Raw genomic sequence first — 144,179 nt, 5'->3', positions numbered from 1 at the left:
CCATATTTAAAGGAAGAGTTCAACATAATCTTCACTGTCTTGCCAATAGTGACTCCACAGAAAACAAAAAATAGTTTTAGTTAGTGTACTGATTAAACAAACAAGGTACAACTCCTTAATTAGGGACAAATAGGCACTAATCAGCTTATGTTTTAACTTTGGTGACAGCTTGGCCAGCTGTTTGCTTCCTGATCTGGTACTAAATTAAGTTAATCACCTCCTCTGTCTTTAGCGTCATCACACAAGTGGTAGCAATCTTCACATTTAACTGTCAGTTAGAAAGCAATAAGCATATTTTACAAAGTCAATTTATTTCTGTAAGAGGGCAAACCAGATTATCAGGGGTGTTGACTTATTCTTTTAGAAGTGTATTGTTGTGCTGCCAGGCTGTCACACCCTAGCAGTGGCGGTTGTCACTTGCTTGTGCAGCTTCTCATGAATCAAAATTTAGACTTTGTAACTGACAACATGGTGGTAAGTGCTAAACTCAACCCCAGGCTTCAACACATCTTTTCAGAAACCTAACAGGAGCAGTGTCCATGTTTGTCCACAGTAACCTGATATTCATCATTCATTCTGAATTTGGCTTCCACTGTATATTGATTGTGCAAACTGTATGTGGATTATTCCAAATTAAAGCCTATAATCAAGCCTGTGTATTGATAAACAAGCTTACAAATACCGGTTTACCTTCCAGTTCTTTGCAGCTCTGGCCCATGGTGCTCAGCATGCAGCTCTTCCTCCACCTGGCAGGCTGTGCCATTAGGGACTCCAGGCATCTTCCTCTTCTCCTACAGTAACCCAGTGACAGTCCAGGAACAGCCAAAATCAATTACAGCTATATACAGTACAGTCAGACAGTCACTCTTATTTTCTTTTACACCAAATCAAAGTTGTAACAGACCTGAAAAACAAAGGCTGATCAAGGCTGTGTACCTGAGAGGGGACATTCTTAGGAGGCTCGATGCGTATGGAGGGGTCCCATTCCCCTGGTGGCAGGACAGTCACCTGGTCCAGGAACTCATCTATCCCAGCCAGCAGGTCACCTCTGTCTTTTGCCTTGTACGCTACATCATGGAATATCTGGTACAGAGAGAGGTGAAGGACAGAAGAAACTTAACATGGTAAGACAGTTGTTCTGTGAAGGTTTCTGAAGCGGCATTTTAATTGAGCTTTTACCTCATCAGTCATGATGGTTGCCATGGAGCGTCCAATTTCATGGTATTGCTGAGCCTTTCCATCTGGGCCCAGGAGGATGAAGAGGAACCTGATAATTGTCAGCCAATGGTTAAGAGTAGGTATTATTATTTTTATTTTATAACCAAAGCATTGTTGGTGTATCTACAGAAATCTGTGTACCGGGTAGGGATGGGGACTTCAGTGAGTCCAGTGAGCAGCACAGCAGGAGAAAGGCGGACAAAAGCCACGATGGGCCTCTCCAGGAAGTCCAGCTCTCCCACCAGCACATTGGAGGCCTCTGCACCCTCTGGGATCTTCTTCATGAAGTGCATGTCCACCTGGTGAGAGAGGCAGAGTTAGCATCAATTACTAGTACAAAAAATTACTCAGTATCTACAGTTGACAGGTACAGCCTAATACTAGATGTCTTAGCTATCCTTTATATGGAGATGACATCAAGTTCGAAAAATAATATTTAATCCAAATTCTGTCGTGATGAGTGATAAGTTAATGACTAAATGGAAGCTTTTAACCATTTCCTATGAGGCCAGGCATTACAGTCTTGAACAGCTGCTGCTGTGGGATGCACTTTGTAATATGCTTCTTCTGTTAGTTTATTTGATTATTATGTTGACAGCATACTAATCATGATTACTGATTGCAGAACTCATACAGCCATAGGCTTGTACAACCAAACAGATCTTAAATTGCTGATGTGCCACCTTGATAGATAAATTGTTAATGTTTAATGTTTATCATGAAATACTTTCCCACTTATATTCTTTTACGTATATACTATTCTACCGCATCCATCCTAAAGCATAAACAGTGGGTACAGGAGGACGGCACACTATTTATGAGGAAAAACCTCATACCTTGCTGAGATCCACTTGGGTGCTGTCTTGTCCGTTCTTGGCTGGTTCTAGCACTGGAGGAGGCTGGGGCAATGTGGCTGACCCTGCCGGACAAAACAAGTGAGGGTGTATGTGTACAAGATCAAGAAAAAGACAGAAAATGAGAATCAGTCAGTACATTCTGTATTTTAGTACACTGCCAAGTCTATGAAGGCATTAATGTTTAGCTGCCAACAGACTGCCCATTTGCTTATGAATAATCAAATAGATTAGGGCAAAGCATTTAGTGTCACTGTTTAAAGATGACACTTTTCTCTATGCCTATCTCTTACATAGTCTGGTTACTTTTGGTTTCTTGCTTTCCTTTTTTATTCCTTTTATTTATTTTTGATTTTTTTAAAATGTATATTTATTGGCAAGACCAACATATCTACAAAGTAAAAAACATACTTTCTACAGCAAAAGAAATAGTTGTTCCTCCATTAATTATTTTGATAGTTCAACAGACTTAGTCGAGCACAGGAGGAAGAGGAGTTGACACATGAAGTAGCCCTCTCCCACCAGTCCCCATCAAACTCCATACCTAACTCTTTCTCCCAAGCGCATTTAATATTGTTAAGAGTGTGGTCTTTAAAAGATAGAATTTGATTATATAAACATGAGATAAGTCCTTTAAGCCTAGGAGGAGTCTTGAGAAGAGTATCCATAACTGATTTGGGTGGTAACAGTGGAAATTGTGGAATTTGGGTTTTTTGAAATTTGCGTATTTTTTGAAAATATCAAGGTTTGAGCTAGGCAGGCCAAATTTAGCCGATAGAGTCTCAAAGCTAGCAAAGGTGCCATCGTTATAAAAATCACTAAAATATTTTAATCCCCCTCTATCCCACTGCCCAAAGGTAGCATCTAACTTAGCTGGCAAAAATAAATGATTATTACAAATAGAACCCAACAGAGAGAGGTCTCTGAATATAAAATGTCGCCGGAACTGCGTCCAGATTTTAAGTGTAGAAGCAAAAATGAGAGTGGTGAAAAAAAGTATGATGGGAAGGAGGTGTCGGTAGAGGAGCACAGGCAAGAGCCCGAAGAGAAAATGAACAAGAATCGGCCTCCATCTGACACCAGTTTATGTGTGGGTGATGTAGCCAGGAGATGATCTTTTGGATGTTTGCCACCCAGTAATAAAACAAAGTTTGGAAGCGCCTTTTGGCCTACTTCTTTGAAGAAAGGATTTGTTTATATGTGGGATGCGGCCTCTCCATATAAAGGATGAAATCAAGCTATCAATTGTGCGAAAAAAAGATTTAGGAAGAAAAAGAGGCAAACATATAAAAAGATAAAGGGGCACAACATTCATTTTTACACATTGGACTCTGCCGGCTAAAGATAAAGGAATGACCCTCCATCTTTGGAGGTCTGATCTCACTTTTTCTACCAGAGTAGTAACATGTTCTTTATATAATGCTTTAAGAGAGTGATTGATTCTTATACCCAAGTAGTTAAAGCAAGTTTTAGAGAAATGAAAAGGAAGTTTTCCTTGGATGATCATTGACGCCGAACTGTTAAGAGGAAAGCAGTATATCTTATATTTCTGGTACACAGGAAATCAGTGACATATACTATTAGGTCGTCTGCATATAAGGATACACGATGTTCAACCCCCCAACGACGAATACCCCTAATCAATGGTTTCAATGGCTATTGCAAATAACAGGGACGACAGGGGACAGCCCTGACGGGTTCCTCATGAAAGGGGGAAATATGAAGAACGCAAATTATTAGTACAAATACAAGCCTGTGGGGAGGAATAGAGAAGGTGGACCATTGAAATGAATTTTCCCCCAAAACCAAATTGTTTCAAAACAGCAAATAAATATCCCCATTCCACCCGGTCGAATGCTTTTTCCACTTTTATTCCTTTTATTAAGGATTATACTACTGTAGCCAAGGTTTCTTCTGCTTGATCCTATCAGCAAATGTACAACAATGTTATCCCAAGAAATCATTTGAAATAAGTGTTTTGATGGCATTGACAAAATCTGATCTGATGATTTGAATCTATTGTGCAACATGGTACACAGTACTGTATGAAACCCACCTGTCAGATGGGTCTCTGACTGCTTTCGGGTTACCTCTGCGATGGACCGTACGATGGGCATCAGGTTCTTCTTCTTCTCATTCTGATGGTGGTGTCTCTTCAGCAGAGCCTCACGTACCTTCACCCTCGCATTGTCGTTCAGCTCATGGGATGCCTCCTGGTGGTCTAGCACCATGTCTGCAACACATGGACGAAAAGTAAAGTACACTCGCAATCAGTTCTAATTGGACAGTATGCATGACCAGAATTTCAATCCATTTAAAATCAATAAGCTCAGTGAACAAGAAACCAATGCCCCAACAGAAGTGTCTTTTCCTGAAATTGCTGTAATTAAAATGTAATCTCCTCATACATCTTTCAATATTTAAAGGAACAGAGTTAGAAGGGTTACAGCAGGTCAATATATGTCCAACACTTCTGGTCATGTGAGACTGCAGCAAATGATCAGCATCTCTCCATCTTTAACTCTCTCCTCCCTCTTCTGGTCCTTAGGTTTTCCACAGTGACTTGCTGAGTCAGCACTGGATCTTTCCCTCCTTCTTTCCCTTCATCCTCCACAGTCTAACAGCCTGTCTGACACACACACACACACACACACACACACACACACACACACACACACACACACACACACACACACACACACACACACACACACACACACTGCAGTGCCTATATTCATTCTGAGCACACTTCAAGGCCAGTAGTAATGTGTTGAGCTCAGCACCAGTATAATTAGCCATGTTAATAAGGGCAGTGACAAGAGAATCACACAAAAAGCCCTGAAATTAGATCAAAACTCACATTTGACTTTAACATCCAATGTAGCCTCCGCTCACACTTCATGTATCAAGTTCCTTCTAATTTGAGATTGCAGCAACAGCTCTGCCTCCTCCAGTGTCTCATCTGTCAGTCAGCGCTCAGAAACTCATACCACCATGAGATACATTCAGTTATATCAGTCATGTTGAAAGAACTAGTTTAATCATTAAAAATTAGATATCTAATTTTTAAAACCCTAAGGATGCTGACTTCCAAACATCCGAAAGTTATTTACTGAAATATTTGGTCATCATGGTGGTGAGTTGAGTAGGGAGAACAGCCGTCAACCAGTTAGCCTGTGTTAACAATGAATCTATTTTTCATGCACTTATTCCTACTACATTCACATTTTCTGGCAAAATCTTGTTGTTGGACTAATTTTCAGTTAGACTCAATCCTATGACTCATTGGGGCTGCAGAGGCTTATTTCTTTTGTTTTTTTGTATTTGTTTGTGTAGTTTTAAAGAATGTGTATTTTACTGATGTAACTTTATGTTATTGCTGTCAGGAAATTGACTGTGAAGCATTTTCTGTTACATTCTCTTGCATGAAAGTCACTGCAGAAATACATTTTATGTTGTTTTTCCTGACTTAATAATTAGCTTTTAACCATTTTAGTAAATAAAGTTAATAAATGTATCTTTTTATTTTGTTTCTATCTCTTCTGCCATCTTGACTGCTGTTTGGAGTCCAGGTGCTGCTGGCAGGAGTCAAACGGAGAAGAGGGGGAAGTGACAAGAGGAGTGGAGAGCTGGAGAAGAGGAAAGATTGCAGGCAACAAGGCTGTTCAGGCTGTAAAGCTGTCACACTCTGACCATTAGGAAGGCAGTGTGATGGAGAGGCTAGTAACACATAGTTATTTGTATGCATGTGTGTGTGTGAGAGAGATGGGTGGAGCGGGATGAAATAAATTAAAATAACTGCACATACTTGCATCTGCATAAAGATTAAAGTGCAGAAGATATAGATGTATATGACAAAATATGGTGATGTGAGTGAGAACAGGGCCTTCCTGAAAAAAAAACAGTTCTCTCTGTGAAGCAATAAGAGATTAAAAAATACTCCTATTAATGGGTATACATGAAGCTGTCCAGTCGTTTGTTAATTGTATACTTGCATGCAAATGAGTTTGGACTGTGGTAGCAGCTTTGTCTAATTGCAGATTTTATGCAAATCCAGTTCAACAGAAGTTCAGTAGGGATATTCCAGTAAAACACAATGACAGCATGAGTTATGGAAACACAACTGTAACGTTTGTTCAGCTTAATGGCACAAACTAAGCCTTTGTGCTTGTTCATGACATCATAGGAAAGTCATTTTGTGTCAATTTAGATTTTTCTGTGATTGACAAGTTGAGTCTCTATGTGTATCTGTTTGTGTGCACTGTGCACAATATTGATACTCCCCCCAGGCCTGAGCTATATATGTGTGTTTCCTCTCTCCGGAGGATAAAACGCTTTATATTACACATCTAGCAGGCAGCTCAGCTGAGCTATAAAGCCCATTTTATATTAATGATTGTGATATTTACTCAAGGAAAGGGAGCTATAAGACTAAAAGAGAAGAGCAAGATGGGAAAATAAAATGTAGAACAATCTTCATTTGAAAAAGTGATACCGGTCACTCCCTTTATACAAATGATCAACAGATTTCTTGCACAGTCTTTATAAAATATAGCACCGACATGATTTTGTGACTATTTCCACTTCATTCTCCAGGAGACAGAACAATTGATGGATTTTGTGGTAATTTAAAATGCAGCCAAAATTGTGGACAGTCATTTTTCTAGAATAGCACTCTGCTGCTGAGATGCTTTGGATGTCAGCTGGATATACACTCACCTGCAATCTCTTCAATGCAGTCAGCATGCATGTCAAGCAGGACGCTGCCATTGATGATGCAACTGCGCAGCTCAAACAGACTGTGGAGAGAGAGAGTAGCAACATAGGGCTTACTCCATCTTTCTCCACCATCCTCCACATCTTCCTCAAACTTCAGCCACCTGCGAAGTAAAGAAAGGCAAGAGATCAGCAATCAGCTCAGTTTATGCATTTAAAAAACTTAACATCTTTCTCATTGTGGTTTTAATCACTTCCTCCCAGGAAAGTTTTTGACATGTTAACATGAATGAGCTCACAGCACTGGAGCATTTCCCCTTGAGTAAACTGACCAAAAATGATCTTGTAAGCTTTAAATGTAACTAACACTCAAACATTTCTCCCTGTTACTGCACAGCTGTAGAGCTGCTGGGCTGTCAGAGGCTTTACTGCCAAGCTTTGTTGCCAATAGCTCCCAGAGGAGATCCTGACCTGGCTGTTTCTTTCCACTCAGCATCCTTGCCATCCTTCACACAGATCTCATCCAGCTCAGTGAACAGCTCGTGGGACACATGTTCAGCATCCTCCTCTGTTCCCAGAATGAACTGGACCCGCTGGGACGGCGTATCTGATGAAGTGAGACGGTGTGAGTGAGGACTGAGAGGTGAGCCGTGGTTCTTTCATGAACAGACACAACACCACATTCTTTGTCAAGACATGCCTTTTAAATTAATACTCAGTCCAGACTCAAAAAGACAAAACCAGAGCCATAACTACCTAAACACATGTACACACACATGCAACTTGCTGAGTACTTCCTGCTCTTTGTTAGCTAATTAGTGGGTTTGTCAATTTTAGCCCAGAGGGGTGTGTGTCTGTGTCTTTGTGTGCGTGTGTGAAGTGCTTACAGTATTGATAGTTTTTGTTTAACGATTACCACTTCCTCTCTATGTTTGACACTAAGCTATGACCAAATACAAGAAATACTTTGCCTCTATCTCTTTGAAACTGAAACTAAAAGACACTGTCAGCAAGTAGAAGCCTATGAAGAGGTTTGTGTGTGTATTTGTATGCGTGGTACCATGAGAGGATGTGGTCGTCTCAGTTGCCTCGCTTTGTTGTGCTGCGATGCTTCCTGCCCTTCTGTCTTTCTTGCGGTGCCGAGAGCCGTGGGCCTTGTGGTGACGATGGCTCTGCCTGGGCATCCGTACACCCACAAACAAAGTCCTGTGACCTGAAGAAGAAAGACAAGAGAAGTGATTTTACTTACTTTGTGACAGGCAAACATTTAAAACTATTTTGCTATATCATCACTAATCTCTAATTGTTCACTAAAAATTCGATTTTAATATCAGTGTTTTAGTTGCAACCAGATTTTATTTGCTGAAACACATTTCGACAGAGCATTGGAAAAAATATAAAACATCATCATATTAATGCCAGTAGAGGTTCTTGGGAATTTGATAACTGCTCATTAGAGGGATACAATGGAGGACAAAATGCTACTGAACTAAATATGAATACTAAGGAGGACAAAATGCTACTGAACTAAATATGAATACTAATATAATAAAGACAAAGTCTGCCTGATGCCTTAAACAAGCTTTAGGCATTCTTGAAAAACGTCAAAGAAGGTGCGAGCAGACTGGTAAGAGATAAACCAGGAGTGTGTTTATTCTATGGTCATTTGTAAGAAGTCTTTTGTGTTTAGGCAGGTAATCTGAGGAAGGTCACGTCAAAGGTCAAGGCTGTCTACAAAAAAAAAACATTAATTGGACAGGAGTATACTGTTTTTCTCTGCAGTCTGTCCCACCTTACTTTAAATGTTTGCCTGATCATCACACTTCTGTTAAAGGTGACATACTAATAGTACGTATTAGCCTCTATCATTGAGGTGTTTGGGTATTCTGTAACTACATACACAAGTACATTTTGGTTTGGCCAGACAGACAACAGAAAGAGAAAAATAAATAAAACAGAATTGAGCAGCAGAGTTTACTGCTAATGGGCAAAGCTTAGGGTGTATAGCATACTGTCTCTCAGCTCAGAAGGCTAAAAGTGAAAGCTATTAAACTGAGGGTTAGATGTTGGCCTGAAGCTCCATGGGTAGAATCAACACTCTTCCTGTCCCACATTAGTTTCAACCACTGCCAACGTTAATTATCATTAGTGCTTTCAGTGTTGAATGCAACATGCTGTGATAACAAGAGACTGAAGGCACATGACACTGACAATGATAGAGTTTAATTTGAATATCAGAGCAGAGACTACTAAAATGAAATGTTGTATATTGTAACGTTCTGAGAAGAGTCTGAGTCAGTTTGATATGTGTGTGTCTGTGTGTGTATGTGTGCATAACAAATATATTTTGGGCTGCAATGAGAATACAGTTACTGAGCTACAGCTGAGAGGTCTATCTCTGGACATATTATTATGGCTTCCCAAGCCTACTAAGGATATGGAGGTTTCATTATTAATGTTCAGCCTTATTCATCCACAACAATACAACACAACAACTTAACACACATGCACACACGCACAAACACATGCACGCACAATATGAGTATGAAAAAAACTAATTAATCATACAGAAAACTATGCTCCACCACACTGTAGAGTCTCATAAAATATTTACAACATAAGTGATCTCAGGAGCTGAGTGAGGTCAGATCACCTGTAGTGTTAGGTAATTACTTTAGGTAATTATTAAGTATGCAGTACCACTGCTACCTCTTGTATTTCCATTGTTCTAGATATTACTTTGTTAAATGCTCCACCGCATTTCAGAGGGAAAATAAAAAGCTTTTTACTTAACTTCCTCTAGGCTAACACACCAGTGTTTTTCATGCAAAATATCTGTTAAGCTAATAAAATATGATTCATGATTAGAGTTTGAATAAGCCAGCAGTATGAATGTGGAGGATACAATTTTCTTCTGATGAGATGCAAACTGTGAGGGTTGTTAGTAACACATACTGCTTAGTGGGTGCAAGGAGCACTACTTACCACCACACTTAACAAGTTGTTACTAAACCACTGTTAGCATAACAAAATAAAAATATGGACAATGTTGTTGAAAACGAACAAAGAGTGGAGCTCTGCTATTGAGATGCAGAGATAAAGACAGCTCTGTTTGCTGGTAATTGACAAAATTATCAGTGATATAGCAGCAGAACTTTTCAATCAGCTGTTAATGGTAAACACCTGCTGCGACATCAGTGATTGGAGTGCACTCAACTGTGCAGCATGGTGGAATGTTTAAGACCTTGGAAAGCAGTACAAAGAGCAGATTACACCTTTAAAGTTGACAATAATGACCAGGAAAATAAATGTGTCCCTCCAGTTTAAATCTCATTGTTTTCTCTGTGTGACATTGACATACTCTGCAATTAACAATAACATTTTCACCACAAAATACAGCAAAAATGTAAGGTGAATGGCTTAGGGGATCATGAGCAAAGAACAAAAAAGAAAAAAATTTACCAGAAGTATTATCAAAAGTACTAATAATACAACAATAATATGATGATGTAGCAAAAATGACACATTCTTCACCAATGAAAATGTAAGTCTATAGAAATGTTTTGATACAATATATTTATAGTCATACAAAAATGTATGCCATCAGAATCATTTGAAATAATCACAATAATGCTCTACATGTAGGGTTTGACTATTCAACCTATGCAGGTGACTCACCTTCAAGTTCCTCCTTCTCATAGTGGATGTTTAGCACTGAGCTGGTCCCTCCCTGGTCCACTACCACCTCCTCATCAGGCCTCTGATGGAAACACAGACACATAAAACATATGTGTGAGTATAATGTTACTGTTCCTATAAGTGAAATTCAGTGCAGATAATGTGTAATATATGTAGATAATACGTCTGTTTCCAGTAGCCATATTGTGCTCATGGAAAAGTACAACTTTGTAAAACAAGGTCAGTCTCTGAAAGTAATCCTAAAAGGTCATCATGTCCAGAAGTGTCCTGTTAAAGACAGGCAAGTGACATTGTAATAGAGCCACTAATTGGCAAAACTGGCAAGAGCTTTTCAAAGATGAGCATAAAATTCCAGACAGTCTATTCTCAGACTGTCTGGCAGAGACACACAGGGACGGACAGGCACGCATGCATACACACATCCATATAAGCACACGCACAAACACATGCCAGAGGTACACAGTATGAGAATGAGTCATTTGGAGAATGTGCTAGGCTCTACTATCCAGGGGAAATCAAATCAAATCAAATTAGCAGAGTGGCACATCCATCAGTGCGCTGCTGGTAGCCGACTGCCGCAGGACGCTGTGTTGTTGCTGTATTTTACTATCCCAGTAACAAGGTATTCTCATAAAATGTTGCTTTCTCACATGTAATGGTGTCCCTGTATCTTGTCTATGATAATTATACCACTGCAGAGTAGTACTCTAGTTTGGCTCTAGAGTTACTGTGCTGCTGCAGTGTCTCTATGTACAGCAAATGTCTTAATTCCTCTGCTACCAGTACATCTTTAATTTCTAATCTGTAGTAACCTCCCACATGGTGTTTAAGACTGTTTAAGAGTATGTGAGTGTGTACCACTGCACCAAAGTATAAATCAGTTCTGGCATACATGGAAATTTTGATTAAGCTGGATAATAGACACACTCCTGAATGTAAATGCATCTGAATGCTTCCTTTCTATGTGTGAATATACTGTATGTAAGAATTTCCAATGCTGGCTATAACTACTGCTAATAAAATCAATAGTAACAATCTATAAATAAATACAGATGGTTCATGGGTCCCACATGACTGCCAACAGCAATATACAGATGTATTTGATTAACTGTGCACACACACACACACACACACACACACACACACACACACACACACACACACACACACACACACAATGGTGTATAAATGCAGCACTCTACATAAGTTTCTGCCCACTCTAAAGACATACATGATCTGTATCTACTGGATGTACTTGTGGAAGAGTGGTTGATGCCGAATTGGCTGGAACTGATAATTGAACATAAGATCAAAATGTTTGGCAAAACTGACACCCAGTCTTTAAATGTAATAAATGACTCACAGTATTAACCTTAGCAAAATAAATAAATGTGAAAATATTTATGAATAAATAAATAGAAACAAAGTGTCATACAACTGAGAAATAATACAGTTAATGAGTATATTAGTGGAGTAGTTATTGTTCAACAATAAAAGTCAAATAGTTAACTCATGTTATTGTCAACAGTGTGAAAATTTGGCTGACCTCTGAACACAGAAGACCTAGAATAGATGACACATAATTTCAAAGAATAAGTTTAACATGTAGAGAGGCAACAGCTGTACCGTTTATTTGTGTAAATAATGATGCATCCTGATGCATCATTATGCCTACACATAATGTGGGCCCACACATAATTTTGGTAGTTTCCACATTACTTGACCGTTTTATAATATTGTAATATTATTTCCATGATTAACAGAGGAAACAAGAAAATGATACCAAAGAATATAATGAACACTGATTATTTGAATTAAGCATAAATGTTAATCTCCAAAATATACTTCACAAACAAACATACAATTCACTGACTGAAACCCATTTTATTTTCATTTAGTTAGTTTATGATGCCGCAAATAAGCATAAGCACTACACTTGTGCATGCAACGTATACAGTATGTGTGTGCTTGCGTGGGTGCTCTTCTACAAGGTTGTGTAGGAAAGAAAATATGTCTCCCATTCAGAGTAACAATAAAGTGGCCCTGGCAGTAAATATGAAGAAAACTAATGTCATAATATTTTCAAAAACACCTCAGATGGAGGAGAACAAATACCAGTTTACCACAAATGATCATATGATTAAACATAGAATGAGTTATACCCACCTTGGTATAATCATAACAGATAGTTCCAATATGGCAGAATGCACTAAAAGAAAAAAGAGCCAAAGTAAAACAGCTCAAAATTGAATTAAAAGAACATTTTATTATTTCCAATTTCCAATTAAAATCTGGCTTAAACTATTTGATAGTGGAGCGCCCTGGTGGTCAATTGAATTAAAAGAACATTTTATTATTTCCAATTTCCAATTAAAATCTGGCTTAAACTATTTGATAGTGGAGCGCCCTGGTGGTCAAGTGGTTAGAGCTCATGCCACATAATCACAGCGACCCTGGTTCGAATTTGGCCACGGACCTATGCTGCAGGTCATTCCCCTCTCTCTCTCCCTATTTCCTATAGCCTCTCTGCCAGTTACTTACTAAAAATAAAGCATGAAAAGCCCAAAAATAAGTCTTAAAAAATGTTTTTTGATAGTATCATCCTGTCCATTGTGCTGTATGGTGGTGAAGTCTGACATCCAACAGAATCTTTTTATGCAGAATTAGAGAGGCAAGAAGAGAGCACTCAAATTTTCCAGCTCTAGACACTCTCCACCCTCAAGAGCTGAGCCCAGAAAAGAGTCCCCTATGTCAGTTAATGCTGAGACTAATTGCCCCCTCTCAGAAACACTCTGGCCAGTCTCACAAAACACTGCTTTTTAAAAACCAATCAGAGTAAACCAGATTAAAAATACAATGGAAAGAAACCTATCTGGAACATTGGAAAGAAGAGACTAAAAGCAAAAGTAGATTAATGTTATCTGGTCGTAAAGTCAGAGATATAAAAACAGAGACAGACCCTAACCAAGTACAGGCTCAGTGACCACAAACTAGGATAGTGCAAAAAATGGTATAGAAAAGAAAACAGAATATGTGGTCACTGTTTGACAGATGAGGCTGAGACAGAGGTGCACTTCCTCCTACAGTGTAAAATATTCAATAAAATAAGAAACATTTACTTTAACAAGTTCAACTCTTAACCTCAGGTTTTAAAACGCTTAATGATCTCTCAAATTAAAAATAGGAGACAGGGTATATCTTACTTCCCAATGTGTACAATCTGATATATATTGTTTTGTACTGTATCTAATAGTTTTTGATGCTGTGGTAACACTGTTCTCAAAACGTTCATGCCAGTAAAGCCCATTAAATTGAATTGAACTGAACTGAACTGGGAAACCGTGAAGATTTACAGTCTCTGTCATGCAGTGGTTCACTGTTATTGGTCAGTCTAATTTGCAACGCTTTGCGAATGCAAAACGCATTGCTTCACAGACTCCTAAATGATGGCCACAGAGGCAAAAATAATTGCAATTTGTCTTCCTAAAGTGTAACTAGAAAGAAGAGAAGAGAAAGAAGAGTGTTTGTATTGGATGACTGGAAATGAGAATGTCTTAGTCTGTGAGAGCAGCAGGTAAGAGCAGGATCCTCATTTATTCTGGAGGAAAACTCTCTCCTATGAGAAATATAAAACGACATGTCCTGTTAATGAAAGTGATTGGTCCCCTCATTAAAAACTAAATTCGCTTTAAGGCACCCTGTATGTGTTTAGGATTGTGTGTATTGGGATTGTGTGTATGGAGCAAGAGCAAGCAGTGATTTATCTTAATTCTCCTGGGGTTTGACTGATAAAACACCACGCACAGTATATTGACTAAAAAATCCCTTTTTTGAATCATCTTGGTTTCCGCCTGCAGTTATGACATGAGATAAATGGGTAGTTGGTGCTGTGTGTGTGTGCCTCTCTCTTTTGGGGACTGTATTTACATGCACACTAAAGTCATCAGCTGTTTTTTATATCTTCTGTCATACTGCATTAGCCGCTCGATGATTCTAAAAACGAAATGATATTAACACAAGCCTGAAAAGAAAAAACAAATTAACATGTGGTACAGACGGATACATTTCTTACCTGATCAAAAGAAAGAATTTAAATCCAACTCAAAAAGTTTTCTGTTTTGTTTTTATTCCAGCCACTTTGATATCAACTCAGATAGCCATTTATAATTCACATAATTGTTGAAAACAGCCTTGGGATCCAAAGACATCCATTGAATTCACAGGTGCGGGTGGCTTGGCGCTGGCTTTCTGCCTCTTTCTACAGCCACTAGTCTCCATTATATCAGTGCTAAGGGATTTCTTTCTCTTTCCATGACTGAACATTTATTTGTCCCAAGACAATTCTGTCCTTTTGCAGAATAAGGCCTCTTAATTAGAAGGTCATGCTGGGACCAACCACTGAATGTGACTCAGGCTTTTATAATTATGTTTATACAGGGCGTGCAAGTGTTGTGACAGAAAAGAGGCTATGAAATGGGCTTGTGAATACTGTCCAAGTGCTTTTAAGCAAATCATTGAACCAGCACTTGGTCTAGTAGAGGTGCTCATTGGTTAACAGTCGGTACAATGGTAAAGTGATGTGAAGATATAAATGATGCTGTGTAGTATAAACTTTAATCTTTGTAAATATCCATCCATCCATCCATCTTCTTGCCATTTACATGGGGTCGGGTCACGGGGGCAGCAGCCTAAGCAGGGAAGCCCAGACTTCCCTCTGCCCAGCCACTTCGTCCAGCTCTTCCTGGGGGATCCCGAGGTGTTCCCAGGCCAGCCGAGAGACATCGTCTCTCCAGCGTGTCCTGGGTCTTCCCCGTGGTCTCCTACCGGTGGGACGTGCCCTGAACACCTCACCAGGGACCCCTGCCTGCCTCCAGGAGGCATCCTGACTAGATGCCCGAGCCATCCCATCTGGCTCCTCTCGCGGAGGAGCAGCGGGTCTACTCCGAGCTCGCTCCGGATAACTGAGCTTCTCACCCTATCTCTAAGGGAGAGCCCAGCCACCCTACGGAGGAAGCTCATTTCGGCCGCTTGTACACGCGATCTCGTTCTTTCGGTCACTACCCAAAGCTCATGACCATAGGTGAGGGTAGGAACGAAGATCGACTGGTAAATCGAGAGCTTTGCCTTTCGGTTCAGATCCCTCTTCACCATGACGGATTTGTGCAGAGTCCGCATTACTGCAGACGCCGCACCGATCCGCCTGTTGATCTCCCGCTCCATCCTTACCTCACTCATGAACAAGACCCCGAGGTACTTGAACTTCTCCACTTGGGGCAGGAGCTCATCCCCAACCCAAAGAGTACACAAGGAGTCCAGAAAGGGTGGATACTCCTGCTGTTTGGACCATAGGCACAAACAACAGTCAGGATCCGTCCCTCCACCTGAAGGCGGAGGGAGAGTACCCTTTCATCCACTGGGGTAAACTCCAACATACCGGCACCAAGCCGAGGGGCCATAAGTATTGCCACCCCTGCCCGGCGCCTCTCACCAGCGGTAACTCCAGAGTGGATGAGAGTCCAACCCCTCTCGAGGAGACTGGTTCCAGAGACCTTGCTATGCGTCGAGGTGAGGCCGACTATATCTAGGAACGTCTCAACCTCGCGCACCATCTCAGGCTTCCACCTCCCTAGAGCTAGCTTCTGCAGCCGAGGGTCGGACCGCCAAGGTCCCCGCCTTCAGCCGCTGCCCAGCTCAAACTGCACCCAACCCCTTTGGGTCCTCCCATGAGTGGTGGGTCCATTGGAAGGGGTTCCCATGTTCCCTCTGAAGGTGAAGGCCCGGCCACCGGGCCCTGGTGACCCACGTCCGGGCAAGGGAACCAGAGGACCATATATCGTGTTCATCATAAGGTTCTTGTGAGCTACGTTTTGTCTGGTCCCTCCCCCCGGACCTGTTTGCCATGGGTGACCCTACCAGGGGCATAAAGCCCCCGACAACTGAGCTCCTGGGGTCATTGGGACACGCAAACCCCTCCACCACGATAAGGTAGTAGCTCAGGGAGGGGTCTTTGTAAATAATAAAATAATTTATATTAAACATACCCAGTTAAAATACCTAGTTTCTCCTTTTTTTATATTTTTATAATAATAGTTTAAATAGTTTAAATACAATGACTATAACAATGACTCTTGGAATTTCCCATGGACTCTTTCATTTCTGACAGGGTTTTTTAGGCCTGAAACCTTAACGTTTCACAATTAAAAGAAGTACAAAATTGTCCTTGACTCAGGAGTCTAAAGATGTATATATATAAACAGATGTATAAGATTTTAGAAATGTGCAATGAGAACAATATATCCTTAATTGTTGATGTTCAGAGGAATCATAACTTAAAATACATATAGTTGACAAATATACTATAGATTTTTAAATAATTGTAGGAAAGCAGATGAGAATATCCATGACAAACTGTACAGACCAAAATTGAGCACCCAGGTCATTTCTGCAGACTTGACCACAACCATTTATATTCACTGAGTAAACTGTTACTCTTAAAAACATTCAAGACTAAGAAAACAATGTTATGTATACACACATTTGTTTACCTCTCCTTTCATTCACACATGATCTTATTTCCAGTAGACAATTTGTTCCTTCTTAACAGAAGGGTGGCCAAATGGGATGATTTAGTTTAGGACTGCAGAAGCTTCATAGTTTTGATAGTATAAACTTGACCCCAAACTATGTAATTGGTGCATCTGAGCATTGTGCAGTGAATGCAGGTTAATTTCCTCATGTTACCTGTTCACTCCCAGATACTAAAAACTACATCTAGTCATGTCTCACCTAAAATATTTAGTAACAGAAGTGGCTAGGTCTCAAGGTGTATTTTCAACAGCACAGATGCTACTTAATGATCATAGAAATACCATAGGAACATATAGTAATACTACAGGCAGCGGTATGTCTCTATGATGTTTCGCTCTTCCACAATAATACATTGCTATTTGATCATAAGGGTGACGCTACTTTATATAGGCCACAATATAGTACAATATGAATATTAATATTATATAGTTTAGATAATATTATAGTTCAAAGACAAAATTGACAGAAGGGCGGGACTGAGAGAAAAGGGCGCCATTGCAAATCTGTCTGCCACTTCAGCACCACGGACAGCGCCATTGTTTTATCAATACATAGCACAGTTAGGTTACTGATATTACAGAGCTATGGTGGGAGCCATAGATTATAACTTGCACAAACCTTTCTCTCTCCTTCTTCATCTCTCTCTCTCTTTCTCTCTCTCTCTCTCTCTCTCTCTCTCTCTCTCTCTCTCTCTCTCTCTCTCTCTCTCTCTCTCTCACACACACATACAGTGTTATCAGTCAGAGCAGCTGTGGATGGTGAATTAGTGCTTCTGTGCGGTGTGTGGGTTTGGGCTCAGCCTTGAGGCAGTCAGCTCCATTAGTACTGGAGCTTTACCAAACATACATATACATATAGACGCCACAATGAGAGCATGGTGGAGAGAGAGAGGGGATGGGGGGGTGTCACTATAACAGCTCCGTGTCCTCCAAAGAATGGTAGACCATTAAGTCATCAATTAGTTTGGATCCATTTGGTGCACACACACACACACACACACACACACACACACACACACACACACATGAACAACAAAGGGGGAAAATCATTCTCCTGGGGCTCATTCGATAACTACAGAGTGGATGAAATTGTGTTTCAGAGAGCAGGGTACATGACATGAAACAAAAACATTTCTTCTTTTAGATCGTCTTTTGCGGTAACATTTCTGGAAATCATGAGCATGATGTTCCTTCTCCTGCATGAGTCCAATCAAGATATAAAATAGTCTTGTTTTCATCCCCATCGCAGTTCACTGGTGCTCTTAAGGAGCACCTTCCTAATGGCAAATGCATGCAGCTATGTGTTTTTTCAACAGGTTAATGGTTTCTTGTCATTCACAACTCACCTCCCTTGTGTCACATTAGGTGCTACAGCTAATTAAAAGCTTACATGGCACTTCAAGTTTTTCTTGCTTTCTGTGTGGGAGAGGGCGAGCACATCTGCGACCCTCTGAGCATGCACATGTGCATTATTTTCGACTGACAGGGCAGATAATTTGTGTTTCACTGCCTGCTTCTATCTCCTGGCAACCGCCCCTTTTCTTTACTCTTGTCCTCTAGCTTGGTATCAGTCACAGTGCTGGGGAGGATTTATGACTCAAAAAATAATTTTTCACACAGATTACTGCCTCCCCAACATAGAAGCTGTCCACAGCTAGCAACAAAATGGCTGTCTGTCCTTGAGTTTATGTCCTTTACAAGCATATCAATGGAGCTATCTTGTGGCTAGATATAAAAAGAGAGGCACATGATAGTCCAAAGTCAAAATGCCTAAGGATACTGTCATGTGAATATGCAAACGCAAAAAACAAACATCACATCACAGAGTATTGTATTCTTATAAACACACAGCTCTTTGATACTTTGCTGTAGTTAAGATTTGCTTACGTGGGACGTGACAAGTATTTGCAGCCCAAAAGATTCAGTCTGGCCCTCTACAATGTTCCAACATGATTATTATTATCAAAACATTCTCACTTTGTGTAGTAAAAATAAGCGCCTTAATGAATCCTTCAATGTGATGCATTCGTGGCCCTCTTACAAATTCAGAAGACTTTAGGCCCCCTTATATAGTTTCTCAGCATGTAAAAGCCAAAAATAGAGAGATGCTATCACTCGCCTACGTCTGATACCTAAGCAAATACGAGATGTTTTTTCTGGCAGGGCAGATTGTCCCCAGAAAGATGTTAGATTCCCAGAGCAGAATAGAACAGTGCAGTCGTGCAGAGTGTCCTACTTATGATGCTGATAAACCTCCCTTTGATGCTGACAGTCATTGTAGACACACACACACGTTCATGCATTAGATCTAATTTGTTAACTGCAACCAAAGTATTACTGACCAATCATATGTTACACGCTTATGCTATTGCTTTATGATGTTGCTTTGTATTTTCCCTTTTTTTCTGCAGTAAACCTTCATTTGGGTCACTTGAGCGAACGACTCTACTGCCCAGGAAACCCATCAAAGATGTGTTTTTAGTGTGTGGCGTAGTTTGTCATTCTAAGGATTCTTGGCAGCAACTTTAAACAATATCAAAAAGTATTATCAAAGTGCATCAAAGTGAAACATATTGAACTGGTTGTCATTCTGAATAAATAGAGCAGCAATGATTTGTTTCCCAGTCTCCTGACTGAGTGGGACAATCAATGTGCTGCCAAAATGCCCTTACTCTCCATCAGGACTGTGAGGGTGCAGTGGCCAGAGTTAAAGTCAGAGGGATGAGGTCTGCTGGCTACTATGAAGAGGCTTGAGACCTAGGGGGGGGATAACTGACAAGACATATCAGAGACACTGAGCAAGGCAGGCTCATTCTTCCAACAGCAACGGCTTGGCAAGTTGCACATATTGCCACTGTTGTTGGAGCACATTTTCATTCTGTACGAACAAGACATAACTATATAAAGAGTGTAGAGAACAGCCCCGCAAGACAATGAATTCTAGATTCATAAAAATGCATCCATAATTCCGCAGCACAGTGTAGGCTTCTTCTCAACTGAGTCTTTAGGGATGTCTGTCACTACTGACTCAACTTGCAGTTACTGTACAATGACATCTTTCCTGAAAACGAAACACTTGAGTATTTCTATTGAGAGAACTTAATCCTCTTCATTGTGTTTCTCTGACGTCTTCTATTTTTATGTACCCACCTCCAACACCATCCCCCCTTCCTGTTTCTAAACTGACTGCTCTCTCCCTCCCCTCTCAGAAGCACCCTTAACTGACAGCAGGGACACAGATCCTGACTCGGACAACTGGGCCTGTCACTTCCATACTGGGCTTTGTGTCTGAGAGGCAGGGTTGACACTGGGGTGCCTCAGCCGCAGGCTACAACTGCCCCTTCGTAGCATTGCACCACCACTACAATCTGCTACAAAGACACATAGACACACTTCACTCAGAGGTAAGGTAAACATGAATGGATGAAATGATGTACTGTAACAATGAAAAAGTGAGACAGGAAAGGCGAGAGCTGTAGGAGAAAGGATGAGAGGGGCGGCTGTTTTGACTGCCTCAGCCCACAAGTCACATGAGTCATACACACCTTGTTCAATGCCACATACACAATTCTGCCTCTCCACAGCCTTTGCTCTGTAATTGGTTTTTCTAGAAAGATTAAAGCAGCTTTGGCTGGTTTTATAGGTGAAATATGCAGTATAATAAAAACCGCAGAACCCCAAGGCTTTGCAAAACATTTATCAATATGAAACAATAAGAAGTTAAAAATATAATAACATAGACTCATGAGACAAATTGGTGGTGTTTGATGATTTTCAGTCATCAGGTCATATGATATCTCAAAGTAATGAATGAGTCCTTGCACTGAACTCGTGAGATTCCTGCTCCACATCACTGCTCCACATCACTGCTTTCACCCCTTCACCACCACCAGTTTCAAGACCCCACTGGGAGTAAAGTTCATTGCACAACTACCTCTTTAAAATTATGATTTGACAATGGCGACTAATGGCCAAAGACTCCTCAGATATTTCTTCTACAGTGCACACTGTCAAATAAATCATATTTGGGCTTCTCTTTCAATTGAATCTTTCCTGATTGAAATGTGAACTTTAGCTGGATCTGCTATCAGCTCTACTGACTTGTGGGCAAGGAATTTAAACCTCTTTTTCACTGTAGTGTGTGTGTGTGTGTGTGTGTGTGTGTGTGTGTGTGTGTGTGTGTGTGTGTGTGTGTGTGTGTGTGTGTGTGTTTAGACTAAATGATCCCCATTAAACTCAGGCGTTGGGCATGCCACACAAATAGTTGCCAACCATGATGAATTATTTTGAATAGTATAAAGCACTGAATTAAGAATTTTGAGACAGACAGAGAACTCATTATTAATAAATCTGATGGACTTTTCCTTTGGAGATGTGAACAAAACAGTGTTTCTCTTTAAAATGCATTATTCATCGTCATTTAAAATACTTCTGGCAGACTGTAGATATGTCTTACTAAATGCATTCTGTGCTGCAAAAGTGATCATAATGAAAGCTTTTTAGGAGGAATGCCAAGTAGGAAAGGAAGTGGAAAAGGGAGCTGCAACAAACTAGTGTTCGACAACCTGAGACATATTTATGATGTGGAGTGCCCCATATAACAAAACTAAGAGTTACAATCTTTCATGCTCAGGCATACTGACGTTAAAAGTTGTATTATTTATATGTTATCTCTTAGATATACAACAAAATCATCAGTCATCGTCATACAGTATGCTTCTTTTATTTTGCTTTACTTTGGTGTCTTTATTTCCAATCATCTCTGTGTATGGTCATAAATATGAGGACAATCAGCAGTGCACATGAAACTGGAGAAATATGTGTTTTTACTAATACAGAGCTTCTCTGTGCTGCAGGTAAAGACTACACATCAGTGCCACAGAACAGTACTCAATATCCAATGAATAAAGATTTTGTTAATACAATGTTTGATTATGATATTGTGAGATATTTTCTTATATCACTGGTTACACAGTATAGGAACAATCAGTAAACAAAATAGTGACATCCAAAGCATAATACTGGCATCTTGTAAAAATCAAAATATGTAAATGTTAAACGATTAAAATAATGAAAATATTTAATGTGTTTCTAACAACGTAGTTTAGTAGGAGAGGGCAATTATAGTGTATTTATAATATTAATAGTTTGGGTTCTTTTAACAAATGATCAAGTCACTATGACTTTATGTGATTAATTTAAACTTGATGGACTGTACATCAATGAATGTTAAATCACAGTTATTTCATGCATTCATTTTTAGACATATACTTCCTGTGGTGTAATTCTTCAAACTGATCATGTTGGATATATCTGTCTAGTGTTGCTACCTTGTAACCATTAAGAGTATTGGGTCATGCAGCAACATGTAGGCTAGGTGTTTGCATCTGTTTTCCAGTTTGATCAAAGAAAAAGCAGCTTCATAGTACTTCATTCAGTTTATTTGGTAGCATATCAATCAATGTATGAATTAGCATTAATTAATTGAGTTTCTATCAAGTACTAATAGTGACTTGATCATTTTTAGTGGTGATCAACAGGAACTCATGATACATCATGTGTTAAATCGTATTAAATCATTGTGACACATACATTAGTTAATTAATTAGTTAAATGATAATTTTTTTAGTGCTTACCACTGAGCAGCTTGGCTTTTTTACTGAAGTACAAGTGAAGTGACAGAAGTGAAACCTGCAGTATTAACTCCATGTATCTTTGGTGCAATTTTTGAATAGAAGAATTAGTAGAATTTGTCTTTTTTGTATAGTTGTATAACTTTACTTTACACATACATTTTAAAGGAAATATTGTAACAATACGATACAACAATTACTCAATTAACCACTTGGCTGCAAAAATGCCAAAACATTGTTTTCCTGTTACTCGGGACACCTCAACAGCCCTGTGGCAAACATTACAATGGGTTTCAGTTGGGGAGAAGAATGGCAAAGATATCCAACCATTTCTGTCCAGACCAACATGTTGGAGAAATTAACTAACAGGTGGTCTGTAGTGACAGTCAGCTGGAATAAACCTAATGTTTGAGGAGAGAGTCTCACAGGAAGTGTCCCCTCCCTGTCTGAAAGCTGTCTAATCATATCAGAGACTTCCCAAGTCACCTCTGGTCTTTCTCCATCCGCCTCCTGCCCTCAGACAGGATGTTATTATAGATCATCAAGATGGCCTGACTCTGTTGCGGCAGCTTACATGAAGTCCTCTATACCAGGATACTTCATGACATAGTTACAGGTTACACAGCATGAACATCCCACAGCGCTGGTGTGCTCAATGGCCCATTCCTCCTTTTGGTTTCCCTTTTACCCCTGATCATCAGCTGACTTAGGATGTGGTAATGGATCACACATCAACGCACGCAGTTTTCCTCTTAAAACCCCACTTCACCACAAGCTGTCCTCCCCCTGCTGTTGGATTGGCTGATAATGAACATGTATGGATGTAGACACTCAGTAGCTACTGTATGGTGCACGGCGTAAGGATGGCGTCAAGGTCATTTCAGGGTAACTGAGAAAATAACACGCCGTCTTGAAGAGAGACATTTAATCAAATATTTACCAAACTGCCTCATTTCTTTTACTGTTTCCATACATGCAACTTCGGGGCGAGCAGTTCACATTTTAAATGAGCGCGGTGTGTATAAAATATATCAGCATTAAATCAATAATCCGCTGCATTCTCACATGTTTTTCTGGCCACCACTTTTCCATTTAAGAGGACACTCAATAACAAAGACATGTTAGGTGCTGTGTGATGTGAAACGCTCTCCCGAATTACTGCACGTGTTAGCGCCTCAGAATAACAACAACAGCCTCCGCATACAGCTCCATCCTGCAGGGTAAGAAACCCAACACAACTCAGCCACATGTGGTAACATCAGATTACATCAGATATTAAAAAAAAAAATAGCAAGCTGGGTAAGGAAATCGCGACAGTCAAAATGGTAATGACACAAAACGAAATAGTTCCCTAAAATTGACACAGTCCATCTTTCCAGTAGCCAATTGTGAGTTTCTGTTGGAGCATAAAATGTTAAACTGAGTGCTACAGTTGTTGGAGCTTGTGCACAGCTGTGCAACCGCTTCTAGTGTCAAAGCAACGTACCATGCATTAGACATTTAAAGGGCACTTTACCTGATAGCTCAGTATGCTCTCAGGGTCGTTGACGGGCATGCTCCTGGTCTTTGAATTAACCTGCTCAGTGTTCTCGGAGTGAAAAGGTGAGACTTTCACAGGGGCTAATCAGCCTCCCAGCGCTGACTGAGGACGTTTTGAGGAGGCGGTCACGAGTTGGTAACAGCAGCTACTTCTGTTTCTGCAGACATGTTGAGTGCAAACATTTCTTCCAGATGAGGAAAACGGTGGAAAGGATGTTTTTTCACCGTGTTATTATGATGATTTCCCGGCCGCGCTTCAGCTCCCCTCCCTCCGGTCCTGGCTGTGGGAGCAGGATGCAGAGAGCATCACTCCAGTCTCAGCCAATCAGAGCGCAGAGGCGCACTACGAGTTGCGACGCACTGCTGCTACCCAACACAATAATGCCAAGACTATCATAAGCTTACAGAGAGCTGTTTCACTCAGCAAAATGTCCAGTTTTGCAGCTTTTCGTGTTCATGATGTGCTGGACTGGGAACAATATGAACAGAAAATCATTCAGCTCCTTCGTCAACATTTCCTGGTATTATAAACCCTGCATCATGAAGCAACATCAGCCAGCTCTTATAATTATTAAGACGACACAATTCAGACAAAACTTTGTTTACTTATGTTTACTTTATTTTATTTAAAAAGTCCAGTGATGGAGAAAGTACGTCGATCATTTACACGAGTAAAAGTAGCAATGCAAAATTGTACTTGAGTAGAATGTACTTAGAGGACAGAAGAATTATCAGCAAAATGTCGCCTACTAAAAATGGAAAAAAGTAACTACTCATGATGCAGAGTCTTCAGTTTCTGGGGTTTATATTAGACCTATTGGATTATTATTACTTATACATTAACATGTACGTAGTATTTTATGTTGATGTTGGGTCATGTTTAAACTACTTTATACATTGTTTGGCATTTTCATATTACAACAATGCACCATATTTTATGAGATGATAAGATGTATTTTGTATGAAAAAGCAAAGGAATTAGAAATACCAGCTGTGAAATATATATTTGAAACAGAGTAAAACGTATTTCCATCGTAAATGTATGGAGTAGACAAAGTATGGGACAATAGGATAACATGGAAATACAAAAGTAAAGTACAGTAGCTACCTCAAAATTGAACTCAAATGCAGTTGAGAATGTACATAGTTTCTTTCGACCATTGAAGTTGCATGTTTAATAGAATGGTTGATACAACGTATGGGCCATTGACCATAATAATGATCAAACATGACATGAAATGGCGACTGTCTTCAGCACTGAAACACGAGTGCAGAAATGAGCAGTGAGCACATTCAGATGAACAAGAGAACATGGAGTGATAATTGTGAACTTGAGTGATCATGTGACGCACTAGAAAGCATTGGCTGCCATCTTGTGGGAAGGTAAGGCATTGCACAAAGGAGATAAATATGGCACTGCATATAGCTCATGCGCACATGCCTAAATGGTGACGATGAATGCAGGGTTGTTATTTTAAGACGCAAGATATCAAGGCTGTCGGCTTTGTTTTCTTTTCTGTAAATAATAAGGGATATGGAAGCTATGTTGAGCAGAATCACTAATGTTTCACCAGCACTGACCTCAGCACGAACTCCTTTAATCAAAACAGACATGAGACTGTCCATCTGCCTGTCCCATCGTCAAACACCTGATTGGATTTATAGCTCAGCTGTAGGTTAGCTTACTGAGCACTGAGTTCAGATTGCAAGATAGTCTGTCTACACACATAGTGTGCCGCTGCTGGTTTAATTGTTCTTGTGCATGTCTCGTAGACATGTAAACTACACTGCAACTGATAGTGCCAGATAATTGATGCACTTAATTCAACGCATGGCTAAAGGTGGTAGATTTTTCAGCAACCTTCACGGCGTCCCATTTCTCCTGGGTACGGTTGTTATGGCAACTATAAACATTCTGTGGGAGCATGCACTGTTGTCATGGGAACAGTCTGCTGGAGCATGAAGGAAGCAGGACTGAGCGAGTCTGTGGACTGAGTGGTCGGGTCACTGGGGCAGTGGCAGCATTAGGTTTGTACATTTATATTAAATATAAAATCTGACCTGTTTCTCTTGGAGATGCATTTGAGTTTTGGCTTTAATGCTTGCCTAATCGTTGTCATAGATGACATACATCATGTTGCATATGAACTAGATGTGTCTGTCTGTCTTTTTGCGCATGGGTATGTCAGTGAGAAGCTATGACAGCCTCAGTCAGTTCTGTCCAGATTTAGATGCCTACGTGACCCGATTTACATCCTTCTGCAGCAGCTACACAGATTTTTCCTTTCTCTGTTTGTTCCTTAACTGCAGAAGAGACATTTTCGACATGTTGGTGGTTGATTGACTGAACAGGAAAATGGGAAAAATAAAAATGTTGATCATAAGCTTTTATTCTCCAGTTAAAACAATAAAATTAAAATCTGTGTAGTATGTGTGCATATCCATTTATCTAATCACCTGTTAATCACTATTATTTAATAGGCCTATTTCTCATCCTAATATTGTCTGTCTGATTCATATAATTTTTAAATATAGTATGACGATTTAAACAATATATTGATATTATATTTCTACATCCAGAGAACAGAATACATCACCCTAACCAGCTAAAGAAAGAACTACTGTGTAAAAAGTAATGCAACAAATGCCAGGTAAGAGTGTATGGACATCCATATATACATTCATGCAATGAAATGTTCACACAGATGTATAGGCTACCAAAGAAATTTGTCTCACTCTGCAGTGGCACAGGTGGAGGGGAGGTTACGTCGCAGTGTTCCCAGCCTTCCAGCAATCAAGCTTGACAGGCTGAAAACAGCTAAAGCACTGGTGGAGAAAGCAGTCAAGGTGATTATACATACAAACAAAACCAGACTTCACTGTATCACTTCTGTATATCCTTCCAGGAGAAAATCTCATACATCCACTCTTCCCTTTCTTTAAGTTGCGGAAGGTGTTTTCAGTGCAGGGACCCTATCCTGTGATCCGTGCTGCCTTATGGGCTAGAGGGTGGGTGGAACGCCATTTGCCCCATCCTGCCCAGAGAGCACCTCATTACCATGGGGAAGAGGAGGAGGATGGTGATGATGGTGATATCAGCGCTGTTGTTACCGGTGAGAGAAGTGGTCACAAAGCTAAATCAGACATTGACTTTGTGAAAACAAGATCCATTGTTCATGTCGTCAACACAAATGTACAGCTTCTGATTTTAAGGACTGGAGATATAATTGATACATTTTCCAACTAAAGACTTGTTTCCCCAATCATACATAGATTGTTTGTTAGTCCATCCATTGATGTAAATTTTGTCTCTCGCCCTCTCTCTTTCTCTCTCTCTCTCAGGTGCACACACACTCACCTCTTTACTTATCTCTTTTCAGAGGGAGTGGATGAAGGCGAGAAAGAGGAGAACCTTGATGACATGTATGACCTCATGGTGAGATTATGTTCGAGTGAACCAACCAGTTTGCTTCTATTGTTCTCATGTAACATTACTTCTGTGAGTGTTTTTGTCATGATGGTGTGTATTCAGTCGGGTCTCTAATTTAGCTTAATTTATTCTAGTCCCGCATGGTTCGAAATGAAACAACATATTTCTACTGGACAACACGTCGGGATTACATAGACTGTCACTCTTTACGGAATGACCAGATGACCAATCACTATGCAAATGCTGCAGCGTTTACCACCAAGGTAATCATTTACTAGCAACAACAGCAGTCGTTCAACTTTGGCTGTAGGTCATCTTATACTCATTATCTCTCTTTACATATATATTTCTGCTTGTTTCAGGTGGGGCTTTGTGTGAACTTGCGTAACCTTCATTGGTTTGATACAGCAGATCCTGACACCTTCTTCCCAAGATGTTACAGGCTTGGTGCAGAGGATGAGAAGCGTGCATTCATAGGTCTGCTTTCTAGTTCAATCAACAGTCAGATCTGTTCTATCAAAGTGCAAGGTGCAAACAGAATATGAAAAAAGTATAAATGGTGGTGCATATTTACCAAACCTACATTGATTTTCTGTCTCTTGCATTTTTGTCCTCTCACTTTGGTCTTTGTATTAAAAAAAGAGGACTTCAGGAGGACAGCATGCTCCAGCCTGTTGCAGCATGTGGTTGAGACAAGTATAAGGAGGAGAGAGGAAGAAGAGTTTGAGAAACAAAAAGCCCAGAACAGCCCCTGTGAAGGTGAAATACACTGATGACTGATCAGGGTGATGGAAATATAAAAAGAAATGTCCTACTATACAAATCGTGTTTCTCTCTACAGAGATAGAAAATGTGGAGCAGCTATCTGTTGGTCCAGGGGTGATCGACACAGCTTTACAAGTGTGTCAAGAGTTTCTCAGTGTTTTAGAGCACAGTGACATTGATGTGAATGAGGAAACACTGCCCTCAATGAAGGAACATCAGTGGGCAGAGTTTCTGCTAGACTACTACATGGTGGTGCAGTGAGTATGTTTTCTGAGAACTTCATTAGTTTGCTTGAGTCTTCTTATGTCACACTAAATGCATCTTGCACAGGACCAACTATAGTCCAACTTTATCAAATGAAGATTAGCCATCAAAAGTCAATGAAAACCACCAGAAATCATATTCAGTGAGCAAGAGCTTCACATATTAAAACAAACAGGATAAATATATCTCTCCTGGGTAATTTTTTCTCTTTTTTCCAACTTTGAATAGTTCTTCCATTTAAGTTGTCCATTAACATCACAGTCAGATATTAGATGGTTATAATATGCATGCTGGTATTCCTAACTGAACAGATTTTGGCATGAATATATGCGTAGTTACATAATTAGTAACAATAAACACTTGTGTGTAGTGACAGTGCATTGATCAGGGGCAGCAGTGCATTTGTGGAGCGCTGCCAGTCTACGTTGGCCAGATTGCAGGAGGTTTGTCCTCAGCTGGAAACAGATGGAATAAATAACATTTGGATCATCAAGCCGGGCGCTAAGTCAAGAGGAAGAGGTAAGGATTTCTTCTTTAACATAATAACAGGGAAATTATGGAATATGTTAATCTTTTACTTCTCTGGCCTTATCTATTGAGGCGCAAAAATACTGACAGAAATACTGGGTTTGAGCATTGGGGGAAAACAAATTGAATTGTTTTTTTAGTATTGTGGTTGCATTATAAATTGTGTCTTGCAGGTGCTGACACTGCTTCTGTTTTCTATGTTTGATTTGAACAAAATGAAATTATATTGCTACTGAAGAAAGAAATGTCTCCTGAGCTTCATCCTGCTTGTTGTGCTGCTACTGTGCACAAAATCACAAAGGCCCTCTAAAAAAACCAAGAAACGTTGTGTGCTGTTACTTCTATCTACTGAAATTGTTACAGCCAGTAATGCAGCTTTAATGTGTTTCAGTGGATTTCTTTTGATTTCTTTTACATGTTGCATCGACTGTCACCATCCAGGTATAATGTGCATGGATCGCCTGGATGAGATTTTAGCGTTGGTGGACACTGACAGAGCCTTGGCTAAGGAGAGTAAGTGGGTGGTTCAGAAATATCTGGAACATCCTCTGTTGATCCATAACACCAAGTTTGATGTTCGTCAGTGGTTCCTTGTCACCGACTGGAACCCTCTGACTGTCTGGTTCTACAGAGAGTGCTATCTACGGTTTTCCACTCAGCCCTATTCAACAAAAATCCTGGACAGGTCAGGCAGAGGGTCAGACAAAAGATAGAAACAGATTACTAATGTACCCATTTGATTTAAAGCATATTTCACGCTTACTTTGCTTTATTTTCCTCAGCTCAGTCCACCTGTGCAACAACTCCATCCAGAAGCACTTCCAGCCCTCCTGTGATCGCCATCCAGGAGTGCCTGAGGACAATATGTGGTCATGCTCTCAGTTTAGGGCTTTCCTGCAGCAGCAAGGCCATGGGGTTGAGTGGGAGTCAGCGGTGGTCCCAGGCATGCAGCAAGCTGTAGTGCGTGCCCTGCAGACAGCCCAGGACCTGGTAGAGCCCCACAAGGCAAGTTTTGAGCTCTACGGAGCTGATTTTATGTTTGGCAGAGATCTGAGGCCTTGGCTCCTGGAGATCAATGCCAGTCCAACTATGGCGTGTTCCACCACTGTGACTGCTCGCCTCTGTCCTGCTGTGCAGCTGGACACACTGAGGGTTGTGCTGGACCGACGCACCGATCCCAGTGCTTACACAGGAGGATTCCAGCTAATCTACAAACAGGTTGGAATGTTTTTATGTGTCATGCTAAGAGGCAACAGATGTGATGTGATTTCAAGGAAGATTCTGCAGAAAAAGAGATGATACATACATACCATTTATGTTTCACCTTATCATCTTTTCAGGCTGCAGTTGAAGTTCCACAGTATGTGGGAGTGAACCTGTTGGTGGAAGGAGCTCCTATAAAGCGATCCAGACCACTACTACATAGACGAACAGTTATTTCTAATGCAACTCTTACTATCCAGTTCCCATCAGAACACTTGTCTTCAGAGGAGGTTAAAATCAAACATAAACCATCAGGTAAGAAGTCCTGTGCAGTCTCCACTTTTTGCCGTGCAGACAAGGAGAATCAACCTGTTGGAGAGAAAAAGAGGCAGCTGACATCAGTTTCTCCAAAGAGGGAATGTGAGGGGAGAACAGAGGTTCAGAATTACTGTGTTCGCAGGTCCTGTCGCAATCTAGTGTCTGAACAGCTTTTGGTGATACGCAATGAACCTCAGAGCAAAGCACGACGTTTGGGTCTGAGTCTCAGTGGCAATGAGGCAACTCTTGTCCCAAGCAGCCTTTCTTTTTCCCTCAGCCCCCCTCACAGCTTTTCAGATTGTAAAACCCAAAACAAATCAGGCCATGGATCACACACCTTTAGATCCTTCCCCCCCCTGGCAGCTTCCCAGCCTCAGCACAGGACTTCTACCCGGGTCTTTCCTTCCCTCCATGGTCCGCTCCCTACCCTGGAGGTCTTTAGCTTGCGACCAAAAATTGTTGTGGGAACCATTGCCTGCCGTAATCCAACCCTTTCCTCTCATTCTAGCTTCCATAGGCATCAGTTATTCCTCCGCTCTTGTAGGCAGACTGTGGCCAAATGTAAAGGGGACTGCACAGGAACAGGACACAAATACTAGTGTTTTGAGCATGTTAACAAGTGAACAGAGTTTAGGAGGTTTTGTCAGCAATCATATTATTAACTTATATTTTAGTGGGCTGGAAGCCTAACATATAAGATCTTTCTGAATATGTGTCGGTATGTTTTATGATCATGTTATAAATATAACTACAGTCAATGTTGTATTTGAGTTCATTTGTATGAAAACAAACAAGCAAAAACAGTTCATACAAACATGTTGCTAATATGGTAAGATTGCAGAAAATAATGTAACTCATTCCATCTTTTGGAGAAACCCAGCAACAGGATGGAGGTATTTTAGCTCACCAGCAGGTGGCAACAAAAGTCCAATAATTAAACACAGTGTTTATGCCAAAGCCTTGCTCGAGGAATTGGCAGTCCTGGTTAATATTGAGAAACGTGGTTCGTAGGTTTTTCAGCATGACAATTGCCACTTATTTCACCATATAAATTAATGCATAATTTTGGGGGTATTTTTGCCTTTATTAGATAGATTCATAGAAATAGAAACAGACAGGAAACACTGGGAGAGGAAAAGACGTGTATGGCATGCAACAAAGCTCAAACAGGAGATATTATAGTTATATTGCATGCATCTTGATCACTATGTCCCCAGATATAAATATCAAAAGTATTATGTAACTATTGCACAATATCAAATTCTAAAATATTCTCTAACATAACAGGTAAGCTGCACCTCCAAAATCAGCTAGCAAATGATGTCTCATGAGAGCAATAAAACATACATCTTCCTCAAATACATTAAACTGAACTTCCAGAAAGTCAGAGGGAAGTTATGATGTAATTAATGACGTTGAGGTCATGGCCTTGCACTTTCTTACAGTTCAAAAATGATAGTGGATACAATAAGTGGTATCTGAAGTTGAACGTAGACGCTGACTGGGCTTGTGTAGACAGGTGAACATGTTGATATCTGGGGCATGAGATATGTAATGTGACTTTGCTCTCACACAGCTGAAAAATGCTCACACGGAATGCAGTAAATAGTTGTTGTGACTCATGCTTCTACATGTTTTAATGGACTTGTCCAGTATGTGCAATGGGATGTGACACTGGCATTTCATATTGCATCACACAGCCAATAAGACATGACGAGATGCTTCCCTGTCAGGCTGTTGACATGATGCAGATGGATCCTGATTATTGCCTCAGGAGATTAACTGAAACAGTTTACAATCATGTGTGTTTACTTGTTGTTGTATTAGCGGGCACAGACGGTTAACCAGCAGGAGAGCTGGGCTACAGATCTGCCATTACATAAGTGTTCCCTGTCGTATGAATGTTGTGGTGCCGTAAAAAAAAAAGAGAACAGATTGTATTTCATTACTAGATGTGTTCACACGCTCCTTCTTTCTCACACAAATACAGTCAAAGTGATTTTCCACGGGAAAAAATACTTTATTAATACACTTATATAATGTATATCAACATTTATAGACAAAATATGTACATCAAACATCTTTCATGTAGGTCCCAAAATATAAAATCTCAAGTACCTCTTTCTATAGAAAACTAGTCTTCTGGTAAAACGTTTACATTCACTTCTCTTCTCCTCACTCCTTTGAATCCAGTATTCATATGTAGTACAGAGAATAAACATCTGAGATTTATTAGCTTTTCACAAGTAAAAGGCAACAGCAAGAACAAACACCAGGTTTGACTTGAGCAGAAACAGATGTTGAGTATGCAGACCAGGTCCAGCACAGTGCTACAGTATGTACACAGTTTCTGAGTACACAAACGTACAATTGTCCACACTCTGTCCTCCTTCTATCTCTCCAGACAGAGTGCAAGAACAGGTATCAAAAATAGAAATGTACAAGAAGTCTATGAACAATAATTACAGAAAATCCATCTCAACTGTCTGCGTTGAATAACAAGACTTCTCATTCAGCGTGGTCATGTGGTGGGCCATTCCTTCATCCACCCATGGGTGTACCCATACTCTTGTCTCTACACACTTGTGGAAACCCTTGTATTTTATGGTGCCAGACATCATAGTGATCTGGTTCAAAGGGCATTTTCAGTGACGATAATGGTGACCTCTAGGACACAAGCGACAAACTTTGGGTGTAATATTACTGTTCACATCTGGTGCAATGATTTTCTAAAGTACAAAGATGGTACAAAGAAGGTGTGTCATTAGCGCAACAGCTACAAGTGAGATGCATCAGTGTCATCGGCGTATATACTTTAACAGCAGCATCTGAAACATTTCTTTCTTTACATTCATCCAAGTGTATGTGTGTGTGTGTACGCAGGGCAGGTTTAGTTTATATGATATTTTTGTATTACCACTGAGCATTAAAACATTCAACCAAGGCTTTGCTTTTCTCTGAGTGTGGATGGATACTGCCCTCCCTCTCATCCCCCCAGTCATTTCTACAAGTCCTCTCGTTTGCTGTTTGACCTCTGGGCTGAGGAACAGAGGATAAAAATGAGGATGGATTATGGAACGACCCAGTCATGTTTTCCCTCCTAATATGGTCTTTGCTGCTGGACCATCTTGTCAACCCTGTTTTCTTATCTCTCAGTCTTTGGTTTCCAGGTTGAGGGGTGGTACCTGTTTTAGTGCCTGAAGGAGGGCAGGGGAGTCCATGGGGGTTTGCGATATGGCTGGGGCTGGAGAGCCTCCCCTTGGAGACATCACGAGCTGAGGTGGTGGCGGTCTTTCACTGGACATGGCAGGTGCTGTGCTTCCCATGCCGGGGTACAGCATAGGCACGGCTCCTGGGTACCAGCATTTCTCCAGCATTGGCAGGTAGGCGGCAGCAGAGGGTGGAATGAGGTAGAAAGGCATGCAGAGGGGATGTGGAGGAGGTGGATGGTTGGGGGATACACTCATGTAACTACCATAACCACTTGAGGATGGTGAAGTGGATGACTCTCCACCCGAGAGCACCTCATCCTCAGATGACTCCACCCGGGGTCGTTTGTGGCGTGGCTCATCGTCCTCCTGCTTGATGCTGGAGCCCTGCCTCTCACTGAGTGCTCGCTTCAGCTGGCTCTCCTGACTGTAGTAATCTGGTCGTCCCTGCGACACCCCTGACTCATTCTTCTCCAACTCTCCCCCATAGCCGCTGTCTGTATCCGTATCACTGCCACTCTGCTCGCCACTCTGTGGAGCATACGCTCGCTGAATGACAGGCACACAGTTCCTACCATAGCCCTCACTGGGTTTAGGGGGTAAGCTGGTGGGCATTTCCTTGTGAGGTTGGTGCTGGTGGTAGGCAGGAATTTCCTCAGGTGGAGGACTGAGAGGAGTGCGGGGTCTGACCGGACTTTGCAGCACCTCTGCAGCTAACTTGTGAAGGTGATTGATCACGTGGGATGGTGTGAAGTCTCCTTCAGTCTCATGACTGGTTAGATATTGAAGGATCTCCTTGGCACACATGTGGAAGCCAGAGCGGAACATCTCCTCTGACTTCTCTTGACTGACAGGAGGCTGTTCTGTAAACGCAGGAAGAAACCACACTGTCAAACAACCTACAACTTTACTTAAATGTGAGATTTTGCTGATTTTTAGTTCCTTTTTCAATAGCTATAGCTATATTTCTAGTCTCGTATTTGGCTAGAGTTAGTCATTGTAATTTGCATTCTGTCAAACCAAATCATTGTGATTTACATGAACAGCTGTGTGCTGTGTGCTTGAGGACAGGGGAGATATGTCAAAAATCTTTTTATCACATTTTTTTAACAGCAAAAATTGTTTGGCCAACCATCAGATTCTGGCTGAGATTGAGAATTGAACTACTGATTGCAAGGCCCTGATATACTGATATTCGTCTGTGGATGCAGACATTAAAACATTGCTCACTGAATGAGCAAGCAGCAGTTCATTAAATTGAATGCAATGGGAATGAAATACAGCAAATGGAATTCAATTTGAAGAATTTTTCCTGGGGGAGGACCCCCAGAATTCCTGTTTTATTGTGTCCTTGCCACTTCTCAAACCAAAGTTATGCCCTTGTCTGTGTGTGTATACAGTCAGTGATTTGCAGCTCACCAATTTGCATGCCGTTCTGCAGAGCGAGGATCTTCTGCTGCTGTTGCTCCAGAAGAGAGGAGAGGGCTTTCACATGCTTGAGCGTAAGCTCTAAAACCACAGCCTTCTCCAGATGGCCAAGAGTCTGTAGGAGACACATACTGTCAGCACATCCTCACCTCTTACATAACACACTGAAACTCAGCTTTGCTAACCCTGTACACATCTAGGCTGTCACACATTGTCATCATCAGCAATGCAACAGTTGCAATGGGCAATAAAAATGTTATCAAGAAATGTTTGATATTATATGGAAAGGTATGAATTTAAACATTGACACACGACACAAGACATATCCTCTTTAGTCAACTCTGAGCTGTCACTCACTGACTGCTGACGCACTAAGCACAAAGGATGCATTGCCACTGGGCAGCCACTTGGTGGTGCAGGCCACTAAATACAGTGAATCACATTCTCCCTCCCAGCTACAGCATGAACTTACCGTGAGTTTCAGGTGCTCTGGCAGTAAATCTTTCAGCTGGGCGATGCACTCGTTTATCCGGTCACGCCTTTTCTTTTCAATCAGTCTGTGAGGCAGTTTGTAGGTTTCCTGCATAAACACCATTGTTAGGGTTAATTCAACTGTTCTGACAGCACATAGCTAGCTGTTTATGATCCTCAGAGGCAGTAATGCTGAGGGAGGACTCCAGGAGTTATGTCATAACAGAAATTAGGTCAACCATTTATGGGACTACTGCCCGCTTAATTCCAACCTTGTAGTTCACACGCTTTAATAAAAATATATCTGGCTGTAAGTATAACAAGTTGGCAATAAACAATAATAACAAACCTTGCTCTCTTCTCCTCTCTTCATTCCTCGCCTGGGTTTATAAACATACATCGGGAAATCCATCCTACAGAAACATACAGAGAACACAGCAATCGGTCATGAGGCAATGGTTTGGTGAAGTCTGAGATAAGCTACTGAATAAATAATACAGACAAGTCTAAGACAAGACAAAGGCAAGTAAAGAGTAAGTGTAACTTACCCCTGCACGTCTGATAGATCAGCCTGGTGTTTGGACAGAGGAGGTGGCTGCGCGCTTGGGATTCGCTCCATTCTCTCTACTCCAATAAAGTCTTTTCCAAAGCGTGATTAAAAAAGTTGGAAAGCAGCAGCAGTTTGCGAAATGCACAAAAAAATGCTTCAAAAAAAATATGAAAATGTTAATTAATCTGTCATTCTTTACCACTCGTCTTAATAAAGTAGAGGTTATTTTATATGCGATAATGGTTTTCGAGTTAGTCCCTAGGATTTCCAAGCCGTGGTCCCGCCGCAGAAAGAAGGCAACCCTCTTAATGGCGCGTTGGGAAGGTGGGGGAGGACAGAACGACGAGTTAAATAAACTGACTCTCCGCTCAGCCTGACCTACCTCTATCACATGAGGCTCACGTGTTAAACAGCGCTGTATCCTCGGCGGAGGGACTGCCCACTTGCCTCAGATAAGGAGCCTCAGTGGGCGGACGGTCGCGGACGTCAGAGCGGAGGGCGGCGCGAGTTGGATCCCGTGTACCACCATGCTGAAGTGTATGGAAACAAGGCTGCGCGAGCCACGGCGTGGGGAACGTGCTGGCAGTCAACCAGTGCAGGAGTTCTACGGGCACAAGGCACGAGCAGCTTGTGGGCATGGTGGTACCCACTGCCAATAAAAATGTACAAAGACACAATATCCTGTAGGAATATCACGAGGTTAAAAATCAGACCAAATTCCCATCTAAAGGAGGGCAGAGTGTTTTTTTATGGTGCCTTTCAATAACACTGAGCTCAGCGCGCAACACACACTGTCTGTGAACTGTTCATATACTCGAGTCTTTAATAATACAGGAACAAATGGCAGCTTTAGCCTCATTATTTTAGTCTGATTTCAAATCACTTCAATTCAGACTTCAGTAAGGACAGAATAAACATAATTAAAAAAAACAATTATAGAAAAGTATAGAACATCAACAATAATGATAATAATAATAATAATGATGTATTATTATAAGCTTTTTATTATAAACATTCAGTAGTCTGGTTGATCCACAGCTTTGCAGGTGGGCTTCAGTATACAAACAGTGGGGTCACGGCAGAAGCACGTGCACCTGTGTATGGACCAGTGTGTGAAGTCCGTGTTTGTTGTCGTGAGGCGGTGCTGACTGTCACGTTGATCTGCTCATGGCCCCGGGATCCTGCTGAGTAGGGCACATCCAGCACAGGGCAGCTGCACCTGTCTGCTGCAGGCTAGAGGAACACATCACAACAATCCTTCTCTTATGCGGATTTCTGTCAAATAAAAAAGGTATAGGCTATAGAGATATATTTGTTGGAATCATCACGTTCCTTTAAATATAGTAAAGTAGCATAAATAGTTTTTAAAGCCACTGTTATCACAACACCACAAGCTCACTGTTTATCTCCACATCAGGGTATGGTAATATAAAAACACAACAAGGTTTGGAGAAATTCAATACACAACGACATTAGCAGACTCCATAAGACTATTAAAGCTACCTAATCGCCCATCATTATGGATGATGCAGGATAATTGCCCTAATGCACAGAACAGTCTTTTGGTGTCACATGTAAACAGGGTCTGTGGTTTCATTGCTGGGTCACGACCATCAGTGCGCAAGACACTGAGATCTTTCATCAGTCTAATTTAAATCTGTAAATTGTTCCTCTGCTTTTTAAGTCAGTGTGTTTTAACAGCCTTCTTATGGATAAAGATGTTTTTTGAAGTTGTAAGCAAAGTTGGAATTATAATGTGATTTGAGCAAAGCTGCAACATTTCATCTACCCCCCCCCCCCCCCCCCAAGCCTTTTTTCCCCCTTCATCTGACCACATGTTTCTCAGGACTTTGCCTGGGAATTACACTCAGCAAAATCCCTACAGTGGCTGAATCATATGGACTCATGCCGAAGGTCTTTTTGGGGGGAAATTATTGATTTCAAAGACTTCTTTTCAAGATAAAAAAACACAACGTATTCTCACAAGCCAGATAAGACTCACGTGGCTACACAATGTCTGCAGTGAAGGAGCAACATCCCTCATACACAAGTAGAGCTTGACAGTGACCTGACAACGCATTTCTAATCAAATGTACATAATATTGTTTTTATGTATATTTAAAGAACCTGAACAGTTTACTGTCAGTTCACTTTAGATAAATGATTATGTGAGGTCATTCATTTTAAATATTAATCTATCTTATAAAAATAAGTAAAAAGCAGCTGTTGCCATCATAAAAATGTCTCTTCCATGAAACAAAGTGTGAGATCATCCTGATTAAATGGATGTTGGAGTTGTTGAAAGCTTCAAAAGGCTCACATCCTCACAACAGTTACTTCTACTAAATGCCTCTTAGAAAATACCTAGAATGTATTGAATAGAAATGGGATTCGGCAATTAGAGAATGAGTAGAACACAAATTACAGCGATTCAGCTATAATCAAATAACTACAACGATGGAAAGCCCCCTCGAACACAATCGAGGTAATTGTGACACAATTAGATTGAGATTAGATTGAAATGAATTGGATTTTTGAAAAGTATATCCTGATATGATTACTTTATTTCAATTCAGTTGTAACATTCTTGGAGAATATTGGGGGAAAATACCTCTTGGCCTTTTATTGTTGTTAGTATAAAGCCAAAAAAGTGTTTATTCTATGAGAAAAAATAGTTTTGTGTCATGTTTGAATAATAAAATTATAATGTTTTATAATTAAAGACATACTTTAAAATAATGTTACTTATGTGACAGATAAGCCCCATAACAAAAGACAATAGGTTTAAATAGTAATGTCAAAAGTGTTACAATTAATTATTTCAAAACATTTTCTATGAATATTTGTATGGACTACATATATAATGTCAGAATATCAAAATAAATGGCATTTTTACAAATTTAAAATACCATAAATGGTCCTGTACTTTGCTAAATCCACAAAAGGTCAATTTAAAAATTAAACTGTGCAACTCTTCTATGTACTCAACACCCTAACATGTTTCCTCATGTGACATGGTCAAATGATAAGAACACTTCCTCATTTTGTAGAGGATTACAAATAAGATTTCACAGTTAATCTGACAGTTTTTTTTATTAGGAGCCTCTTTACTCATCTGTCTGCAGCACTTTAGAGGAATGGTAGTCTCAAGTTGTCAATAAATAAGTCACACAGATCATGTGCTAATATATTGAAACAGCATGGAAATAACATATTTGTCACCTTTGTGCTCACACTGTTTCTGCTTCTTGACTTGTTTTTCGTGATACAAACAATGTTAAACACTCAGCAGCTTATTTTACACGCTTGTTTATTTAAATAGACTCCAAGAATGGAATGTACAATTCAGACACAAACCATCTATTATTATAAAAGGTCAGTTCGGTCAAGCAGCACTCCAAATGACATCTATTAGTTCTTTTTTTTCACATACACTCAAACAGTCATTCTCTTGTGGATCTTTTACAAAGTGACCAAACAAAATGCAACAATCATTTGTGTGCTACAGAAAATATCAGTGCTTAAAGACTAAATGAATGAAAGGAAGATTAAATAATTCAGTGCAGACATTTCAAAGAAGAGTAATAAATCAAATTAACATTGCTTCAAAAATTCATTAGGTTTTGGTTCTTCAATGTGACTCAAAATCACTCCTACTATTAGGCACAACATGGGACTCGCTTCAGGGTAAAGTAATCACATGATGTGCTCCCCAGTAGTTTTCATTATTCAATGTAGTGGTTGTAAAAGGTCCATGGAGTTTTTCCTGACAGCACGCTTTCTTTACTTATTTCTGTACCCTCAAAAAGTTAATTTGAGTGTCCTGGGACGAGAAAAGTCTCATTTAAGATTAGAAAGACATATGAAAGTGATAACAAATGTTTGCCCACAAGATAAAAATCAACACTGTGTAGGTTTTATAACAGCATTTAGAAACCTTGCCAAAGTATAGTGATATCTCTTCAGGCATGTTTACAAGAATTGTCTCCTTATTTTAAATATATGATAGTATAATTTCAAATATAAAAGCAAATACCAGTTCCCAAAAATAGTTCATTTATATTATTTAGACATTGCATATCTGTAGTATTCCTATTGCTATCAGACAAAAGCAAAATATTAAATAATTTGTTGTAACATTTAAACAAACCTTCAAATCCACATGTGACCTGAGTTTGCTGGTGCAACACTGAGGATTAAAACCTCAATACAAGGCCACATGAGAGGAATACTCCCTCAGAAACAATGGCTGAACTTTGGCATGCTACCAAAGTGGTACAATGCAGAAGGCATTAAGGGTAGTAAAGCTGAAGTCAGTGTTTTCATCTCCTAAACCCACGGGACTGGCTTCAACGTCCCGAGGCACTTGGTGCACACTCCACCCACACAGACACATCCACACTACAGACCATGAGTAACATACTCAGATAACTTTCCCTTCACACAGGCACTCAGTAGCACACATGTTGTAGAAACACTTATTGTAGGAGTGTCTGGTAAAGTATACAGTCATTCATCAACCTAAATACATACTGGAGACGGACACGCTTTGGCATTCTCCTCTTTAACACGTGGTACACTTTCAGAGGTTTTCAGGCACTAGTGAAATTTGCCCCAAGAGCCCTCAGGCAGGCTGCTGGGGATTGATGTTCATGTGAGGTGGATGACCAAGAAGACCAATTCGTTGCTTTTGTTTCCTCTGTTCCGTCATCTGCATGGGAAACAGAAACAACAGTTTAATGATGACATTCAAACACATTCAAATCACCTCTGTCTTCTGATGTTTATTCCTAAGACCCAACTGTAGCTTAAAGTTTCCCTGGGGAGTTTTTGGCCACAAGTCTATGCAGCACATTTGTACTAGTATTGTATGTGCATGTGCACAAGGACATACATGTATGCTTCAGAACATGTGGCTAACATGATTACTGCTGCTGCTTTCATGCTAAGTCACTGTAGTAACATAAAAAGGTGCCAACAAATGTAATGAAGAATATATAAGCGATCGGATTGGATGTAAACAAGCAGCACATGAAGTATAAAAACTCCATGCTATGGTTTTACATGGTGATTATATGATGGATTACTTCTTGACTCCAGAAAGTTACTGTGCAAGATATAGTCTGGCCACAACTTGACAACTTGTCTTTTTAACACTTTGGTCTTTGTACAGATTACAGTAAACAAGCAAGATATAACACATTATGTAGTGAGTTAGTGGTAAGTTAATTATGTTAGTGTTGGACAGCACCAGGCTAGTAGGTTTCCAGTCTTGCTGCTACACAAAGAGAAGTTAAATGATGTTAAGATAATATAAAATGAGCTTATTAGTAGCTAATTGGTAGATTCATATTGAGTACAGACATGATACTGGTATCAATATTTTCATCTAACAAGAAAGGAAATAAATGTATTTCTCAACTCTAACACAGTACTGTGTCCCTTACACAACCCCTACACACATGACACAACCACAAGATATAAATCACACTGAATAATAATGAATGTCTAGTATGGTTCTAGTATGGTAAATTATTTAATAAAAATACTTACTTATTACATCTATTCTCTCATTAAAAATTCTGAATCCACAAATATGTAAATATGTTTTATTCAAAAGTTTAACTGCTGGACACAAGATGTCCAATTTCCTATTTCACTGAAAAGTCCATTCTCAGCGGTTGTGCTCTGGAGGCTCCAAGTTTCCACATCACACTTGTGTAAGTTCAATACTGGACCAGGATGGCCTCCAAATTACATGTGATGTCACAAATTATGCTTTTAGTGTCAAACTCTGCACAGTGAGGCTCAAACAGAAGTGAAGCACATTTTTGAGTGGAGAGGGACTTTAATCTTTTCAAATGACAACAAACGGAAAATGAAAATACCCTAATTTAGGGGGCAAAAATGGACATTAGGTTATGTCATCAGAGTCAGTTTCATCATGAGGACATGACAACTATTAGCAACCAGGGCCCCAAAAAATGGTCCTGTGTTCATTAAAATGTGATGGTCCAAAGTAATCACTGCTGTGCAGGTTGTCAGTAACTTCCCATAGGTTGAAGATAGAAGAAACAATCTTGGAAAAGTTTTATTTGTTAAAATGGAGGCAAAATAAAATAAAAGGCTAATGTAGTAGAACCGCATAGTGAGTGCGTGATTTAATGTAACATGACTTACCTGCTCCTTGAGCTCAGTCAGCTGTCCAGACAAGTTGGCCACCAGCCTCATGGTGGACTCCAGCTTCTCCTGCAGGTTCCTGATTTCGTTCTGCTCACCCTCTGCATCGCTGCTCACCAGTGACATGGCACGCATCCGTGGAAACCAGTCCAGATTATGCTCCTGTGGCCAACCAAGGTTTTTTTTATTAGATGCCATGTCAAAATGTAATGGTCATTTTAACAGGAAGGTGCTTCTTCTTGTTAATCAAGTGTTTAAATTATCTTTACTTACTATGACCTAAGCTGGTCACTTAAAGCCTTCTTAATATATTTTAGTTTAGCGACCTCCATGCCCATATGGGCCTTACCTAAGTTTTAATTATTGGTGGTTTTAATGTTAATGATGCCATCTCTAAGGTTGCATCTGAATTTCTTCATATTACTAAGTTTTTTAACTTGGTATGTTACTGGCCCACACATAGCTATAGTGGGGCATACTCTGCACTTTATTCACACAGCCTACTGAAAATGTTTGCTTGGAAGATTTCCTTATCAGCAATCAAGTGTGTATTTTTGACATGAACAAAAATGAAACCTCCTTAAACCCACAGCAAAACCGAACTTGACTGCGCTTTTCAAGCTGTTACAACCAAGTTAATGAAACTTTCTCCCCTTATTGCTGCAATCTCTTGTGACACTTTATGAATACAATACTTTTATGAAGCAGCTGAAAACGATTTTATTCAAACAGCCTGCCTGAATAGTGGCTCCACTTTATTTGTTGTCTTTTCTTTTTTGCTTATGTCCTTTTCTGTGTTTTGGAATTTTTATACTTGTTTATGTGTTTCTGTCCTCATTTATTGTTGTTGCTGTGATATTCATTTGTCAGGCCTGTGCTGTTTGTGTGGTTGATATTTTTAATATTGCCTTTAATAATGTATTTTTCATTAAGTAGAGCACTTTGTGATGTGGTATGAGTGAAAGGTGCTATAAAACTGATTAAATAATTAACTTAAATGTGAACTCCAAATGACGCTGATCTACATCTATGTTTTGTAGACACTGGCTTACATGATATAGCTGCTTCAGGAGTAACAATGGAGAGTGGATGACCTCAGACTGTGCACACACACACTGTACGGTAATTGAAATCCTAGTGACCAACATTTCCTTATCATACTTTGATCAGTTTTAGGGTCGGGTCACGCTCATGTAAGGTCTTGTTTCACTGACTTCCTGTTTGTCTGGCCCAGGCTGTTTGTGTCATTAAATGTGCATGACTGGCATGTCTGTCAGTTGAGATTAGAAAAAGAGGAACAGATTATTGTACTAAGGTGGTGTGTGTGTGTGTGTGTGTGTGTGTGTGTGTGTGTGTGTGTGTGTGTGAGACAGGCCAGCACATGTTCACACATCTGACTCAGTAGCATAACCTGATGAACTCTGCTTGATCATAGTTACTGTATCAAAAAACGTGACACAAAGGGATCTTCCTGTTCTTTCATTCAGGATTGTTAGACCAAAACATAATTTAAAGGAGCAGTCAAGGCACACTAATTAAACACAATGGCTTTGAAATAATCAAAATACAAGGATCAAATATGTACTATAAAGTCATTGAGCAGTGAGGGAACTCAGTGGAGCAGAAATACTAGTCTCTTCCCTTATATGTTCTCTGCATGCAGCATTAGATCACCACAACCTCCAAGACAGCATGGCCTGATTTACATTTATGATACCTACATGAAACAAAAGGTAGTCCTGTGCTACTGTACTATCATCTGCATCTGAGAAAGTTGGATTTGTTTTAAGGGTGTATCTGTTTTGCTGTTTACCTTGATCATTTCAGCCACGTAGCTCTCAGGGCCTGTGTACTCAGTGGAGTCTTTCACTTTTACAAGGACAATAAAGAACAGGTAATGCCACATGTTGTGCTCCTCTTTGATGTGCTCCTCAAAAGTCACCGTCTTGTTGTCGAACTTGTCCCGCTCCAGGCCTTTAGAAGGGAAATGAACAAATATGGTATTTATGATAGCAAGTTGCAGTATGTTTAACAAAATTTTCTTTTACCACTTTTACAATGAGGTTTTTTTTTTAAAAAGGTCAAACATGATACTGTGTGAATGAAAGGAAAAAAGTGAACATGACTGTGAAGAGAAAACAGTTAGTCAACCTTTACGTATTCAGGAAGTTTCATTGAGGTAAACATCTCTTTTGCAAGACAAAAAACAAAGAGGGCTGAATGTCTGTAACTTCAGTTTGTTTTGCAGTGTATTTCAACAAGGTGCGTAGTAGCTGGAGCCAGCCTTCCTCATTTCAGAGCTGGTATGGGGAAGTTTTAAAACTGACCTATCCTGTGATCTGAATAGTAAAGCAAAACTCACTTAAATGTGGATAAATATACATATGAAAAATATTATGCAAGTCATATTCAATAATAATGAAATTAAATGGTTCCTTAAGGACAACAATGTACATATGACAAAGTTGGAGTAAAAAGTAAATAAACAGATAACACACACAGGTGACACATAGAAGAATACAGACATTTCAGTACTAGCATAAAGCAAGGTTAATATAAAACAAGTACATCTGCATGACAGGTTGTCATATGAATAAAGCTAGTGTTGTGTCCTTGAAAAAGATGAAACAGCAGATTGTTTTAGTTGCTTTGCAGTGCATGACAAAAAGACACCAGAGATGTATTTGCTTTGGGGATTTTTTAGGGTTAATTTGACAGGAAAACATATCAACATAATCTACTTCACACCTGATAAGTAACCAAATAGGCAGTTACATAGAAAACTTCAAAGCTTTTTTAAATCGAATGTCTTTTATCAAAATATATGTGTTGGTGTGTGTTTCTGCACACACTTTTTAATGGCCCAGCAAGGGATGAATAAAGCTCTTGGAATTTAATGGAATTGAGGAATAATGCAGTATTATTAATTCAAGATTATTTTCTAAGGAAGCTGTTGCTTCTCAACCTCAACCACTCCTGTAAAACAGACTTCACTCAATTTAATTCACATACTCTCTTGGTATTCTGTTGTCCTGTAAATTGGATCAATTGAATCCTACAGCCTGACATTACAATTTTTAATCTTGGTTCTAAAACTAAGAAACAGAATGAACATTTTATTTTACACTTAATCTAAATATACTGAAAACATTCAAGCAGACAGGGTACCTTTAAACTGAATCCTCTAGCTATTTAGTACATAGTGCAATAATGTTACTGACGTAAATGGAGAAAAGGGCAGTGCTAGGAATAGAACATGGGTGGGTGGGTGGGTGGGTGGGGGGGGTGGTAGATTTAAACAAGCATGGGTTAACACAACATTCAAACTATTGCTAACTATACACCAACAGTATGAAAATGACACAACATAGCAATTTTCAGCTTTAATATGGGATGAGGTGGGATATCCAGTCATCCATAAAGTGTACACTGTAATGAAAACAACAACCTAACAGTATGCTTGGGAGAAAATCAACAATGTTCAGTTAGCTGTGAACAAGTTCCTCTTTTACTTTTTCTATGGAAGACATAGAAACTGCCCCTGAGCCTGATCACTTGAACAAAATGAGCATAATTACAGCTACAGGTAAACAATCATGACATAAATCGATCACTAGCTACAGAAACAAAGATCTAAAAACCAATACGAGATTGAGAGACAGATCAATGCTTATAAAAACTGAGCTAGAGCCACTTAAGCCCATGGAGATCGGCTCCTAATCTCTGCATCTCCTGTTCCCTTGTGGTCCTTCTGGAAACCATAGAGACGGCAGCTCCCCCTGTGGCCTGGCCTTATTTAACATGAGTGAGTCAGAGCTGATCGCTGACTTGGTGACATAATACTGTTCTCGTTCCATATGTTCACCTGTCCTGACTGCCTGAACGAACATACGTAAACACATGCTCACATACAGCATGTACTGCTGGACTCACACGCATAAAGATGTGGATCCACACACACATAATGTACAGTCACACACACACACAGTCAACAGCACATACATATTTAAGCACATATATTGGACATATAAGGCAATGGGCAATGGATGGGTCATCAGTGAAGTTGCAAAAAACATATGGTATGAAAATCAAGCTGCGTGTGTGTGTGTGTGCGTGTGTGTGTGTCTAAGGGAGTGGGAGAAAATGTCTCTGCGTGTGAGACAGACATGAATTATGGAGGCGAGCGGAGCGGTGGCAGGAAGCCCTCATGACTCAGCCTTCTTTGGAACAACAGTGGAGTGAAAAAGGGGGAGGAAGAGAGGATGGGGATAGCAACAAGCTACACCTTAAAAGACGTACTTACCAGAAACCAAAAAAACATGAAGCAACCAAATATTCTGAGAGGGGAATTTGGGAATTTACCAAGTGAGATGGATTGTGGAAGAGTACTGATAACGTAAAGTCAGAGACACAGCGCAGCACAGAAGTAATCCAGCCACTAGAAAGTTAGAGGTTTGATTCTCACAACAATATCCTTGAAACAATATTCCAGCACAAGCCACTAAATTGCTGAATAGTCTCACCGCAGATGAAGCAGGTGGTCTTCAAGACTTCTTCTTTCTTCTGTTTTTCACTCCTTAGATCAGCAAATGTGTCAATGATCACTCCAAAGATGAGGTTGAGGACAATGATAATGACCATGAAGAAGAACAGCAGGTCGTATATCACTCTGGCCGCAAACAGTGGCTCCTGTGAAAGGAACATGCAAACAGATTTAGAGGCAGTGACTAGACAATTAACAGACCACAGTAATAATTCACTTTAATGTGAGGATAGAGTGTTTGTGTCAAGGTAGACTGATGAGAAAGATTGTCCCATTTAAATGTTTGACCCAAAGGACAGGCCTTTACATAAACATATGTTGGGGATGATGTTATGAGTTTAAAATGAGGTTAACCTTGGTCATCCATGGATGTTAATGGAAACACTAGACCAAAGGTGTAACCTGCCAGATGCTACAGTAAAAGAGACGGGAGAAAGCCGGTCAACCTGATGCAGCCTCTCTCTCTCTTTAACATGGTTAAAAAAGATCCTACAGGCGTGAAATTTAGGAAATGGATGTGAGAGGCTGATATATTGTTTAGTTTCATTCGCTCATTTTCCAGTTTAGTTAATTCTCTTGAAAATAATGAGCTTCATGGAGTCACACACTTGAACATATTTAATACAAGCTTGTTTAAAACAGACTGAACTACTGTGTAAGCCATGTGCGTATATGGTAGAGTGTTACTTTACTTTACCCTAGTAATAAGTAAGACTTTGTGGCCCTACTTGCACTGTGTTGCGCATGCTTGAAGCGCATATTCACATCCTCTTTTGACATCATTAGTGGTTGAGTCTGAATTCAATGGAAATCTATTTTGAGGTTTAATTCTCACACAAGGCGGAGGCAGTACAGCTGTAAGGAAACATTGTGAAACACCATGCTTTTGAAATAAAAAAACAAGTTGATGGGCTCATAGCCAGCTCACATGACCCATGCTGCAGCTGCGTATGCTACACCCTCTCAGCCCTCTCAGCCCAGACACGCACACACACACACCCACCCACGGGCCTAATCAGAGTTTACCGTACCTCTTTGGAAGGTCTACGGAGCACATCCCCAACACCACCTCCACTCCTCAAGCCGTGACTCAGTACAGTGACTATGCACATCAGTAGAGAGTCGCACGTCCTCTCCTTGTCGCTGTCCTCCTCACTATCACCCCCCAAACCTGAGGAAGCAGAAAGGAGAATATTCATATACTATATATGATTTATTTGGCATGTAAAGGCTAAGAAGTTGTTAAAAGTACAGTTTATTTTTCAGTAGTAGGTACATTTTTGATAACAGAAAATATACTAACTACATCAACGTATATTTAAATCAGGAGGATTAACTGACTGCAGGAGATTAACTGACAATCTGCTTGTAAATTTACAATAAACTGTAAAAATCTTGACTTGAGTAATAATAATAATTCTGTGAAATAACTTATTTTATGAACTGATTAAGTTTTAAAAGCTACCTTTTCTCTCTGGCTGTATTACACTGAGAAAAATATTCCCTGAAATGACACAGAATATATGTATTTAGCAGTAATGTGGCAGCACTTTAAACACCACTTTACTCCTGAGGTAGTGAAGTAGTCATTATTGTCCAAACAATTGCTACTGCCATCACGGAGGTCCATTTTATGTTCCATTAAACCTACATGAGCTGTATTTTAAAACACATTTAAGATGATTTATAATATGCTTATAATGTTCATACTCAATTCACTTGAATTATGATTATAAAAAACAGGAGGAAGATTTTATTGTTTTTAAATATTTACTTTGATTTTAAATTAGCATTTGATAACCTTGAAGAGTATAAACATAAGGTATTGTGTGCTGTTTGGTCATTAATGTTCTTGGCTTATCAGCAGAACTGGATATCTATTTAAACCTTGTTGACATATTATGGGTCACAGTGTGAAAACAGTTAGTCAAAACAAAAGTGTTTGTGTTTAGATGGAATGTGAACTTACTCTGAGCCAAAAGTGATTAACATTTCTGTATGGCTTATGAAATTTGATAAAGTTTTTAGGTCATTGTGGAGTAGTTGAAAAGATGACACATTGAATGTAATAATCTCTCACAGAGTCACATGATGGACACTGACAGGATGGAATATATCATTATCCACTGGTTGATGTTGTTTATTATTGGCAAAATCATTTTATATGTCTGCTTAACTACAGCAGTTATATGTCATACCTGTGGGATATTTACCAGTCATATCATTGACAATGTATCTTTACCCTCTTTGTGGCTCATTGCTGATATAACAGCAACCTGCATGACTTTGGTATCTCCATTAATATACTGTAGCACAGAGTTAAAGTTAACCTTATTTGCAATTTCAGTCTAGTAGACACCACACATCCTGACTGACAGGAACTTTGAAGGCATTTAAACTTTTTTGGTATGTTCATTGGTTAATGTCACATGAGGGTCAGTGAGGTTATGTGTAAGCCTTTCACTTGAATTAAAGAGTGAATTAGTATGAAACTACACATCATGAGGAAACAGAGTGCTATCTAGTCAAAAACAACCCACATAATTATTTTTCTTGGTCTGATATGCACTCCAGCTGGGCTGTCATCTGTATTTGCTCCCAGCTCCCAAACATTGCAGCTGGTCTAGACACACAAATGTCTCCTAAACTATCCACCCAAATCAGTTAATGTATTAATAATCATTCCCTCCAGCAATTTACAGTCTTGCAGTTACAAGAAATAATACAACCAAACAAATGCTACATTAGTGAAAGCTTTTGACTTTTCTGAAATGCTCATAATACATATAATACATATTCACATTTTTATTTTACCAGTTACTGGCATTTTTTGCATCAAATGACTTACAACCACTGTCAGGAACCCAGGAATGTGAAATTAAACTTGAAGGACATCATATATTGAGCTTGTTAAGAATATTTGGTTTAATTCTGCACATTAAACATTGAACATTTGAATAATAATCAAGGTATAACTGTTATTAATGACTAAACATATTTAGTTGAACATACATTTCTTAAGCCAAACATGGATGAAGCCACAGGTTGCAATATACATTACCTTCCTGTGGAATCTCTGTAGTGCAGTTCTCATCAATCCCTGCACGACACATTCCTGTAGACAAAAACTCATTGGTCAGACTGGCTCCACCCTCTGTAAAATAAGAAGGGACAGATAGAAAGTTATCCAGGCTTTCCAAAATAAAGAATCTCCACAGTGTAATCTTTATAAAGTATCTATAAAAATGTATGAAGTTTGTCCTCACTCAGGGTTGTGTTGGGGATACGATCCACCTCCAGGATGAAGTCATCTTTGAAGAAAATGTAGCCGACAATGGAGAATAAGTAGACCAAGATGAGAGCCAGTACAGCGGTCAGTACAATGGAGCGTCCATTACGTGTCACACTCTTGATTACATTCAGCAAAGTCTCTTCTCTGTACACCAGGTCAAATAGCTACAAAGGGGAAACATGACAAAAAGTCTTAAATGGCAAAATCTGAAATTGTCTACCTGTAGTATATTAATTAAAGTGTGTTGCTCATTATTACTTCTGCTGCGTGGGTTTCATTGTGCAGAATAATGTTTGTGCAGATTTTGATACTAGAAGACTATTATTACATTCATCTGCTGAAAATGGAAAGTTCATAGATGCTCACTGAAATCAGATCTCAGGGGCAGGCCTACGAGCATGATTTGCGACATCACAACTAATTTAGAGCCACCTGTGGTCCAGTGGTCCAACTAACTCAAGTGTAATGTGGAAAACTGAAACCTCCAGTGCACATACAGTAATGTACAGTGAGAGTGGACCTTTCAGTGGAGTCGCAAATCATAATACACACATTTTATTATTACTAGCATTTTATATATGTTACAACATATCTGGAAGGGATCTTTAAGGTTACATACTGCCATCTTCTACATAGAGTGTGACCAGTAAGTGTTGTGTGCAGGGTAAATGTGGATTTACACAAGAATGCACATCTGGCAAAATAAAAAACAAAGATGTGTTGGGTTAGATTTCCCTGGCTGATGTGGCTTTTATACGTTTTCTTCTTGTGCTGAATCCTCAATGCTCTGACATAAATTTTCAGCATATTGTTATTCAACCGGAGAAAACCCTCCAGATCTCCACATTCTGGCATATTCAGACACATTATAAAGCAGACCTGAGGCACTTATCACCACCACAACAACAACAACAACAGCAGCAACACTACTACACCACCAAATAAGGAGAAGTCTGGTTTGCTAGTAGGATATGTCCTTGAATGCACCAAGATGGAACGCAAGGGTTGTATTCAGAAAGGGGAAACAGCATTTTACATGTGGTTTTGCTAAAAAAAACACTTGCAAAGATGCTGTCTTCATATTTCTGAATGGTTTCACCTGCCTGTTTTCACCCCTTCATAAGAGGTGCCTAAATGTTAAAGAAGGGATTCATAGTATGTGTGTATTCACAGGGTATGTGTGTTTCTCTCACCAACAGGCTGTAGAAAAAGACATGGACAAACACCCCCATACAGCAGATGATGAGGTAGATGAGGTGGTAGAGGAATTCAAAGTCCATCACCATGGCTTTGTAACCGCGCGTGAAGGTTCCTCGGTTCCCCACAAAACTTATCAGGAAGATGATTTTATTACACACCTGGAAGAAAAAGTAAAGGTTTCATTTATAATTAGAATTCATGGTCAATCATTGATCATCATTGATCATTGATTTAATATTGAAGATTTAACTGTAGCTGTCAGAAATAACCAACGATGGCCTTTGCTGAGAGCACTGGGGGAGAAACTGAAAGTGTTGACAACAACATGGTTGGTTTTAAAGTTAAACAAGGACACATTCATCATGTAAAATAACCTGCTTATTGTCGTCTGTCTGCAGTAACTTGATTTCTTAAAGGTCATGTAGGTCATGTCTGGTTTCCTTAATTAGGGTAAGGGATAAAACTGAACGCGGTTAATACAGTTAATACTAAATCTGACTTCCTGATCATGTTTACACTTAACCAAATTTGTAATGGGGCTTTTGCAATGAAAGTAACACAGACAGAAGAAGTGCAGGGGGTGGGGGGCAGTGCATTCCTGTCTGACTAAAAGTTAAACTGACACTCAAATGAAACAGTGAAAAATAAGTCAGTTCACATGAGAAAAAAAACACCCAAAACAGTACCAGCATTGCTTTAAAAATGTAAGAAAGATAGAGGAGGAGAAATCTAACTCCTGAACAGCTGCATGTAAATGCAGGTTTTAGAGTAACCAGGTTACTGCAGTGCATGGTAACGTGTTCTCTGATTTCCTGTCTTAACCTGGTTTCTCTCAATAATCCAGTTTCTTGTGTGCACATAAACATAGTGACTGAGAGGTGAGATGACGGAGGTGTGTTCAAGTCTTTATTTTGTATGTTTATGTGTTCTTAAGCACATCTAGAAAATCTCTGGCGGGTGAGTGGTGGTGTCACTCTCTCCAGGGACCAGTGACGCACTTCACACCCCATAACGTGGTCAGGCGCCAGCGAGAACTGTAGGGGCCGAGGTGTCACCACAGGCAGACAGGGCACCGGCCTGCCAAGTGGGCATGAGTGTGAGTGAGAAAAGAGAACTGGAACTAACGCGGTGGAGGTTTTCTCAGTACGTGAAAGTGCATGGTGCATGTGAATGTTGAAATAGAAGTGGTGTGTTTTTAGCATTTCTCTAGGGAAAATTACAAACACTCACTCTCACACACATACTTGAAACTGTCAGAAAGTTTGAGATGGAATTTTTAAAATACAATTTTAAGCACTTTAAGCAAAAAAATGTATTCACCTCAACTGTATTTGAGTAGAGGCAGAAATTTCAATCATCTCAAAACTTGGACAGATAAAACCAAAACTCTCTGCATTGTCATACATCACTACAGGACGGAGAGAGAAAAAACGGTAAATTGGGTGAGAGGAGTTAAGGCAGACAGAAAACTCACATTGAAGGCGCCCAGAAGGAAGAGAGTGGGCTCCAAGCCAACAGAGAAGATGAGACGGAGGATAGTGACAATGACAAGGGCACGGATGCCCAACGGTTGGGGCATGATGATAACAATGACCAGTGTTGCCAAGACTCCCATCCACAGCAGAGCAGACAGGTGGGGATCCAGCATACCTGCAGAGGATAAATGCACACACACAAGGCAACCATCTGTATTAATGCACAGGAAAGCTATGAAGTACACCTGCTAAAAATCTGCTAGAGTTGTTATATAATACATTTGCAATATGTAGAAAATGTGTGACAGCATCATGTTGAGAGGATGACAGTGCAGTTTGCAGCTTAAATCAGTTCTTGTCCAGTTCAATGTAAGTTTAACTGGCTTCTGCTAAGTTCTGCCTCTCAGGCAAGTCTGGGCCCTTCATTACTGAGACTTTGAACTCAAAGAGAGAAAGTTACATAACACCCAAAAGTATATGACATACTTTTTTTTTTGAGTACGTGCGCGCATGCGTGTGTGTGTGCTTTACAGTAGTGTCAGCCTACCAGATGCTTCCCTTGATCCTGGGGTAAATCCAGGATTAGTGTCCTAGTCAGGGGTTTCATGTGGCAAAGTGTCACTCAGGTTAAAACCCTCGACCAGGTTTGACCAGCCAAAAAACAAAACCACACCCAACCTGCTGCCTCTGTAACCAATCCTGCTTTCTTAAAAACACAGGACTAATGTGTTCTTGTGTGTGTACTCTTTGAACTCTGGAAAAATTGCAACCATAGAGAACTTGTAAAAGGAGTAAAGAAAATTCAGGATTGTGTTGATGTTAGAAAGGTGAAGAAAATATGAATGGAAAACAAGAGATGAAAGAGAAAGAGAAACAAAGTAAAATGGGGCAGAACTGCATGGATAAAAAAAAGAGGTGCAGTGAATGTGAAAGCAGAAGGGGTGGGGGTAGTACTGCAGGCAAGGGAGACCTCCTTTCCTCCCACCTTGCCTCCCTCCCTCTCCTTCTCTTCTTCCCTTCCTCTAGTTTTCTCTCCCTCCCAATCCCTGTGGAGATCACATGACAGGTGCCACTTACATAACAGCCCTCTCTAAAAATACCTCAGCTGAAAGATTCATGAGGAATGAACAGGGAGCAACACACAACTCCAGTGATGTGGCAGGCTCAAAGAGGGGCGCTTACGTGCACTCACAAACTCGGTGCCTCCCTTACACTTTCATTTAGTAGCGAGTGGAGGATTGTGTGCAAATCTACTGTAAGAGCCATCTATAAAATCAGAGGTGGAGACGGCTGCTAACATTGAGTGTCTACGTGTGAGCATGAGTGTGTGGTGCTAAACAAAGCTATTCATCAAAAGGCAGTCAGTCATGCATGCAGGCAGAACACACTGACCTAGATCTGCTGCTCTTGTAACCCTCATTCTAAAGCCCCAAGCATAGGAGGGAGGAGAGCATAGGGAGCAGAGGGAGCACAGTCTGCGTGAGTAAGACAGAGAAGGCAGGAGCCCCAAGCCATAAAAGTGCCTGTTTAAGCAGGCCAAAGGTATGTTGGAGTCTCACGTGATGCTGTCGTGCACACAGACCAGAGTTTCAGTGTGGAGGAGGAAGTACAGTCAGACCTTACTCAGGTTGGGTGATCCTTTTGTGCAATGATCAACAACAGAATGCCATAGTAGCTTTGTCAGAAGTGAACACTCCTTTCTACACTATAACCCAGAATAATTCCCTATTCCAGACTGTAAAGATTATAGTAATACAATCTCAGAAATGTTGCCACTGAGTTGATTTTGATATTTGAAAGTTTTTTTGAAGATGTAAAAGAACTATTATAGATGTGTAATTGCTAAGATTTGTTGGCTGTAATGGATGTTTTTGAAATGTCCTAACTTTGTCAAGTTCTTCACGTGAGTCAAAGCAGCATGGAAGAGATTCAGGTGAAACTGAGCCCACTCAGTGGTAACACAACAGAGCCAAGTAAATTCGGTTACTGAATATATTAGGCCTTATTTGAGGTGTAAACATGATTTGTGACTTTTTTATTTTTGGATCAGCTGATGTGTTGTGTATAACTTGTCCAACCTTAGACAATGTAAGCTTTTTTTTATGGAACAGTAAATTGCACAGAGCACTCCAGTGTTTACTGTGGTTTCCATAGTGCTGAAAGTCAAATATGAGCTCAAGCTTTAGGACTATGTGTTTAGGTTAGTCTGTGTATGTGTGGGTGTGTCTTAAACAAAGATAGAGGGCTTCTCAGGTCCTGCTCCTAAGCCTCGTCAGATGATTGAAGTCAGCAGATTAGAACATTACAAGAAAAAGGAGATCAGTAGGTCAAATGCCCGGTAAAGGGATAGAGACGGCTTTTCAAAATCTGTCTCTGTGGGTGGCTACACCATGTGATATTTTAGACCATAACAGGTAGTTTTCGTATTTCACAGACACAAGTTGATGGAAAAGAAAACTACCAGGTACAACATAAAATGGGTGACATAATACTGCACAGAGTTGTTTTTTTGCTTCCCTGTAATCTTTTGGGTTTTATATGTACTGGGGCTTTATTGCTGGCTGTGAAAAAATGGTGCTATAACTTAAATATCATTGTAGGAGTTCCCCACGCATCTATTTAATTCATCAACACAAGTCATATCAGTACAGATTGCAAGATGTAAGTTATGCAGTTTATAGCAGAAGAAATATGACAGCAAGCCCCCATCCTTCCTGTTTGCATCATTTAGTGCATAACCCTTGTTTGACCCTGAATTATGAAAAAGTGCAAAATAGTGCAGCACAGACAAATATGCCTCCGTTATGGTGCATCAATACGAGATCACGCAAGAAAGGAACTCACTATAGAAACAGTAAATGATTAATATACCAGAAAGAGCTTCGTCAGAAATAGGCTATCATCAACTTCATTGCAAAAATGTGTAAAATAATTCAGAATTTAAAATCATTGAAATCACTGGAAATGCAAAGTGAGATTTTATAGAAAGATTAGTAACAGTATGCGGTGGATGGAGTTGAATCAGGGGGTTGTTCACACACTAAGGTGTCTATGTGACTGACCTCCATGTACCCCCTCCAAGGGGTAGAAGAAGCAGACCAGCAGGTTCATGAGTACAGCCAGGTTGAAGGAAACATTACTCCACACCGATATGTTTCTGGAGCACCAGTACAACACTGGCTGGGCTGGAGGTTATAGAGGGGAGAGACAGTGAGACATCACATACTTTCCAAATATGATCACATACACTTTGGTAGATTTTGTCTATAAAATGTTAGAAAGAACTAAAAAATACCAGTCACAAATTCAAGATTTCAATGTGACATTCTTCTGTCATGTCCTTGTTTCTTTCCTTATTACTGATTTCTTGTTTTTGTCTTACAGACCAACAAACCAAAACTCAAATATATTCAAATCAAAATGGTATAACACAGAGAAGAAGCAACCAATCGTTAGTTTTGAAAAGCTAAATAATTACTTAAGCTGTAAATTGATTATCGAATGTTTCAGTAAATTTTAGTATTAATAAGATCATCACATATACTACATATGAAGAAGTTAGGGTTAATGTGGGACGTCCACTTATCGGAAGGTTGGTGCTTGAGCCTGCGAGATACTGAACCCTAATTTGCTCATAATGCCTATGCCATCAGTGTGCAGTGAGTGAGCATTAGAAGCATCACTCCTCAAGAGCAGGTTGGCACCTTGCCTGGCAGCCTTTGCCATCAGTATATGAATGTTTGTGTAAATGGGTGAATGTTGGCATGTGTTGTAAAATGGATCAACTTTTCCACAGTTTCTTTACATTAGGAAATGGGGACTAGGGCAGTTTGAAAAAGAAATGACAGAAAACTACAGAAAGTACCTAAAACAGAATAGATTTTTAATAATGTCTGTTAAAATTTTGATACTGAAGTTTAAAAAAGTCAAGATTAAGATCATGTGCTAAATTGAGCTTTTCTTCAGACACATACCCTGACTTATAAAAGACAACTTTTTGATGGTCTATCCTTTGCTGTTAGTGATAAAGGACAAACAGACGCAGGGACTTTTCTCTGTCCGTAATCTGTTTTGGGTGAGAGACAAAATATGGCTTTGTGTGGGTATGTAAGTCTTTAACGTGGATCAGTGTGACTGAGTGTGGGTGCGCTTCTGTGCGTGCATGTGTGTGTACGTGAGCAAGCTCTCAGTTGTGATTCATAAGGTTACTGTACAAATGTTTCACGGCTGAGAGAATGTGGAAAGCCCCTGTCTGCTTTTAGACAGTGGAAACATGCACACACAAATAACACAAGCACACACAGGATGACAATGTTAACCCTGCTGTCAAGTTGGGGATATGCATCCTTCCATCCATTTTCCATACCCACTATATCCTGTTCAGGCTTGCAGAGATTGAAGTCTATCCCAGCATATATTGGGTAAGAAGGGGGTACACCTAGACAGGCTGGCAGTCTGTCTCAGAGCTGACACACACAGACAGAAAACCACATTCAAACTTACATTATGGGAGTTTCTAATTCATCAAACCTGAATGTCATGGACGGTGGGAGGAAACTACTGTAGAGCACACATACTATATGATGAAAAAGTGCAAACTCCACATAGAAAGGCCCCAGGCAGCCAAGTAAGGTTTGAACCCAGGTCAGTGAGGTGACAGTGAGCTAATCATTGAACCAATATGCTACATTGGCTGAAGATATTCATCACATTAAATGATAAGTTCACAATTCTTCAAGTCTGTCTTAAAACAATATTCAGAGGCCCAAATCAACACTGAAACAGGGTATTCTTGGTGTAACCATTCTTCCTACTGTATTTATACTGACTGACTAAGAGATCCCTTCATAATGAGCTTTCAAAGTAAGTAGCAAAATCCACAGTCATCTTCCTTGTGAACCTATCATTTGATAAAGCATCAGGCATTTCAGGAAAAAGGCACTGAAGCAGTGCAAAACATCACCTGATTGGCATCAGCTGACTCCACTACTTATAGTGAGTCATTGTACATTAACAGGGTCAGTAACTCATAATATTGTGGTTCTACTTGTTACATGATGCTGTACTGGCTGTATGGATAGATTTCTTCCATTACCCCATCACCTCCTACTCAAGTACTTGATGAACCCATTAGCCGATCAAAAGAATATGTTCAAATGTAAGGTTTTGCTGGATTTCACTGTTTTATATAATTTTATAGATTTTTATATTGATTCCATTATTGAAAATCTATTTTTTGCTAATTAATGATAAAAGAAATTTCATTATATCTCATTTCAATGATACATATTGATATGGTTCTGTTCTGTACAGCAGTGGGGAGCATTGGGGGTTACTGCACCCCTCGTGAATCCCGTCCTCCTGCTGGGATTAACTGTGGGGGGGCTTCAAAAGAAGAGTTTCAGTCCAATTAGTAACATGTATTTGACCAGTATGTGCAACACGCACGCACGCACGCACGCACGCACGCACGCACGCACGCACGCACGCGCGCGCACACACACACACACACACACACACACACACACACACACACACACACACACACACACACACACACACACACACACACACACACACACACACACACGCTACCTCTTACCTCTGAGTTTCTTCTGCCAGTTCATCTCATTGAAGAGGTCCTCTGCTCGCAGGAAGAAGTCATTGATCTTGCTGCCCTGTTCATCCCTCTCTGTGGTGTAGTAGACTCGCAGCTTTGACTCTGAGGTCAAGAACTCACAGATGTTGGGCACAGGGAACACTATCTCCTCCATGGTGCGGTCCTGACGGACAATCTATACAAAGAGACACATGGTCATCTCCAAGGAAAAAATACCGGATGCATGACAATTTCTTTGCAAATATACAATAAACACATGGTGCTCTAGATCATTCAGTTTGTTGTTTGTGAAAATATACAACAGAAGGATTCAACTGGTTAATATTTTGTGACAAGGGTTGTGTTTATGACCTCTATCTGAGCGGTGTGTTTGGCATAAAACTCCAAGGCCTCATCTCCCTCTCCACTGGTCCCTCCCGGTCTTAACATCATGGACAGCTCCTTATTATGACGTGCCAACTGTATGAAGAACACACAGGCAAGAACTGAGCTTGTCAAAAAAAACAACAACACACCGTCTACATGTGTTTCGTCACACTCCACTGCATGACGTACTGTGCAGTTGGGCAACCAATGTGAGTTAATTCAAAAGCTGTTGCAAAGATGAATACTGGACCTGGTGAGCTAAAATGTAGATGTTGTGTCCAACGTTTCTGGGGGAAGCGGCATCGTGTTCCTCCTCTTCCCCGTTATCCTCCTCTTCTTTTGTGTCCTCAAACTCCACCTCTCCCTGCAGATAGGCCTTTTTTATCACCTCCACCTGGAGAGACATACACACCCACACAACTTTCACTATTGATGGAGGCAGTTGGGATAATATACCATATTAATGCTCAGTGATACTGAACAGCCAAGGGTATAGACCAGTAGCTGCTGCATTTAAGATGTAAAAAGGAGCTGAGGAGGGTAATATAAGTTCCTCACCAGCTCTTTAGGCCTCATGTTGTACAGGATCCTCTCTGCATTCTCACTGTCATGACGGCTCTCCATAATGGCGAGCAGCAGCTTGGATGCATTGTTCTATGAACGAGAAAGAGAGAAAGCAGGCAAGGGATGTATACAAAGAGATCTCTTAGATAAGAACTTAAGCACTGTCAGTTTCTTCATCCAATGAAAACAGATTGGACCCCTTTTCCTCTGGGAAAATGGAGTCTGCAGCTATTTGTCTTGGCAGATATGCACTAAGGCTAGCTGGAATGAATGTCCAGTTCTTATACTTGTAGCCTGCTGGTGACATTCCATTCAGCTGTGAAAGGAAACTTCTTCTCATGTTTGTCCTGACAGCTAAACCAAAAGACCCAGTTTCAAAAAAGGGGTAGATTCTTCCTCCAGTCCTGCCAACTCACCTTCAGCTCTAACACCAAGTCCATCCGCTTTTTCCCAAGTGGGTTGATGTCGTTAAGGATCAGAGCGATGATGATATCAATACCATTGGACTCGTGAGTGGCAATGCAATTCTAGAGGAAATAGGAGAATAGAAATGTGTAAGAAGGAATAATAGTGTCTTACTAGAGTCCCAGACTTTACATCTGTCTCTTATGTACCTGGTTTTCATGGCAGGGGCCTTGACAGTACTCAGTGAGACTCTCTAGAGTTTGGTTGATGAGGGCCACATTCTTCTCGTTGATGTACAGTCCAAGTAGACCGAGACCTCCTGTGGTGCTGCCACAGATACAGTCTAAGAACTGCAAAGTCTCACACACAAGGTTGTAGTTGTTTTTTTTGTTTTGATAGCGAAGGAAGTTCTGAAAAGATTTTTTAAGAAATTGGTTAGACTTGGTAGGTAAAATGAACAGCATGAGTGTGACAGGTCTGTATCAACTGAACATTATATACACAGTAAGAATAAACCAATCAAAATCAAATACACAGTGAATACACAGCATTAAAGGAATAATAGTTCAGCTAAAACTGAAAAGTATCAATTGCCTGGCACTCACAACTCATAGAAGTTTTTAAAAATAACAAAGACAGTATTATTTAGTCCTTCTTAACTGTTGACTTGAAATTACAATTACTTTAATTATCAAGTAAAACATCTACAGGTTTCACTCTTAAGTTTGTATTATCCATCTTGTGTCTGGAGCTAATCCTTAGACTACAGAGGCAGAACCCCCCCCTCAAAAAAAGGCTCAGTTAGCACAAGTTGCAATGCATAACATAGGAAGTTCACTTTTCATTGCCCTATAAATAAAGATCTGCCAGAGAAATCATCTCCATATTCAAAAGATGTCAGACCTGACCTCTCACAAATGACACTGATAATTTGATTTGATGAAGGTATTAGTATTCAAACCATTATACTGTGTCGGGACTGTGTCTAAAAGCCAGCAGAGAAGAAGCAAATATGTGCACGGTAAGATGTTGCAACCATTTATCTACAGGAAGAAGGCGCTAAGGCCAAGTGTGATGCACTTTTGGTTTTCTGTGAAATAAATAGTGTCTGATACTCAGTCTGACCCACCTGTAGGTCACGATTGTGATTCTCACAAAGTAGCTGGAGGAACCGAAGGATGGGCTGCATGATAATGATTACAAAACTCATCTCTCCCTCATCCTGATTCTTGTCCCCTGTACTCGGCTGGCCGTCTGCTGAGGTGAAGTGGTCCTCCGGGTCAGCTTCACGCCGGTAAGAGTTAAAAGCTTTCTTGGTGGCAGACGAGGCCTCCAGTAGTTGCTCTCTCACATCCTCTGTCATGACCACTGCCGAATCTCTCGCTAAACACAGGCACAAAACAGGGACTTAGAAACAGTCAAATCACAGCATAAATTCTCTTTCTACTCTAGATTGGTGAATAAATTGCAATTTATACAAATTATAATTTCATGTATTAAATCACAAAAGGTGATCGCTGACCTTTCTTGCGGACAGGGATGTCTTTGTCCTGGCTCTCATCATCTCTCTTCCTGTTTCCCAGGTCACTGGTATTTACTGTTACCGTGGCTTTGATCTCCAGCTGGGCCACCTTCATGCGGTCGTAGAAGACCCGGAAGAACTTTTCAGATTTTTTGTCGTCTGTCAGGCGGCAAAAGAACGAACGCTGGACACACAGAAAGCACAAGAAGAGCACTATTGATTTTCTTTTCAGCGAAGCGATAAATAATAAACATTTTTAACTTTTTTTTTTTTTAATTTTAATATCTTTATTATTTAAATACTTGAAAAACACAAGATTAAACAATTTATTTTCAGCCATAATATAAAGGCAGGGCAAGGCAAATTTATAAACTTAATTAATTTAAACAAATTAAATTAAACTTATAATGTAACTGATTATGATGAGAAGTTATTCAGAGTTCAGTTAACAGTGAGTAAAACCAGTGACTGTGATGTAACAAGAATGAACATGGACCTGGCATTAAGATCTGGTTTTGTTTAAAATTCCTTGTGCGTCTATGCTCACGTATTTTTTTCTTATTTTAACTCGGCTTTTGAAAAATAGATCAGAATGGTCTTGACAGCACATTCACAAAATATTATATAAGCATAGTGTTGCAAGACCGGATTTTCTATGATGCGATACTTTAAAACGCTGCAGTTATTGCTGAGGAATGGGGTCATGCAGAATTAGAACACTTTCGAGCCTGTGAGCGCAATGCATACACCGTGTCCCAACCCACAGGGCTTTTGTTTTGATTATGTAAGAACTGTTATCTGCTGCAGCCTATGGAAAGGCCTCGACCGGCAGGAGCTGTCTCACCACACTAACAGGGTGAAAAATGACACGAGAGGAAGAAGCCTGGCCTACTTACACAGATAGAGAAATGGAGATAGTCGGGAGCAGGGTGAATGAAAGCCAGAGGCAAAAGACAGACACCAAAGAGGGAATAAGGGAGTAAAAAGGAGGGAAAAAGCAGATTGAAAGAGTGGAATCGAGAGCAAACGATAGGGAGGGAGAGAATGTTATCAGACAGTATCTAGGCCAGTTCTGAACGTTTGTTACATAACCATCTGTCTTTCCAGGTTAGATGTAAAACTAGGCTACTGGAGGAAACAGATAAATGATAGTCACAAGGAAAATGTTCAGCAAAATGGACAAAACAAGCCTTGTTTCCCTTACTCCAAGGACATAGTGTGAATGTGTTTGTATTAAAAGAGTTTTAAGCACTGGAATTTAATGCTAAACACACTGCTGCACCATTCAGTCAAAATTAAAAATAGTAATCAACCAAATAAGAGCGTGTATGCAGATTATTAACGCAACAAAGAGCAGAGCTAACACAGCCAAATCTCCTCCAAATCTCCTCCAAAGCCAGAGAAACAATGACATAACTGTGTGCTAGTGCCCTAAAGCAGATTCCAGAGCCTCGTGCCCCACCCTGGCCCTCCACCACTGAGCAGCAGCCCTCCTGCACGTACGCACTCTGCCAATACTCAGGGACAAGGATGAGATAGCAGAGTGGAGAGAGAGAGAGAGAGAGGCGGAGGAGTGGGGTGCGGGTTGGGTGGGGTGGGGGGTGGGGGGCGCTACGGAGCAAGGCCATCACGCAATACTTCTTGATGACAGAGTGGAGAGTGCAGAGAAGGGATTAGCTGCAGCACTGGCAACCCACTCACAGCTCACAACTCACATCGTGCCTGAGGTGGTAGGTGTGGGGAGACAGCGACAGTCATGTCTGTCTGTCTCTGCTCACATAACTCTTTCCTCCATCAGTCGGCTAAAGCGTTGGCCTGGGGCGGGAATGAGACGTGAGGCCCATAGCCAGGATAACACACATCGATTAGACCAGAGCAAACAGAAAGAGGAGCACTCACTCACCCCTCCCCCCTCCCTCCCCTCACCCTTAACCATTACATAAGACTCACAGACACACACACACACTTGTACAGTATAAGTACACGAAAGCTGGAGAGCGCATACGCTTATACGCCCACTGACTTTTACACACACACACACACACACACACACACACACACAAAACTAGGTCAGCTGTCTCCAGCATAGGCACATGCCAATTTTGAGAGGACACACCCACATATCACACATGCTCTGCAATACAGTATTCTTTCCCAAACTCTTACTGCCAACTTTATTCTTATGTAATCACATTCATTTTCCGCTGCCTATCTTTTTATTCATGTCGCAGCAGTCGTCTCTAGGATAGCCCTAGTTAAAGAAACTGCATTCAGTCTCCAGTTGTGCTCACGGTGCAAGGTTGGCAGGACTTATGACATGCCGGCAGGGGTATTTCATTTTTTGGATCAGGGTTAGTTAGGTTATTAGATTTCATTGCAGTGAAGGTAAGTCTGTTTGACTAATAGTAGCTGGAAGGGAATGTATTGGTCATACAAGAGTTATTCATTATTTTGTTCGACAGTGAAAGTTTTCACCTACAGCAGCAGCAGCAGCAGACTGAAAGACTCATTTTTTTCATTGTTTCTAAGAACTGGGCTGAATTTAGTGGATTGAGTGACTCACTGAAACAAAGACAAAGTCTGCACATACAAATGAAACACCACAGTAAACATCAAAACAGCACAGACAACTTTCATTTTATGATTTCTCTAGAAATGTCTTAACTGACACTGAATCAGAAGTGAAAACCTGAACTTTCATGTCTAACCACGCTGCTGTCTCTGATGTGTTTCGATACTGGCCCTCGCATCCTCAGTTTTAATATCTGTGCCGCCACATCAAGACACCATCTGTGTTTTGATATCACTTGAAAAGCGAGGATGAGAGTGGCGTGATGGAGAGATGACGTTATGGATCAAGTAACCGCATGGTGGTCAAGGAGAGAAAGGAGTGATAGTAATAGAGGAGAATGAAGGAGAAAGAGAGAGCAGAGGAAGAGAGGAAAGGGATGAGCATCTCTTGGGCCCCCTGTAGTGTTGGGTAAACACAGAGCCTGTCTGTATCCATGGAGACAAACCCTGAGTGGAATGAGACAGAGAGGAGTTGGGCGAGGTGGGGGCGGACAACACTGAAAAACAAGGTCATAGCGCTTTCCCTTCTCTCCTTCCGTTCCGCCACTTGGCATCAACAAAGGGATGTTATGTAACAGCTATTTATACTCGCGCTCCTTTTCCCTCTCACCCTCCTGCTCATGTCAGGCAGCACCACATGCAAACCAAATGGAACTGCAACTCCTCTCTCTGTCCAAGTCCTTTTCCTCTTTTCCTTTGTCTCTAAAATCTGCCACCTATCCCATGATACCTACCTTCATGACACTATGTCCAGTCCATTTTCTTTTTTTTCTTCTCTTTTTTTTACAACAGCAGTAAAAAAATGCCTGCAGTGCATGTTTTTTGGAGGGAAACTGAACAGCATGCCATGCAGGACAAGTGAAACGTCACAAGTCACAGTGTTACAACATAATTTACAGCTGGCTGAATTCTCGCATAGCTGTCACAGAAAACCTGGAAGGTAACAGAAATACAGAGGAGCAGCGAGGAACCTAGCTAGGAGTCTAGAACATCTATGCATTATCTTTGCATGACAGCAGAGAGAGAGTGCGCGTATATTGGTTTTGTGTGGGTTATTTCTGTGTGGTATGTAGGTCATGAGTAAATAGTTAACTATGTTACATGAGAAGTAGATATTCAGGAACCAACAGGTGCTCAGCTCAGCATGTCAAATGAAGACACCTGACATACGCCGACTTGTATTGTCCCTTCAGCTTCTCTTAAAGAGCGTAGACTTATGATTCAAGTTTTATGATGGCAGTAAAAAGTACTTCTAAAAAAAGTACAGTAAGTACATGGATGTAATAAAAAGTCAGGTTCACATGTGTTAGGAAACTACCCAGTGCCTCACAGAAGACAAATATTTGCACTAGGTGGTACATTTGTCACACCGCATACAGAGTAGTTTTTCCTGCAAAGAAACCTCCTTTTCAGAACAAACTTGAGAATGCCAGGGTGAGAGGAGCTCCAATTTCTCCTCAATCCCCTCTGTGTTCCCCCGTCCCTCCTCCCTCTCTCCCCACTGCCCCAGTTCCGGAGGCCCAGCATGACCCAGTTTGGGCCGATGGGAGAACGCAAGGGAGCGGGAGAGAGGCTGGAATGTTTTGAAGGCTGAGACATTCCTCATTGTTCATTCACACAGGCTTTATGTAACACAGACTGATCACGTGACGCAGCTCTGCATCAGCCGTGGGAAGCCAAAGCATTATCTCTGCCACAGTGGCTTCCTCGCTCTAATCTGATTATGCAAGCCCTGCGCTTACACAACAACACACAGACGGACAGACAGATTGGAAAGACGATGAGATCAACAGACAGAGCAACAGACAGAGAGACATGAAAAAGACAAGCAGAAAACAACTTGAAAAGGGTGGTTAGAGTAGCTTAAGTTAAAGCAAATAGGGAAAGAACATTCATTTGCATTGTGTGATCCACACTTTCTGGAAGACAATCCAAAATGAAGAAATAATAAATATCACCAAATAGAATGATCTGCAAACTACTGATATCATTAACAATTGGCTAAAAGCCTGGCCTTTCAGACAGAGATGATATTACATTGAATATGGGTGGAAGAGGAACCGCCTTGGTAATGTACATGTGCTGCCATGGTGGCACACTGACCCACATACAATAGATCCTCTGGTAATGAAAACCTCCATCCATGACACAGTGTGCAGATGATCGACTGATGCCCTGTAGGATAAGCTAAGCCTTTGCACAGATAACCCTGCAGATCAGTTACAGTAGGTGTGATAGGTAAGTGTATAGCTTTCACTGTAAGTTTTAGGCATATTGCAGCAGTTCAGTTGCTTTCACTTCCCATGGGGGGTTAGGGTGGGATTAACTGACCTGGATGGTAGTGTTTCCACCCTCCAGCAGCGCAATAGCCAGGAGGATGCTTTCTTGGAAAACTCGGTCACTAGTGGTGTTCATGATGAGGTCAATGACCAGGTCAGAGGCTCCTTCTTTGTCCAGGTGACACTGTACCTCTGCCAGGCTCATTTCCCCACGACTCAGGCCCCCGGGCCCCCCTAACGCTGCAAGGCAGGGACAGAGCAACAAGATGACAACAGTGGGTTTGTGGTCTGCAGTTCCTAATAGAGATGAGCATTTTTCATGGTCCAATCCAATCATGTTGAACCTGATCAAATACAATTTAATCAACAAAACAAGCCACATTTAAACAGAAGCTTAAATGATGTGATTGTGAGATAAAGGATGTATAACACATGTTATGATGCTAGCATCTTATCTTACAGTATCTATGCAGAAGCCTGAGTGAATCTGCATATCTGATTTGAAGAAAATGATCTCTCAATGAACTTTACACAAGTTGTTTTTCAGCTGATGACTAATATATATAATAATAACTATTAGTAGAAAAACGATACTGCTCATGTCTTGTTTTCATATTTGATACAGAAAAATACAAAATTTGATACACAGCAACCGAAAATTAGATAATGAAATATCCTTTGAAGAATATTTCCTTTAAATCATGCTGAGAAAGAAATCTATTGAACCAGTTTAGCATATGGTACAGATTACTTGTTAAGCACAAGAGCCCTCGGTGATTCACCAATACATATGAAAAGCTCACGGAAATTACAAATTGCAGTGATGCTAATCCACCCTAAGCTGTGCAACTGTACAGTTGTGTAAGTCATTGTACACGTCTTTGCCTCCATCCCCCCTCCCACCCCCACCCTCTCAGCTTCAGGGCACATATGGAATTCTTAGCCTGGCTCTGGTTTCTGCAACAGGTGCAAAGGCTGTTTTCACAGGAAGTAGCAGCCTGTCACTTAGCAACAGTGAAAAGTGGATCACATAGGGGAGGGGGCACACTTCTGTGGCGTGGAAGTTTGCCAGCATCTTGGCGCACAAGGGAGATGATGAACCTGAAACCAAGGTGATTTCTTTTTTCCCCTCTGTCTTTCAGTTCAGGTAAAATACTACTTGCCCAAACACATAAACATCCACCCCAATCATCACATAATATATAATATCTACAATATATGTAATATGCATACATTTTTGTGTCACACACACTTGTTACTGACATTTGTGCAACAGCAGACATTCTGGTTCTGGAGATATTCTGTCTCTCCAAAATCTATATGCTGATAAAATGTTACATCATACTGTGCATGGGACATGTCAGTACCAATAACTCAAATAGCAGGTGAAACAGTGAGCAGAAATGCATTGCTTCAGTATTTTGACTGCAGATAGTAACACAATGACTACATTATCAGGTAGTGATAAGAGTGTTGTGCTCTGTGTGCTCAAAGGGCAGCTTGCAGCACAACTCTAGAGCTGATAACCGGCTCAGGGCCAGACAGAGTCCCATCCTTATATAACATAATGATAGAACCTTGCCGTACTACAATTTCAGGGCCAGAAAACATTTTGGCTAACCAAAAGGAAAACTTTTATCTGGACTTTGCCCCCTGATAGTAGTTGTAGTCATTACTGGCACTAAAGTCATGCTTCTCTTTGGCAGAGGCCAATGGTCAATGCCTCACAGCAACATCAACTCAGTTAGATGTCGAAATTAGTGTTTTCATGGCCTTGCACACTCTAAACTAAATCTCTCTCTTCCTGCTGTAAAGAATTAACAAACGTCTGTGTTCAGCGTCGGAGATAAGTGGCAGCAGTTATGGTGCCCCACCTGATTGGTTTTTGCTGGGTCCTACTGGACTGAGGGGGCCATTGCTAAATGACGTCAGGCTGTCCCTTCGCCCACCACTCCGATGGAAGTTGCCATAGTAACGGTTCACCAGAATCTGCCTCAGTGCCTCGCCCTATGAAAGGAGAAAAAAGGGAAGGATATAATGACATGATGTCAGCTGCATGGTGAGAGGAGAGGTTGTATAACAGGGATAGCATGCATCATCAGTATATACAGTGCATTTTAGATCTCCATACACCCCCACCGACCTCAGAAAATGATAGCCTGTTTACCATCACAACCACGCTCTGTAATCTATAGTTATTATATGGAGCAACTTTTAATTTTAAATATTTAATTTAAAGAATTCCTGCAGTTCACGTTTCTGCACAAGATAAATGTGCAGGTATAACCCAAAGTTTATGTCACATACCACCCACCTGGCCAAAACTGTTATGGTTATCATCAGCAGTAGTGACCCTGTGTAGTGGCAATGTGAGGTCCTGGTTTTCACTTAGAAAGACACGGGGCCAACCCTCCCACACTGTGACTCATCCACTGTTTAGCAGTCAGCCGCACGACTTTGCTGTTGTTATGGCAACCACAGCCCATAGCTACCTGACAGACCTCCCATGGGATAAAGTGAAGGAAATGAAAGAGAAGGTTTTTTTTGTGTGTTTGTGCGTGATTATGTGCAATTCATTGTCAGCTGTGGGTGGTCCTTGATAGACGACAGGGGCATTATGTAAGCGCTGCTGCCGTAGTTATGCTCTGGAGGTCACGATTATCTTATGTAGGGGGGGTGAAGAACTATATTTTCATCATTTATTGGCAGGAGGTGAATCAAACATTCGCATTGTGCATGATCAATCATAGTTACAAGAGTCACCTGGACTCCTGGGGTAATAATCCCCTTTTTCTTTGGTCTTCAGTCATGAGCTAAACCCATTTTAGCTCCTCTCAGAACATAATCTGATTCACAATTTATGAATCAGTATTAGTAATTTACTGAAACTACGAAACCACAATTCTGGCAAACCTGAACAAAGCAAAACTCACTTTAGATAAGCTGAAATTATTTTAAAATGGATACATGGCTTTAAATAATATGTCAGTGACAGTGACGGACTGGGATAAAAAAACGGCCCTGGCATTTGCACCCACAAGCGGCCCAACTCGCAGATGCAGACCCAACGCACGGAAAGAGAAGCATTTTTGATAGCCCCAATGATGGTGCAGATAAACTCCCATACTTTCAACAACTGCATAAGAAAATTGTCATATCAATGCACAAATAAACCATTATGAATAGATTGTTAGAGCCAGCCGCTCCATAATAAAAACATTTGTCTTACCGTCATGCAGTTAACAAATTGCGAAGGAGCCTGCTCTTTTCCGCAACAAAAAAAAAATCCAATTTGGCGCATTTTTCACCCTCAAACAGCAGCGCTTTCTTGATCTTGTCTCTCTTTTTCGCTTAGTGCCTCTATTCATTTTTTCTAACCAGTTAATCGTATAATCACCACCACAACCAATCTACTGAATGACTTGACCACCATTAGTCCAACTTCCAACACACAAATGCGCAGACGCGATTTACTACACTTTTTTACTTTTTTACGCGATTTACTACACTGCCATGAAATTCCCAGAAGGCATTGCTTCATTTTAATTTTCTCAAACAATCAAATACAAAATACCAGTAGATTTGTTTTATTTCAAACCATGAACATTTTTTAAAATCATAACAAGAAATTTCCCTTCAAAAGTGAAGCAGGCTGATGTAAAACTTGAAATACACCATGACTATGATGTATACAGGTATGTGTGGTATAAATACCAATCAGGTCAACAGTATCAACTACTGCATGCAAAATCATAAGAGATATGAAACCTAGAAGCGCGTTGGGAAGTTGTTCAGCATGCAAGAGAGAGTGGGCCGCGTCAGTGCCACTAGGGGCCGCTGTGATCTATTTAGCGTGCTCGGCCGGTCTAAACCTCTGCGTGGCCGTTCTGACATCTGCCTAATTGCCAGACCGCCCAGTCCGTCCCTGCACCAGCCCAAATAGCACGTCGGCCCACCGGGCATTTGCCCGGTATGCCAGATTACCAGTCCGTGCCTGGTCAGTGATGAAACTTCTTGTTAGCGACATTTAATCAAAAGATAAACAGCCGTTGAACATCCCTCCTTACAAGAGAGGTATGGTCTCCTCTTCCAAGCAGTAATGATGTATTCATTAACTCCAATCAGTATTGTTATTTTGGAATATTGATAAATTGAGCTAGCCTCAATAATGGAAACACCTGAGGCTCTCTAAAGTCACTGCATTGCCATAAAGAGCATCAGAGAAGGCAGGCAGAAGCAAATGTGGCGTGCAAGTTATAAAATTTCTTTTCTTTTCTTCTTCCAGTTAAATTATAACTGTGACAAAGAGGTTAGATGATACTTGAGGCTGTTAGGTGGAGTCATCAGAAATACAAAAAGCAAGAATCAGGTAACAAAAGGCTGTTGCTTTATGTCTGCAACATGATAAAGTCTCACCATGAATCTCAGTTGTGTTGGAGTTTATGGTTAAAGCTGCCATGCTGTACCTACCCTCTTCTGGTCCTCCAACAGCTTCTCAGGCTGGTTCTGATCCAGCTGCTGGGTGCAGTGAGGAGTGTGAGCACAGCGGCCAAACAGATACAAACACAGGGTTAATATTCATGCATTACAGAAAAAGGCACAACATTTCAACTGTTGCAAGGTGCCATGCAAAGGTCTGCTCAGAGCAAGTTGCCATGCTTTCAATTCTAGGTTCACAGGCAATGTTATGGATGTGGAGGGTTTAGAGAGCGGAGATGTGAGCTGTGTTGACAATTAAAATATTAAAGAGCATGTCAAATCTGATTTGAGCTTTAGTTCATTTTCTAAATCAATTAACTTCACTCTATGTCTCACATTCTCATCTTGTATTTATTCTTCATTTTAGTTGAGTTTTCAAGCTTTTGTTTTAAAGGAATAGAATAGCAGTTTGGAGAAATGATTTACTTTCTTGTTATATGATCTAGATGAGGGGATTCCATGTCAGTACAGTAAATATGAAGCAGGAGCCAGCAGCAGATAAGCTTAGCTTGGCATTAAGACTGGAAAAAGAGGAAACAGTTAGTCTGGTTCCGTTCACAGATAACAAATTAGCCAATCCGACCATATTTTCGAGGAGGTGCAACGACCAGCACGAGCAGTGCTCCGACTGTTTGGTATTTTCCTGACCCTGGCTTTGCCTTTCTTTATGGTATTTTGGTGACGAGCACAGAGTGCACAGTGCACAGGTGGGAGGAGAGGTGCAAACAGGTGGGAGGTTCATTCAAATGAAGAAATGCAAAGCCAGATGTTGTATTTTGGTTGAAATTTGGTCCTAGATGTTGAGCTGAAAATAGATATCTGACAACCATGTCTGTTATTGGCACTACATCAATCTGCTGCCAATCTGCTCATATTATCAACAAGAGCACAGAGGTTCACTATGTTTAGCTGCATTAAACTGCCTGAAAAACCACACCAGGCTGCTACAGAATAACCACACACACCTCTGCACATCAGACTAGTGGGTTATAACTCCTTATTCTGCATGTTTATGAATGATACGTGAGGTCACCAGTGCTTATCATGGTGGTATGCAAGAGGAAGCTCTGTGTTCCCAATACCTACCATGGTTTGTTATTGCACTTGCACAGTTAAAATAGGGCCCTATGTATTATATGTTTAAGATGTACAAAAAACAAAATGTAAAAACAGCATGTTGTAGTCTTACATGGGACTAAAGGAAGACAATAAAGTAAACTGATCTATTTCCCAAAATGTCAAAATATTCTTTAACATTTAAGAACATGCAAAAATGGAGCAAAAACTGAAATCACACTGGAGTTCTGGGAAACACAAAGCACAAATACTGAAATACACAAACATGATCTTTCCTGTTTGTTTTCTAATTTCTTAATGGTTCACACAAACAATAGGAATTCAGGTGAGACACCATTTTGCAGTTTCAAAATCCAGAACTGCTACAGTATGTACAGTATGTGTGCACCAAGGGAACAGGAAACTGGTTAAGGCAATGCCCAACATAAATTGTTATGTAAAAAGACACACTAGGAGGGGCAGGCGAGGAGAGAGGCAAGGGGCGATGGGGTTAGAGTTACATAATCACTCCAGAAGGAACTAGGCCACTAAACCAGTGACACAGAGCTGCTTACAGTGACCATCTGTCACTAAAAACATAGAGGGCAAGAGAGAGAGCAAGAGAAAGTTGGACAAGGAGAGAGAGAGAGAGAATAACAAACACTTCACAGAGAGGATTTACATACTTTGACAGTTGAACTTGTCTCTCTTAGACAAGGTCAAGGGCATGATGTTTGTATCTCTATTCAAGGGTGTGTTTACATTTGATATGTAGTCTTGTTACTGACTGTAATCACCAAATATGGTATGTTAGCAGAGTTTACCAACAGTGTTTACTTTAATGACTCCACTATGTAGTAGTCTGACTTGTTAACTCAAGCCACAACTCTGATATTAATATTCTTTAGATTAACTTGATGTAATAGAATTAAAATCCTTGACTCTTACTTTAATACTAATGACTTGTGACTTCACTTTAAACCAGCCTTTTGATTTGACTTGATCAAATACACTCCTTGATATTTGGTGAGGGAGTTTCACATAATGGAAACATAAGTACAACTTCCACCTGAGTTGATGTCTGAAAATATTCCTCACTCAAGGAATTCACAGTTAAGGATTTTTTAAATTACGCAGGCCATGCTGTTTAGGCAGTCTATGACAGTAGATAGGTGACAAATTAAAGAAAAGCCAACATGAAGTGTCTTATATGGTGTTGTACCCTACAGCTTCAGGGCTCTTGGAATCAGTTATACCGTATAAGACTCTGAAACTCCACTGGGGAGATGCACTGGGTCACCAATTCCCAGAAGATATTGCCTCATGTGGCATTTTGATGACATATTAGTCTAAAATTTCCCTATACTGTAAATGTTAAGTTTGTTGAGATCTGGTGACTATGAAGGCCACATCATATGATTTACACCATTTTCTTACTCAAATTATTCATGTCCTGTATGTAAGCATCTGTATTATTATGCGCTGCTGATTTATTCAGGTTTTTTCATAAATGTGTCAATCATCTGCAGACGAGTGACAAATGAAAGGAAAAACCAACCATGGTGTTGGGCCACCATGTGCCACCAGAACAGCTTCAGTGCCAGCAACATTAATTCTACAGTCTCTGAATTCTACTGTAGGGATGAACACCACTCATCCAAAAGGTATTACCACCATTATCACTTTTATCCACATTATGCTTACGCACTGCAATTCTACTATAATATCCCTCCATGTAATTGTCAACGGACTGTTCTTGCTGACACAATCATGTCCTGTATTGAAATTCTTGGTCACCGGAGGAAGAATTCCTCTTTTGTTTTTCCTTACATTAATCCTCCTCACATTAATGCAAAATCACCATGGTCATCAAATGTGCACTGTTGACCACAATTTCTGATCCTGTTTACTTATGTCCCACAGATCCTATAGGTCTAAATGCAGACTTTAGTCACTGTTCCTATTCAAACAGTAGCCAGTTGATCAGTCTTTGTGACTGAAGCTCCTGTTATCTATGCCCCAACCATAAACCCTCTTTCAAAGTTGTTTAGATCTTTTCCTCTTACCATCAGAATCAACTGGGCCTGCTCAGCTCTTTTATACATGCCACAGAGCATGATTGAATATTAACTGCTTAATCATAGCATGTCATAATTATGTTTCTCCACTCATTTATTCAGGCTTTTCTTTTCATTTGTCTATGTGCAGCTAATCGCCCCCAGTCTGACCACAGACACCACAGACGAACCCCCCACATCTGCCACATCCGCCCCGACTACAGTGAATTCCACCAAACTGGAAACTCCCCGGGGCAAACCCCTGATTAGTCTCACACCTCTCAGTTCAACAATAGAGGAAATGCATTTGCGCCACACGCACATAGGTTGAATTCTGCATAATTTTTCGGTGTTTTTCTGAATGTGCATAAATAAATATACCTTTATATTGCTGCAGGCTGAGTCATGTTTAAACCAGCGGTGAATGACGTGAACACTCGGGTTAACCACTTTACTGTTTGTTATGTGCAGATAGAAAAGCATTACATTTTTTTTAAAACTGTGCTCTGCCTTTTTCCTTGCAGCTCACCAATCTCTACTAAAACTGTAAAAATACATTTCTGTCTTAAGAGTGGACACCACACCGCTGTGAGTGTGGAAGGAAATATATTAAGTAAATAAAAAAGGAGCCAGATGCTATCTTAAAATCTGAAAGTTGAAAAGGAGAAAAGGAGTTTTTCCTTCTATTGATCCACGCATACACTTTCCGAAGAAACAGGGATGAAACATGACTTACTCCCAACGTGGAGGGCTTGCATAACTACTTCGACTAGACCACACACACGAGGCCAGGTGAGTAGGGGAGCCTTTAGAGCAAAAGCCCAGTGCTGTGTATCCTGAACTCCTCTTGCTCTTACATAACTCTGACAGCCAAAGAGCAATGAATTTTGCTGATAATCACCTCCCTGACATTTAGCAACATTGGGGAGGTCAAAAATTCATCTCATGTTCTTTATTTAAAAAAAAAAAAGATAATACTTGTTGGGCAGGATAATATAAACCTCCTTCACAGTCTGTGACTTATATGATCCACATTTCCTGTTAAACAAGCTCTTACATTTGCCCTGTTCCTCTTCATTCATACTGTATACCACTGTTCAACTTTACTCAAAGTGCAACAGAGGAGACAAACACTAACTACGAACCTAAATATCACAGCTCCACAAACACTCACAGGCAGCTTCATTAAGTTTACACAGAGTGGGTGTGTGTTTGCATCCGTGTGAGAATAGGTGTGAGCTGAAGTGGGGAGCATTTTGAGTAGTGAGGAATTTTTTTCACAATGATCTAATGACGCCAAAAGAGAAGAGGAGACGAGATATATGGATAATGGCACATGGCGGGACGAACAGGTCTCCACTCAACTGCTACTCTTACATCAGAGCTGCTTTTCATGGGAAGACAAACAGAGATACAACACTTAACAGGTGTGTGTAGGGATCAAATATCTCTTCCACGCTCATGCAAATAAGCCCCCCTGCTTCCACCCACATACTTACAACTTAAACTTACACACACGCACAGGTGTGCACACACGCACACACATGCACGCGCACAACGGCAGTGTGGGTAAATAGCTCCTCCACACTTTTATTGGCAATTACTGCTGAAGGTCACACATCAGCGGAGGGGCTGAGTTCCAGGAAAAAAAAGCCTGGTTCTTATGTAACCTCAGCCCAGAGTTGGCAGGGGCCCAGGAATCGTGCAGCTTGCAGGCAAGGAAAACTAGGACACAGCCTCAATGACTGCCACAGCCCCTCACAGCCCCACACGCTCATTAATTCACGCACATAGGCTATGTACACACACAGCCACAGTGCCCCCTATTGGCGCTGAAGGGAGGCACAGGTGAAACATTCTACTTAGTAGGTGAACGTTCACTGAGGCAATTAAACACCTTGATGAAAAAGAAAGCAGGAGGGGGAAGGAGGTGATTTGATCATCTTCACCTTCCTTTCTGTAGAACCAGACACTGTAGTGCACACATATGGAAATGCAACATATATATAATTAGTATTTTTCTGTCATCCTAATATCACATTCTGTTACTTTATCTTGAATTGAAATCTTTATTAAATATATGATCATTGTCAGCAGATGGATTGCTATGTTTTTTTGTGTTCATTTTTGTGTTTTTGTTAAAAAAAAAAACACACACCCTGACCTCTCTTTTCTTATCTTTTTCGACACTCTCTTGCCTAAGAGGCCTGAAAAATAAGTACTTTATAATAATTTAACTGGAACTGAAGTTTAAATGTACAGTAAATATCCCAGAATGACCTCTACGTAGGCGGAAAGTAGGGCATGTAAACGTCCAATGTGAGGACGGTGAGCAGATACAAACGCAGCTTTGGCAGCTGGCCCAGCCAGCAAGTGACTCACCTTGGAGCTTGGAATAACACAACTCTACTGAGCAACACGCAGTCAGCCACAGCACACATCTCCCCTATCTCTATCGAGACAGAATCCACTCTTTGGTACCAGCTGTGCCTGGAGCCCCCACTAACTACAACACACAGCCACAGCAGCAGCTACAGTACAGCACAGTTACAGAACAACTTCTACAGTGTTACACAGACATAACAGACAGGAGCTCAGAGAGACAAGGGCACGTATAGAAGAAAAAAGAGAAACAACCTTAGGCATTTCCATCTCATCATCAAAGGCCCTGAGCTGAAAGAGAACAGAGGGTTTAGAGGGGTTATACAATGACACAGGAAGGAGGAAGCTAAAGCAGAGGTCAATGATACAGCATGACATGTTAGTTAAGTGACTGTGTCTGTGGATATACTTATCAACTTCAGCCGCTCAGAAGAAATAGGATTTATGAATGGGTATTACCCACAGTGAGCAGAATTAGTGCAGTCTCACACAGTGGTGACTGTGACTGAAAGAATTTCTGAGAAGCCAGTGACCAGTCCTGATTTTATTGACTGCAGAGGAGAATGTGACTAGAGCTGCATATGTCAGCAGAGACCAGTCAATTAATTTCAAAATAAGGCTGCTCTTGGCAAGTAGTGAGTGTGCAGTGCAGTACATCAGCTATGACAAACAGAAATGCCATCAGAAATGTTCCCATACATTGAAATGAAAACAAAAAAAAATAAAAAAAAATAAATATTTATCTTCTAGGAGATGAAAGAATCTGCTCAACTTTTGACCATAAGAAATCCTTTTAAACACTAGTGGAGTACGTCAAAAGTGTAAAAACAAGGCCATTTTGTTTTTGGATGTTTCTCTCAATACAAATCATACATATTTGGGTAAAATCTGGCATGTACGGTGTATGCAGACATACCGCATTTATGACGTTTATCATGCCACCTGTGTTTTCTGTACTTCTCCTACCTTCTCTCCATAACCACGGTCTTTTGTCATCATCTCCCGCAGTGTTTGCAGAACTTTGATGCACAGTCTTTCCTCATTTTCCTCCAGCAGCTGCTTGGTGTGTTTGATCAGCCTGCACAAGTGCATGAATTCATCAAGTCTCATTTATAATGAGCATATCAACTCAAATCAGAAATAGGTGTTGTTGCTTGAAGAAGATATTTGTGTTGCCTACTTGCATATGAACCCTCCGCTCTCACACTTCTTGCGTGAGTCTGTGTTTTCTGGGAAGAGCAGCTCAGGCCGATGCAGCACATCCACCAGAACTGACAACTCGGCCTGGACCAACGGACGTAGACGGTCCTCCAAAGCTGACACAATATCCTACAGCCCAGAAACAATGTTACTGCTTGTATGAATGCACACACATGAATAAGCACAACTACACGCACACACATGCTGTACCTGCAGCCTCTCGATGATGTTCCTATAGTCCCGTGATGCGGTCACCACAGAGTCTCTACAGGCAGCATTGCGAGCAGAAAGTCTCCAGCTCATGGCTGTCTTCTGGACAATGTTGTTGGATTTCACAAACAGGTTGTTCACTTGGTTGTCCAGGTCCACAGGAATGGCTATTGCTCTGCCTTTGGCTGGCAGGCACACACAGACACACACAGATAATGTGAGGATCATCGCCAGTAATTTTTGCTCAAAAGTCTCACCTAACTGTAACTGATTTAGACCTTTCAAAAGGAGGGCTTGAGAAACAGGCATTTTTAGAGGTTAATTTGAGTGTTCATTTGAGTGTTGAGATGGCATTAATCTTACCAACATCAGAGAGTACTTTGATACAGTTCTCAACCGAGCCCTTCTGGATGGGAACCAACCAGTTGCAATGGTAGACCCTGAACACTGCCTGCAACAGCTGCACAAAGACTGGCTGCCTGGTCTGAGAGGAAGATAGAAGAGAAAAGGCAGAGAGGCTGATGATTATTATATTTATCTAGCTGGAAGTGAATCATCTAGTCTTGAAAGAAACACAGAAAGAAAGATGCCCCTCTTTAACATGAAAGGTACCCATCTGTCATCTACTGCACCATCAATCTGGACCATTTAAGTATTACACACACACACACATCTCTCTACACAGTGCTGTAGCTGAACTAGTGTGACAGCACCTGTAGTGAGACCAGCATGCTGACTCAGTGGTGAATTGTTGCTTTTCCAGGAGACCCATCAATCCCTGAGAAGACATGTGCCCAAAATCTAGCCCAGCACAAATCAATTAAAATGTACTGCTTACAGGATGCTCATAGAGTAGTCTACATATGAAAAGAACAGCATACACACAGTTAAGAATTGCCTCTTACAGCCCACAAGAATCTGCAACACCCAAATGTGCGCTATATCCCAGCTGAATTAAATTGCAAGAAGTACCTGAAATATTTTTCCCAACAGAGAGGCCTGCAGCAGAGGATACAAGCAGTGAAGAAATCAAACATGCGCAGAAAATAGTCAAGATGTGTCATACATACAATACACTGCATTACTAAATACATTACTATACATTTTAGATACATCTAAAGTGCTCAAAGTGTGAGATTATAAAAGAAAGTGCAAAAATGTTTCTTTCGTGATTACATCATAGTTGATTAATTATTATTATTCACGTGTATTAATAGGGAGCTGCAGATGTCAGAGATCTAACAACTGTCTTATGTATATTTCACAGAGTTATCAATTTACAAAAAAGACCATTTCTAGTAATGTATGGATGGTGATACACAAAAGGGGAAACTTTTGTGTACAAAAGGTGGAACTCTGTGTGCAGATAACCAACGAAGTAGAACTTTCCCAAAAAGTATGACTAACCAGCACCACTGGATACCAATGTTTGTGGTCTACTGACAACATTCACTTTGTAATGCAAGAGTAATTCTACTGAACTATGACTAACACACAGCTGATTAACACATACAAATCGGAAGCGAAGGGGAGATAAGGTGAAAACATTCATTCCCATTAACCACACAACACAAATTTCCAAAGTAGTACTGGTTTTACCACTTAGGGAGGCACTTACAACAAAGGACACTATCTAAAAGTCAGGCTTTTCAATGGCTAGTTTATAATAATACAGTACAGCTAATACATGTTTTGTCTGTACTTACATACTTTCTGATGGCCACCTAAAGCAAATACATACATGGGGGTAATGGCCAGTATTTCCTTAATCGTTATTAGGAGAGAGGACTCTGTCTCATTTTATCTCTCTTTCTTAGAAGAGGCATTACACCCCCAATACTCTCTTCACACTCACCAAGGTCAATAGTAGGGGTAATTTAAAGGTTTATTCTGAGAAAGATGACCTTTAAAACAAGAGTGTGCACTGGACATTTTAAACATACTGTATGAGTCAAGGGTCATGACAAGGCTAGAAAGTTCATAGCATTACATCTCTTTCTGTCAACACAGTTTGAATGCAACTCTGTGTGTATGACTGAAATTTCTACAGCTGCTGTAAATCAAACATACTTCAGTTGAATAACGAAGATGTAAATCTCACTCAGAATGTTACCTTAAATTATATTTTCATGTGGATCATGTGGATTGAGACTTTTCATTCAGCGACTGCATATGTTTTTAAACTCACTTGTATGGTGCTTCATACTGCTGCTGTTTAGACGGTTGTGGTTACATACCTGCAGGCTGGTGCTTTGGTCAGAGAAGGGTGAGCTGAAGAAAGTGGTTACGATGCTCATGACTGTCTCAGTCACATATCGCTCCAGAATGGTGTCTGCATGCTTGCGGTCACTTGTATTGTTACACACCTGTAACCAACGCACAAACAGCTCATCATATTTCCATATCATTTTAATTTAATAATTCAAAGTTACTGTTTTATCGGCATAGCCAGATGTTCCTTACTCTGCAAATGTCAACCAGGAAGTTCTCAAAGAGTTTCCACATGTGGTTGGAGGTGTAGATCTCCTTCATTTCCACCTCAGTGTCCACGTAGCAGTGGTTCAGGAAGTTGATATAGGCAATCTTTACCTGGAAGATTATGATTTCAGATTCATGTAAATACTGTATGTGTTGGCATTCGGGGATGGTTGGCAGTCAAATATGAATGAAGAAGTAATTTTAGTAGAAGAATCTAGAATAAAAAATATCACACAATTCAACATTGATGCACAAGACGTCTTAGCAAGTATTTTAAAATTGTGCTTTATGAGTAAGATGTTTTACACAGTATGCACAGTACAAAAGAGTAGCTACAATGTTAAATATAATGAGCAGTTTGATTCTTTTAGGGGGTGTTAAAAAGTGTGTGTCAAGCATCTACAAAGTTTGCTTAATAAGTGACTTATTGTTGTTATCTCATAGCTGCAAAAACATCAGCATGCCTGTCTGATGCTCATCTTACCTCAGGGATGCAGTCCTCATGGGTCACCACCCGCACTATGTCATCCAGTGGTAACAAGGAGTTACACTTGATCTCTGTGTAGACATTCTTGCCCTCAGTGCACACAGCCAAGAGCTCTACCAGGTGTATATGATACATCAGAGCACTGTTCTCATCCATACGATCCCGCTCTGAACGCATCATCTGAACCAGAGTCTGGAAGGAGGCGCGATCATTGTAGAACACTAAAACATCTTCACCAGCATTCACCAGCTGTAGGAGGAAACAAATAAACACAATTAGATCAGAACAAAAGGGTCCGGGTTAGGGTTAGGATTAGGGTTAAAAAACTGTTGCATTGTTCAAATATCAGAGAGGTGGCTCGACCTCTGCCATGACGATGTCCTGACACTTTTTGATGAACTTATTCTCCGCTTTGACAATAGTCTGCAGAAACTTGAGGTACTGGACGTTGCGGCCATGTGTTTCAATGCAGTGGACAAAGTGCTGAACCACACGCTCATTGATCTCACTACACAGCTGGAAGTTGTTCATGAAGATATGCTGCATGGTAATGGCTTCTAATATCTGAAAGAGAAGTTAGAAGTGGTGTTGTTTAAAATCAAAATCAGTGATTTTGTACAGTGAGAAGTATGGAATGGGGCACTGACTGCTCACCCCTGGGTTGAGGAAAAGATTGATGTGCTTGTGGAGCAGAGCTTGGTTCTGCTGGTTTCCTGCACAGAAGTTCTGTAGGAACTGATGAGCTAGCTTCATGATATCCTGCATTCGCAAATCTTCTCCCTGGGAAAATGGCAGATGAAGGTTAGTTTACTTCTACACAGACAGATTGTGAGTGAGCCACATCTAATCGAAAGACACTAATACCTTCTCATATGGGATCTGTAGGAGCTCAAGGACCACCCCGTGAGCCCCCATGTTCCTCAGCAGCCTCTGCTGCTGCTTCTTGCTCTTCCTGCCTGACAAACCTTCTTGGACACACAGCCTGCTGAGCCTCAGCAGGATCTGGGAGGAAAGTGAGGAAAGAAAAAACACGTCAGGAGGTATGCACACAAAAGTCTCTAGGGCACTGCAACAACATTTGCATCTTTGCCAGATACTGTAATAGCTTGTTAACCATGTTCACAAGTAAGATAATTACCTCTTTCACCACCCTGTAGTTGTAACTGCTGGTGCTTTCTGCTTTTTTTGGTTTGTCTGTGCCCCCTACGTCCCCCTGCAGATTATACCAGAGAAAATGTGTTAGAGTAAAAAGCCTTAGTGTCAACTGCCTTTTCAGTGTTTGTGTTCAGTGGTTGGTTCTTTTAATATACTGCACCCTTTTATGTTCTGCCTCAGCGGAAAGCCCTTCTCCTGCATCCATGCCCTCATCTGGCCCTTGCCTCTTGTACACCCAGAGCTCAGACTTTTCTACGATGGAGCGCAGCTGGTCCAGGTCCGACTTTATTTGCTTGTAATTTTCCACATCTTGGCTGGTGACCAGCAACTGGACCTGTTAACGCATACAGTAGTGGTTTCAATATGGAGTACAGAGCAGACTGACAGGAATGGAATAATGATGCTGAGGCCACATTCAGTTGTTTCTCTTTCACATGAGTATGCATGTATATGTCACAGCCGGGACTGGTAGCACCTGAATTTCCTACTATTGACATCATATTTATAGAATGAGGGCACCTATTCAAAATGGTAATCATAGATTAAATTTTAGATAATTGTTAGTTTACCTGCTTAAAAGCCTGCAGGACCTCCTGCCTTTGACTGAAGTGCCTGAACAGCAGGTGGAGAGCTCTGGACACCAGGGGAGGATAGTCATGCATGGTTAAGTGGAGAAGGACCCTCAAGAAGGTTCGGCCACCATGATCGTCCAGGTCCAATGGGTTGTTCTCTTCACTGGAAACACATAAAAAACATAATCAAATGAAACCCTGTCCACTGCATTGGTTTGTTTTGTGACTCCTTCTGCATTAAAAGTGCAATCACCTTCCGCCAAATATCCCTTCTGCCTGCTCTTCTATATGCTCAAAGTCCAATGCCCCTGAAACCACAAAAATATTGTCAGTTCACTGGCCACACCATGTCCTCTGTAAGATAAATCCATAAATTAATCTAACCTGGCATGTTGTTTGGACCCTCCACTGCTCCAGTTACAGATAAGTCACTCTGGGAGTTACTCTCATCAAACTCCCTCTTAAAGATAGACAGCAGACAGGAGATCCTGTAGTCCAGGCGGACATTTAAGATGAACTGTAGAACAGGACAGAAAATAATGACAGAGTATGTCATAAATGCTTTATATAGTGTATGTATTCACTGGGGTATGTCGTTGCTCGTCCTTCACCTGCAGGATCTCAATGATCTTGAGCTTGGTGTCCATCACTAGTATGTCCTGTTTCTCCGGCTCAGTCTGAGTCTTTACTGTATCTCCGTTGGAGCTGTTGTTCAAAGTTGTGGGAAGGAAGCCCCCTCCTCTCAGGACTACTTGGGACATGAGCTCCCCGACGCCATGAATGGACCTCATCACATTACTGCCTGGAAACAGTCACATAGATAGATGCACAAGCCCACATATAAACTTCATGTTCAGGAGAAATTTGGTTGTCCACTGACCCCCCAGGGTGTTCAATACCTTTACTCTCATCGCCTTTGTCCAGCTTGTTGAAAGGGAAAATGGTGCTGACATGGACACAGTCTAGAATAGCCAGCAGGATCTTGGTTAGTCTCAGCAGGTCACTGAAGTTGTAGAAGCCGAAATAAATCAAATTCCGGGCCAGATTCACCACCTAAACAAGGAAGATGTATCATTATATTATTACTATTATTATTATTGAATTCTTGTGATGTCACCATCATGGTGTACTACATGGTGTATGATCCAGAATGTGTCTGACTGACCTCAAAGGTGAGCTTGTTCTTCTCTTTATCTGCAAACGGGAAACTCTGACACACCACATCTCTGAGGTAGTTCTCAACAAACTCCATTGTCTGTGAAAATCGCTCTTTAATTTCATCTTTAGATGTTCCATCATTGTCATAACTACAAGTAGACAAAAGATAAATGAGTATAGGAGCTGAAAAAACTACGAACACTCAAACAAATCAAATATATTATTAAATATTTTAAATATAATATTTACTACAACAGTATTTCATTTGTCCATTAACTTACTCGTCAATGGCAATTTCTGAAGGGATCTCAGACCAGAGTCGTGCGTATTTGACAGGCGTGACCTGCTCCTGAGGGTCACGGTCCACATGCATGTGCAGCATCATGCGGCAGAAGGAGGCTCGTAGGTCATAGGGAAGGTCTTCATCTGACATGCAGCGCAAGATCAAATCCACATCCAGTTGGCCAGAGATCTTGTTGATTGCCAGATATTGGCGGTCCAAACACATCCTGGCAAACAGGTTCAGCTGGTACCTGTAGCAGCACACACATACAAGTCACATTTATAAAAACATTTAAAACAGCAAAACTTGCTTTAACCTTGACAATTCATGACTAAAGTCACATGAATTCTCTTCTTCATCTCCGACAATCATATGGAAAATAAAGTCCAGTAACTACCTGTAGTAACTGATGACCTCCTGATCCTCCTTCTGGCCCTCTTTGGCATCCTGGGCCAGTTCCCTGATGCTTTTACTGCGGATCTCTTTATTGCTGTCCTTCCAGAACAACCATACCTCTTCCTCATCCTCCTCTGACTCCACAGAGTTCTCCCCGAGCGGTGCTCCCTCAATCTCAAATCTCGATAGCACCAGTCTGCCGGAAGAGTAAAGGAGAAGCAGACATTTTTTTTGGTTGCAAACTGTTGGATATAAATGAGTTGGCATTTGTGAATAATATGAACACAAATGTTAGAACACAAAGCTTGATCATCTCATTACTGCTACCCTCACAAGTTGTCAGAAACAGAATATGAAAATCTTACTGCTTACAACTAAGTAAGCAATTTACAAAACAGTCACAAAAAAGGGACCAGCACATATTTAGTGTTTTTTGACTGAATCAATTGATTATCAAAATAACTATTGATACAGTTTCTGTCAACTGAATTAAATAATCATCTAATGATTACAGCCCTATAACCCCTAAATGCCGCTTTATACCTTTTTAGGACATGCACTTACCAGGTGGCTTTGAAATAAGGACTAACTCTACATGATACAATTACAGATTTTTTTGCTGTTTAATAAGTACCTGATTTACTAAGAAGCTAACTAAAATCAATTTAACTTTATGCTGTGTTTAGATGTTATATAATGCAAATTAGCGTGCTGAGGGGTAAAAGACAGAAAGACGTGTACAATAGGTATAGGAGGGAGGACGTACTTAGTTTCTATTAAGATGTCTGCATTAGCTGGATCCAACACTGCATTACAGATGAGCTCCTGTGTCACAGGGATGGACTTATTCATTGACACACACAAGTCTGACAGGTAGTCTAGGAACCTGGACACACACACACACACACACACACACACACATACACAGATATGCAAAAATCAATCACCCATGATGCATTGTAAAAAAGATGCAATCAGCAAAGATGAATTCAGACATGTCAGCCTACAAAATCCTGGTCTAAGAAATAAAATATACCATTTACATGTTTGATACATCTTGGTACAAAAGCTACATCACGCTCCAAACCAGTCTGTCCATAAGACTATCCTTAAATATAGTAAACTAAAAAAAAGCTCAGTAAGTGGCAGTAAAACATTTAAGTCACCTTACATGTCACCTTAAGTCACCTTAAATGTCACTTAGGTTTTATGTATGGCATATTTCCTTATCAGTAACTGACTGATATAGTTTACAATGCTGTCTGAGCATGTGCTTGAGCTGTAAAAGTCTTATTGTATTCATTAACAAATAGTACATACTGTATGATCAGTATACACAGATAATGATCAGGATATGCCTATTAAAACATTATGTCTAACTATTTTAATATCTTTAATATCTGATTCCGTCAATAATATATATTCTATATAATCTATATATATCTATATCTATACGTTGGTGTACAGTGTACAGACACACACACACACACGCAAACCTGGGCTCACGGTTCTTGCGGACCAGGCTAACAAATGTGTCAATCTCTGCAGCAGTGATATGTTTCTCCAGCAGTTTGCGGTTGTTATGGAGCAAAGCTGTGATCGTGTCCTCTGCCAGAACATCATAGCCAATCTGTTTCTGCATGAAGCGAAACTGTTTGGCAATATACTCCTGTGGGACAGATAGAAAGACAGTCTGATTATACAAAAACCAAAATAGAATCACTGTGAAAATGTTCATAATTAAGTTGACCTACATCACATCCTTTACAATCATGTTAAAACATAATCTTGTTAACATCAGATCATTACTTATACTGACTGATAAAGGTCAAAAGTCAAAGTCAAGCTCTCATCTGTCTGCAGAGCATGTTCACCAAAATTCCTCCTGGTTCAGCCTGAATAGATTTTCCCTCGAACACTTACAATACAAGAGAAATTGACTTTTTCTTAGACAAGGGGATTAATGGATTTCAAATTTGCAAACAGAAGCTTGTGGCTGTGGTTCCACGCATTCTTAAGAAAAAAAGGGGAAAAGCAACTGAGAATCACATAATACACAGAACATTTGATTGAACATTTCAAATTCAGGCCATTTTTTGTTAGATAACTATGTCAGTGCTGCTACACAGCATGACCATCATAAAAATGGAATTCACTTTTTACTGAACTGCAGTTGCACGTACACAATTACAGGGCCACTGCTCATAAAGCAGAATTGATGGCCTGACTAACTGTACCTGGTTCTTGCGATAGTCCTGCTGGGAGTGACGCAAAACCCGGTAACACAGGCGGCAGATGTGTCTGAAGGGGGCATGACGTTGATCAGCCAGCTCCTCCAGTCGCAGCATGGGACCGTCCCCACTGTCTGTGAAGGGAGCCTGCAGCAGCTTGAAGATCTGAATGCATGGGTGATGATGTGACAGTTATAACCATATTACCATTGAAATACAAAAATAACATTTTGATACAAATCTGACAACCATGCCACTTTGAGTTATGATAAAGTGTGTAACAAAGATTTAAAGAGGAATTAGAAGGAAGTTTATTCAGGTTAAGGTTAATCAAACAAGTTCCCATTCAATGGAAAACTTGTATTTGTGCTGCATGCAATAAGGCAATACCTGCTTGAGAATATTCTGTTCTCTCATGAGTTTCTGCCTTTCCCTGTTTGGTTTGTTAACCATGATTTCGAGTACGTCCTGTCCATTGTTGGGAATGTCCACAACAAAGAACACCAGATCCTCCAGAAGCTTAGTGACCGCTCTGGATGTACATTCAAAGAAAAAGCAAAAACACATGACTATTTTGTTAAAAAAATTAAAGAAGAAATTTAAAATCTTGCACCAGTATTTATTTTATACCTCCTCTCATTCTGTGTGATGGTGCCTTTTTCCAGCTTTCCAGCGATAGAAGCCAGCACTTTACTGGCATCATTGGCAAAGTCAAGGTCTCTCACTTCAGCCGGGGAGACGGGCACAATTGCAAAAGCCTCTTTGTCCTCTTTGAGTGCAGAGGTGCCAATCTGCATTTAGAAAAGAAATGTACAACTTTTTCATCCATGAGTATCTAGGACTTTTTGGTTGTTTGTTTTGTGCTGTACTTTACCTACATCTAACTGCAATTACATATTAATCATCACAACAAGAGCGTACAGACTGTGACCTTTAAGTCTATAACAGCAGAGCAAGGAGGGAAAGCGGGGTGGCAGAGAAGCAATTTTATTCAAAGACAATCTTAAGTTTACAGCTGTTTATCTACTTGACTTTTATTACTGCTGACTCTGTGGAAACAGTTCACAGTAGTGCACTGAAACTGTCACTTACACGCAGCATGACAGGCTTTTCCTCCTCCTTGTCAATTGGTTGGTTGGTGCTGTGAACCCATGTGTTGGTGCACAGGTGTCTGAGACGCACATACGAGTTCCTGAAACACATTTTAACATTTGTATTTATCAATCTGGCACTCAGGTCAAGGTGACAGTGACACACGAAAAGTCATATTTTAATGACACAAAAATGCATTTCTTTCCAAATATAGAGACTGCCAAACACTGGAGACACAGAGATGAATCTTTTTTTTTTTGGCATCCTGAAAATCAAATAAAAAGCCAAATATAAACATAATCATTCTGCACTCAAAACCCTCAAAACTATGTGAGAACAAGAACAAACACAGATCGAAAAACTTGCTCATATGAACACACATCATTCATGTGAATTTACAACAGTTTTCTCTTACTTGAGAAATACTAGTGAAATTCACAGTACATCGAGTAAAATCAAACACTGTTGTATTGAATTTGTCACGGTTACTAAAACAAATCTATTGGTAGCACAAACATGCATAAACACATCGGCTCACACACAAACAAGGGGAAGGATAACAAGCACAAACTCCGTGACAGTGTGTAATGTGAGTAACAGTAAGTCACACTCTCTTACGCTAACAAACGTAAGAGAGCGTGCATTAACACATACTCACACACACATACACTTTTCACTGATTATTGTTTTCCAACCATATTAAGATGACTTAATACGCAATGGAAGTCCCCCCTGCTTGTATTGTTCTTCACTGGAAAGAGTGACATGCACTTCTCTATAATCATACTTGCAATACAACCGGTTTGAGTTGGTCTGAATCACTTTAACTCAACACTCTGGCCTTCCTACCTGGGTACTAGTGAGTCTCCCCCTCTTAATGTGGTTGGATCTAGCTCAAATATGGAAGAGATGTCATTTCCATCAGGAACAGACACGAGGGTGTACATGACTTTGTCCTGGACGTTTCTCAAGCGGGCCCGCAAGGCTTCTTGTTCTGTGTCAAGCTGGATGGAAAAGGTCAAAACATCAGTAATTCAAAAACAACACATAGATCGCGTGTTCATCGCGATTAATGAGAGTCAGGTATTTCAGATAAAAAGTTCAGTGTAACTGTGGGAAGATTTCTAGGAACTGAGTCTCAGCAGGGAAAAAGGAAATGCAGCAAATTGGGCAATCACTGTTCAAAGACCGCTTTCCCCAAAAGAGCAAAACAGTCTTCTTCTGTTAAATTGAATTTTCCCAGTAAAATGTTGATTCAATAAACCAATACTGGTTGCCACGAGAGACTTGTAACATAATGACTTCATCAGATCAATCAAAGTTTTGAATACATTTGTAGACTACACATAAAGACATAAATATCTTTGTTCTGAATATTACTTGTTTCAACACTAACTTTGAGAGTATTTTCTTTTGACTGAGTCCCCTGCCATACTTTGGCTCCTTTAGCTACATTTTTATTTTAATTGTTCAAGCTGTAAACTCAGGAACAGACTGACTGTGAGACAGTTCATTTGTCACTGCCTGGTCAGCAGATGTGAACAACTTCATGTTGACAGCCAAAGACAGTTCAGTGAACTGTGGTAAAGCGCTGAAGTACCCTGAAACAACTATGCATTCATAGTTAAAGGGTGCCATCTGCTGGTCACTGAAGTATTATACTCATGGTGCAAATATATATTAAGCCAATTACTGCTGAAAATGGTAAGTACTACAGTCATTATGAAGCACTCATATTTCAAGGGACATTTTCTCTTCACATTTGTGGGAAAAAGTCAGAAGATTGTTTGTAGGGAATTTAACCCTGCTGTGATTTTAGACCCTTTTCAGGGGTGATCCCAGCACACCTAAAAATAAATAAATTATCATCTTTTTTCCCCCCTAAAAAGTATTTGTATGTCAACTTCTCATTAGGAGCTGAGCCCCCCTTAAGGCCTGATCCTAGAATCCCCCCTGGTTTAACCGATTAACTGATTAAGTGAGTTAATTGGTAACAACAGTGTAAAACATACAGCACATTGTTGCAATGGTTAGTTGCAGTTGAAACATCTTGGCCACAGGAAAGAGCATCTGATATGTACTGATGTACTACATGATTTTAACAGACACTGACAGCCAATTAGACTGTAGTATTTTCCGTGGTCATTATGTTACATCAGTTAGGTTAGGTGTGCATTAGACATTAATGAAAACAGCTTACTGAGGATCGGGACTCCAGGCACTCTTCTTCATACTCCGGATTCACCTGCAAAAATACAAAGTAGTTCACCACGTGGTATAAAAAGGATATTGTCTGGACTACTGTTTCATGTAATGACATCATTTAGTCTAAATGAGTGTTTTCTTAGTCTTAAAATCTGTTTTATAGTTAAGTAGCACAGATTTCTTAAGTAATTAAGTTATATGAACCATGAACATTTTTGCCACATTGGTCAACATCAACAATGACATCACTTTTTTGAATGTTAACACCTGAGGCACAAAGAGTTATAACAGAAGTAGAATTAGATCAATATATAGTATACTGATAAAGAAATACATTCATTCATTTAGTAGTTACTAAAAAAATGTTTGCAGTGGACTGACCTCTGCAGCCAGGTAGTGTCCGGTGGCTAGGTGTTTAAACCTGAATAGGCTGTTCCAGTAGCCTGCCCCCCCTCGACATGGATCATGTTGCACCACCTGAAACCAGGACACCCAGCAGTAACATTGTATATCAATGCATTCAATTTATTAAAAAGGTGCTGATGCTAAGTGTGAAAGTGCTGGAGAACAGATTTGCAGATTTACTTTATATACATTGCTGGTAGGGGTGTGACGATACACTCAGCTCACGAGACAAGACGAGACACGATATTGGGTTCACGAGATCGAGACGAGATTTTAACTATATTTTTAAGAAAACTTCAATGAGGAAATAAATGACTGTTCTTTTATTTGAAATTCACAAAATGGAAATTGAATTGAAATGTTTTAAATAATCATCTTGTAATGAATCACTTTAGTTCTACTTTCTAAATATGTAATTATCATATGCAGTATGCAGCACTGTAAAAGGTTTCTCCATATAGATATATTATAGATCGATAATTTTGGTATTTATGGAAATAACAACCATAAATACAAAGGTTAGATACAATCACAAATACTAAAAAGTAAATTATAAAGAGTAGAAACAATTCTAATACATACATATAAATTAAATTGCACAAATCCTATATCACATAAATACACAAGTAGAACAACATATACATTGTGTTATAATTTGTTAGTGTGACTCATTTTACTTTTTGCATCATTAGGCTTCCATAGCTGCGCTAGATTCCCCTGCTCCTCCTACTTCAATCTCTCAGTGTAGACCTGAGGTCAATTTACCACTGCTCCTCTCCTCACCTCATACTTCTGACTGAGATCTTCTCAGCAGATAGAAGCTGCAACAAGGTTAATGACCCACACGTGACATTATAAAAAGAAGACAAAACGAGCGAATGAGCGATAGAAAACCGTTTTTTGGTTTTTTTTGGTTTTTTTTTGGTGCACCCCTTAATTATAGCTTCGCGAGACAAAATTCACTTCGACGAGAAATATTGTCGCGTTTTCGTCTCGCGAGATCTCGTCACACCCCTAATTGCTGGTATTCAGAAAGCAGCAACACTGAACAGCACATCAGCAAAAACAATATTCTTACTTACCTCTATCTCCCATAGGGCTTTGCTGCTGGTTGCCGAGGTAGCTGACTGCCGTCCAGTAGTGCGAAGAAAAACATACTGTTTTTTTCTGTGATCATCACATGTGAGGAATTTCTCCTGTTCTGCATGAAATAACCGTACCACATCCCCCTAAAGAGAGGGAGAATATTTGTCATTGCTAGAAATATTAAGTTTAACTTCGGTGCAGAAATGTATCCTTGAACAAATTTAAAGGACCAGTATGTAGGATTTAGTAGCATCTAGTGGTGAGATTGCAGATCGCAATCAACTTAATACCACTCCCCATAACCTCCCCTTCCAAGCATGTAGGAGAACCAGTAAAGAGGAGAAACATGTGAGAGGCCCTCTCTAGAGCCAGTGTTTGGTTTGTCTGTACTGGGCTACTGTAGAAACATGGCAGTGCAACATGGCAGGCTGTGTTGAAGGGAACCCACGACCTATGTAAATAAAAAGGTAAGGAAAACACAGCTATTCTCATTTTCAGATGATTATACATTAATTAAAACATGCTTATGAAATTTAACCTGTTCTGCTAGACCTCACAAAATTCTAAATACTGCACCTATAATAAATATATGTATTCTTATGTCTCAACAACATTCCTCAAGATGCATTCCTTGAAATGATCCAGAACCTATTCCAGTTACTATTTACAAAACACACATGATCTCTGCTTGTGACCAATGTGGACTGACACCTTCTCATTCCCAAGAATGAGAAGGTGTGCAAACATTTGACTGGTACTGTATGTTCTGGTTTAATAGCTGTCATTCAGCCTATAATGTCCTACTGAGCATCCAATATGACATCATCTCACTTGTAAGCAAGTACAGTGGGCTGATAAAACTGAACTGGAAACAAACAAAACTACTGTACCAGCCCACTCAGTTCTGATGAGGAACATTATGCAACACCTACAGTACAGTTAGAGAAAATAAATATTCATTGAGAGTGTAAACAAGATCTATACATTGCAGAAACATTTCATGAATTATTTCAATAGAGCCTAATTGAACTCAGAACTCTGCTGATTTTGGTAATGTGATGTATGACATTTCCATTTGTTCTTCATGTGTTTGTAAAATTATTTTTTGTATTTGACATAAAATGTGTTTTGTACCTAAGTCTTTATAAAATAAAATAAAACATAGGAAAGATGTGTTTCTCTGGCGTTTCGCTGTGAGACAAACCCCTTTTAAGATGATCTCCTGATTGTCGCTCCATTTCATAAACAAGACAATCTTCCAGCTGGTGTTACAGTTGACTGAGTTCACCTGAAAAACAATCAGAGTTCGACATGACTGTACTGTAGGCATAATCTGCTGGCAGGGATCCTGCACAGTGGGAGCATTGCAACACAAGGTTAAAGGGATACTTTAGTGTTTGTTTTCATTTTTCCCTCATTTTCCAGAGGGAGATAATAGATGCCTATTAGTTGTTTAAAAATAGGATGGGAACATGCCTTCAAACTTTTCTACAGGTAAATATGTTGACTAGCTAAAACAAATTAAAAATGGAATTTTGTAAAGTCATTCAAATCATTCAAATTGTGATTATATGTCACATTGCACTACTGCCATGTCAAGTTAGCAGGAATGATTTGATAATGTACTTGTTAGGACTGTTGAAGAGCTTGTGACCCTCATTTTAACAATTAAAAAGTAGATGCTACTTAGTGTCATAGAATTGTTCTAGTTTAGGTTCCTACCATTTTAATTATCTGCAAAATGCATGCAGACTAATAAAACACAAAACCATGAATTTGTCATTCTGGGCAAACAGGAAAATTGCTCAACTTCCTTAAAACTAACTACTGTTTCTAGTGACTCATTGTCAATAGAATCAATTGCCATTTGATGGAGTAAAGTCACAAAAATGATGAAAAATCATAAGCATGACCTTGCAGTTCCAGCTATAGCCTACTGCGTAACAGTTCTGACTCTGGAGGACAGTAGAACAGAAACTAATAACCAAGCAGCAATTATAAGGGGAAAAAGTTACAAATAGATGCTACACAGCCACTGACACTCCAACAGAAACATCAGAGGAGTGAAGATGCTGCAGCTCAGACAAACCTCATTGCATCCCGGATTATCCACGAGCTGGTGTGTGCTGGCATGAAGCGGCTGACCAGCGTTCACAGGGTTCAGTACCACTTTGTCACCAATCACCACCTGCCGTCTCACACACACACACACACACACACACACACACACACACACACACACACACACACACACACACACACACACACACACACAAATAAAATAAATGAAGAAATCTGAGGGTTGTACACAGTAATCCTGGCCCAGGCAGAGGGACTTACATGGACTGCAGGATCCATTGGCAGTGTTTCATCAAAACACTGCCATCTCATAATGCACCTATTGAACTCATTTAGTCTGAGCTCCACATATAACTAAGACTTGCATTTTCTTTTTTGACGTTATTCTACTGAATTGTACTTACATTTATGAAACAATTTACCTTCAAATGATTTGCCATGGGTATTTGTCTACTTCTACTTTGAGCACACTGCACACATTCTATTGCAGTAATTTAACCTTGAATCTCTAACATCAGGGTTTCTGCAGTGTTCAGCAAATTAAATTTAGCATTTTAGGATCTTTTAACGCTATAAAGAATGGAATATAATACCTTTGCCATATTACATACTGTAATAACATTTACATCAAATATTTGTCATTAATTCCCAGTCAGATACAACAATTTCTAGTAATATAATTAGTCAATTAACATGACTTGGGCCTAGATCCATTCCTTTTTGTTTTCTGGTTACACAATTACAAAGTAATTCATTCATGTTTTGGCTAAGATCTTCACTTGTCTCCTGACAGCCTGCAACCACATACAAAATCATTTCATAACTAATGTTACTATCTACAGCAGCGTAGAAAAAACATTTAAAACCTTTGTACGTGACATGTAAGCCTTTTTAATTCTGTTTTACAGCATACTTTTTTGAGGGAACTAAATTCAAAGCTTTTTACGACTTCTCAAGATGTGAGAGAGAATCAGGAGTCTTTGTCCTCTGTCTTAGGCCTTATGCCACAGCTCAACCTTTTTTTCTGCTTATATTTGTAAGGGGAAAGTGCAGAGAGACATTAAAAATAGGTGGAGAGAGGTGTATGACCTGCAACAAAGCTGGAATCAAACCGTAGACATGTAGGCTACTTAACATGTAGACTACTGGAGAACCTCAAAAGTACAGATTTGGGGGGATTTTAAGAACTTTACCTGTCACATCTAACACTCAACTACACTGCCTGGCCCAAGAAAAAAGTTGCCACCAAAAAAAAAGGTCACACATTGTAATTTTTCATTGGACCGCCTTTAGCTTTGATTACAGCATGCATTCGCTGTGGCATTGTTTTGATAAGTTTCTGCAATGTCACAAGACATTGCATTAAGTGTTGTATTAATTTTTCACCAAGATCTTGTATTGATGATGGGAGAGTCGGACCACTGCGCAATGCCTTCTCTAGCACATCCCAAAGATTCTCAATGGGGTTAAAGTCTGGACTCTGTGGTGGACAAGCCATGTGTGAAAATGATGTCTCATGCTCCCTGAACCACTCTTTCACTATTTGAGCCCGATGAATCCTGGCATTGTCATTACAATAGGTAACAAACAGCAAAAAGACAAAGCATGATAAATACAAACCGGAGGAATCGTTTTGTCCTTTTGTTTCCGCCTTAGGTTGATTGACACACAGTACAGCAGACCCACAATGCACCATGCCCACAGACACATACATACATACAATGACTCACACTGTCCCCAATGGAGCGTAGTTTGTAAAAGGGCTGGATGTAGAACCAGGAGCCTTCATTTCCAGCAGTGTCCAGCATCACCCGCATAGCATTCTTCTCCAACAACGCAGGAAGACGCTTGTTCACTGTCAGATATTTGTTGCTCTTCAGGTGGAGGAGCTGTGCAGAAACAGTACAAAGTTTAAGACAAGACAGAAAAACAGGGATGCTGAAATATGAGTTAAAAAGGAAGTGTTTCTAATGATGCATTATATATTATATTATATTATATTATATTATATATGTATATATATATATATATATATATATATATATATACATAGTATTTGTATCTAAGGCACTGCTAAAGTAAGCCTGCAAACACTGCCATGTAAGTTATTTAAGAAATTAGTTTCATAGAACAGGTAAATACTCACTGAAAACTACTCTCTGTACTATGTGTGTATATGTATATATATATACACACACACACACAGACACACAGACACAGACACACACACACAGACACACACACACACACAGACACACACACACACACACACACAGACACACACACACACACACACACACACACACACACACACACACACAGTGATTATAGTGTTAGAGTGAGTGTGCATGTGTAGTATGTGTTATGAATGACATGCGTTATCATTCATTATTTTGCATGTCTTCTTCCAGCAGTCTCTGTTCAGGATGCATTACAGGATATGAAAAGTATGTCAATATATGGGCTGACTGACTATGACTGCAGGAGGTTTCAGTCCATCATTGTCATTGGGACTATGCAAGTATCCAATTTGGTTTTAGTTTAACATTTTTATGTGAGAGTTAATTTTGGAGAACATGCACTGAAGCTGGGGCATATTTGTCATTCCTGCAAATGAGGTGTTGGTAAAAATGAGTAAAAATGAGTCCCTTTCTTCTGATGGCATGTCAAGGCCAATCTCAGTTTTGTCCAAACTTGGTGGTAGATAAACAAAGTTTATCCGAATAAATATCAAGAAATCGCTAGTTAAGAATAACAAACCTGAATAACATTCCCGTATTGGATTACTGTTCCAAGCAGCTTTTTATTTTCAGAGTCATTTTGTTTCTTCTCCAAGTCAGCTGCATGCTGGGAGGCAAGAGAGAGATAAGAGTGGAGAAAAGTCAAAAATGAAGACAGTAAAAGTCACAACTACTACATTAATTTATACACAGTAGTATGGAAAGAAGTGTTTTGATTAGCTGTTAAATGCATACAACAGGACAGTAGTAACAAGTTCTTAGCCACAAATGTACACTTCAACACAGGGGCTTTCTCCGAAAACCCTGGCTCACATCTCCATGGAAACACAGGAGAGATTGTAATCTTCCATTTTATGACTGTGTGGTCAGATAGCAGATTGCTTTAAATGGTATTGCATTGCAGCAGAAAGAGTGCAACGAGAGTGTAGAGGGCAGAAAGGTAGGACAGTAGGAGTAAAAGGCTTCGGAAATGTCTATAAAAGGAATTTAAAATCTCCTCAGCAAATATACATAATCCCTTTGAAAACTGGTCTAAAACAGCAGTTTGGAGGGCACAGTGTCTAAATTTCAGTTTTTATCTAAATCTACTCATCAATTGGGAAATTTAAAAAAAGTTTTCTCACACTTTAGCATGTGTGCCCCGAGGACAGGTCAGTGTGTAGTGTGCTGATCTGTGGTGACTGCTGGGAGGTGAACATGTTGTCACTTCACTTACATGGAGCTTTTTGAGGAGTACCGTGTCAGTGTTCCCTCCAGGCTTCGCTGCTTTCCAGAACTGCTTCTGGGCCGAGTAGCGGTTCATTGGACACAGTCTGAACAGACAGTCTGCACAGAGGGACAAAGATCCAGAGATGGATGTAAATATGAAAGAGATGAAGGGAGCCAGACAGATATTCATTAAGATTGGTTTATACCTAAGAAGAAATAAACAAATCTATACTTAGACAAACAGATAAAGAGACAGATATGAAACAAAATAAAAATGGAAAGTTTATAGGTAAGAACAGTACATTAATATACGGTAAATCAAAATAGAAAATAAAAATTAGAGAGAAGGAGAAAATATATGAATGCACTCTGAGTGATGCCTGGAGAGGTAAGGGCTACAGTGTGAGAGACAGGTCAAAACCACAGCTTAACATAAACAAAGTCTATAAGTCCGAGTTGCTTAAACAAGATGATACATGATGCTCTGTACACCTGGAAAGTAAAAATAGATGGCAAACTTAACTTACTGTATTAAATGACATTTCTTGCAAGACTTGAAAACCCAAAAAATATGAACACAACTACTCATGTGTGTGATTGCACTTCAGGCACATTCATAATTCTGAATTGAGATCAAAGGGCTTTGTCTGCTTCAGGGAGAAATTATGAGGGGCAGGAAAGCATGTGTGTGTGTCTGTGTGTGTGTTTGTGTGTGTGTTTGTGTGTGTGTCTGTGTGTGTCTGTGTGTGTGTGCGAGTGCACGCCCCAAAATACAAGCTCAGTACACAGTACACTGTTACATCCTGTGATTAGACTATGCTAATTGAAGGCGCACAATAACCTCTATGTGTGTGTTATAATATGATACAGGGACGATAAGTCATGGTCAGTAAATGTTTATAACCACAGCGGCGATGTGACGGTGCTGTCGTCAGCGGACTCTGATTGTGCTACTCATTTTCATAGATACTGTCAGGAGGGGAAAACAGTCCTTCGATTTGCATGTGGACAAAGTTTAACATAACAGAGTTCCTCTTCTCTCCCAGAAGAGTTCCTCTTCTGTAACAAGCTGCACAATGACTGCAACTGAAGGATAAAGAGGCTTTTTACCCTGGGTAAAAAAAAAAAAGGTTTCACATTCTTGCAGTTAACCAGTAAAGTTTTGACTAGTTTTACAATGTTTTCCCTACAGACTAAACCTCCTCCCTCTGAGTTCTGTCTTTCCTCTGATTTCACCTCTCATCAGACCAAAGCCCTCTATTCTGAGAGGGCAAAAAGAGGAGGAAAAAAGAACAATCTGTCCATCCTTCCCCCGTTCTCTCTCACTCTCTCTCTCTCTCTCTCTCTCCCTCCTCCTGCTATAGCCGCAGCAACATGACCAAATAAGGCCAGCCAAGAGAAGGGGAGTGGGATGACAGAGGGAGAAAGAAGAGGGTGGGGACTCCCTATCTTCCCCCTCGATATTCTATCATCCTTCCTTCTCCTTTCTGAATTCCTATAACCATTTCACACCATTTGCCCCTTCCGATTTAATGGTCTTTATCTCTCGAATCTTCTTTTTGCCCACCCTAGTCCCAATCCGATATGGTTTACTTTAGTTTTACCCCAAATACTGTTAGAAAAACAAATAAAAGGAAGTGAAAGAGAAATGAGGAAGACAGGAAGAGGGTGAAGGAATGTGTGTGTGAGAGAGAGAGAGAGAGAGAGAGAGAGAGAGAGAGAGAGAGAGAGAGAGAGAGAGAGAGGGGGGGGGGATAAGAAAGAAGAAAGCAAGAGTTATTTAGAGCTTCAGATAGAGTACATGACTGTATGCACATCCCACTTATATTTATTTAAGTAGATGAAACTGTTGATACACTTCTCACCGGAACTGGATCAAACTAGCTTGTGTGATAGCCAATCAGACAAAGAACACACATACACTGGAAGCTCCTATCTGACAAGTGAGCTGCCCTATAATGTGACACTGTCGTTTTATCAGAATCTAAACACACAATCACAGCGTGTGACCGATGATCAGCCAACACAGAAGGTTTGCCTTTAATCACAGTCAGCTGTACAGAAAGCATGTTAGTTGAATAGTATCAAAATCTGGGGTTAAAATTCCTTCTCACTGGGGAGGGGGACTGGTGAATCTAAGTCCAGAGGGCATACATCCCAATGATTTACTAACATGCTTGCAACCGAAAACAATCTTTTACTACATGAACCCCCACCCCACAAACATGACTTTATTTAACACTCAAAGATCTATTTGAGTTCATAAAGAAAGCTATTTTTGATGCATCCACTTTGAAATGCTAACCTACAATTATGTAGCTGGTAAGAAAAAAATAATAATAATAATAATAATAATAATAATAATGCTGAAAACATGCTGAAATATTAACAGAGCTGCTTGTAATTCTCAAGTGATCGAGGGCAAGTCCAAGTCAAGCAACGAGCCTTGCAAGCAAATTTCAGGCCAATTCAAAGTCTTTCATCAGTTCTCTGAATGCTGATGATAAAAATGACATTGTATATACAGTTTTTTTCTTCTAAGCTGGGGGGGGGCTCTCCACAGATTTCACACATTACGCTCAGTGTAATGAGGAGTGCTACTCAGTATGTGAACAATGTAAAATCTCATGTGGACCTGGAGGGAATTTTCTAAAGCCCAAATAACTTTGATGAACTCTGTCATCAGAGTTTTTGAGTTGCATTGTGGGAAGGGTTGTATTCAATGTTTTTGTCTTGGCTCGACCTGTGTCAATCTTCCATTCTCTCATTCTCTATTCCCTTGTACAAGATTTAAAAACACTCAATAGGTTAGTCAAAATTGAGCAGCAAACTGGGATTTCGGACACTTGCTAATTATCAGAATTTTGCAAGAACTGTCAACTGTTGCAGAATGGCAATTTTTGCATCTATAAAATGTGTTGCCTTGCACTCTCTCTCTCTTTTCCTGTACTTCCTCATTTCACCAAGTCTCCTTGTCTTCCTTTCTCTTTTCAGACAACACACCAAGGAGCTCCTTACCACTTCTGCAGTAGTTACCCAACCATCCAGCAACTCATCACTACCACCCAGCACCTACTTTAACTCCTCCCTGAACTGAACACACAACAGTCTTCCTTCTTCAAAGTCCATCATTTGATCATTGGCTCTGTCATCACTCTCTTGGTCTCCAAAATCATGCTACAAACCATCATCCGATGCTGCCTAGCTATGTTCTCTCCTGCCACCACCTTGCCGTCTCTAATCTCTTTCAGATTACAGCGTAGTCCACCTGTGTGCACCCTCATCCACTCTTATATGTCACCCTGTGCTTTTCCCTCTTCTTTAACTATGTTTTCATCACAGATATTTCCATCTTTTTTGCTAAATCTACCACCATCTGTCCTTCCAAATTCCTCTCTTACATTACATGGTCAGAGACTTTTGTTGACTCATAGCTTTTTAAGCAACATCGCCTTTTATGAAGACAAACTGTGTAGTGTGGAAAGCTCATTTGCTTACACTCCTGCATATCATCACGATGTGTGAAAGACGAGATGCTGTACAACAAAATATTTGAATATGACATAACATAAATGAATTCAAATAGTCAAATATATTGTCCTCCATCTGTAGGTGTATAGTGACAGTGGTATCATGTCAGACTGCTTTTAGTGGTCTTGCACAAGGACCTCAAATGACTCATCTGTGGCCCTGGTGCTAGTGAGGAACTATCACTAGCACCAGACAGGGACAGTTCAACAACAGGCTGCCAGTCCCTGACAAACTTTTGAAAATGCTTGTAGTACTGGAAACTATAAAAACTACAGTGTCTATAAAGCCTACAGATATGATTTACATCTGACTAAAGTTGTATTATTCAGAATAAATTAGAAAAGTTAAGCAGTTAGCAAACAGCTTTCAATTAGATCAAGTGTGTGACACAGAGCTGCATAATTTACAATGGTACAAACTTGGTCAGCGCAAGCACATCACAAAAGACAAAAATTCTGACATGTCCACATCACAAAGAGGTCATCAGTGTCCAAACAGGGAGGCCTGCTCGTACCTCTGTGAGACATCTGAACTACTCTTTCCTGCTGCAGACAGCATTGTCTGGCTGAGGACCTTGAGGCACACATTGCCTAATACTTCCATTCTGTGTTAGATCAACAATATTCTCAATGATCTGGGTTGTATAAACTGCTATTCGCTCCAAGATTCTTATCCTGTTAGAGATGTTATAGAGGAAGCAACTAATCACTTGTAGTGCATCTAAGACAATAGATGGGTTTACTGACAACAGCTTCCCTTCACTGTTTCCTGCGAGACCTCTCCTCTCTCAATAGACAGGAAAGCAATACACAGTATGTGGTTATTAGGAGAGGAAGAGACTAAAGACAGCACTGTTTCTGGTGTTTATCCAAATCAACCACTCAACTAGTCTGCAGTGTGTCTCTTGAGAGCAACAGTTGTATCATAGTAGGGTTGAGACATTTTATCACCAGATAGATGGTCGTAAGGAGTTAATGCTAATTCAGGGCACATGCAAAATATGTGCTAAACAGAAAAAAAGGAAATTATGAAAGGAGATAAATAAGAAATGATGACAAAAAAGTTAAAAAAAAAACAAAAAACCCACCCAAGAGTTGCAGACATGTGAAACCAAGACAGGAAGGCACCATCCACTCCAATGGTTTTCACATGCTACTGATTTAGTAATGTAGATGAGAAATGATAAACAAGCAGAAAAATCAGCTCTTGTTGTTCCCTGTTGTATGAGACAGAGTTTGCATGTAAATATATATATATATATGTATATGTGTGTGTGTATATATATACACATATACATGTAGATATACATATGTATATACATATACGTACATATATATGAATAGAGTCTACTGTTTGTTGTGTGGATCAAGCGGATAATAATTAACAATTGACTTAGGTGGAACATGGAAATCAATTTAACATGATGATTAAGTGCCTCTGCTGAAACAGTGGGCACCACCTGCTTCACAAGATGACCATCATCCATTTACTACAGTATAAATACAGTATGTTAACCACTGAGACTTGTTTATCAATATGTGAACAGCCTCACAGCCCCAGCCAGAAACAGAGAATGATGATTTAATTGATTATTTCATAAAGGCAAATTAAAAGCAGATGACATCTAAACAATGCAGCCACAACAAAAAGAGCTGCCAGCATAACTTAAAATAAGACAACAGTGGAAAAAAATCTAAACAACTGAAGTATAAGTCACAGCAATTAAAAATGAAAAGAGGACACTTGTTTAACAGCTAATACAAAGCATTGGTGCAGTGTAAAGAGTTGTATCTGTCTTGTAGTGACTGTTGATGACTGTTCTCTGCTGAACTCATCTGAGTGAGTGTGTGTGGGTGTGTGTGTAATGGTACTTCAAAGACTGCCAGGGTGAGATATAAAGCAAAACCACTGAGTACTGATGTCTGCTGAATGCTGATGTGCTTACTGGCTACATGAGTGAAAGTGTGATTGTGTGAAGGGTACTTGTGTTTACATTAGGAGGAAATGTTAAGCATACCTCAGCAGTGACACTACAAGGCCCAGCCGACATGGCTAGTCTGGCCCTGTGCCCTTATAACGTCCTGTGAGAAGGAATATCTCTGTAGCCTACAACTTTGTCTTTCTCAGCTGAGGAACCTCCCAAATGAAGGCGGGAGGGGGGGTGAGGGGGTGGAGCAGAGGATTGGCAAGTCCTCCTTTGGCTCAGAAAATAAGGTTCTGATACAGCCTTCTATTTCATTTATAGACTTCCAGCAAGTTTGCTATAGTTGAGAAACCATGAGTCACAAATAAATTATTTGCAATCCATATATTGATGTTGTTTGAGATGCACCATGAAAAACTAAGAAGATGTAAAATCCTACCCATCATGACTTCAACACAGCTTAGACTATGATTTGCTCTGGGTGGTGTTTATTGTCAGATCCACCTGCATATATAACATGTAAACATCTGGAAAAATATTTGTCCACTATTCAATTCAGCATCAGTTCAGCAGTACCCGATTTTCAAACAAACAAATAATGTGAATTAATTATTAATTGCTTTGATGTTGTAAGATTAACTGTGACGATCAGTGTGACACTCTACCGCATACAGCAGGATAGACCTGTTTTACAGCAGACATTTTAAGCTGTGTCCCTATTCCATGAATCTTTAAGCAGGTTTTAAATATATAATGACTTCACACTACAAACATGACAAGTATGTTCAAAAACGTCAGTGTATATGTGAACTGAAATTGCTTTTGGGGGAAGAGAAAAACATTAAGAAAATCAAATCTTTACAAAGTTTAAGTGGCAATGGTGTTTCAAAGTGTTTGTGTCTGATGGTGCCCATATTGCATTTTTTTTTGTCTGCAAAAAAACATTTTCATATGTGTGAACTGCAAAAAGATAAAAAACAACAGACAGGCTTTTTTCATTGAAGAGATATTGACATGTCACTGTAAGAGAAGCACAGATGTAAATAAAAAGATGAATGATGGCTGAATTACATTTAGCTGCTTTAGTTTCAGAGTCCAGGTATCGTACAAACAGGATTACTGTCACACTTTCATGGCTTACCGGGATGACTGAATAGAGCCAGTGTTAGTGTAATTAGTAATACCTGTGCTTTCTCTATTATGACAAGTTAAACTGTCATGAAAAGGGCCTATTGGCATAAAGTACATATTCTATACAATCAGTATAATTGAGACACATATTTGACCTGTCATAAAAGAAAAAGCACAGGTCAAACTACTGTCATTAAAGAAGACTCCATTCTATTTAACCTTTGAAGGACCTTTTGAATATATCCTTAAAAAAAGAACAGATGAGTACAGCAATTCACTACTACACTTCCACTGAGGTGACTCACAAAAAATCTCTACTCAAGCACTAAATACACTGGATCCTATATTTCCCATAATGCAGAGTCCCCCTTCCTGCTACATGCTCCACAGCTGCAGTTTGTAACGCAGATTTTCTATAGTACATTTTTCGTCAAGCCCAAGCTAAGATAAACCCTGATTACATCATCAGTGTTGTATTCTCAGACTTTGGGAAGCTACTCCAGCGGCATGGACATTATACAAATGTTTTCACAACATGGGTACGGATGGGTAAACTCATCTATGCATATAAAAACTGTGGAGTTATCCTTTTATGTAAATCTCTTATCTTGCATGATGCTTACTGTACATCCCTGCAAAGATGTTACAGGTTATATATGGCTACACTGTAAAGTCTTCTATATGATCCTATAATGCCCATCTTCAACTCTTTCAGCCTTTTGGAAGATGTCCAGAGACCTCTCACAGTAACATGAGGGCCTCTTCTGATCAAGTCCAGCTGACATGGTGGACGAGTTACCAAAGCCACTTAAACTGCAAATGTGCAAGGACATTACAGAAACGCTGATTCAGTTAAACAAAATCAACTTACATCTCTGTGCTGTTTTCATTGCATACATTTTGAAAAAATGAAACAATTTGGCACAGACTTGTAGTGCCTTTTGGCAACTTCTCCTAAGTGCACCCTACCTTGTGATGTCTTTTATAAGTGAGTCAATGGAAAAGGGAGGATGGGAGGATGGAAGATTAAATGAGGCAAAGTGATTAGTGAAAGCCTTCTGTATAAGTGAGCCAATACTGTAGGTAGCTTCCTCTCTGCAATCACATGTTTGCTGCCAGAAATAGTAATGCTAACAATAGTAATTCAGCCTACAATCAGTTAAGATATTCCATGACTTAAACTCAGCCAGAACTGCATTATCTCTCACTGGTTCCATATAATAGATACAGATATGCTGTCCAAGATAATTATAGATGTTACTATACAATTCAAATTGACATTGTATCATTTTAAAGCTGGTGCACAGCGGAGAGAGATGAACACAATGGAAACTGCAAAATACCATGGATGTTTATGCTTGGACTATGATTTGGATTGGATCTACAGATGTTAGAAAACTATAATGGTAGAATTAATTTTTCCACCTCTGTGCAAGTTTACCACATGGCAACAGAGAAAGACTGAGAGAGACATGTCTTTCATGATGCTGCAGGCGTGGAGTGATCAGTCTGCAGTCTGCAGTCTGTGTTTATCATGGTGACAGCGACTGTCTCCACGGGGAGATAACCTGTCCTAGACTTCCAGAGACCCACCAAGCAGCCAAGCAGTGTGGGCACTGCTCAGATCAAAGCTTTCTACTTTCTAAATAGAGGGCAATCTTCTGTCTTCTCTTGAGACAGCAGATTGCATCCCAAATGAAAAGTGTGAGCAAGTGAGTGTGGAATGTTCGCTATCCAAAACGCTTGGAAGCCAAACTGAAAAAAAACACTCTCAAATCAAGTTGCTTAACATGGCAAAGGCCAACAAACTTGAGGAGTCAATAGAGAACATGTTGTTTCACAGAGAGCCATAAAAGAAATGCAAGATAAAGATTATTTCTAATACATATGTTCAAAAATTATTCTTTGTTAGTATAGATCTAAAACTATTAGACTTTTGAAAATCACAATCTCATCTCATGGTAAAATTAATCGCAAAAGTCCCTACATTTCCACTGGAAACTGGGAAATCTCAATCTGCCAATGAAGATCATGTAATATGATCGAAAGCATCACACTTGTCTTACAGGCATGAGAGAAGAAAAAAAGAAGCGTTTTCCAAACATATTCAAATATTCCTTAGAAAAGCTAAAAAAATGAAAATCTAAACATCTGTTTCTCCATGCCAATTAAGTGGTATGACTGAAAGCTCCAGAACAGCTTCTAAACAGACCTAAAGATGAGACTGTTTCAAAGTCAAGACTCAAATGCAATTAAAGTCAATTTTAGACAAACTTGAAATTCAAAATGAAAATAATAACAAGATTTTGGTCCTCCATTTCTTTTCAATCTATTAAACATAATAAGCGATAAAGGAAAAGTGCAGTCATTCATATTTAGTATAATAATCTGCTAAATGTACTACACAAGCTTTAAATACACTCATATTCTCTGTACAACGTCTGTACAGACCTCTCCCCAGAGATATAAACCTCTAGCTTGAGAAGCGAGGGTCATGAGTTCCACTTCCTGTATGGGCTCTAAAAATAGCGAGTTCACCCAAAGAGGCAACTCAAGGCTTTTGTTTAGAAAGCAGCTTTTCAAGTGTGTTGTTTTCCACTGAATCAACATCAGCTTTCTCTTCATCTGCCTCTACCTCCACAGACGAGGTGTGCGGGCGAGCACACGTGGCTCTAAACACATGCATGGATGCATAAGCATGAATGCGCACACACACACACCATTAACACTGTCAAAGGCAGCCCTGTTTGAAGTCCAGTGGGCAGAGATATTGTGGCTGTCACCAAAGAAACACGGCATAACACATTCAGCAGCTTCTCTCACAGAGCCCACAGTATAAACAGACAGCAGTTAATGTGAAGATGTCAGGCCTCAGGAGCACGAGGGGATTCAACTCTCTCAGCCTTTTACCTCTGAACTTCTTTGGAGGGTTGTTGAGGTCCCCCGCGTCAGGCTGGACGACACAGCGGTCATCCACCAAGCTGTGGATAGAAATACAAAACAACATTGTTAATTACATGCAGGGGTAGCAACACAGCCCTGGTAATCAAACTGCGTTCAATGTATCATATATTGTATCTTTGATTTTTGAAAACAAGTTATCAGGCTCTGAGAGATTGTCACAATATTAAATACAAAATGATTAACTGATGAACTGAGAAAAAACTTTGGCACATCTATTAATAATTCAAATAAATGTAATCTGGAGTATACAGTACTGTAGTACACTGTAAACAATATACTGTAATATTACTAAATAAAATCAAACCACACCAATGATGACACAGTCAGTTAGTTTCCAGAGTTTTTACAATATAGTAGAGCTGCAAATAATGATCATTTTGATACAGATGAATCTCTGAATTGTTTTTTATTTTGTTGACTAATCATTCAATCTGCTGAATAAGACCATTTTATTCACAGCCAAGGGTGACACATTTGTGCTGGAGCACCCCTAAAAGGGTCTAAAATCTCCTCTATTCAGAATATCATCCCTGTGTCTGATGATGTGATGATTTGGGTGTGTGTTAAACATAGCACTGGGCAAAAGTACCCACAACAAAAACATCTGCCAATACACTTGAATCTCTCCTTTTTTCATTGAGGGCTCTTATGTAGTTGCAGCGTGTTTACTTGTTCACTTCACACAATAATGAAATAATTGTGGGTTAGATGACCTGTGGGCAGGCTGGAATTTCTGGTGACAAATTTAGCTTTTACTGGCTTAGAATAACACTTGTCTGGATACAGGCCAAATCCCACATCCATTTGAGGCCTTTTTCCCGGAGAATGTCTACAGTTGTCCAAACAGACCTGTCTACTCCTCCAGTCTGTACACCTCAAGGAACAAGGCTGCAGACTTTGATACAAAGCAAGACGATATCCGGGGAGCATTAAGTAGAAATGATACAGTACATGTATACATTCAATGCATGTGTGGAAGATGATGCACGTAACTTGTTAATCCCTCTCAGAGTGGTCAGTGAGTAACACGTTTAATAGCCATCTTTGATCAAAATGGAGAGGTCCAATCTCACTGTGCTAGGCAGCATTTTAACATTTCTAACCTTTCATTTGCTAACAGACTGTTCTCTCCCATTACCAAACAGGAGCTGGGAATGCTGCTCAGCTGGAAGAGTTTTCTATCTTCTCAGTATGCCTTCTTCCTATAAGGGCAGGTGACCTGGAGAATGCTGCTGAGTTGGTGGTTATGCGTGGAGAAGACGGCTCCAGGCCAAAACTGTCATGACACTTTTGTAAATACAGTATGTGCACTTGTATGTGTGAGTGTGTGTACTGTACGTGGGAAGCGATGGAACTCAGGAAAAGGCCACAATGTCTTTATAGTGACTCAGTCTTTGCTGTAGGTCATTCCATTTTTCATGAGCAGTGGGGGGTGGAGGGTGAGGGAGGGGGGGGGGGGGGTCCTGGTCACTGAGTTAATAATCCTGACAGCTTTATTGATGCTAGACAACAAACAATCTTGTGGCTCCTATCCGCAAAACACTGATGCGAGATCTCTCTTATTGCACTTTTTGACATATAGCTTTAGAGAGGAAGGTTACACGCAACAAGTGTGATTCATTATTGTGTTGCATTATTGTGTTTCAGAGATATTTTAAGAGCAATGGTCCAATCACTAGTCCATTCTGCAGACCCTACAGATAAGAGTACACCATCAATATTACTTTCAGAAAATCTGCCCTTTTTTTATTAGCCCTCTGCTCCTGCCTAGCTAACAACACAAACACTATATCATTAAGCGTGCATTTGCCGACCTGATATTTCCTTTTCTCCCAGCACTACCAGCGGTTGTGTCAGTCATGGCCTGAGGACCACATCAAAGGCCTCCCAATGTTATCACAGCTCTGTTCTGTGCGATAGACTGCAAAATTACATCCATTTATCTCTCCTTTACAAGGTACTCGCATTCTGTCACTGACGGTCGAAATTGATACCTTGGTCACATGCAAACAAACATACATCAGACACACTTCTTTTCCAAACATGGCTCAGCTGCCTTGTGGAGGAACAAGAGTGTGAAAGCAGGCCCACACACATAATGTTCGGCCAATGAGATGGACATACCCCAAGGTGCTGATGAAACCATTGGTGGAGCCCTCTGCATACAGGGAGCAGATGTCCCCAATGTGTAGGAAGCTGGACATCTTATCCGACATGTTTGACACCTGCAGCAGAGTAGAGGAGTAAAATGAGCAGAAAGTCTTAAAACATTGTGTGTTGAATGTTAGAAATGTTATCACCACTATACTCTAAAAAGCAGCAGATACATTTGTGTTTTCTATTCTGTCAATATCATGTTTCTAACATTTATGATCTCCATTTGCACACATGTAGCCATCTTCAACTATGTAACCCCACTAATGGAATCCCATAATTATTGAGCCTTCATCTGTGAATATCAGGTTACTTTTGCAGTATGATGGTAATGCACTCTCAGTATCGGTATCATGTAGAAAAGAGGGTTCCCTGAGAGGCCATTACACTGATGCTACTGTCTGCCTACGTGGATTTGCATCATTTGCATAGAAACTGCAGGAAACATTCTGTTGTTTAATGTTACTGTTACCTGTTGGCGGCTGAGGTCTGAATAGTTAATGATTAGGAGCAACAGCAGCTAACAGGAAGCTTTATGCACCTGCATGCACCAGGTCATTATTGCAGGTCCACTTCACTCAGGTTATCTGCCTGTTTTTGAAGCACTGCATTTCACTGAGCTCGACAAATCACGAGAAAGTAAACTCAGAACGGTGGCCTTTAAGTGACTAAAAACCTCAAACATTACAGCCAAAAAAAAAAGTGATCTTCTTCCTGCTGTGACCAAAAATACACAATTGAAACTTCCAAACCCCGTGTAATGGTAGCAGCGCTGCACCCGCAATCACACAGTTTCACAGCAGTCATAAATTATTAGGCTATTATCATTGGTGTCAAGCTGATTTTAAGTCACTATATACTGTGTGCACTACAAGCACTGGCCTTGTTGAGCCTGGGAGCAATTTGTTAGCCATTTAAGGACAGCGAACTAAATCTGTTTTTTTCTCTCCGCAGCGAGAAGATTAAAGATAGGAAGAGAAGATGGTAAACTGTATAAGTTATGCGCTCAACTTTACCTCGGTTGTGGTAAACGCTCGGATGTTCAGCTCTCCTTGGACCAGCTACGACAACATGACTGCGGTTCTGCTCTCCACCGGTCGATGGTGAAGTCCAGCCGTCAGCGACTGTAATAATCCAGTTGTTTTTTTTTCTTCTTCTCTTTTTCTTCTGACAGCTCTATCACCTTTCCGCGCCTGGCTGTCGGTGCTCACCGGGGCTGTGTTCACTGAGGCAGGCAGCACACTGGCTGGCTGAGCTGCTGCCTGGCTCGCTGCCACTTTTTCTCAAGCGGTCGTAGTGTTGATATCTGGGAAATGATGTCCCAGTCCATGTGGTCCTATCCTGACACAAAGCAAATCCAAACTGTAGTATCACTCCCACTGCGGCGCCTTGATTTGGTCAATGGTGTATAAAAAATCTCTGAGCTGAAATAATATGTCTAAACAACACCTTTTGTAGGTGTTTGTTAATATTTGGAGTGGTATTATTAAATAATGCTGTGTGTGTGTCTTTTTTTAAATCAACATTAACCTCACTATCATTCCTCTCCTGTGTTTACAAGCTTAATCGAAATTGTAAAATAGTTACTAGTAATACTCACTCCGGGCAGGAAAGAGTTACATTTTTGTGACGTTGCAGCCAGCTGACTGACCACGTGATATCGCGGAAGTAAAAGTATCAACAACAATGAGCAGCTGTTGAGCCGTGTTTTGTGAAAATGGTGCTTCGTTGTTTGGTTTGGTTATTTATCATTGGCTGCGTGAGCAAAGGTTTGTGTCCATGCGGAGCTCAGTCTGAACCCACAGCGAGCTGCGGCTGCGAGAAGCTGAAGAGACCCGCTGCAGCTGTGGACGGTGCGGAGGAACAAACAGCATCCGTACTCACTGACACAGCTGGAAAATACTCCAGAGGTGCGAATGAGAGGGCGTCTCAGGCTCAGGGATATGAGAGGGAATTACACAGTCAGGTAATCTATCACTGCTGTCGGGTGAAAACTGAGAATGTCCCCTTTTTTATTTTTATAGTGTCCAGATGGAAAGGGTACACAAAGAAAGCCATTGAGTCTTTTTTCTGGTACATTTTATTTGTCATACAGGGCAGACTGGTACATACTTTTGGTTGTTATGTCCAGTTTATCAGCAACACAGTAGTGGAGATCAACACTTCATTCATTTCCACCTTTCAGTCAAACCTTCCCTACATGACCTATTTAACTAACTATTTCACTGACTTCTCTTGGTCAGTTTGGGTGTATAATCAGTAAAAAATGAAGTGTTCAACTGGAATTAAAGCCTATCACTTCCTGGGCCTCATTATTGGATGGTATGGCTTTCCAAACTGTTGTATGTATGGACTGCATGTTGTTGGCTATGCTCTTGATATTAGTGGACTATAATCATCTGAGTTCCATCTCTTAGTTGTCCATGAATAGATCCCAAACTTATCTGAGTCTGAGGCTTTTACTCCCAGACCATCCTGAGAAAAAACAGTGTGCTTTATACCCTGTGTTTACACAGCGTCTCCCTTAATAAGCTCTGCCAATCAAATGGTTTATTTTTGGTTTAGGTTGTAGACGGTTAAGGTCATTGGCAGGGTTTACCTCTCCCAATGTGGAAGGCAGGAGTTTCTGTTTAAGACTCTTAACACAGAGGTTTCCCGTGTGTGGAAAAGTTCAGGCGATTTTCATGCACAATACTAAATACACTCAGAGAGGCACCTTCTGCTATCAAGTAAGACAGTTTGAAGGGAAACTTTATAAGAATTTAATAATAGTAGGCTATAGTTCTTCTATGTGTTCTGACTTCCACATGATCTGTGTATTTAAACAGTACTTATAGTCAACTGCCAACCTCATGATTACGTTCAGTCTTAAGTTGTCTCCATATTTGGTGAATTTACTCGTTATCATTGGTATATGCATGACTGCATAGCAACATTGTATGCCTTTGATTTCGGTAGTAGGTATTGTGCAGTCAGATAACTCAAAACTATCTTTCCACCCAGATGAGATTAAGTGTCTAGCCTTTTTAAAGAGCTCTTAATCCTTTTAGTTCTGTAACCTCCTTCTTCACACATCAGATTCATAGGATAATTCGCCTGTTTGCATGCTGAAGATTCAAATTATTTTTAAAAAGTTTATTTCCTGCGTACAGATGGTGCAGATTTCTGGAGGAGAATTCCTGATGGGAACAGACAACCCAGGCATTCCTGCAGATGGCGAGGGCCCACCGAGGTTGGTCCATGTGGACTCCTTCTACATGGACATCCAAGAAGTTACTAACCGACAGTTTCAGAGCTTCGTCCATGCTACAGCTTACGTGACTGAGGTATAAGTAATTTACTGTATGTTAATAACTGATGAAAAACCTTTATTGTTGGATACATTGAAAATGAAATTAATAAGATAAACATTTTTATAAATGTTGCTAAAGTTTTTATCCCTGTGCTTATAGGCAGAGACATTTGGAGACTCATTTGTTTTCGAGGGAATTTTGAGTGAGACTGTCAAAAGCCAAATCACACAAGCAGTAAGTATATTTGTTCAGCAAATAATTTCCTCTCATGCTACATCAGTATGAAGTATTGTTAGTGACATTATTGTTAGTCATCCCAGAATCAGCCTTATTAAAACACAAGTACACTTTAAATCAAGAAGTCTCTTGGCTAAGTCTTTCTTGCCCTAGCGTCATTCATCTATTATACCCTTGTCTTACCGATACTCCAAAAAAAAGTCTGCAAAAGAAACAAATGAATCTACAAAAAGAAAAGGGGGGGTTCTACTTTCATGGAAGCAACAATTCTCCTGGGTGTAAAACAGTGTGGTATGTTTTGTACAGTTTGCTGGCTACAAACTGACAAGGCTGCTCTTAGTCTGGAGGGTCCAGACATGGAGCAGTTCAACTCCAAGTCTGTAGTAGACAGGTGGCTTGTGGAAGCAGACAGAAGGAGTTTGGAGTGAACACACACACACAAACAAATGTTCTTTCTGTCAGTTCTATTTTAACGATCTCTCAGCACTGTCTCAGTACTTGATACAAGACTTTATTTTCAAGGTCATCCATACTCGCTGAAATGTTTTTAACATCATCATCATCATCTCCCTATGTACTCTATAATCTATGGCTTTACACAAAATATGGCAAAATCTTTATTTATACACCATTCATTTACTGATCCAATTTGTGTAAAATTTTATATTTTACGTAATTGTTTAATATATCAACATTACACATTTATAACTAATGGAAAACTATTGAATCTAAAGGGAACATCACTGTTGTGCATATCATGTATATAATGCATATATCAACAAAATCATTTGTCATCATTTTTTGGCCACGTGGCCAATGAAAATGAGGGTCAGTCAAACTTTGTTGACCAAGCTGGCCAGTGAGGATTTTTTTTTTTTTACATTGGACTCTGACACACACACACACACACACACACACACATAATGGCACATACCCACACCGCACACGACCATGTAATCGCTCACAGATGGACACTCACTCTTTGTGATTGCCATGGAAACTCTGAACATTCGTGGCCAGGAGGAGAAGTTCACACGCTTTGTTTTTCAAGTTGGACAGACTATGTTTGCTCTGACTTTTTTCTTTTTTCTTTAAATTGCTAAGCTGCTTCTGCATTCTTAGAAATGACTTTTAACCTCACAGTTGTGCAGTAAGCAACATACCAGGAAGGAAAGAAAGAGAACATATGATAGAAATGGCATTTTCCCTTAGTAATGAAGCAGGCAGGGCATTGTAGAGTGCACTTGGTTAGAATAAAGTAGTTATCTAATAACATGCATATTCCTAAATTAACAATTTAATACAGTTTGTGTCTGCCAATAGCAAGATGTACACAGAGATAAATGAAATCCAATTTTTAAATTAGGGAAGATATGACAAAAATGCCTACAGATCATGTGGTGTAATGTATTTAGGGAACAAGAAGAACAAGTTGAATGAAATTGTCCTGTGTCTTATTTGTCTCTGTCATGGTCCTATATTATGTTGATGGTCCTCCCACCATGATATATTTGAAAATCTTTAGAGTAGCTAATATATTTGCACTGAGCCTTTATCTGGAGAACCTACAGAGCATTATCCTCATGGTGTGCATATGTTTGGCTTTAGGTAGACACAAAGACATATACCATCATTATTTAAGAGTCTTGAGAATGTTCACTGATTGGCCATAAGAGGCCTGAGCACGGCAGGCCTTCTGTAGACGAAAGCCAGGCAACAGGGAATTTACTGCTTCATCTCAGCTGTCATGTGCAGCCTGGTCATGTGGCTGAGAAGGTGCTGTGTACCCATGAATACAACAATACTGGAAACCATTAGTAACCCTTCAATTGTGTAATGACTGATCAGATAAAATTACTGTTCATGAACCTTGAAGTATTTATGTGGAAGACAAATAGAGAGAACTCTGAAATCAATCATTAGTTTATTCCATTCGAATTAAAAGAATACCAATCCGTATATGTCACTGAAATTGACCAGAAATGCTGCAATATGCTTCTGTAGACTTTATTTTTCTAAACTGAATTACAGTAATGCAATACGAAAAAAACGTGTATATATTCATTATATATTCATGTATAGAATGTGTTAGTCAACCCTGTCCTCTGCATATTAGGACACAAGTTCTCATACACATCACACCTTATGTCCTTTTATCTTTTCTTCACTTGGCACATTAATAGAGGTCACCCAGGGGATTTTAGATGTATATTTAACAGCATGTAGCAAACTACAGGCTAATTTACAGTAATTGTGTGCTATGTAAGGTTTTAAATGTATATTCAATCATTAATCCAATACTATATTAACATACATGTATGCTAAATGGACTGTAAATTACACAAAGGTTTGGCATGGTGGATTTGGAGTGAGAAAATGATTGCATTTTGTGTTTTCCACAGTTTTGTTCACATTGTTGTTATGCTGACTGTGAACAGAAACAGTGAACTTGGTATTGAAAAATACATTGTCAGTTAACACGTCATTTCTATCACATTGTTATTAGGTGGCTGCTGCCCCCTGGTGGCTCCCAGTAAAAGGGGCCAACTGGAGGCACCCTGAGGGTCTAGACTCCAACATCACAGACAAGTGAGAAGCTCCACAGCTAAAAACTTAATATTGACATTGTTTTAAGTCTTTAATTATTTTCTGACAGTTATATCTTATGGCAAAATTAAACAATGGTTTACCAAAAATTAGCTCAGTAATTTACATGAAACCTGTTTTTTGTAGGCTGGACCATCCTGTTCTACATGTGTCCTGGGCGGATGCTGTCGCCTACTGCTCCTGGGCTAACAAGAGACTTCCTACAGAGGCTGAATGGGAGTATGCCTGCAGGGGGGGCCTGAAAGACAGGTCGGATATTAAATCATTATATAACATACAGACACATTATTGTGCCTTTGCATGTGCTTAGCTCTTCATATGTCTTTATCTTTGCGTTGGCAATTTCCTGATAAATTCTTCCTGCATGTAGACTTTACCCCTGGGGAAACAAGTTGAACCCAAAAGGACAACATTATGCCAACCTTTGGCAGGGGGATTTCCCCAACCATAACACTGGGGAGGATGGATACGTCAAAAGCTCACCGGTGAGAGACAGTGAGAAAGAGATACTTTGGGTGTGTTAAAGACGTATCATATTTTAGGTTAGGAAGGAGGAAGGGTGTTTGTGATGATTAACCATTGTCACAAAAGTAGAACCTGATCTATAGTTGCCTTACTGGCTTTAGAATATACAGGAAATGAAAAGTGCTGGAAATGAGACTTCACAGATCACAGCTTTCCAAGATCAAATGAATAACTATTAGATGATATTAATCTAATCTCATTCTCCACAAGGGGGACCTTTTTAAAGCCCTAATTTATTAATCATGTATGTAGAGTATTCTCTCAAATTCTTTAAGGATATGAGCTACTGGAAGAAAATAATCTCTGCATCCCTAACCCTAACCCTGCAGGTGATGTCTTATCCCGCCAATGGTTTTGGTCTGTATGACATGGTGGGGAATGCATGGGAGTGGACCTCAGACTGGTGGACTGTGCATCACACCACGGAGCAGCAAGACAACCCAGTAATAATACATTACCTGTAAACCTTTGGTTGTGATCGCCAGGAGTTTTAAGGTTTCATTTTTTTTAATATCTCCTCATTATTAACTTTTTCAGAAAGGTCCTCCCTCAGGCACAGACAAGGTGAAGAAGGGAGGTTCATACATGTGCCACAAGGTAAAGAATACAAACATGTCATCATTTTTATGCAAAATATTGTCTATATGTTATGATTGTGAAACGTGAAAGTACTGATCTAAATGCTTAATGACATATTAGAACTATTAAAATAGCATCCTGGGTGACTAGATTTTGTGGGCATTTTCTTTCTTTTTTAAAGATTTTTTCCGGCATAGACGCCTTTATTTAGTAGTAGACAGACAGAAAACATGGGAAAGAGGGGGGGGTGTGACATGTAGCAAAGGACCTCCGGCCAGGATTTGAACCAGGGTCAGCTGCGTACGTGACATGTGCTCTAACCACTCGACCCCCCCCCCCCCCCCCCCCACCCTTTGTGAGCATTTTCTGTTTAAATCGGTGAAACCTAAATATTTCTGGCTAGAGGTGCATCCCCACTTTATAGCAGGTATTGAATCTAGTCCACAACAGTGCACAACAATTTCTAGAGAAGACGGGAAATGTAGCTCTCTATTATTCTCCACCTGTTTGATTACATACTTCCTGATATGTTAGGCAAGAGTAGTTTCTGTGCTACTGCATTCACTTGTCACTTGTGTATTGGCTCTGCTTGTTCTGAATGTTTCAAGACACTTAAAACTGTGGAATTCTCATAATATCCATGTAGGGAACGAGAGAAGTTATATCAACACATATGGTACATTTACTTTATCTGCAACACCATTTGAGCTTCCTACTGGTGACCAATCCAGTTTGCTTGCCACTCGCATTGGTTGCCATGAGAATGCAAGTCCAAAGTACAGAGGTCTGGAAGTTTCGTATGAATAAACCCCATATGAAGGAGAAGAGGACTACAGTCAGGCATGCTTGGAATATGTACAAAATGAACATAACCTTTTCTCAACAGCAAATAAAGTGACTAAACTAAACTGATTGAATTGTCACTATTATTTGTGTTTTGAAATATAACAAACTGGTTTTGCTTATTTATTGACAGTAAATCTCCCTTTCCTATCTCTCCCTCCTCTAGTCGTATTGCTATAGGTACCGATGTGCGGCCCGAAGCCAGAACTCTCCCGACAGCTCAGCCTCTAATCTTGGTTTTCGCTGTGTCTCTCAGGAGCAAAGATGACCTGACTTACTTGACTTGAACACAGGGTCCCTTAATTCAGCTGCTGCCTAACCCAGTATTGGATACAGAGTGAACCCATCAAAGCAGTATTTAAATATGATGGACTTTTTTATTTTTATGTGCCATTGCGTTATCATACATAAGAAGATGATTTTGGACTCAAGAATGTCTGTGGCTAACATGTCTCTTACATGTTATAACTTTACATTTTTCTAGACTTATCATAAGATGATTAAAAAGACTGTTGTTCCTAAGTCTCTGCTCTCTTTATGTCTTAGAGCATAGTTGGAGAAAACATTATTTCTGCTAGTGTCAAAGTACGTAAAAGGAAGATCAGTGTGGTCTTGTATTGTTAAAGTGAAAAAAAAACAATCTCACCATCTTTGCTGATAATGAGAAATGTTTTCAAAGAGCTTTTGGGTAGTTGAGATAAAGGGTGAAAGTCAATTCTTGATGTAAAATATTTCTCTGAAATTGCTGTGTAAGATAATGTCATATAATATTTTCAAATACAGATTGTGCATGTCTGTGTTATAATTGGAGGTTCTTTCTTTCTTGCTTGCTTTCTTTCTTTCTTTCTTGCTTTCTTTCTTTCTTTCTTCTTTCTTTTTCTTTAGTTTCCTCAGTTGTATCTCTGTTTATTATGGCCCATGAAAGTGTAAGAACCCATTGTTTTGGTAGTGATCATCATCATTATTATTATTATTATTATTATTATTATTATTATTGTTAGATGGCATTGCATTTTTGAGGGCTTAGGATACTCAAAAACTCACAAAACTTTGCACATGCATCAGTGGTGAAACTAGATAGAAACTAGATAGGTCTTGGGCCCGAGGGCAGCCACTACAAAGTTTCTAAGTCAACGCCCCACCTTTAAATTTTACATGCATGATGACATACAAAATTTACATCTCCAGACTTTAAAAAAAGGTATCTTGGAGCCATACTTCAAGCCCAGCAGGAAGTCAGTGATTTTAAATCGACTGTCCGATTTTTGTGCAGTTTTAGGCCATTTACAGGTGGTGTACTTTAATGAACGTCTCCTAGAGAATTAACCAAAACAACTTCAAATTTGGTAGGTGACAAATAAAGGCAGTTACAATGCTAAATTGCAAAGTTTTGAGGTTTAAACATAAAGTTATTATAAGCTAACTCAAATGTACATTGTCTAATCTTCCTTAAATTTTTCATTCTTTCTCAGTCCAGACCTGAACACATCTACAGGTCAATATTGAGTTATAGTAATAGTTCCACAACAGAAGTCAGCCTTATGTGACAAACCTCTTTTAATTTACATAGTGTCCTTCACAATATACAGCAACATGTTGTAGTGAGTGTTCTATAGCACCACATAGTCAACAGAGGAAGTGATAGATGCCTCTTGTCTAATGGTCATGGACATGTGTATTTGTCATACCCTCCGCTAAAGGATAGTTAGTAATATTCCATTTAAGTAGTACTGCCTACAGGTAACATGGACTTAAGTCTAAATGAGACATACGTCATCAAATATATATAGACACTGTCCAATATGTCATCTCCAGCACTACATACTGCACACAGTGTCCAATAATCCTGAAAATTCAGATCTGTGTCAACAGACCTTCAGTACCTCGGTTGTCAGTCGCTCCAACGCATGAGGAGCGAGGGCCCATTCATTACTGCTTGCAGCTTTAATTTTGTGTGTAATTTCCCTGCCTAAACAGACTGAATTTTGGCAATACAACAAAACAACCAAACAAAGCTCTTTTTGGTGTTGACATAACACGTTACAGTAAATAGGTTTAATATGTGCTATCCACCAGAGGGCAGCACATACTTGTATATTATATATATATATACGTGCATATTGTATGTTTAGACATATATTGAGATATGTCTATTGAGAAGTAAGGCTTACACAGTATAAGCTCTGTCTGTGAGGATACTGTGATGGTGCCTGCCTAAACTGAAATACAGTATTTGTAGTAGAGGGAAAAAAGAAAAACTGTCTGCAAAAGAACCAAAAATTTATTTTGACTTTGTCAGTATACATATTGCATAAGAAAATAATAAACTAAGCAATTAACAAAAAAAATCTAGCAAAATAAGTAAGTAAAGGGGCAAAAAGTTTCTAGTGTACCTCGGTAAAAAAAAAAACCCTCAAAGATACAAATGTTTTCATAAACATTTGTATTTCTAGCATTCAACATCACATCTATCAGCAAACTAAAATACTATTCTCTTGCAATTTAAGTCAGAAAGTTCAAAGGTATAGTTGATACAACATTACTTCACAATTGCTAACATTCAGTAGACAGTTTAACAAGTCTAAACCCTGCTGTCAGCTTTTATTTGAAGTTCATACAAACTCCATAATCTATCAGTGAACAACAGATTACCTGTTTTACAAAACAGAGAAAGAAACACTGATCTCTACTAATGCTGCAAGAAGACTGTCGGCCCCTACTGCTGTATTAATAACCCGAACAAAAGTGAGTCAAAAAATGCACCACAGAAACAGCATAGCAACTAAGACAATCTGGAGGCTAAATACAGCTGCCATCTTGGAGAGTCCAAAACAATTAGGAGATAGAAAGAATCAAACAAAGGCGATACGCTATACTAATAAAAATCCTGTCCTTGATCACTCTGCCTCTTATTAGCAAAGCCGGGAATACAAAAAAACATTTGCAACTTTATTTGTCTTTTACCCAAAATGGCAAAAGTGTGTCTTTTTGTGCTGCTGGAGAGGCAGCCAGGCCTCCTTACTAAATCCTCACCACATGTAATAGCTACGTGTGGTGTCAACAGGAGAGGGCTTTCCCTCTGTGCTGCCATCTTTGTCCTTTTCACCGTCAGCCTCCCACAGGTTGATGAGCGGTGGGTAAAGCTCATTCAGGGGGATGGAGGAGGTCTTAAGCATGTATTTCTTCAAGGAATGGTGGTAGTTTTTTCTCTTCCATCTGCGAGCCATGTAAACACCCACAGTGGCCAGACTAAGGAAGGCCAGCATGGTTGCCATGACAGCCAGAACTGCAGCACTTGGATGTTGGTCTGACAGGTTCAGGGCAAAGGTAGCACCACGCGTTGTCACATTAACGCAAGACTTATGTGTTTGCAGGTGGATGTTGGAGACGGTGAGGCATACTTCATACTCTGTGGCTGGTTGAAGATGTGTGAGGTTGTACTCATGAACATCAACAGGGACGCGTGCTGTGTAGGTGATGTGAGGGTTGTCGATCTTCATGGTGGCTGAGGCCCACTTCAGATTGGAGGACATGACATTTGAATTGACTTTCCAGGAGACCAGGATGGAGTGAGACTCAGTCTGCTTGACATAGATTTTCATCACCTGGGCAATGTCGAGTAGGGTCCCATTTACCCGGACTGTGGCGACCCGTGTGTCCGCCCCCTCTGTGTTTTGGGCTACACAAGTGTAACGACCAGAGTCTTCCACCTGCGCATGGGACAACCGCAGGGTCCCCTCACTGCTCAAGTGGTAGCGCTCTGACACAGTATCTATGGTGATTTTGGACCCAAGAGGAGTCACCCAGTAGATCTCAGGCTCTGGCTCAGACATGGCCCTGCAATCCAGACTGACACTCATGCCCAGCTCGAGGTTCAAGTGGCTGGGGAAAGTGTCATGGGATATCATGGGGATGCACTGCTCTGGTGATTCCAGCAGCCTCAGCTCGCGAACTCGCTGGCCTCTAAGTTCTGGTGGAGATGTGCACAACATGGCCAAGGGCTCCATGAAACGCACTGTGGTCCTGTTGGAACTCATCCACTGAATGACACAGTCACAGCGCAATGGGTTGCTATGCAGACTGATCTCCCGTAGATTAGGTAAAACCTCCACAGTGTGCTGGTAAAGGGCAGTGAGGGCGTTATTGTTGAGCATCAGGCTCTCCAGGGAGGGCATGTCCCTAAAGGCCAGCCTGTGGATATAAGACAGTTTAGGATTGTTGGTGGCCTCCAGCTTTGTCAGTTCTGGCAGGTTGTCCAGAGCATAGCGATCAAAAGAAACTAATTCCATCATATTATTGATACCCAACTCCTTCAAATGTGCCATGTTCCTGAAATCTCCTTCCTGGATTTTATGAACTGGATTTTTGTTTAAGTCCAAGAATTTCAGATTGGGAACTTTCTGAAGGGCCAGTTGTGGGATTCTGACCAGTTTGTTGTCATAGAAGGAAATGCTTTCCAGGTTATCCAAACCCACAAATGCATTTGCTGGAACATCAGTGAGATCCATACCAGCCAGAACCAGACTTCTCAGGCTTCCTAGAGGCTTAAAGTTCATATCTAGAAGGCCAATGACCGGATTCTCTCCAATCATGAGGATCTCCAGGTTTGGTGTTTCTTTAAACCAGCGACTATCTATGACATGGAGTTTATTGGAGTTAAGGTGAAGGCGCAACAGGCTTCGCAAGCCTGCAAATGCCTGAGGGGAGATGGAGCTTATGTGGTTGTGGTTGATGTAGAGCTCCTGGAGGTTGGATAGGTTTCCCAGACAGTGGTCTGGCAGCTGGCTTATCTGGTTCTCCTCTAGATGCAGGGTGGTGAGGTGGTTCATGTTTGTGAGGCCAACAGCTTCCACAGTGCTAAAGTTGTTCTGGGATAGGTCCAACTCTGTCAAGTTGAACAGTGCCTCTAGCTCTCCACTGGTATGAGAGATGGTGTTACTTTGCAGTAGCAACACCTGGGTGTCTGTGGAAAGGTTGGTAGGGATGTGTGTCAGCCTCAGGTCATTGCAGTCCACTGTAGTTGCCTCTTTGTAGGTCGACTGGGGGGTGAACCAAGGGCGGATCTCACATACACACAAATGAGGACATTCTTTGCCATGTACTGGCAACAGAAAGGAAAGAAGCAACCCCATGCACAGCCAGATTAGAGGAGTCCAGGGCAGAGAACTGAGCGCCATGATGTCTGCTCTCTCTGCTCACACAAAGCTTAGATGAGAGGCAGTCTTCTGTAGAAAGGCCTGGAGGAAGGAAGGTTCATGAGCATTAGTCTCTTTTGGTCTTAGGTGGGTGCAATTGGTACTATTTTATAAGTGGTGATTTCTAATCCAGATGAAAATATTTGAAGGAAGGTCCAAGGGACATCTGGTCTTCACCACTGCTGACGGGGTTTTTTCTGTTATTGGGGTTTAAATCTAAAAAAACATAAAACAGGATTATTATTAAAGCATACAACATACAAAATTAGCTCTTTACAAACATGCAGTGAAGACATTAAACTGAAAAAAACATCTGAACAGAGAAAGTGAGAAAGTACTGGAGTTATACTTGTTTTTTTTTTGCAGGGTAACAAATGAGGAACATGGCAGTTTTCCAGAGTGCTACCCCATAGACATTTAGGGGACTAAGTTGACATGTCTAACAGAGCAGAATAAATCTGTCAAATTTTTCTCAGCTGTCATGTAGACATTCATTCCTACCTTTTAATGAGCTCCTACACAGACAGACACAGTTTGAAAATAGAGAAAAGGTTACTTCTGGATGTTGAAAATCTGTCTCTAACACTCGTACCAAAAACTGCTTCAGTACTATATGTTAAACAGGCTCATGGGTGGAAATTACTTTGTGGTTTTATAGCAAAGATAGTGACCTTCTTTAACAGCTGTTAACAGTAAGGTTTTGTGAGCGTGTATTCAATAAATTCTATGTAAAAAACAAAATGAAAGTTTGCAAAAACTGGGAAACCATTTCAATGTGGAGTCTGTCTTTGACAGATCTGTACTTCATATTAAAGAGAAAATTGTAATTTCATTGTTCAGTTACCAAAAACTGCTATTTACCCTAGCATACACATGATTTAGCAGATACATGTGTGATGGAATTGCACTAAAATAACCTTATCTAAGATTATTAGGTTGATATCAGCTCTGTTTCTCTGATGGCGTATCTGTCTCCTCAGACATTACAAACATATTTTACTCTTTGGGCAGGATAGATTATCTGCATACCAGCCTGGTATCAGTGATCCTCTTGAATGTGTATGTGGGGTAGGCACAGCCGGCTGCTCAGACTGTGAGCCCATTACACAACAGGCTTAATATACTGGAAGCTCTTCACTGCAATTCACTCATTATGATACATGCCCATGGAAAGCAGTCATACACGTGAAGTCTATGCACTTTTGAACTGCTAGCACAGTGCTGTATGCACACTGTCCTTATTGAGGTTTGGTTAAACCAGAACAAGTGAAGAGAGACTGGAGTTAATGACACTTGGAAACATCTCTAGGCATGACAACATGTCAACAAAAGCAATGGGGGTGAACAATCATTAGTTTCTTTAAACAAATCCAAAATGTATTCATTAAACTCTTTAACTTTCTTTTAAAAATGGAGGAATATAACTGCATACTCGTTTTTTGACAAACATTTTTGTGTGCAGGCTGTGTTAGTGTTTATGTGCAACTGAGTAATGGGAAGTTGTCAAAAATAGCAATCATCTAAACAACTAAATGGAATAATCATCTTCTACTATATATTAATTTGTATTAGCAAGAGAGAAAGAGATTCTTGGCTTCTTCTCACTCATGAAAACTAAATGCCACTGCGTCTCAGTATCTAGTCTGACTCACACTCATAAAAATTCACATCTATCCTCATAAGCAGACTGAGAGTGAGTGTGTGTTTGTGTGTGAGAGAGAGTGTGTGAGTGTGCAATACAAACACAATGTTGGAAGTATTTTGTTTCACATTAAAACTGACAAATATGACTCCAATATTAATATAAAACAGATAGTGTTTTCTCATCTGTTCACATGCTGTCTGTTCATGCCCCTTCCACCAGTTTTTCCTCAACATTTGCATGTTTAATATCAAAGCAGCTCAATAAATATAGAATAAAACAGATGGAATTCAACCACCACAACGTATGAAGCAGAATATACTTTGAGCTATCAGGGAACATCCATGTTTGTTTCTCTTTTATTAAAACCAACATGGTGCCTGGCATCAGGTGGCCTGTCTTCGCAATGACCCGGTCACACTCCAACTGATCTGATTCCATCAGTGTGACTGAAATGTGGCAGCAGGGACCTGCACCTTCTCTTGGCTAGTATCTGACTGAGAGTAACTGAATGAATATGTAGCACATGCTTCTGCCTTGAATCATCCATCAATTAGTTTCTCAAATAATCCTTTCATATGTCTTTCAATTTGCTTGTAAATTTACTGTGACACGATATAGAGAAATTTACTTGGCAATACATTTGTCTCTCTATCGTGTTTTTCACTGCTTGGGTATGAAATCGGAGGAGACAGGCAGAGTAATCACTGCTTTCATGCTGAGGCCATAAAACGCAGACACCTGGCACCAGGTTTCTGGCAGCCCAACAGCACTATGGGGGTCTACATCCGTTACCACCTATCTCTCACTGTGTGTATGTGTTGACCTTATTGACCTAAGGAGGCTCTGCTGAGCACATATGCTCTTTTTCACTGATAACCTGCTTCATAATCACTGTGGTACACAAATTCTTACTTACAAGCTGCCCAGTCTTACAACTGTACTGTTACCTATTGTTGGCCACAGATCAGTTTCACTGTGTTTTCTGTAATTAAGCTTCCTTAAGCCTTACTTTAAGTTTTACCTCATAGCCAAAGATATGATCCCTCACTGACTTTCCACCTGTGAAGTACATAAAGATTTCCTGGCCCCTACTAGTCAAGAAATTCAAGTTGGCATATAGCCTGCAGCTCTAACCTCTTAGCCTCTGTTGCTCTGCTACACTGTGTGTGGAATAAGAAACCAAAACCTAGACCTACATCTCTACAGTTAACTTAGTACAGCAAATAGCTTTCATATATAAGTGATTGTTTTTGACATACCACGTGTCCACATGTTTGGACCTTTACAGTCATTTAGCCATCCACCATCTATCTATTTTCTACCTGAGTCAACATTCGTTCCTGTATCTAGTAACTTAAAATTCCCTGTAACTTTCCACCTTTTACATAACGTGATAAAGTAGCTTTAAAAAATCTTTACTTGCATACATGCATGTGTGTGCAGGTGCTTAAAAAACAGATGAATGCCAATATAAGAACAAAGAAAAATTTTCTTTTTACCTACAGTAAAATGACCCTGATTTGGAAAACTCTCCACAAACCACTTCTTTTTCAATACTGTACAAATACTGTTGATTCCCCTATACGCATTTCTTTTCAGGATGAATATGATATGTGCATTGTGAGGTGAAATAGCAAAGTTTATTCTACCATTCTGTGTGAATGTCCTGGCTATGCCTCTTGTCTCATAACATGACAAGAACACCAACAGAGGAGAACTGAGATCCCAGAGGATCGTTTCCCTGACAGAGTGAGGTCTATTATAGCATCATGCTGTACAGATTGACTTTGGTGGGACAACACCTTTGTGAACTCTTGTTCTTTGGGATGTGACAGAGATTAAGTCTGAGAATAATTATCTTGCTGCCATAGCAAGACTGGACCCATGGTGTCCCAGTACCTGTATCATGAAATCTATTGCTAATCTCTTGGCTGGTGTAGCAGATAGTAAATACACTGACCATATAACATTATGAATATAATTGGATGCAGGCATATGTACTCTATCTACATCATACACATCTCCACAAAATACACATTCAGTTTCCCTGTATTTTGACTCACACACTGCAACACACATGCATAGACAGACCAGTGGAAGGAAGCACAAAAATCCCTCAACAGCTTGGCAACTGACTGTCTGAATTGAAACCTCCAGTATGAGGGATTTACTCTCTTTGCTCACTCAGTCCTTATGAGGTTTTAATCTTATCCTACATTACACATATAAAACACACATGTACAACTGTATATCCACATTCACTGATATTTTCACTTCCAATAAAGCTTCATTGGTCCTGAGCACCACAGAAAGCAAGATGTAATTGTGGGACATAATGAGATGTGTCTCCTTCATGCCAAGGACTCATAAATACATTTATAAAACAGGATCTCTGGACAATACAGGGGCCGATGGAGATAATCAGAGACACTAAAGAAACACAGGCCTGCAGTCAGATGAAATGCAAGCATTAGTGTGCAGGCAGCGGTCACTGTTCTCAGCTGAAGATGTAAGAAAGCCTCCTTGTTTTAGGGACAGGATTTATATTGATCAAGAGCACATCTCAACATTCAAATTCAAACATGTTTTGAAGCGATTTTGGTTTCTTTGATTTCCCACCGTTAAGAATTTAGATGTAATGCTACTGACACTACACTTTGCCATGTGCCTCCGGTGCAGCCAAGAGGAACCTCACTTGATAGCACACTACATCATTTTTCATAGGAGGCAATGCTTCCCCCCTCTGTTTCTGAGGCCCTTTTCTCTGGCTTGAAAATGTAAGCAGTGTTTCTGAATCAGCAGCCGCACAACAGGCTCACAGACATGCCGTCCCCATAGCAACGGCTATGCCACCAGCATGTCTGTTTCATAACCAAATGAGAAGACATGAGAAGACAGCTATTAGTTCCATCAGGCAGCTGAAGAAATATGCCAATGAGAAGTGCCACCAATATAAGAAGGTGAGTACAACATAAAACCACATAAAATAACAGAGCATGTTTGTATGATATGGTTGCACTTATTCTATGCACCATATCAGTCTTTTTCCAAACCATATATATATATATATATATATATATATATGTGTGTGTGTGTGTGTGTGTGTGTGTGTGTGTGTGTATGTAGTATATTTCCAGATATTTCCAGATTTCTACAGTAAAGCTATCTGGTTCAATCCAAAGCTATCATGTGGTGCTGGAAAGCTGAGTACTGAGTATTGCTGCCTGATGTTTTCTCCATGTCCTCACTGTGCTGGCCGGCCTGAGAGACATCCTATTCCTACTCTATTAGTATGCAAGAGTCTCACTTCACATCACACAAGGCTTTGGTGCAGCTGCTGATGGCAGAGGTGTAGAGCTGAGGAGGAGAACGATGCATGTCCACTCAGTCAGGAAGAAGAGGGAAAGTAAAGAGGGAGAGGATGAGAGCTCTGCTTCAATTGGAAGGTCACAGGAGGAAACTACTGAACTGAAAAAACGCAACAGGGCTGAAGGTACAATAAGAAGATTCAATACTATGTGTGGAATTAAAGAAAAGTATCCTGCATAGTGTAACAATGTTTCTTCAGACTCCATTAAGGTTCAAAAGTCACAGTGTGTCAAATTGTCTCTCTATTTCTATTTACTGCAAATCCATACATTAGCTTTATTTCCCTGTGGATTTCAGATGGATCTTGACACAATTTTTCTTCTCTGGCTTTCTTTTTTCTCTCTCCTCTTTTTGCCCTCATCCTCCCCTTCTATTTAATCTCTCCTTGCAGTTGCAGTGCCGGTGAAAAGCCAATATGCTGTCATTAGAGCATCGATCAATCATACTGACTGTACCAAAGTCTCTCATCTCAGGGGAATCCCTATTTGAAACAATGTTGAGGTCAAGGAAGATTAACTTGCATGATTCAAATTGACCACAAAGCCCAAGAGAACATGTAAATAAAAATAGACTTCAAAATTATTGTTTATGCAATTTTATTATTGTTAAACTGTAATTCTGTATTTTATTTGAAGTTCCCTTTTTCAAGTGGTATACAGAGTTTAACATCAAAAGCACCTTACACCATCTCTTACACCATATCTAGATAGAAATGGTGGCAAAGTGATCTCAAAAAATAATTATTAGTGTATTGCTGATTAAAACAAAGGAAGACAAAACAGCTGACTCAGTTCTAACATCTTGACAAAACCTTTCAATGGCCCATCGTGTTTCCATGTTCCCCTTGAGATCACACTCACAAAGAGAGAAGGTCAAGCTGTTGCACTCTGGTCTCCCCTCTACTGCTGTGGGAACCCCAGCACCAGCACATGCTACAGGGTTAGGCACTAGCACCCACAATGGCTCCTACCCACAATGGCTCCTACCCAAACACACACAGACACACCAAGATGTGTCTTTGTTTCGCCAGGCTTTCACACTTCCCATTACTAGTTGAGGAGATGCGTCACTATGCATTGTGAAGATTGGGGGACGGTCTTACAGCCCCCTAAACTCTCTTATCAATGGCTCATTGGGTGACATCTGGTTCTCCTTTTATTGTTAAGACAAAGTAAACTACACAAAGTTGTGTGGTTGAGGTTGCCAGAAAACATGATAAGGGTGCAAATCATAAAATACAATGCAGAATGTTTCTCTTATCTCAATTAAAAATGATGTATTAATTAACTAACCTTAACCCTGTTATTCAGATATTAGTGCGTTCTTTGTTGTGTTAGTGATCTCAGTAACAGGTGCCGCTATAATGCAGCAGCTGAAACAACAGAGCCCTCTTGACAAAGGTGACCCTAACAATGCAGAGTCCCTGTGCTTTCTCAAACTTCTGAGTAGAAACACTTTATTGTCTGTCTTTCTCCCCTGTGTCTGCATTTCAGACATCTGCCAATTTCCAGACACTTGCAATGTCCATGCAAATAGGTGCACATGAGCCCATGGCTCCTACTCAGCTGTTTCAGCTGCACTCTGCACTGGCGAGTGATACTGCAGTTTGTGTAAATGTTCCGCTACATTGTCAATTGAACCCTGTGTCACAGTGCAGTCAAATGTCAGGGCTGCTGACAAGACTACAGGTTTAATAATTAGCCTGATATTCAGCTTGATAATGCAAAAGTTTAACAACAACAACAACAAAACAACATGCATACAACTAAACATAGCAACTTAACACTGCTGATTTGGTCTCTGCTTTCTTTGTTTCCTTCATTCTGGATGTCTGATCATTTCATATTTATCAATAGTCTAGACTTAAGAAAGGCTCTTAAGAATCATATATATAGGTAGACTGCAGAGCAGTGTCCTTGCAAATCTAACTCTGCTATAATGCATTTTATTGATAAGGTTGACCCAGTGCACACATTGCAGATAATTGCTGAGCAGACATTGATAAATATGGTCAATGTTTTAGGATCTTTCTGTCTAACTATAATCTTTTGTTTATTGACGTTACAGCATACACACATTATCTTTCCTCTTTGCGGTAGTAACACACGCTGCACGAGGACACTCAGCGTGGAAAACGTTATTGTTTCATATCATCTTTGTTGATCTGTTCATTTCTTAAAACAGACAAATGATGGCTTCATCTATCAGAGTTCATCATTCTGGAATATTTTTTCAATTTCTATCGAACAAAAATCAAGAAATGAATTTGTGACAGTCAATATAGGAATCACATTTTTGGACATGCATAAAATAAACACATTGCTCTCACCTATGAAGCGCTGTATCTTCCGTACGCAAGAAGACTGCTGCAGGCTACTGTGTGTATCTGACCCCTGCAGCATCCGCAGCTGATACGCGAGGGGTGCAGATTATGTTTTAGAATATAAATGATCAGCTTTATGAAGAGGAATCTTATCTGTGGGAAAACACAACCTCGGTTGTAAAAATCTGCTCTGATTCCCCGCCGCTGGAGACACGGTAGTATTTCAGGAGTGGAAACGCTGCAGCGTGCAGCTTCCAGTGACGAACAGCTGCCTGGTGCAGGTCAGCTGGACTGAGACGCGTCTGACACCGACAGCGGTGCCCAAACAGGCAGCCTCACCATCTGTTCTGTCATCGCCACCATGGGAACACAAGTCCCACCCTAACGGCTACGAGCTGCGAAGTGCGATTAATGTGGAGGTGATGGAGCCGCTGGAGGAACCAATGGCATCCGACCTCACTGATGAGATTTTATTGTTTGAATGTTTTGATGCCTGTTTTCATCACCACTCTTTAAATCAACATAACCTAAGTTCATGCATGATCACTCAGGAAAGGCTCGTTTGAGAAGGATATCAAAAGACTTTTGGGGGTCATGCACGCAGGGTTGATAGAAATGTTATGACTTTCTCATTAATAATTTATTATAATTATGGAATCAAATGGACTTTAAAGTGGATCTTATGAGTCTCTCCCTCCCAACACACACGCACATGCACACACACACACACACACACACACACACACACACACACACACACACACACACACACACACACACACACACAAGAATATGTTGAAAGAAAGATATGTCTTTTCCCTTAGAACTGTCACTTGTTTATACTCTTCCTCCCGCCTTCCTCTATGCAGAGAGCAGTAAAATGACAACTTTCATCACTTGCTGTTTGAGCTGCAGCTTTGGGAGCTGCCTGGCTGGTTCTTTATCCGTACTATAGCTACAGAGGAAGACAAGAAGTGTCTCAGGTAGGTGTCATGTGCAGATTTTGACTTAATTTAGGATTTCAGTAATAGTTACAAATGCAGAGATCTTACTGTCTGCTGTCTGCATTTTTTAATCTTAAATTTAGCATGCTTCCAGGAGATCACTAAATCGTTAGCACAGTGTAAAAAGTATGTGAATCATGTGCTATGGCCCTCACAGTCATCCAATTAAACACATGGGAGATTTCTTCACCACCATCACTATCATTGGAAAATGACAGCCACCTGGCAGACACCAAAACAGCTATAAAAACAAAACAGCTTTCCTTTTACCTGTCATCAATTGTATTTACTGTGTTTGTGTAAGATTAATTGAGAAAAATCATGTTGGAGCTGTTTTCCTTATTATAAAGTGGAGTAAACACAACTTTATGTATTTGGCCCAAAGGTTTCTTCAACACAAACAGCTGAACACTGAATTTGTCAGCAAAACTAGCAGTACAATTTGGTGCTAAACTTGATTCAGCTTCAAGCAATACACTGAGTGATACAGTACATTTCCTTTTTTATGACTTACCACAAATCAGTATGTATCCTGCACAGTTTCCTTCATACATATCAGAGACAAACATTTCCTCTGAAGATGACCTGACAACTTCTTCCTTGTGACATCATATGGGTTTTTTGTTATTGCCTTTTATGATTGAGCCCTTTTACTGCAACAATCAGTCTCATCTACAGTGGGGAGACAACTATTTGATACACTGCAAATGAATTACTTAAAAATCATACATTGTGATTTTCTGGATTTTTGTTTTAGATTCCATCTCTCACAGTTGAAGTGTACCTATGATAAAAAAGACAGACCTCTACATGCTTTGTAAGTGGGAAAACCTGCAAAATCGGCAGTGTTTGAAATACTTGTTCTCCCCACTGTAATTGAGTGTTAGATGAGATGATAGATACCAGTCTGTCTGTACAATAAACATGAAGCCAAAGTCAGGAGATTTTTAACTTAGCTTAGCACAACAACAGTGGGAAACAGTTCACCTGGCTCTGTCTGGTAATAAAACAATTCTGCCTATAGCAGCACCCTTTAAAACTCACTAATTAACAAGTCATATTTTGTTTATTTAATAAGTATAACATCAGCTTGTTGTTATTCCCAGTGGTTATGTGCCAGACTATTTCTTGGCTGCAAGTGGTGACTTCATGAAGTCTCTGCTACAGCCGCCCCCATTTCCAGTTTTTGTGGTAAACTAAGTAAACCAACTTCATATTTGTCCTACAGAAATGAGAGTGTGATTGATCTGCTCATCTAACTCTTGGTGAGACACCAAATAAGCATATGTCCCAAGTTGTCAAACTATTTTAACACATAAGCTTGGACACCTTCAGCCTAGTCTAGTAAGCACAGGGTTCTGTAGTACATCTCTGACGCTATGATAACTCATGCTAAAGTATTCAACCTCATTTTTTGGATGATTAGGCCCTCTGAAACCAATCTGAAAAGTGTTTTTTTGGATATTTTATTACTGTTGAATTTAGGATGAGATAGAGAGAGAGCGAGAGAGAGAGAGAGAGAGTAAAAGAATTTTACAAATATACCCAATGGTGAAATATTCTTAATTTTGCAGAGAGCCAACTGGAGCTTGTTCAAGGGCCTGCCTGGTGTCCAAAAAGCGCACTTTGGGAACCATTTGTGTCGTTGTAACACCACAATCAACTGAAAGTTAATTCAGCAGTCACCCTAGTTGCAACCAGCAAATTATAATTTCCCACCATTAACCTGCAGTGCTTGTGGTGTTGTTGCCATGGTAACAACTCCCTCCCAGGAAAGGCGTTGCAGCATATCCACCGGTTTATTAGATCTCTGATCACACAGCTCACTCCACATGGCCATCTGGGAAAACCAGTCACACAGAAGCGTATGCCCCCTGTTTTACCTTTCACAAGTCTTCTCATCATTTTGCCGCATTACACTTTGCTGAAGTAAAGACAACGTGTTGTTTTTTTCTGTCAGAGCTTTTTTTTCCGGTCATATGGGGAGAATGGAAAATGAGGAGTGTTGAGTTGAGGAGTGATGAGATGTATGTTGCAAGAAGATAAAGTGGAATCTGGGAAGTATAGGCACAGATGCCACAATACACATATGCCTTGACTGAAAGTTAACTTTATGACTATAATAATATACTTCCATCTTGACCTGAAGCATTTGTCTGAGCTACAGTTTATTTCCAATATGTTAATGTTAATGTATTTTAGATCACAAGAGGACAAATAGTTTTACTTCTAAAATAAATGTGGTAATTTGTGTCATTTAAAAAAAATTCAATCTGTTCTTAACTGACATTAATATCAACATCTTGATGCTGCATTCAGCTTCACTGGAGCAGATGCCTGTCTCTGAACATTTAGCTCATTTTCTACCTTGTTGTGACATAATGAAACTATCACACCCTCCCAGGTACCATCGTCACCTTCTGCCAGGCCAGAACAAACACAGCTGACAAATTTCAAATGTTGTTTCACACACACGCATGCACAAACACGCGCGTGCACATATACCTGTACATGAAAAACACTGTCACTCTCTTGAGAAAAGAGGCCACTTCAATTTTAGTAGAATTTCATTTTCTTTAACCTAATACTGAAGTGATTGCTGTTTGGCATGGTCCAAATCTCTCCACCTTCATATGCTGGATGATAGGTGAAACAAATAAGCAGCAGACAGGGGCTGGACACAATATGATGCAATCCAATACAACAGCACCACAAACTACAGCTGCACAAATCCCCTCTGAGTTGAGTCGGCACATCTTGTCCTCAGCACAAATTGAACATTATAAGCTTCACAGAGGTTGAATTTATTGCAGGGCTGTTATATTGGATTGCAGCAGATTGTACAGGTGGTTCTTTTATTGTTTCCTTTGTAGCTTTTTCCTGACTTAATATGGTAGATTTATATCATTCCATTATCATATCATGATACCTATCACCCTAATAATTTACACATTTAATCATTTCCATAATGGATCTTCTTTAAGTAATGAGGTGTACTGTGGATGTGTGTTAGGATAAAGCAGTCATTTATTTTCAGCTGCAGAAAAGGGATAGGGTGACTGACAGGTAAGGGTAAACTAAATCAAATTTAGTTATGCAACAGACAGTGACTGTCTCAGGTATGGGTCAAATGTAAAGGGAAGTGATTTGAAAAATTCCTGAAGTGTTTGGACATTTCACTGTATGTTAACTGACTGTCATTTTCTGTTATAGTGTCCAGTTATCGCCATGTTCCCTTCCTATGAGTAAACTGTGTCAGTCATTATGGATGTAGAAATGCAGGACAGTGTTCTTTCAGCAGTGCTGGCATCGAATGTGTTTATTCAGTTGCGCAACCAAGGCTCAAGGTGAGTGTGAGTGGGAAACATCTCATCGAAATCGCTCTTAATAGCCATCAAGGTGATGAGGTCCTGACTTCTGCTACACATGTCACTTTGTATTAGCCTCCACATTAAAGCCTGCCACTCTGCAACCAATCAGAGCCACTTAACAACAAAATCAACAGATCCCTTTATAATTGCTACCGAGCAAAGCAATTTAGCAGAGGCTCTTGGGGATTGAGTTTCATTTTGTTTTTTCAAACATAGGCCTTGCTTGATTTATTTTGGCCCAATTGAAAATTAAAATAGTTTCTGAGGCCTGTGCGTGTGACTTTGTAAGGTACCTGTTTGTGCTGATTTGCTTTATGCAAAAATAAATGAATAGGAGTCATTGTTCTTGGGTGTGCTGCCTCGCTATGAACTAAAAAATAGAATAATGGCCTCAAGTTAATCAATTTTATTAATACATCCTTATGTTCTTTCTCAAACAAGAACATTCACCATCTGTTTTTTTTCTTCCATAAAAAACAGACCATTAATATTTAATTGACATGTGGCATCAGCATTCGGATATTTGCATTTCAGAGAAGAAAACTGCCTTGACAGCCTTAGATCAACCAAAGGAGTTTGGTTTTTGAAGCATTACATTTCAGACACAAATGGGGACACACGAGAAGAGAGTGCCATCAATTTAAAGCATTATTGAAATAATTCAACTCTTTTCCATGTGTTGCATTGCAAAGTAAAACGGCATAGAGTTGAAGATGTCTTTACCATCCGTGTCTCATCATTAAATAATTATCACAGTATGTTAAGATCATGGTGCCCGACAAGCTGTGTTGCATCTCCAGAGACCGAGAAACACAGCGACATTCAGAATCTCATGTGGGTCACAGCACATACAATATGCTGCTGTAGTGACCTCTGACATTGTCATTCACTAGTTGGATGTTACCTTGGTTATATCTGCTGTAATGGTGTCTATCACAAATAGGATTCATACCTTGCTCAGGTTTTTAGAAATACATTGCCTTGATACATCCAAGATGTACTGTATGTTTAAAAAGAAAAAATATGTATACTGCATTTTATTACAGCATATGCTCTGCTGTGAGTATTCTAATGTATTATATAGTCATTAGATCTACCTGAATGAGCATAGTAGTGTTTAAGAACATGCAGTGCAGGGCTCAGCACCTTAGTCGCATTTTTGTTTGTGTATGATTAGTGGGGGAGATTTTGCTTCTCTGCTCTTTTTGTGCTCATACTGAAAAAAGGAAAGTCAGTGTCTCTCCCCATCCTCCATCCTTATCCCTCCTTGTTCACCCCTCCCTTTCCTGCACCAGCTGAACAAAGACAACTGCTCTTTGTTAGCTACATACTCTGTCTGAGACAGAATCAGAATATGTCTTTTTAGTGATGCTGGTGGAAGAGATAGTGGTGGTGCTAATGTGTGTGCGTGTGTGTGTGTGTGTGTGTGTGTGTGTGTGTGTGTGTGTGTGTGTGTGTGTGTGTATGTGTGTGTGTCTATAGGCAATAAAAGGAGGGAGGAAATAATCCTGAAGATAATGTTAGGCCTTGTTCCCACTAGATCTCTATTTGGAGCATCAGCGTGTTTTTCAGACGTGTGTGTGTGTGTGTGTGTGTGTGTGTGTGTGTGTAGAGCTGAAGCAGCTGTCTCTATAAATATATATATATATATATATATATATATATACCTTTTCTTGTTCAAAACACTACACCTTTTTGTTCTGCTGCTTTAGGTGTTTCAACTAGAAAATATCTTAGATTTTCAAAGGAAACACTCTACTTTTCCTGTCAGGATGATGAGATGTTGACAGAGATACAGTACCCCCCCCCCCCCCTCCCCCCCTTCACCACACCAAAGTACTTTATCCCTGCGGCCTGCTGGTGCTTTTTTGCAAGAGTAAAAAAAATGCCCAGAAAGCACCAGGCTTTGGGTTAAATTATAGGCTGGGTTGCCCCACTTGGGAAGAAGCAAGGTGAACGCAAACATGTGGGAGTGATTAGGACCAGGGGGGAAGAGGATTTGCATTAGGAGAAAAAGTGAAGAGAGTGATGGAATTTTCTATCTCTCCTGCACCGCCCAGTTTTGCCCATATAAGGCTAGACTGATGTGCTAGGGGCTGATGAAGTGGTTTACCAGTCTGTTCTCTGAGGGTATTATTTTGGCTAGTGGGGGAAGGGGGCTGGCTGTGCGACTCTGGTTCTCCCATGAAATATGTTTTCGTCTGTCTTTTTCCTGTATTTCACCTTCTTGAGGATGTCACTAATGTTTTTGTGCTGGTTTATATTGCTGGTTATTTACACTGAAACAGTATTCTGTAAGTTGAGAATATATGTCTCAATTATTTCTAACATGATGATAATATATACATCATTAAAGTGCTATGTGCACACTCAGTTGTCAGAGGGTTGAGGTATGTCAGTGTGTGCACACTGCATAAGTGTTACAATGTACAAGAGGCTCCCTTAGAGGGTAAATCCTATGGACTGTTAAAGTCACCCTTTGAATGGGATAATTTAGGTCTATTTCCTGGCTGGCTAATATCAATAGATGGAGAGTTAATGAGCATGAAGAGAGTGGGCAGCTATTAGCCCCTATAAATCACACTGATTCTAGAGAGAGAGAGAAATGGAGATAGAGAGAAGGTAGTGGGTTGGTAGGGGTGTCAAGGACAGGACGTTTAGAGAATCTACCTGAAATTGTCTTAGTCTCTTGACCAACTTTCTCATAACCAGTGCTGTCTAACATAAAAACACTATATGAGACAAAATCAAGACAAGATACTAAATGTCAGATCAATATTGAGCTGCACTCAGCTTCCCTCATTGCACATAATATACACTTATATGCCTTGTTGCTATTTACAGTTTTCAGCAAAACATTTTAGTTTTAGAAAAAAGCAACACAGGATTGCAAAGGTTAAAAACACAATAGCCTGTTAAGCATCAGTATGGAGGAATTTACATCTACCGGGGATTCCTGCACATCCCACAGAACTCCATTGGCTCTAGGACTAATTGCAGCTGCAGAATTCAAAGGAGTAATTGGAACACATTTGGGATTTTAAAAAAGTGCTTCATTAGGTTAAATCAATAAAGACCGCTCTTCAAAGGGACACAGCGAAGCAATGTTGCAACTCTACTGAGCCTGATTACATTTGAATAATTAGTGAAAAACCATTTTAAGTAAACAAACAACATGACCCCGTTGCTCCGACCTCAACATCCACACATACTGTCTTACATTCAGTCTTACAATGGCTTATTCATGTGAGCAACAATATTCCAGAACAACTCTGACACCTTTATTGTAAAACTCTCATCGCTGCAGAGGGCAAATATGTGAAAACACACATTTTACCTCACACCATACGGTAAGTGTGCTAGCCTACATCGCTGCTCTGTCAGAGTAAAGACTTGCTGTCCAAGTAAAAAGTTAAAAATAATGTACAGATCAAATTATCTTATATTTCTTATTTATCCATTTTGTCACAAGCCATAATGACATGAATTGGTTTGTGAGGATATTTTTTAATAGCACAGGTTACATAATGGATGTTTATTTTTTCGTGGGTTTTTTTTTTTTTGATACTCTGCCTCATAAGAAGAAATGATGAAGGAGATTTCTTGTTGTCAGATAAATTGTCTCACAACAGCCACTGATTCCAATTAATCAGATTCTCATTCATAGAATGGGATATTCCTAGGCTTGTGTTATTGCAAATACTTACACTAATAGAACACAGACTTGGCAAACTGTGTGTCACAGTCAGTGCTGTTGTTCGTTGACATCATGGCAATTACAGTCAATCCACTGCTTCCTTGGGTCGAGGCAACCACAGACACAGACAGAACAGAAAGATCAATCAGTCACAGGTTCATATCAATGAAAACCTCCTGACTGATCACCACCTGACTGCCAAAGCCCTGCTGCTACACATCTCCCTCAATCCCAGCACTGTGGTTTTTGTCACTCCTCACATCTCAGAAAAACATGAAAATTAAACATTAACCAGCTCCTCATACAAGACACGACATGCACTGTGGGACAGCCATACAGATGGTGTTGGTGGTGGCAGGTGGAAACCAACTCAGTGTAACCACATCTGCACACCTATTATGGCCAAACCACAGCCATCTCATTAGAGATTTAGACTGTGGTGTGATTGGAGTCACATGCCATGAGCAACTCAGTCAAGGCCAAAGCTTAGGCACAAAAATGATTGTTAGCCTTGAACATCTTGTTTCCTCCAGAGAGAGTGGAGAATCTTATCAGTGTAGAAAATGTAGGTCTACCCATTTAACTGAAAAATTCATGTCTTTTTTTCAAATTGGAAGTGCTCCAGTTGGCATAGAGTGAGAGAATTGTTTAATCACTGTTGACTTAAGTGAGCAGAGGCTGCCATTAGCCAGCTAGCCAATCTGTGATGACTTCGCTGCTGAGCAACTCCATGACCAATTAGAGAGGGGAGCTGGAGGTGATGCTGTGGGGCATAGAGAAGCTGAATGAAAAAGAGAGGCATGACGGAGAATTTTTCTTCGGCTGCTGCAGCTGAGAAATGTTGAGTTCACATCAAGGTTACAGTATCATTAGATTACAGTGCTATCAGCCACCTCTGGCTGCAGTGGGGGGATATCTCTGTTCAATTGTCCCAGAGCCAAAGGCAATGCAGTCATGCCAGAAGTGTTTTGAAGACCATTGCATACTATGACTCCCACAGTCTTACCGTTTGCAAGTGGCATCCTGCTTCCATCATGGAAATGAGGCAGTGTGTTGAAGCACGCCTGTAGTCCCCAGTGTAGAGTATGGTTCTATTTGGTATTTAAATGGGTCAAACTGTGGTGATTTATTCATGCTCTGAGTGTTTAGTGCCACTCAGCCTGACAGGCGAGCTCCAGGCTCACCCCCTGAACATAAACTCTGCCTCCTTTCAACCCACTGTGACACACCACCATGTCCACTATACATACAGTACAATACACATTCCTCTGGGTTATTTTATGTGTCTCAATACACCTATACCTTAATACACCACTATTTCATCCCCTCTCAGCTACATGTCAATAAGCACAGAAAATCACAGACTAACTGAAATTAAACTGTCACTTCATACCCATCCTACTGTCTGTCAGGCACATTTAAAGTTCTTCCAAAAGTAATTTAATTATTCTCCACACAAATTATGGATAATGAGCCACTAAACTCATATATATGGTAATATATAGAGAGCTGAAACAATTATGTGATCCATTAATTATTCTCTGGTTTCAACTTCTAAAATGTAAAATGTGAAATGTGTATGGTTGGGTGGACAGAACATGTATTTTGAGGATGTCACCTTGACGCCTGACCTTAGGAACAAAATGATCAGGCTTTTTCTTTTCATTTTTATTTCTTTTAAAAACAAATATTTTCAAATATTTTGATAACCAAATGATTAACAGATTAATCTTGAAAATAATCAATAATTATTTGTTGCAGCCCCTCTTCAGTGAGAGGGAAAGTGCCCCAGTTAATTAAATGTGACTATCACTCAAGTGTAACAAACCTAAGATCTGAGTTTGATCATGTGAGTGTAATTATTAACAAGCCTTTATAATGTTCAACCCAGAAGAAAAGGATACAAACTGCATCTCCTCTGATGCACCTAGGCTCTAGTGGGCTTATATTTTTATTTCTTACATCAAAAAGCTTTCAGACAGTGTCATCAGATGAAAAAGGCATCCAAAACCCCCTCAATCTCCCTTTGAAATCTGCAGACGGGTGCTTCTGCTTTCATTGACTCCAGGTCACCCGTATCAGTGAGCGATGCAAAAGAAAAGGCGCATTGTTCACTACATTCAAACATGAAAAAAAAGGCTCTTGAGAAAAACATATACGCACACAGTCACTGACACACAGAGTTGCAATGTGACTGTTCACTCCCGGGAGGTGTAAATGATGGAAAGAGGTAGAAAGCAGAGTAGATTGACAGCAAGAGGTTGACCTGGGATTCGCCTCCAGTCAAAGTCCTGACAAAGACCTGATCCCAGTGTGACAAACAGGATGAGATTCTTATCAAGGTCACCAGGCAGCTGGGCTTCAATTCAATTTCTTACTCATTCATGGCCTATAGAAAGGTTATTGCTCTTTGTATCTAGATTGTGTCTAAGACTATCATCTCAGGCAAAGAGTGTCAGACTTCCCACTTGAAATAAAGGATTCTATTTTGTAAACACCACTACACTCTAATTATCCACAGGAATAATCAAGAGCGCCCAGTTGGATTCAAACCAGGGCCATTGCAGTCACATGATGTCTTAAACCCTACACCATGACAGCATCCCATGACAAAATATTTCTTATGATAAAACCCAACTCTAAATTCAAATCATTCGACAACAACCAAAATCAACAACAACACTGAACAATCTTACAGAAAGACAATGTGATGTGTTGGCAATGGCAGGACTATTTATTCTAGCTATGCTCAAAGATGCAACACTCAGTCACAATCTCATTAAAATATCAACACAGCAGAGGCCTAAGCATAAGTGACATTAGAGGTCTAAAAATATTCAAATTGATACCAACCTTCACTGGCTAAGATGCAGTTTTATCTAATCCACCTGCAGATTCTGGGTGCAAAAACGGGCCAAACAAGTACTGACGTTGTTTCTTAGGCCTGGGAAATCCACAGTAATTACACTAATACGGCACCCTCTCAGCAGGGTCGTTTGTTTCGTTTCCAATAGAGCCGACCAGATGGTCCCCAGAGCCCAGTGGTCTTCCATATTCATGAGATGAAGTTTGACCCTGCCACCGCTGTAGGGCTGACCTCTAACCTGGACTCTTTAGGACATCAATGGGATATGAAAGAGGGCAGAGGGAGAAGCATCACACCAAGCGCACCAACCCCCCGCCAACAGTCCCACGGGTGAGCGGCCGACCCCTCCGAATGAAGGCATTTTGATATGTGTGAACACCAGAGTGAGCTCAAACCCGGCGAGCCTTCACATGAATTCCCAGGCCCTGATTTGAAGGCGTTGTCTCTAAAAGTGAACATCTGTCCCAACAACACAGACACCCATACATTGAAGGGTGGAAGGGGTTTTGAGTGCAAAGACAAAGCCAAGGAATCAGATAATGATGTTGCAACATGTCGACTGTGTTCAAGAGCTTGGCAGTGACCTCTGACCTTTCTGCACGTTGTTTGCATGAGCACGCCCAATTTACGGGAATGTTCATTGGGATTATCAGTCACATAAAGTAAATGTTGTAACTGTAAGTCAATGGACTGAAAGATTGATGCATGTAGTGTCTAATATGTAGTCTAATTCAACTCTTAGTTAACATGGTATTTCTACTTTATTGCTATTTTGAATGGAATTGAATATTTGGATTTTGGCACAAAGGTAGGGAATGTGATGCATATGAAAAAAAGAACAAATCCCACAGGGACTTCTGAATCACCAAATGACACAACATGCTGTGCTTTGTTATGAAAGTACAGAAAATTGTTTAAAATTATACTGTAGCTGTGATGCCTGAAAGAAGAACACAACAGCTTTACTCTCAAATGGAGTGATAATGTTGTTAAATTGGCGTTTATATATGTCAAATCAGAAATCTTGTGTATAAAATTGTTTTTTATTAAAAAGTTACAAGACAAAATGAAATTGTTTTAAACCGTCTTTAATAATGCATTTTTTTTATTTTATTTAAAGGCGCCTTTCAAAGCACTCAAGGTCACCTTACAAGGCACATATAACACAACAACAGCACATCAAACAATATAAATCAGGTGACATTTAGTGCAAAGATAAAGAATAAATATGAATGTGACTACAAAGTGCATTAGTACAATAAATAAACAAGAATGAAAATTTGCATAGTTAGTGAGAGACAGAGCAGGCCACTCTGAATAGGTGCGTTTTCAGGCGGGATTTAAAGGATGGATCGGAGAGTTCGAGAAGGTGTGTAGATGTGAATAAGTTCAGAGACATATGATGGTGCCAGGTTAATCTGATGGAAAATCCATAAAATATAAATATCTAAATACATTTATATGCAGACAAGTTGCTGTAATCTTTAAATAGGAGACACAAAAAACATCATGCTCCACTATAAAGCAACCCATACAGACATATTGTGCAGTGGTGTTTCCACTGTGAAGGCACTGAACTATTGACATAAATGTATAAGAAGTAGAGGCAGCCTTCAGAAAAGCACAGCCTGAAGCCAGTTTTTATGTCTGTTAACTTGCAGCCATTCTGCTGTCACTCATTCATTCCACATCACTGACATTTTGAAGATATACTGTAAGTAACATACAGACAGTATTTAGAATTTTTAGAATTTTTTTCCCTGTCTGCAGATACAAATTCCTCTTTTATCCATACATAAACACATAAAAAGAGAGAGATTTAAATAGAACAGCTCAAAACAGCCCAATAACCCAACTTAGTTTTGTTTCTGCAGTTCGAAATGTGTAGGCAGAAGCCTCAGCTTATGACGACTACAATTTTAACACATGTAATGTTTTATCTCGAAAGGTAACTTCAAACAAAACAATGAAAAAATTACAAATCTATCACAACTTTTATATCCTGTATGTATCCCATAAAGAGTGGGATGTTGGTTTTTCCAGAAGTGGTTTTGTTACAATTCTTATGGCACTATTTTGACGGATGAAAATTGGATTAGTGATTGTTTTATATGCATTTCCCCACACTTCCACACAGGAAGTTATACTGTATATGGGACTCTAAAGGATCAGTATAAGGTGTACAAAGCTTGATTTATAAGAGTTTTAACTTTATATAACATTGCAATTGACTATGATATTTTATCTTTAAGTTATATGTGGCTTCCAGTAAAATGTAACTTTGCTGATTAGAAATAATATAACAAGAGAGGGAAGCTTTCAGAATAACCAGTAAATTACATTATAAAATTGGATGACTCTGCAATTCAGGATTTAAGCCCATGTATAACCCATTGACCATTGCTGCTTTCTCTGTCTGTCTGTCTGTCTGTCTGTCTGTCTGTCTGTCTGTCTGTCTGTCTGTCTGTCTCTCTCTCTCTCTATCTGTCTGTCTGTCTGTCTCTCTCTCTCTCGCTCTCTCTCTCTCTCACTAGGGTAGGAGGGGAAAAACTTTGAATACTGTGTGTTTACAAACACCAACCAACGAATCCTGCATAGGATTACTTAAAATACTGGCCTTGAACATTAAAAAAAGTGTTGTGTTTGCAGAATCATCCAATATTGATTGATTCTTGTCTGGGAATAGGATAGGTTTTTGGAACCTGACCCACACTATGGACTACTCAAGACTTTCAGATTTTGTTAAAAAAATATGTCATTAAAAAAAATCTCTTCAGCCCCCCCCCCCCCCAACTTTATGACAATGCTCAATTACTAAAACACTGCTCAAAATATTGTCTCTGAGGCATGTTCCTCTGTTGACTCGTGTTATGAAAAGACTGGACCAATAACATCACTCAAATGTATTGATTGATTGACTTGATTACCTACACTCACTAATTGAAGAAGGAGGTAAAATGTAATTTTTACAACACAGTAAATGAGAGCTAAAGCGGGTCACACGAGTGTAGAGGTTAGAGAAACAGATTGTGGTCCATGTTATTCCAGTTTTTAATGGTATTAAGTGATATGATTAAATGAGAGTATATATGGCACCACACTGCGGTAACCTTTGCTTTTTCTTCTCTAGCTGATGTGATGGCAGAAATATCAGCAAGGTGGATTTATTATTACTGATCTTATCTGCGTCTATTCAACCACAGTGGTTTATAGACGATGTGTAGTTGGATGTGTTGGTGGAGATGTGCCAGAGTGGAGATAACACTGCACCTCCATCTGACTAATTGGCTCTACAGTGCAGCCAGAGAAAAAAAAACTTGTTGATTTATAGGGCTTGCGAATGCAGTTTCTTGCTTTTAAAAATATCTATCCTTCTTTATCAGCTTACACTCGAGTCTGAATTTAAAGGCCATTTACCAATTAAACAATTTAGTCTGTGATTTCATTCAGGACATTCTGTCTGCAGCGCACAGTTAATACCGTATGATCATGATACAGACTTCTATTGCTGCGATTCATTGTGGGCATTTGTTGCTTGCTGAGAGTGTATTGTACAGTAGAAAAGAGGCACAAATGTGCGAACCCCAGTGCGATGCCACCCCTGGCAGGCTAAAAGCCTTCAGAGAGGGGACCATACAAAAGAGATTCATCCATATAAGCCGATTATGTTCCCACCAGAGATGATCATATAACACTTTATTTTGGGTGGCTATGAATTATCCACCAATTATGTGCACAATAGCATTCATAATTTGCAGCCCCTCTCTTTCACTGTCCCCACACTCGATAGGCTTTAACAGGGATATTGGTGGTTTTAGTGTCTCTTAAACACGAACTGTGCCCCTGAGGGAATGTCACACACAGTGCTGACATACTATCTCATGACACAGGGTAGACAGTCCTGTCGAGGCTTGTCACACCCCTCTGCACTGCCACCATGGATACATGTCACAATTTCCACCATCGCACTTGTCACAGAGGTTCCTGCTAATGTCGATACAGTCCTAGTCACAACAGATCCAGGAAGTGACA

At 40.1% G+C, this 144,179-nt stretch overlaps 6 protein-coding genes across 7 annotated transcripts in view; 2 read left to right on the top strand and 4 right to left on the bottom strand.

The window, feature by feature from the left end:
• Nucleotides 1–10,548, bottom strand: part of slc4a8 (solute carrier family 4 member 8) — a 14,781-nt gene extending 4,233 nt beyond the window's left edge. The window contains exons 1-11 of the mRNA XM_053316468.1: nucleotides 10,467–10,548; nucleotides 7,849–8,001; nucleotides 7,260–7,395; nucleotides 6,792–6,952; nucleotides 4,125–4,305; nucleotides 2,979–3,018; nucleotides 2,055–2,117; nucleotides 1,360–1,517; nucleotides 1,180–1,267; nucleotides 937–1,083; nucleotides 691–791 (exon numbers count right to left, since the gene is read on the bottom strand). Coding sequence (XP_053172443.1) covers nucleotides 691–791; nucleotides 937–1,083; nucleotides 1,180–1,267; nucleotides 1,360–1,517; nucleotides 2,055–2,117; nucleotides 2,979–3,018; nucleotides 4,125–4,305; nucleotides 6,792–6,952; nucleotides 7,260–7,395; nucleotides 7,849–7,972 — 1,199 coding nt within the window. The 5' untranslated portion in view covers nucleotides 7,973–8,001; nucleotides 10,467–10,548. The remainder of the gene's footprint in view (nucleotides 1–690; nucleotides 792–936; nucleotides 1,084–1,179; nucleotides 1,268–1,359; nucleotides 1,518–2,054; nucleotides 2,118–2,978; nucleotides 3,019–4,124; nucleotides 4,306–6,791; nucleotides 6,953–7,259; nucleotides 7,396–7,848; nucleotides 8,002–10,466) is intronic.
• A 16,333-nt stretch (nucleotides 10,549–26,881) lies between these two features.
• ttll3 (tubulin tyrosine ligase-like family, member 3) lies at nucleotides 26,882–31,353 on the top strand. The gene is made up of 12 exons (XM_053315500.1): nucleotides 26,882–26,897; nucleotides 26,990–27,093; nucleotides 27,191–27,359; nucleotides 27,627–27,682; nucleotides 27,811–27,939; nucleotides 28,039–28,153; nucleotides 28,319–28,435; nucleotides 28,518–28,698; nucleotides 29,076–29,224; nucleotides 29,675–29,918; nucleotides 30,016–30,451; nucleotides 30,574–31,353. The coding sequence occupies exons 1-12, from the start codon at nucleotides 26,882–26,884 to the stop codon at nucleotides 31,351–31,353; spliced, it is 2,496 nt and encodes an 831-aa protein (XP_053171475.1).
• Nucleotides 31,354–32,759: 1,406 nt separating this feature from the next.
• On the bottom strand, nucleotides 32,760–36,808 carry LOC128355868 (class E basic helix-loop-helix protein 40-like). 2 transcript variants are annotated; one of them, XM_053316246.1, is made up of 6 exons: nucleotides 36,612–36,808; nucleotides 36,411–36,501; nucleotides 36,212–36,275; nucleotides 35,864–35,971; nucleotides 35,383–35,506; nucleotides 32,760–34,826 (listed from the first exon to the last, which is right to left on the bottom strand). In XM_053316246.1, exons 2-6 carry the CDS (start codon nucleotides 36,479–36,481, stop codon nucleotides 33,907–33,909), a joined length of 1,287 nt encoding a protein of 428 aa, XP_053172221.1. In that variant the 5' UTR covers nucleotides 36,482–36,501; nucleotides 36,612–36,808; the 3' UTR covers nucleotides 32,760–33,906. The 2 variants fall into 2 exon arrangements, with proteins under 2 accessions (XP_053172221.1, XP_053172220.1); XM_053316245.1 differs by having other exon boundaries at nucleotides 36,411–36,808.
• Nucleotides 36,809–39,492: 2,684 nt separating this feature from the next.
• On the bottom strand, nucleotides 39,493–109,742 carry LOC128354948 (inositol 1,4,5-trisphosphate receptor type 1-like). Its single transcript, XM_053315067.1, has 60 exons — nucleotides 109,610–109,742; nucleotides 108,564–108,664; nucleotides 106,386–106,456; nucleotides 96,897–97,006; nucleotides 96,201–96,287; nucleotides 95,171–95,329; nucleotides 93,451–93,549; nucleotides 92,566–92,649; nucleotides 91,358–91,504; nucleotides 90,252–90,347; nucleotides 89,866–89,910; nucleotides 88,515–88,669; nucleotides 87,666–87,765; nucleotides 87,204–87,364; nucleotides 86,964–87,105; nucleotides 86,580–86,738; nucleotides 85,839–86,011; nucleotides 85,109–85,228; nucleotides 84,344–84,538; nucleotides 83,945–84,196; nucleotides 83,671–83,812; nucleotides 83,405–83,558; nucleotides 83,117–83,307; nucleotides 82,908–83,022; nucleotides 82,759–82,813; nucleotides 82,503–82,668; nucleotides 82,094–82,267; nucleotides 81,917–81,991; nucleotides 81,643–81,780; nucleotides 81,433–81,558; nucleotides 81,142–81,342; nucleotides 80,776–81,027; nucleotides 80,277–80,402; nucleotides 80,051–80,179; nucleotides 78,177–78,297; nucleotides 77,814–77,998; nucleotides 77,584–77,732; nucleotides 77,370–77,481; nucleotides 76,659–76,694; nucleotides 70,900–70,947; nucleotides 68,304–68,436; nucleotides 66,482–66,669; nucleotides 61,580–61,763; nucleotides 61,187–61,440; nucleotides 60,267–60,467; nucleotides 60,069–60,179; nucleotides 59,647–59,742; nucleotides 59,339–59,482; nucleotides 59,074–59,181; nucleotides 58,705–58,897; nucleotides 56,165–56,287; nucleotides 53,102–53,277; nucleotides 51,621–51,785; nucleotides 50,402–50,591; nucleotides 50,197–50,289; nucleotides 48,167–48,306; nucleotides 47,116–47,281; nucleotides 44,406–44,566; nucleotides 42,593–42,754; nucleotides 39,493–41,123 (listed from the first exon to the last, which is right to left on the bottom strand). Exons 2-60 carry the CDS (start codon nucleotides 108,653–108,655, stop codon nucleotides 41,037–41,039), a joined length of 8,217 nt encoding a protein of 2,738 aa, XP_053171042.1. The 5' UTR covers nucleotides 108,656–108,664; nucleotides 109,610–109,742; the 3' UTR covers nucleotides 39,493–41,036.
• Nucleotides 109,743–110,260: 518 nt separating this feature from the next.
• sumf1 (sulfatase modifying factor 1) lies at nucleotides 110,261–117,199 on the top strand. Its single transcript, XM_053315720.1, has 9 exons — nucleotides 110,261–110,559; nucleotides 111,746–111,919; nucleotides 112,046–112,120; nucleotides 114,630–114,712; nucleotides 114,857–114,979; nucleotides 115,101–115,215; nucleotides 115,585–115,698; nucleotides 115,793–115,852; nucleotides 116,844–117,199. Exons 1-9 carry the CDS (start codon nucleotides 110,311–110,313, stop codon nucleotides 116,943–116,945), a joined length of 1,095 nt encoding a protein of 364 aa, XP_053171695.1. The 5' UTR covers nucleotides 110,261–110,310; the 3' UTR covers nucleotides 116,946–117,199.
• A 2,507-nt stretch (nucleotides 117,200–119,706) lies between these two features.
• On the bottom strand, nucleotides 119,707–121,854 carry LOC128355594 (leucine-rich repeat neuronal protein 1-like). The gene has a single exon (XM_053315902.1). It carries the CDS (start codon nucleotides 121,852–121,854, stop codon nucleotides 119,707–119,709), a length of 2,148 nt encoding a protein of 715 aa, XP_053171877.1.
• Nucleotides 121,855–144,179: the final 22,325 nt, after the last annotated feature.

This window comes from Scomber japonicus, chromosome 3, assembly GCF_027409825.1.
Source record: "Scomber japonicus isolate fScoJap1 chromosome 3, fScoJap1.pri, whole genome shotgun sequence".
NCBI lineage: Eukaryota > Metazoa > Chordata > Actinopteri > Scombriformes > Scombridae > Scomber > Scomber japonicus.
This window is presented reverse-complemented; position numbering and strand designations above follow the sequence as displayed.

What these genes read in the sequence shown, in the direction of transcription:
- sumf1 (XM_053315720.1), top strand. Translation starts at nt 110,311, where the DNA reads ATGGTGCTTCGTTGTTTGGTTTGGTTATTTATCATTGGCTGCGTGAGC. An exon ending in AAAGCCAAATCACACAAGCA is followed by an intron (nt 112,121 to 114,629) that starts GTAAGTATATTT and finishes CATTGTTATTAG; the next exon opens with GTGGCTGCTGCCCCCTGGTG. An exon ending in GTTCATACATGTGCCACAAG is followed by an intron (nt 115,853 to 116,843) that starts GTAAAGAATACA and finishes TCCCTCCTCTAG; the next exon opens with TCGTATTGCTATAGGTACCG.
- LOC128354948 (XM_053315067.1), bottom strand. Translation starts at nt 108,655, where the DNA reads ATGTCGGATAAGATGTCCAGCTTCCTACACATTGGGGACATCTGCTCC. An exon ending in TCAGAAATTGCCATTGACGA is followed by an intron (nt 83,813 to 83,944) that starts GTAAGTTAATGG and finishes GTCTACTTGTAG; the next exon opens with TTATGACAATGATGGAACAT. An exon ending in CAAAGGCGATGAGAGTAAAG is followed by an intron (nt 83,308 to 83,404) that starts GTATTGAACACC and finishes GACTGTTTCCAG; the next exon opens with GCAGTAATGTGATGAGGTCC.
- ttll3 (XM_053315500.1), top strand. An exon ending in TATCAGCGCTGTTGTTACCG is followed by an intron (nt 27,360 to 27,626) that starts GTGAGAGAAGTG and finishes ATCTCTTTTCAG; the next exon opens with AGGGAGTGGATGAAGGCGAG. An exon ending in TGAGAAGCGTGCATTCATAG is followed by an intron (nt 28,154 to 28,318) that starts GTCTGCTTTCTA and finishes TATTAAAAAAAG; the next exon opens with AGGACTTCAGGAGGACAGCA.
- LOC128355868 (XM_053316245.1), bottom strand. Translation starts at nt 36,481, where the DNA reads ATGGAGCGAATCCCAAGCGCGCAGCCACCTCCTCTGTCCAAACACCAG. An exon ending in GATCTATCAGACGTGCAGGG is followed by an intron (nt 36,276 to 36,410) that starts GTAAGTTACACT and finishes ATGTTTCTGTAG; the next exon opens with GATGGATTTCCCGATGTATG. An exon ending in CAGAGCACCTGAAACTCACG is followed by an intron (nt 35,507 to 35,863) that starts GTAAGTTCATGC and finishes TGTCTCCTACAG; the next exon opens with ACTCTTGGCCATCTGGAGAA.
- LOC128355594 (XM_053315902.1), bottom strand. Translation starts at nt 121,854, where the DNA reads ATGGCGCTCAGTTCTCTGCCCTGGACTCCTCTAATCTGGCTGTGCATG.